Raw genomic sequence first — 144,179 nt, forward strand, 5'->3', positions numbered from 1 at the left:
TCACTTCGAGAAAATGATTTACCACAGATATCACATTGAAATGGTTTCTCTCCTGTGTGAATACGTTTGTGTACAATTAAGTTACTTCCGTCAGAGAATGATTTACCACAGATATCACAGCAAAATGGCCTCTCACCTGTATGAATATGTTTGTGAGTAGTTAATCGAGAATTTTGAGAGAATGATTTACCACAGATATCACAGCAAAATGGCCTATCACCTGTATGAATACTTTTGTGAGAAGTTAATTGACTGTTTGTAGGGAATGATTTGCCACAGATATCACACGGAAATGGCTTATCTCCTGTGTGATTACGTTTGTGACTAATTAAGGCACTTCTATAAGAGAATGGTTTCCACAGACATCACACTCATATGGCTTCTCACCTGTATGAATACGTATGTGTGTAGTTAAATTGTTCTTTTCAGAGAATGATTTACCACAGATATCACAGTGATACGGCTTTTCTCCTGTATGACTTCGTTTGTGTCCAACTAATTTACTGCTTACAGAGAAAGATTTACCACAGATATCACAGTGAAATGGTTTTTCCCCTGTGTGAATGCGTTTGTGTGCAGTTAGGCTACTGTTTTCAGAGAATGATTTACCACACAAATCACAATGAAATGGCTTCTCTCCTGTATGAATACGTTTGTGTTTAGTTAAGTGACTGCTTTGTGTGAAAGATTTACCACAAATATCACAGCGAAATGGCTTCTCTCCTGTATGAACACGTTTGTGATTAGTTAAGTTATTGCTTTGTATGAAGGATTTACCACAAATATCACAGCGAAATGGCTTCTCTCCTGTATGAATACGTTTGTGAGTAGTTAAGTCAGAGCTTTGAGAGTATGATTTACCACAGATATCGCAGTGATATGGTTTTTCTCCCGTGTGAATACGTTTGTGAGTAGTTAACACACTATTTTGAGAGAATGATTTACCACAGACATCACACTGGAACGGTTTTTCTCCTGTGTGAGTACGCTTGTGTCTATCTAAGGTAGCACTTCTAGTGGTTGATTTACCACAGATATCACAACGATACCATGATTTTCGCATATTTTTCAGCATTTCTTTGAGGAATCAAAATAGACCCAATCCTTGGCCTTTCGCATCACATTAAAGTTTTACTCCTATCTTTATCCTTCTTTTTATAGTTTATTCCTTACAAATATTTCCACTGCAAACTTCACTGATATCTAAAGATGCTATAAATTTGGAAAGTCATCAAAGAGTAACGAGAATGCAAAGCATCAGCTAATGAAATAGAAAAATGTTGCTATTAATCTCAGATCAGAGCAAACATTTCATAGAATTTCTAACAAAGATTTATAGAAATAGGCTTAGATGCGTTCTGTGTAAACTTTTCCTCAAGACTTTAAAAGATGAAAAATGTTGAAGATGTATTCATTATAAAAGAAAATGTCTTTGATGCCAATGTCATCCGTAAATCTGAAATGATAAAGAAACAGAATTAGATAGAGAGAAAAGATCAAAAGAGAAATGTTAAAATATTTCTTTATTAATTAACAAATGACATCATATAACATTGGGTGAAATGTAAGAATTTGTAAACTACAACTACTCTTTAACATTGTGTAACATTACTCATGCACGCACATATATACATATCTCTATCTATCTACGTATATATATATTGTCAATAAAAATAAAAAAAGGGGGTAGAATTAATTAATTTCTAAAAAGCTCGGTGTGATATGCATTGTCTGGGAGACATTTTCTTGCAGTTGAAGAAATAGCCAAATTTTTGGCTGCTATTTCTAAAAAGCTCGGTGTGTGGTAAAGTAAATTATTTTACTTTACCCTATTTTCATAAATTTTTTATAAAATACCGATATATATATATATATATATATATATATATATATATATATATATATGATGAGTTCAGCTTAGGCGGAGAATATTATTTTGATTTTTGGGGGCTTCATTTTTGAGAACTCCCTGAAAAGATGTGGTTAGGGTCACAGAACAATGATATAAACATTTTTGCAATTTCAATTTTGGTAACTCCCCAAACCGAAAGGATCCCGTATTTCTGTAGTTATGCCCTAAATTTACTGACAAAATATACATTATTAAACGATTAAAGGACTCAAAAGAAAATTACACAAATTGGGTGTCAAAAGGGGAAATATCGTTTACCAAAAGGAAAGCCGTTGTGAGGGAGGTCTTCCTGCTTGTCTTCAGGAATACTTAAAAAGCTGACAAATGTCTGTAGATATAGACTAACCTCCTATGGTTCAGTTTCTTGTCTTAGATATCACACACCTCCGTTAACAAGTGTACAACAAATGCTATGTAGATATATTTTTTCACTTACCATTAGAATACTTGTTGATCTGACCAGGATCCTTTCTTGAAATCCAGTTTGTTTTTCCCACCATGGATAGTAGAAATGCGCACAATATTTGCTACAAAGGGGCATACAAACAATTCGTGCTTTCGATCTAAGGTCCAAATGAAATATGAAGAAGGGCGAGCAAAGTTCCTCGATTCAAAGCTTTTTGCCCCCTTTCCTGTAAAATAGGGATCAACCAACTAAAGCTGTGATCAAGAGAAATATTAAATCACAAATCATGTAAGTCGCTTCGTGTTATTCCTAGAGATCAACGTTCACCTGAACACAAGGTATTACTACATCTGATATAATTAGATTCATCTTAATTAGAAGCACGTGTAGAAGCTGTTGATAATTATTCCCGCGGTTGAACGACACCGGTGTCATATATTAAAAGTCCCCAATATAACACGAAGAGACGTTAAAATTATATTAATTCACACCTTTAATTGCATCTCAGCCAAGGTAAATGATAAAAACCTCATCCAGCTAAATAGTAATTACGTCTCAACAAGAGTGTCTGCGCATGGTCACTGAACCTGCTAAAAATAGCAGCCAAATATTTCTGACATCATTACATCTTAGCATTAGAATGCATATAACCGTATGTTTGTTCATTAAACGGACATATGATTAGAAACACAGCAGGTGCTGTTCCCTACGCCTTTATCAGGGGTCGACAAACTATTTCGACCTTCGACCCTCAACTATAGCGAAGGTTGAAACGGAGCCCTTCCCGGCTTTCAAATTCCTTTGCGTTTCTGTTTTTCTCCGGAATCCCATGTTTTTAGGCCATGGAAATTTCGATTCTGGAAAAGATTATTTCAAAAATCCCAATATCAAAATTTCAGTCCCATATCCCTTTCCTTCGTTTTTTTACTTTTTCCTGAAATAAAGGGGGAAGGGTTCCGTTTACGGCGGGGGGTAAGACAATGGACCACACCCTCTTTCCGATGTTTTTGGGGTTTTGTTTTTACAGGAACCAACGATATCGAGGCGGAGATTCCAAATCTGCATTAAAATATTTTTAATCTCCCAACGCAATTTCTTAAATTTTCTACTAAAAACAAAATTTTTCTGGTGAAATTTGTAGAAAAATAAGGAGATTACGATTCTGAAAAAAACAAAAAAAAAATGTAAATTCTAATTTTTCAAAATATACAAAATAAAAACCCCATCTCCTCCCCTGACCCATAACAAGAAATGAAATGAAAGTGTTTTCTTCTATTAATGTTTTACGCATTCATAAAATTACAAAATAGAAGCTGGACAAAGTGAGAGTCGGGTGGGGTTCAGGAGGTGATGCAGGCTGTGATGGGAATGGTGAGGAGAATAAGGGGAGGTAGAGAGGGGAACTGGATGAAGAGCCTGCTTTTTCCATTCAATTCCAATATTAACAACCGCATGATTTTCACTAAGAGAAAAAAGACAAAACTTGGATTTTTGGGGTGGAATCAAGTACCCTGACCTAATATGATGCTTCACGTCCCTTATATTGGTTTGGAAAACAAGAGGGTTGGGTCACCCCTTCCCATTTCGGAATCATTGGATATTTTTTCCGTTTCTTTCTTTCTTGAATGAATTCCTGTGACCTAATATGCTACAAAACTCTTTTTGGGGTCAGTAAAACGGGGTGGGGTGAGGTGGAAGCCTCAGAAATTTCACCCCACCCTCACTGATCTTTTCGCCTGTATGAAAAAACTGGGGAAGTCCCCCAATTTTTTGTTAACCACAATAAGGGATTTGCAGCATATTAGGAGGTCAGGGTACTTGATTCCACGCAAAAAATCCAATTTTTTTTCCTTACTGAAAACTTTGTGGATAAAAAGATCAATGGCGATTGGGGCGAACATTCCAAGGCTTCCAGCTCCCTCCATCCCGTTTTTCGGACCCCAAAAAAGGTTTTGTAGCATATTAGGTCAGAGGAATTCATTCAATGAAAAAAATAAGTTTCCAACGAAACTAAGATGGGGGTGTCCTCCCACTTTTCCAAACCAAAATAAGGGATTTGCAGCATATTAGGAGGTATTTCTTTTATCACAGCAGCTGGTTGCACCCCACAAGGTTTGATAGAACCTACTGAAGCAATCCAGCATCCTCCCAGTATTACTACAGGTGACAGCGAGGCTCAGGTGTTAAGAAAAACCATGCACCCACACGGGCATCACCTTCCCTTTCCTGTAAAATAGGGATCAACCAACTAAAGCTGTGATCAAGAGAAATATTAAATCACAAATCATGTAAGTCGCTTCGTGTTATTCATAGAGATCAACGTTCACCTGAACACGAGGTATTACTACATCTGATATAATTAGATTCGTCTTAATTGGAAGCACGTGTAGAAGCTGTTGATAATTATTCCCGTAAAGAAATAAATCACAACACCATTAAATCACTTGGTAATCCATAATAATTATGAAAATTCGTTTCTGAAAGCGAAATGGTAACAATTCTAGTCTTGGTAGAACTGCAATTCTTTCCCCTGACGATATGGACTTCCGCTTCCGCTGCAAGCTTTGTCGATGGCAAAGAAGACCAATTATTCGTTTTGCTCTCCCTTTGACCGAGATTTGCTGAAATCAAATCTATTTTCACACTAAATACTGATTTGTATATCGTAACAGGTAAGATATACATACATATTTGGTACTACTAGCGAAGACTGGACCCGGTGCGCGCCCACGCGCTAGCTAGTCGTAAATAGTCGATCCTACAACGACACACATATACATACATATATATATATATGTGTGTGTGCGTGTGTATATATATATGTATATATATATATATATATACAAATATATACATACATATATATATATATATACGTGTGTGTGTGTGTGTGAATATATATATATGTGTGTGTGTGTTTATATATATATTCATATGTGTGTGTATATATATATATATATATATATATATATTTATATATATATATATTTATATATATATACATATATATATATATTTATAGATATATACATATATATATATATTTATATATATATATATATATATATATATATATATATACATACCTGAGTGATGTACCTACTATGGATGCTGTCCAAATACTAAAAACTAGTAAAACAATATATCATACACATTTTTGATTTGTGTAAAAAAATCATATACGTTGTTCTAAGAAATAATTTATTTACTTTCTTTAAAAAAATTCTTTTATTTTAATTGTAAAATCAAATCATTTGCATAAGCGCAGGTCGTTGTAGGATCGACTACTTACGACTAGCTAGCGCGCACCGGGTCCAGACTTCGCTAGTAGTACCTACATATTTATCTATATACACAGAAGGCAGACCTCTTATCCGGTTTCTAGGAATCCCTGGACACTCAGCAATGATCTGTATTATACAGGGGCGAGTCCCTTGATTCCTTTGGCCGTAACTTTCTTCAGCAGCGAAGGTAAGGCGTGGATGTGAACAAACCGGTGGAGTGGGGCATTCGGAAAAATAAAGACACACATCTATAAGCGTGTGTATAATATATATTTCTTTACTACCTACAAGGGGCTAAACATAGAGGGGACAAACAAAGACAGACAAAGGGATTAAGTCAATTACATTGACTCCAGTGCGAAACTGCTACTTAATTTATCGACCCCGGCAGAATTTGAACTTAGAACGTAACGACAGATGAAATACCTATTTCTTTATTACCCACAAGGGGCTAAACACAGAGGGGACAAACAAGGACAGACATAGGTATTAAGTCGATTACATCGACCCCAGTGCGTAACTGGTACTTTATTTATCGACCCCGAAAGGATGAAAGGCAAAGTCGACCCCGGCAGAATTTGAACTCAGAACGTAACGACAGACGAAATACCTCTAAGCATTTCGACTGGCGTGCTAATGTTTCTGCCAGCTCTCCATCTTGTGTGTGTATGATATATATACATACATATATATATATGTGGCGTAACTTTGGTATAGGTACCGGATACATTTCAAGAAAGTGTTTTTTTTTTTATATATGGTGGGGTTAGGGTTAGGGGTACAAGAAAAGGGTTTCTGTTATCTTCAGAAGTGTAAAGAAAGCCACTTCCGGTACGTATACCGAAGGATCGCCGCAATTTATCTCTGTGCTTGCTGTTGCACAACTTCTTTTTGTGTGAACCCTGTGGAAACATTTATGAAAATGTACAGATAAATAAGTTAGGTTTGCAATTCTCTATAATTGATAGCATAGTTTGTATAAAATGAAATTAAATCCAGATTTAGCCACAGGTCGGTCAAGTTTGTGAAGTTTTAACAGTTTTGTGACAACCAAGTGTCTTGAGACATTCTAATGAAAAAGTGAAAGAAAGAGATAATGCCACCCTCGCTCTTTCGGAGAGAAATTAACTTTTGGTGGTGGTGGTTGTGGTGAGGAAAACATTTGTTTTATTATCACAATTTCCACAGGAGTGGCTGTGTGGTAAGTAGCTTGCTAACCAACCACATGGTTCTGGGTTCAGTCCCACTGCATGGCACCTCGGGCAGGTGTCTTTTGCTATAGCCCCGGGCCGACCAATGACTTGTGAGTGGATTTGGTAGACGGAAACTTAAAGAAGCCTGTCATATATATGTATATATATATATGTATATATATGTGTGCGTGTATGTTTGTGTGTCTGTGTTTGTCCCCTAGCATTGCTTGACAACCGATGCTGGTGTGTTTATGTCCCCGTCACTTGACAGTTCGGGAAATGAGACCGATAGAATAAGTACTGGGCTTACAAAGAATAAGTCCCGGGGTCGAATTGCTCGACTAAAGGCGGTGCTCCAGCATGGCCGCGGTCAAATGACTGAAACAAGTAAAAGAGAAAGAGAGAGAATGTTCCCTTTCTTCTACCCCTGTAGCATAGGCAACATGGCTTGTCCCAGTAATGTCAGAGACATAAAGATCATTTTCTTCTGTTTTACTTGTTGGCTGCCACAGTTGTATCATTTCCCTCTTGTCCTGTCTTCTCAGAGATGTTTATACACTGGACAACATAACTAACCCCTGTCTTTACCTATCAACAACTCTAAATCGTTGTTTTGCTGATAATTCTAAATGAAACCCAATTCACCTTTGATGTATTCTTTGGGGAGGGGTTTGACCTTTTTCTACTTTTAATGTTTTTTCTTTCTTTTATTTTTGTAAAAATCTGTATCTGAATAGAAATTCTATATTCTGTGGAAGTAAATTGTCCTTAGAAAAGTGTATTTTATGATAGAAACCCGAAATAATGACAGTAATATACAAATATTTAATGAAACCTGTTTGATATTCGATTGGGGTGTTCCCGTGTGGGTCTCAGCAACTTGTGTACCCATTAAATTGTGAATGATTCACTCAGTTTTGTTGATCCACATCATGACAGCATCCATGCACAGAAGGGCAATGGATGCTGAATAAAAGGAAGAAAGGTGACAATGTGGGATTAGTGATGGTTTATTTACATCCTATTTTGCTCATCTTCCATCATCATCATCATCATCATCATTTAGCGTCCGCTTTCCATGCTGGCATGGGTTGAACGGTTCAACTGGGGTCTGGGAAGCCAGAAGGCTTCACCAGGCTCCAGTATGATCTGGCAGTGTTTCTACGGCTGGATGCCCTTCCTAATGCCCACCACTCCGAGAGTGTAATGAGTGATTTTTACTTGCCGCCCACACAGGTGCCAGACGGGGCTAGCAAACGGCCACGGACGGATGTTGCTCGTTACATGCCACCGGCACGGGGGCCACACGAGGCTGGCAGAAACAAATTTAGAGATCATGATTAACTATTAACGAATCTCTTTTACATAACACTCCACAGCCACTTTTATGAAGAACAGTCAGAAGTGCTTTTCACCACTAGAGGAACGAGTCTTAACACTCTGCTATGGAGTTTGGGGTTTGTCTTTTTTTGTACAGCAAGGCATCAGGATCCTCTGCCTTTTGTCATATCACATGAAAGGTTCAGCATTCTGAGTTTGCACTTTGGTATTTCATTACCCCCCTCCCACAATCGACCGCAGGACTTATACTTTGTAAGCCTACTACTTATTCTATCGCTCTCGTTTGTTGAAAATGGCAGCTGAACGCAGATTGTCCCATACTTTCTCTTTCCGTCTGCCCTCCACTGACAAACCCAGCTCTCTCTCTCCCCTGTGATAGAACTACATCCATCTTCCTGTTGTAATTAGTCGACGTTGGAGAGGAGAGGATGTTGCGCCAACCAAAAGGGAACAATTGTGGATGGAGGGAAGAAAAGAAGGAAGAGAGGAAGAAAAGCCCTTGTGCAGGCCCAGACCCCGAAACTGTTTCTGCAGGGCAGCTTGGTTGCAGGAATCTGGGGGAGAATTTGACATTGAACAAGCATTCGAGTTACCTGAAGATTAGGTTTGTCAAGGTATTGGAGGGACAACAGGAATCTGTAAGAGGGACTAAATCTCAGAAAATACAACAGATTAGGAATCGACAAGGAATTCCTAAGTGTAGAAAAAACCTTGGTGGGTCACAATTAATTGAAGGTTATTTTAAAAGTTGTTTCAAGGTCAGCCACTTTGGATCTAAAGATGGACACAAAAGCTAGGTCAGTAACTGGGTCTCCAAGGGAGCACCACGCTGATGAAGGACGAATCGCGTTTGAGGGAAGGGAGTCAACAAATAATTTTGTTGCTTGCTCATGGCAAGGTGGGTGGTTGAGGGGCCAGAGCTCACATTTGGGTTAGGGTCATCATTCTCGCTGTTGGAAGCACCTTGTCAGGAGGGCCTCCCAAAGAAGCATCATTGAGGTACCAGACATTTAGGTCTAGGTCAGCTTTCATCTTGGGAATATCTTCAATGCCCAACGTGAATAGGGAACAATCAAGTGCATCACCCTGTTGGACACCAGAGGCAGATGGGATGAGGTGGTCACCAAATGAGAGGTTGGAGGGCTCATGATAGGCTTGCAAGCAAAGTGATAAACTGGTGGGGAATCCCCCTTACTGCGCAGAGGATGACGTCTCGACTGATGGAGTTAAAAGCATCCTTATGGTCAAGTTTGGGAATGACATTCAGAAGGCAAGTTGGTGAAAGCCCTGGTGGCATGAGCAGCCAACTCACAGCCTAGCTAAGTACCCACTCCTAGCTGAATAGGGGAAAATTCCTCAGTCAGGCAGTGACAGAGTACAATCAACTGCTATGGGGTGGAGGTCACCATTGGGCTTCATGAGACCAAATACCTTGTCCCCAAAGAACAGGGGACGAATGTAGGCAAGGACACTCTCGAAATAGTAAAATGTTATGAATTGTGTAAGGTTCTCCATGAGTGCGATTCCAGCATCACCGGCTGACAGGTTGATATCATCCTTGAAATGCTGAAGTCATAAGCCATCGATTCTAGCACTAGAACCTGCCAGAAATGTGACAATTGCCTCCCTCATATTGTCAGGGGTGAAGATGGGATGTAGAAAACTTGGTGGGTTGGGCAAGTGTAGGTGATCATCTGGAGGGAGCAGAGAATGTTTCTCCTCCTGTTGGTTAAGGGAGTCTGTGATACACAGGATGAGGGAGGATAGAGAGGAAAGAAGGAGAACACTCCCTTTAGAGTCTAATTCTCTGAATTTGGTATTAACAACCTTCTTTATGTTAGGTGGTCGACCAGTGCTTGGGTTTGAACTGATGACCGACCCGAGATGACCACTGGTTGAGGTAGATTCGAACAGCAGTTTCGGGGAAGAAGTGAGGGATCCGTTATTCCCATTCATTGCGTAGAGGGAAACCAAAGGGAATAGGAACAGTTGCTGCCAATCGGAAGACTTTCTGCGGCAGTTTTGAGAGAACACAGACAAAATAAGTCTCAGCAGCCTTAGGGATCCGATTGATGAACTTCAGCTGGGACAAACGCTGAAGAATGGCAGCAAAATCATCAACAGGGATCTGGACTTCAGGGTAAGGTTCTGTCCTACAAGGGATGTCGGAACTAAAGCGACATCAGTTGTATGTCCAGTTAAAAAGACTTTTGCTTTGAACCTGAGTAATGCTGACGCAGTTCCTGCGATGACTTGGACTACACAAGTGGCATGTGATCATCATCATCATTGTTCGACCGTGGTCGAGACAATGGAATTTACCATGCTACGCCAGACTTCACGGTCCATCATGGCATAATGGAGGTCTTGTTGCTGGATGCCTGTATCCCTGGAGATTACATCAGGGTAGGAGAGTGTGCGCCCTCTGGTATTGAGCAGATGGCTTCCAGAGGAGAAGAGTAGAAATTGCCTCGTTTTCAGCTCTACAACAATGTCCAGCAAACTGGACTCTCCTACCTTTCACAAGAGATATCACAGGTGGTAGTTTCCCATATATTTGCATTTTGGTTGGATGGCGCTTCCACGAGAGATTTTGAGCTCTGATAAGGAGGCGAGTGTAGGTTCCATCCAACCGCCTCTCAAGCTTCTTTGATAAAGTCCAGGTTTCTGAGCCATATAGTTGAATTGGTTCGACTGTGGCTTTGATGAGACCAAGGCATGTGATGGTAGCTTGTACAGTTGCAGAGGACACAGCTTGGAGGTGAATTAGCAGCATCAGAGGGGTCAGCATAAGAGGTAGAATTCAGATGGGGCAGCGAGCTGGTAGAAACGTTAGCACGCCGGGCGAAATGCTTAGTGGTATTTCGTCTGCCGTTACGTTCTGAGTTCAAATTCCGCCGAGGTCGACTGTACATTTTATCCTTTCAAGGTCGATAAATTAAGTACCAGTTACGCACTGGGGTCGATGTAATCGACTTAATTCTTTTGTCTGTCCCCTCTATGTTTAGACCCTTGTGGGCAATGAAGAAATAAGAATTCAGATGGGGTGGGGGACAATAGCGCTGGAGCTAGAGGGGGTGGTTGAGTGGTGATGCAGGCAGGGTGGGGTGAATAAGGGGAGTAGGGAGAAGGTTAGCGATGGAGGTAGAGTGGGGAGCAGGACGAAGAGCGTTAATACTGGCAGTGGGGGTAGGAGACGATGTTGGTTAAGTTGGCAATTACTGGAGTTGTGGGCTGAATAAAGGGATGAGCAGGACAAATACCCACCAAATCCCACGCTAGAAGGGATCGGAGCATGTGGGGAAGGAGAGGATGAAGGGTGGCAGGGTGTGATGAAGCAGTTTAACCATCTGGAAAATTACAAAATTTCAAAGAAGATGTTTGTAGGCTTTTCCTTTCCCTGTGTGTTCTCTCTCCACTTCATGTTTGTAGAGAATTTCATTGAAAACACACTTTTTTTTGTTTTGAAAGACAGGAGGAAACAAAGTGGAGAGGAGTTGTGTAGGTATGCCAATTATGGTTATATCAGAATTAAAATTGTTTTCTTTACATTTTCCAATTTCTCTTTATTTACCCAAAAATATAATGCTATTTATTGCCAAATGATTCGCATGTTTGATGGCATGGAAGACGTACCGTTTCCATTAAAAGGCGTTTCAAAAACAAATCACCCCTTATCCAAGGTGATATAAATATTTATTTACAGCAAAGAAAATTACTGTAGAACAGTAAATTTCTAAGATTTTCACAAAGCAAAAAGAAAAAAAAACTTGGATTTTTTGCGTGGAGTCAAATACCTCTTAATATGCTGCAAATCCCTTATTTGGGTTCAGAAAAAAAGTGGGGAGGGAGACCCCTTCCCACCCTGGAATCATTGGATATTTTTGTCTTTTTTCGTTGGATGAAGTTCTGTGACCTCGTAATATGCTACAATGCTTTTTGGGGACTGTAAAACGGGGTGAAGTGAGGAGGAAGCCTCAGAAATTTCACCTGCATGAAAAAAGTGGGGATAGCAGCTTTGTTCATCTAATTGCTTCATCAGAAGCAAATTGACACAGAGGAATAAGAAGCAAGCTGAAATAAACAAGCAAACATAGATCAAAGCCCAGCATCAACAAAGACCTTGGATGCAATTAATAAACGAAAAGCAATCAAACATACATATTTAGGTACATATAAAAACCAAGTCAGCAAGTTTCAGTGTTGAAGACATATTTATTTAACCACGTCACCTCCACACGATTTCACAATCTTCTTCATGGAGTATATATTTTCAGTATGCAAGAAATTGTGTCTTGCTAAAAACCCAGTTACTCTAAAAGATGTTCACCTGGATTTCTCCACCATCTGCTCTCATGATGCTGCACTGCCTCACACGTTTCTCCTCTTTTAGATTTCAGCTTTAATATCAATGGGCCTCTCGTGTCTGCTACACACACAACTATATTTATCTGCACATCACTGTTTCCACTCCTCACAATTGTCTAATCTAGTGCTTCCTAAAGTGGCAATATTTATGGTTATACAAATTATTTTCTACACACAATTCTAACAAATACCTGTGCCCAGCAAAACTATGTGTATCCCAGGTAAGTGCTTACAAAAAGGGTTGGCATCATAAACAATACCTCAAAAAGGAACCCTGATGATTATGAATGTTACCAAGAGTTCATCAGTTACTGACAATGCCCACAAGGAGAAAGGGTTCTAAAATGTCTGTTGCTGTGTGCTGCAAAGATATTTGATAAATAATACAGTCAAATTCTTGTATGGATAGATACATGTGCAGTTAAGTAACGTTTCTGAGAGAATGATTTACCACAGAAATCACAGCAAAAAGGCCTCTCTCCTGTATGAACACGTTTGTGGGAAGATAAATGACAATTTTGAGAGTATGATTTACCACAGATAACACAGTGAAATGGTTTCTCTCCTGTATGAATACGTTTGTGAGAAGTTAACTGACAATTTTGAGGGAATGATTTACCACAGATATCACAGTGAAATGGCTTTTCTCCTGTGTGAATACGCTTGTGTTTATTTAATGTAGTACTTTCAGAGAATGATTTACTGCAGATATCACACTGATAAGGTTTCTCTCCTGTATGAACACGTTTGTGTGAAGTTAAAGTATCACTTCGAGAAAATGATTTACCACAGACATCACATTGATATGGATTCTCTCCTGTGTGAATACGTTTGTGTACAATTAAGTTACTTCCGTCAGAGAATGATTTACCACAGATATTACAGTGATACGGCTTTTCTCCTGTATGAATTCGTTTGTGTCCAATTAAATTACTGCTTACAGAGAATGATTTACCACAGATATCACATTGAAATGGTTTCTCTCCTGTGTGAATACGTCCGTGTTGAGTTAAATGACTGTTTGTAGGAAATGATTTACCACAGATATCACACGGAAATGGCTTATCTCCTGTGTGATTACGTTTGTGACTAATTAAGGCACTTCTATCAGAGAATGATTTCCCACAGACATCACACGCATATGGCTTCTCACCTGTATGAATACGTTTGTGTATAATTAAGGCACTTCTGTGAGAGAATGATTTACCACAAATATCACAGTGATACGGTTTTTCTCCTGTATGAATTCTTTTGTGTTCAATTAAAATACTGTTTACAGAGAATGATTTACCACAGATATCACACGGAAATGGTTTCTCTCCTGTATGAACACGTTTGTGACTAATTAAGGCACTTCTATCAGAGAATGGTTTCCCACAGACATCACACTCATATGGTTTCTCACCTGTATGAAGACGCATGTGTCTAGTTAAACTGTTCTTTCCAGAGAATGATTTACCACAGATATTACAGTTATATGGTGTCTCTCCTGTATGAATACGCTTATGAGTAGTTAACACACTATTTTGAGAGAATGATTTACCACAGACATCACACTGAAACGGTTTTTCTCCTGTATGAACACGTTTGTGTTTAGTTAAGTCATTGCTTTGTATGAAGGATTTACCACAAATATCACAGTGAAATTGCTTCTCTCCTGTATGAATGAGTCTGCGTTTAGTTAAGCTAATTTCTATAGGAAATGATTTACTACAGATATTACAGTGATATGGTTTCTCTCCTGTATGAACACGTTTGTGTACAATTAAGGCACTTCCGTAAGAGAATGATTTACCACAGATATTACAGTGAAATGGTTTCTCCCTCGTGTGAATACGCCTGTGTATAATTAAGGCACCACTTGCAGTGAATGGTTTCCCACAGATATCACAGGCAAATGGCTTCTCTCCTGTATGAACATGTTTGTGTTTAGCTAAGCTAACTTGTATAGGAAATGATTTACCACAGATATTACGGTGAAATGGTGTCTCACCTGTGTGAATGAGCCTGTGTTTAGTTAAATTATTATTCTGAGAGAATGATTTACCACAGATATCAAAGTGAAATGGCTTCTCTCCTCTATGAACACGTTTGTGTTTAGCTAAGTCACTGCTTTGAGCGAAGGATTTAGCACAAATATCACAGCTAAATGGCTTCTTCCCCGTATGAATATGTTTGTGCCTAGTTAAGCTTACTTGTATAGGAAATGATTTGCCACAGATATCACAGTGAAATGGTTTTTCTCCTGTATGAACACGTTTGTGTACAATTAAGGCACCACTTGAATTGAACGATTTACCACAAATATCACAGCGAAATGGTTTATCTCCTGTATGAACACGTTTATGTATAATTAAGGCACTTCTCTCAGAGAATGGTTTCCCACAGACATCACACTCATATGGTTTCTCACCTGTATGAATACGTTTATGTTTAGTTATGTTATTGCTTTGAGTGAAGGATTTACCACAAATATCACAGTGAAATTGCTTCTCTCCTGTATGAACACGTTTGTGATTAGTTAAGTTATTGCTTTGAGTGAAGGATTTACCACAAATATCACAGCGAAATGGCTTCTCTCCTGTATGAACACGTTTGTGTTTAGTTAAGTCATTGCTTTGTATGAAGGATTTACCACAAATATCACAGCGAAATGGCTTCTCTCCGGAATGAACACATTTGTGTTTAGTTAAGTCATAGCTTTGAGAGTATGATTTATCACAGATATCACAGTGATATGGTTTCTCTCCTGTGTGAATACGTTTGTGAGTAGTTAACACACTATTTTGAGAGAATGATTTACCACAGATATCACACTGGAACGGTTTTTCTCCTGTGTGAGTACGCTTGTGTCTATCTAATGCAAAACTTCCAGTGGTTGATTTACCACAGATATCACAACGATACAATGATTTTTGCATATTTGTCAGCATTTCTCTGAGGAATCAAAATAGACCCAATCCTTGGTCTTTCTCACCACATTAAACTTTTACTCCTATCTTTATCCTTCTTTTTATAGTTTATTCCTTACAAATATTTCCACTGCAAACTTCACTGATATCTAAAGATGCTATAAATTTAGAAAGTCATCAAAGAGTAACGAGAATGCAAAGCATCAGCTAATGAAATAGAAAAATGTTGCTATTAATCTCAGTTCAGAGCAAACATTTCATAGAATTTCTACCAAAGATTTATAGAAATAGGCTTAGATGCATTCTGTGTAAACTTTTCCTCAAGACTTTAAAAGATGAAAAATGTTGAAGATGTATTCATTATAAAAGGAAATTTCTTTGATGCCAATGTCATCCGTAAATCTGAAATGACAAAGAAACAGAATTAGATAGAGAGGAAAGATCAAAAGAGAAATGTTAAAATATTTCTTTATTAATTAACAAATGACATCATATAACATTGGGTGAAATGTAAGAATTTGTAAACTACAACTACTCTTTAACATTGTGTAACATTACTCATGCATGCACATATATACATATCTCTATCTACCTACGTATATATATATACATATATAAATTTATAAGTGATGAATTCAGGTAAGAATTTGTAAACTACAACTACTCTTTAACATTGTGTAACATTACTCATGCATGCACATATATACATATCTCTATCTACCTACGTATATATATATACATATATAAATTTATAAGTGATGAATTCAGGTTAGGCGGGGAATAATATTTTGATTTTTGGGGGCTTCATTTTTGAGAACTCCCTGAAAATATGTGGTTAGGGTCACAGAACAATGATATAAACATTTTTGCAATTTCAATTTTGGTAACTCCCCAAACCGAAAGGATCCCGCATTTCTGTAGTTATGCCCTAAATTTACTGACAAAATATACATTATTAAACGATTAAAGGACTCAAAAGAAAATTGCACAAATCGGGTGTCAAAAGGGGAAATATCGTTTACCAAAAGGAAAGCCGTTGTGAGGGAGGTCTTCCTGCTTGTCTTCAGGAATACTTAAAAAGCTGACAAATGTCTGTAGATATAGACTAACCTCCTATGGTTCAGTTTCTTGTCTTAGATATCACACACCTCCGTTAACAAGTGTACAACAAATGCTATGTAGATATATTTTTTCACTTACCATTAGAATACTTGTTGATCTGACCAGGATCCTTTCTTGAAATCCAGTTTGTTTTTCCCACCATGGATAGTAGAAATGCGCACAATATTTGCTACAAAGGGGCATACAAACAATTCGTGCTTTCGGTCTAAGGTCCAAATGAAATATGAAGAAGGGCGAGCAAAGTTCCTCGATTCAAAGCTTTTTGCCCCCTTTCCTGTAAAATAGGGATCAACCAACTAAAGCTGTGATCAAGAGAAATATTAAATCACAAATCATGTAAGTCGCTTCGTGTTATTCCTAGAGATCAACGTTCACCTGAACACAAGGTATTACTACATCTGATATAATTAGATTCATCTTAATTAGAAGCACGTGTAGAAGCTGTTGATAATTATTCCCGCGGTTGAACGACACCGGTGACATATATTAAAAGTCCCCAATATAACACGAAGAGACGTTAAAATTATATTAATTCACACCTTTAATTGCATCTCAGCCAAGGTAAATGATAAAAACCTCATCCAGCTAAATAGTAATTACGTCTCAACAAGAGTGTCTGCGCATGGTCACTGAACCTGCTAAAAATAGCAGCCAAATATTTCTAACATCATTACATCTTAGCATTAGAATGCATATAATCGTATGTTTGTTCATTAAACGGACATATGATTAGAAACACAGCAGGTGCTGTTCCCTACGCCTTTATCAGGGGTCGCCAAACTATTTCGACCTTCGACCCTCAACTATAGCAAAGATCGAAACGGAGCCCTTCCCGGCTTTCAAATTCCTTTTTTGTTTTTTTTTCTCTCCGGAATCCCATGTTTTTAGGCCATGGAAATTTCGATTCTGGAAAAGATTTTTTCAACAATCCCAACATCAAAATTTCAGTCCCATATCCCTTGCCTTCGTTTTTTTTTTTTACTTTATCCTGAAATAAAGGGGGAAGGGTTCTGTTTACGGCGGGGGTGAAGACAATTGAGCCACTTTCCGATGTTTTCTAACGTAGACGTTACATCTTTTGGCGACTGCAATTCCCTCCCCCCGACGCTATGTATTTCCGCTTCCGCTGCAAGCTTTATGGATGCCAAGAAAGACCAAGAATTCGTTTTGCTCTTCTTTTGACCGAGATTTGTTGAAATCAAATCTATTTCCACACCAAATACTGATTTGTATATCGTAACAGGTAAGATATACATACATATTTATCTCTATACACAGTAGGTAGACCTCTTATCCGGCTTCTAGGAATCCCTGGATACTCAGCAATGATATGTATGATACAGGTGCAAGTCTCTTAAATTCTTTGGTCGTAACTCCCCTGAAACTAGCAAGAGACTCGACTAAAATATATTTTGGTATGGAATCAAGTACTAGTTACGCACTGGAATCGATGTAATCGATTTAATCCCATTGTCTGTCCTTGTTTGTCCCCTCTGTGTTTAGCCCCTTGTGGGTAGTAAAGAAGTATAACTCTGTGTCAGGGTGTGGAGGGGTGATAGGTATTTGACTGTTATGTATGTCAGGTCGATTAAATAAGTACCAGTTACGCACTGGAATCGATGTAATCGATTTAATCCCATTGTCTGTCCTTGTTTGTCCCCTCTGTGTTTAGCCCCTTGTGGGTAGTAAAGAAATATATCTCTGTGTCAGTGGGTGGAGGGGTGATAGGTATTTGACTGTTATGTATGTCAGGTCGATTAAATAAGTACCAGTTACGCACTGGGGTCGATGTAATCGACTTAATCCTTTTGTCTGTCCTTGTTTGTCCCCTCTGTGTTTAGCCCCTTGTGGGTAGTAAAGAAATATATCTGTGTCAGGGGGTGGAGGGGTGATAGGTATTTGACTGTTATGTATGTCAGGTCGATTAAATAAGTACCAGTTACGCACTGGGGTCGATATAATCGACTTAATCCCTTTGTCTGTCCCCTCTGTGTTTAGCCCCTTGTGGGTAGTAAAGAAGTATATCTCTGTGTCAGGGTGTAGAGGAGTGATAGGTATTTGACTGTTATGTATGTCAGGTCGATTAAATAAGTACCAGTTACGCACTGGGGTCGATATAATCGACTTAATCCCTTTGTCTGTCCCCTCTGTGTTTAGCCCCTTGTGGGTAGTAAAGAAGTATATCTCTGTGGAGGGGTGATAGGTATTTGACTGTTATGTATGTCAGGTCAATTAAATAAGTACCAGTTACGCACTGGGGTCAATGTAATCGACTTAATCCCTTTGTCTGTCCTTGTTTAGCCCCTTGTGGGTAGTAAAGCAATGCATTTTTTGGTATGGAGTTCCCTTCCTTGCGCCTCCCCACAAAGGGTCAGAATATTTATATTTATTTCTTTACTACCCACAAGGGGCTAAACACAGAATATTTGTATTGATAGTTTTACCTTTCGAATATTTCTCTCATAACTTTTTTTTAATTATTTTTTGGAATTTTCGTAAAATCTTTGCGTCTTTTGCATTGTAGCTTGGGAATTAATAGGATCGTGCAAAAAATTCCAGTTCTTTCGGAATGAGGAATCCAATTAAATGCTGAAAAATAACGGAGGATGAAGTTAATGGTGGTTGCTGTTTGGGTACTACTTGAGAAGTGGTCCCCGTGCGCGCACTCGCGTACCCGCGCTAGCTAGTCGTGACTAGTCGATCCTTTGTATGTTATTTACTTTGTTTAAAAAATTATTTATTTTGTGTCTTATTCACTTTACTCTTTTACTTGTTTCAGTCATCTGACTGCGGCCATGCTGGAGCACCGCCTTTAATCGAGCAACTCCACCGCAGGACTTATTCTTTTGTAAGCCCAGTACTTATTCTATCAGTCTCTTTTGCCGAACCGCTAAGTATCGGAGACATAAACACACCAGCATCGGTTGCCAAGCAATGCTAGGGGGACAAACACAAATACCCACATACATATATATATATATATATATATATATATATACATATATACATATATACGACGGGCTTCTTTCAGTTTCCATCTACCAAATCCACTCACAAGGCTTTGGTCGGCCCGGGGCTATAGCAGAAGACACTTGCCCAAGATGTCACGCAGTGGGACTGAACCCGGAACCATGTGGTTGGTTAGCAAGCTAGTTACCATACAGCCTTCCCTCCGTTCGCCCGCATCGGGATCTTTCTTTCTTCTTTCTTCCTTCTCTTATGTTTCCGACGAAGAGCTCCGCTCGAAACGTCATACCCTCCTTCTTCCCTTTTTCCTGAGCGCCTAATAATAATAATACTTTAATTGTTCCACGTGTTGTTGTTTTTTCTGTTTTCCCGTTTGGATTAACCTTATATATATATATATATACATATATACGATGGGCTTCTTTCAGTTTCCGTCTACCAAATCCACTCACAAGGCTTTGGTTGGCCCAAGGCTATAGTAGAAGACACTTGTCTAAGGTGCCACGCAGTGGGACTGAGTTTAACAAAAATTATTTACTTTGTGTAAAAAAATTATTTAATTTGTGTTTTATTTACGTTGCTAGGTAGTCGTAGAATCGAGTAGTCACGACTAGCTAGCGCGGATGCGCGACTAGGCAAGTGCGCGCACCGGAACCACTGTTCTTCATTTTGATTTCCATTTTGATCTCTCCTCTCTATCTAAATACTGTTTCTTTATTATTTCAGATTTACGGATGACATTGGCACAAAACAACTTTTTAACTTTGGATACATCTGGAATATTTATCATATTTTAGAGAACAGATATAAAAATCCATCTCCTCTTAATCTGGGCTTGAATTACTGTGAAATATTTGCTCTTTCTCCGTCTGATTATCTGGTGCTTTTGCATTCTAATTAAACTTGGATAAATTTATGCTTTGACAGCATCTTTAGATATCAGTGAAGATCAGAGTTGATAGCAGTTGATATTTCTAAGGAATCAATAATTATAAGAAGAACAAGGAGAAAACTATTTGATGTGGTGAGAAAAAGATAAAGAAAAACTTTAATATTGTGAGAAACTTCAATGATTCGGGCTGTTTTTATCCCTTAAAGAGATGTCGAAAGAATTAGGAAAATCATATCACTGTAATATCTGCACGAAATCATTCTCTGAAAAACGTAATCTAACAATTCACAAATGCTTTCATACAAAAAGGAAGCCTTTTGACTGTGATGTCTGTGGTAAATCATTCTCAGAAAATGCTGACTTGACTAAACACAAGCGTGTTCATACAGGAGAGAAGCCATATCACTGTGATATATGTCGTAAATCTTTCTCCCAAATATCCAACTTGACTAAGCACAAACGTATTCATACAAATGAAAAACCATACAATTGCGATATCTGTGGTAAATCATTCTCTCAAATATCAAACATGACTTCTCATAAACGTATCCATACAAAAGAGAAGCCATTTCACTGTGCTACCTGTGGTAAATCATTCTCTCAAATATCTAATTTGACTTCTCACAAACGTATTCATACAGGTGAGAAGACATATCACTGTAATACCTGCGGCAAATCATTCTCTGCTGGTGGTGACTTAACTACTCACATGCGTATTCATACTGGAGAGAAACCATATCACTGTGATGTCTGTGGCAAAGCTTTCACTACAAGTAGTGCTTTAACTTCTCACAGACGTATTCATACAGGTGAAAAGCCATATCACTGTGATACCTGTGGTAAATCATACCGCAGAAGTGGTGACTTGACGAAACATACTCGCATTCATACAGGTGAGAGGCCATTTCACTGTGACACCTGTGCTAAATCATTCTCTGAAAATGGTGCCTTAACTAAACATAAACGTATTCATACAGGTGAGAAGCCACATCACTGTGATGTCTGTGGTAAATCATTCACTCAAATGTCTAACCTGACTTCTCACAAACGTATTCATACAGGTGAGAAGCCATTCCATTGTGATGTCTGTGGTAAATCATTCTCTGCAAGTACTGCATTAACTTCTCACATACGTATTCATACAGGTGAGAAGCCATATCGCTGTGGTATTTGTGATAAGTCATTCCCTGTAAGCAGTGCCTTAACATTTCATGAGCGTATTCATACAGGGGAGAAGCCATTTCACTGTGATGTCTGTGGTGAATTGTTCTCTGCAAGTGGTGCTTTAACTTCTCACAGACGTATTCATACAGGTGAGAAGCCATTTCACTGTGATACCTGTGGCAAATCATTCTCTCAAAAAGGTAACTTAAAAACGCACATGTCTATCCATACAAAATTATGATTGTATCATTTTGAAATTTCTTCACAACACACAACCAACCATGCCGACGACCGCTCGGTTCAAAGTCTCCCTTGACCACAAGTAGCCTGATCTCTTTACATGAACTCCGTGTCCCCCTACATGGCCTTGGTTTTTGATTTTTGAGCCAAAAAATTAACTAACTAATTAACTAATCTTTGGAAACAATTTTTTTTTCCTCTGCTATGTAAAAAATCTTTTATAACCACGGAGTGGCTGTGTGGTAAGTAGCTTGTCTACCAACCACATGGTTCCGGGTTCAGTCCCACTGCATGGCACCTTAGGCAAGTGTCTTCTACTATAGCCTCGGGCCAACCAAAGCCTTGTGAGTGGATTTGGTAGACGGAAACTGAAAGAAGCCTGTCGTATATTTGTATATATATATGTATGTGTGTGTGTGTTTGTGCGTCTGTTTGTCCCCTAGCATTGCTTGACAACCGATGCTGGTGTGTTTACGTCCCCGTCACTTAGCGGTTCGGCAAAAGAGACCGACAGAATAAGTACTGGGCTTACAAAAGAACAAGTCCCGGGGTCGAGTTGCTCGATTAAAGGCGGTGCTCCAGCGTGGCCGCAGTCAAAGGACTGAAACAAGTCAAAGTAAATGTATTCACATGTGAAAGATGATTCAGCAGTGTGATATTTGAAATATAACAATTCCCATATATATTCCATATCATATATTTCCGTCAAAAATATAGCAGACTGTAAAAGGAAGTATTTCATCAAACCATTGTAGAAGAGTGCTTCTCAAAGTGGTGGTCTGCAGACTGGTGCCAGTAGATGGTGAGTTTCCAGAAAAGAAAGAAACATTATAAAATGCCTGTGTAATATTGTATTATTTGTTTACAAAATAAATTAAGATCAAAAAAGTTGTCAACTTTTATTATATTTATTACGTATGTTGTTTCTGGTATAAATTAATATTACGAAGAAATATTACTGGTTCCTGGCACTTTGGGTATGGCCACATCAGGTAACCTCAGAAGCACTACTGTGGAACATGTATGTATTTCTTTACTGCCCATGAGGGGCTAAACATAGAGGGGACAAACAAAGTGATTAAGTCAATTACATCGACCCCAGTGCGAAACTGGTACTTTATTTATCGACCCTGAAAGGATGAAAGGCAAAGTCGACCTCGGCAGAATTTGAACTCAGAACGTAAAGACAGACGAAATACCTATTTCTTTACTGCCCACAAGGGGCTAAACACAGAAGAGACAAACAAGGACAGAGAAATGGATTAAGTCAATTACATTGTCCCCAGTGCGAAACTGGTACTTTATTTATCGACCCCCGAAAGGATGAAAGGCAAAGTCGACCTCGGCAGAATTTGAACTCAGAACGTAACGGCAGGCGAAATACCTATTTCTTTACTACCCACAAGGGGCTAAACACAGAAGAGACAAACAAGGACAGAGAAATGGATTAAGTCAATTACATCGACTCCAGTGCGAAACTGGTACTTTATTTATCGACCCCCGAAAGGATGAAAGGCAAAGTCGACCTCGGCAGAATTTGAACTCAGAACGTAAAGACAGACGAAATACCTATTTCTTTACTGCCCACAAGGGGACAAACAAGGACAGAGAAATGGATTAAGTCAATTACATTGACCCCAGTGCGTAACTGGTACTTTATTTATCGACCCCCGAAAGGATGAAAGGCAAAGTCGACCTCGGCAGAATTTGAACTCAGAACGTAACGGCAGACGAAATGCCTATTTCTTTACTACCCACAAGGGGCTAAACACAGAAGGGACAAACAAGGACAGACATAGGTATTAAGTCAATTATATCGACCCCAGTGCGAAACTGGTACTTAGCTGATCACTGCTTCTCTCTCTTTTATTTATAGATTTGATTATTATATAATAAGCAAAATTTGTTACTTTTGAAATGCAGCTGTAAAGGACCAGTCATCAGATTCCCATATGGGAGCAAACTATATTTCATGCATTAACATATAAAACATGTTAGACCACAAACGTGTCTGTCAGGCACAGGTCGACAGGCTACGATCGTGGCCCAGATAGATGCATTTAATTCATGAGCGTTTGTTGGGATCTAATGTCACTCAAAGGTCCTGATGCCCCCCCCCCAGAATGCAAGAGTTCAACTAACGACTTTTCAGGTGATGTAAAACTTGCCACCGTTATATAACTAAGAAGATATTTTAACTATTTTTTGTTTTTCATGTGTCCATGGTAGTCTTTTCATGAAAAATGCGCTCAGAAGTCCATGCTTATGTAAGTGCAAATCCCAGTGCTTTACGGGTTAATTAATTTCACTGTGAGGCTTTCTCCGTCTGGGTTGCGGATCCGTGGAATAAGCTGCCGGACGAGATGGTGAAGATGCCGACGACCGCTCAGTTCAAAGTCTCCCTTGACCACAAGTGGCCTGAACTCTTTACATGAACACCACCCTGTACATAACTCCATGGCCTTGCTTTTTGCTTTCTGAGCCAAAAATTAACTAACTAACTAACTGATCAATTATCAAGTCATCTGTATTTTCTATACAATCTTTGTTTTTATTAGGGACTAGCAGTATCGCGCGGCGTTGCTCGGGTTTGTAAGCGCTGTGACCCGGCAACGCCGGGTCATAGTGCTAGTTATTTATATAACCCTGTTCATTGTTCTTTTCTGTTAAGAGAGAAAATACTTTTGCCTGTAATCCATATTTTTTTCCCATTAAAAAAATCTGAAAAAAACAAAGTACATCGTTTTAATGCATTTATTTGACTAACTTTTATTTGTTTTAATTTTTCCTTTAACACTTTAGTGTTTAAACCGGCTATATCTGGCCCAAATATTCTACATGTTTTATATTCAAACTGGTGATATCTGGCCTCTCACACCTAACCTACATTGACATTCTAAAAATAAAGAATGACATCACTGAAACCTCAAAAGCTATAAGATCATCATCATCATTGTTCGACCGTGGTCGAGACAATGGAATTTACCATGCTACTCCAGACTTCACAGTCCATCATAGCATTACGGAGGTCCTGTTGCTGGATGCCTGTATCCCTGGAGATTACATCAGGGTAGGAGAGTGTGCGCCCTCTGGTATTGCGAGTAGATGGCTTCCAGAGGAGAAGAGTAGAAATTACCTCGTTTTCAGCTCTACAACAATGTCCAGCAAACTGGACTCTCCTACCTTTCACAAGAGATGACACAGGTGGTAATTTCCCATATACTTGCATTTTGGTTGGATGGCGCTTCCACGAGAGATTTTGAGCTCTCATAAGGAGGCGAGTGTAGGTTCCATCCAACCACCTCTCAAGCTTCTTTGATAACGTCCAGGTTTCTGAGCCATAGAGTAGAATTGGTTCGACTGGTATCGTGAGCAGATGGCTTCCAGAGGAGAAGAGTAGAAATTACCTCTTTTTCAGCCCTACAACAATGTCCAGCAAACTGGACTCTCCTACCTTTCACAAGAGATGACACAGGTGGTAATTTCCCATATACTTGCATTTTGGTTGGATGGCGCTTCCACGAGAGATTTTGAGCTCTGATAAGGAGGCGAGTGTAGGTTCCATCCAACTGCCTCTCAAGCTTCTTTGATAACGTCCAGGTTTCTGAGCCATATAGTAGAATTGGTTCGACTGTGGCTTTGAAGATTTCAAGTTTGAAGTCTCTACTTAGATTTGATGACCAGATCTTATGCATGTCATTGCTATAAGATAATGCAGGATTAATTAAAAACAATTTGAGTAAAAAAATATTACATTTAACAGAGTAATCTGAACCCTAAAGGGTTAATAATAATCTTTAACATTCACATTTTGCTGATATTTTTATCCAGTTGTGCCTCTTCTGTGCAGGGTGGTCAGGAATCTAGTGTCAATTAAACAGTGAACTGCATTAAGCTTCTACAGAAAGACAGACGAAAAAGGTGTGCTGGTATTTGTACACACACATATACACAGGCGCAGGAGTGGCTGTGTGGTAAGTAGCTGGCTGGCTAACTTGAACTTTTTGAATGTTTTAAAAAGAAAAATTGTATCATTGCCTCATTGTGACTTTTGTGAAATTTTGTGACTTTTTGAATTTTTTGAAAAAAGAATGTTGTCTTAGAGAAGTGGAAGTCGGCAGGCACTTTCGTCTTCTCCCATTACCATCTTCGTTCCATCACCATCATTCATACCATCAATGTCTACGTCCAGCCTGCAAAGCTACATCTATGTACTGCCTTCATGGCAAATTTAATGAATAAAAGTAGCTTGCTAACCAACCACATGGTTCCCGGTTCAGTCCCACTGCGTGGCATCTTGGGCAAGTGTCTTCTACTAAAGCCTCGGGCCGACCAAAGCCTTGTGAGTGGATTTGGTAGACGGAAACTGAAAGAAGCCCGTCGTATATATGTATATATATATATATATGTATGTATGTATGTGTGTTTGTGTGTTTGTCCCCCTAGCATTGCTTGACAACCGATGCTGGTGTGTTTGGCAAAAGAGACCGATAGAAAAAGTACTGGGCTTACAAAAGAATAAGTCCCGGGGTCGAGTTGCTCGATCAAAGGCAGTGCTCCAGCATGGCCGCAGTCAAATGACTGAAACTAGTAAAAGAGTAAAGAGTATATATATATACATATATATATATAAATATATTTGAAATGAGGTACTCAGAAATTCGGATCGTTTTATATTTACAGATATTTATTTGTATATTACATGTTTTTATACATCATATAACTTAGATCATGTATTAGCGCTTTCGTCCATTCTGGTGAATTTTTCAAATGGAACTATATATATGTGTATATATATATATATATATATATATATATATATATATATATATATATAGATAGCATAATTAGTATGTATATATACCTGTATACATTAACATGTATGTATGCAGATAAACCTGTTGCTGTATAATGTATAAGTATGTATACTCTTTACTTGTTTCAGTCAGTTGACTGCGGCCATGCTGGAGCACTACCTTTCGTCGAGCAAATCGACCCCGGGACTTATTCTTTGTAAGCCCAGAACTTATTCTATCGGTCTCTTTTGCCGAACCGCTAAGTGACGGGGACTTAAACACACCAGCATCGGTTGTCAAGAAATGCTAGGGGGACAAACACAGACACACAAATGCATATATATATATACATATATACGGCAGGTTTCTTTCAGTTTCCGTCTACCAAATTCACTCACAAGGCATTGGTTGGCCCGGGACTATAGCAGAAGACACTTGCTCAAGATGCCACGCAGTGGGACTGAACCCGGAACCATGTGGTTGGTTAGCAAGCTACTTACTACACAGCCACTCCTGGGCCTATGTATGCATATATATAATTTAATATATACATATATCCTTATATATATGATTTTGATTTTTGATTTTTCCAGTTTCAGCTCATGAGCTGTGGCCATCTAACTCTCCCCTCTAAGCCTTGCAACAGTGACCCACCAATCCTTCCTGAATTTTTGATCCCCTGCCGAAGCTCTCTGATATTCATTATATTACCTTATTGGTATTCTCCGACACCTTTTCATCACCTGCTTTATCTCGCATTCCAGGTCTGCATCAGTTCCTCAAAGCCATTTTTATACAATGTTGAGTGGCCAGTGTATAATTCTACTATATGGCTCAGAAACCATAGAGTAGCCCGGAAAGGATGAAAGGCAAAGTTGACCTCTGCAGAATCTGAACTCAGAACATAAAAGACAAACGGAATATCACTAAGCATTTTGTCCAACGTTCTAAGGAATTCTCCATCTTATTGCCCCTCTCCCTTCAGAAATTGGCGATGGACAGGAAAATGATGCTGATTTTATGCTCTTTTACACTTTTACTTGTTTCAGCCATTTGACTGCGGCCATGCTGGAGCACCGCCTTTAGTCAAGCAAATCGACCCCGGGACTTATTCTTTGTAAGCCTAGTACTTATTATATCGGTCTCTTATGCCGAACTGCTAAGTAACGGGGCCATAAACACACCAGCATCGGTTGTCAAGCAATGCTAGGGGGACAAACACAGACACACACACGCATATATACATGTACATATATACAACGAGCTTCTTTCAGTTTCCGTCTACCAAATCTACTCACAAGGCTTTGGTCGGCCTGAGGCTATAGTAGAAGACACTTGTCCAAGGTGCCACGCAGTGGGACTGAACCCGGAACCATGTGGTTGGTAAACAAGCTACTTACCACACAGCCACTCCTGCGCCTACTGGGAATTTTTAACGTTATTTTTCTCTACTTTTCTGAGTCGGTCTTTGAAAATTGTTACGCTTGGCTTCTGAAGATGAAGGTAGAAGGGCCGGGTGTTATTCGTGGTGAAGGCCAGAATACTAGAAGGCATTCTTTCCGTGTACATAAACAACCAGCACCCATTTACTGCCCGCATCACAGCAACAACATCAGGAACTTCATACAAGCACACACAAAAGCAACCTGTGTCCAGGTAAACTACGTGAATGCCATGTAAGAATCTACTTTTTCACAAAACACTCGACAGATTCGAGAAATGGTTTGTCCGCAACCTTATGCCTCTTCTTGGGAGTGTAAGAAACAACATTGCCCTGTCTTCTTTTTTCTCCAAAACACAATCTTCAACTTGGTCCTGAATAGAATGGATAGAATACACATTCATGTGCTTGCCTGTCTGTGTTTGTGTATATATGCACCTCTGTCCCCTTGTGTGTGTGTGTGTTATGTAACTATGTACCATGTTTGTATGTATGGATGTGCATCTTTATATGTGTGGATCCGTGTCTTCACATGTGTCTGTTCATATAGTCTACATACCTATCCGTCTGTATATTGATCTGTATATTGATAACAGCTTGTTATCACACACACATATCTTTTTTTTACTATGTGAATAAATTTATGTTTACAAGTTATTTTCTGAATGGAATGGAGTTTAAAAAGCTACCTGTGTCCAGGTAAACTATGTGAATGCCATGTAAGAATCTACTAAAGTGGTTGACATAAGGAAGGGCATCTGACTATAAAAAAACATCTCAATGTGGTAACTTTGATGAGTATGGTTACTGTCAGGGGTTAAAGAAGTCAATGATTATTGCTAAGGGCACAAAGATTAAGCCATGCTTTAGCAGGGGAAACAGTTTTAAAATATTGGTTATTGTGGGATGTTTTAATGATGTCTGACAATGATACAATCACACTTTTACATGGACAGATGCATGTGTAGTTAAGTTACTTCTCTGAGAGAAAGATTTTCCACAAATATCACAATTATATGGCATCTCCCCTGTATGAATACGTTTGTGTTTAGTTAAATTTGAGTTGTCAGAGAACGATTTGCCACAGATATCACAACTATATGGTTTTTCTCCCGTATGAATACGTTGGTGTTTAGTCAAGTCACTAATTCCAGAGAATGATTTACCACAGATGTCACAGTGATATGGTCTCTCTCCTGTGTGAATACGTTTGTGTTTAGTTAAGTCACTGTTTTGAGAGAATGCTTTGCCACAGATATCGCAGCGATATGGCTTCTCACCTGTATGAATACGTTTGTGAGTTGTTAAGTCACTAACTATGGAGAATGATTTACCACAAGTAACACATTGAAATGGCTTTTCTCCTGTATGAAAACGTTTGTGTCTGCTTAAGTGACTATTCTCAGTGAATGCCTTACCACAGGTAACACAATGGTATGGTCTCTCACCTGTATGAATACGTTTGTGTTTAGTTAAGTCACTGTTCTGAGAGAATGATTTACTACAGGTATCACAGTGAAATGGCTTCTCACCTGTATGGACACGAATGTGTTTGATCAATTCACTACTTCTAGAGTATGATTTCCCACAGATTTCACAATAATGTTCTGATTTTCCTAATTCTTTTGACATTTCTCCAAAGGATACAAATAGATCCAACCATTGAAGTTTTCACCTCAGCATATAATTCCTTTTTTCTTTTTCTTGTAGTAATTTATTCCTTAGAAATATTTCTACTGCTATCAACTGTGATCTTTATCAATATCTAAAGATGCTGCAAACTCCTTTGTAAATATATTCAAGTTCAATTAGAATGCAAAAGCACCAGATAATGAGATGGAGAAATGTTGCTATGAATCTTCACTCAGGGCCAATATTTCACAGTAATTCAATCCTGGATTTATAGCAGTTGGGTTATTATATCTGTTCTCTAAAACGTTTTCCTTTCGTCTTAAAAAAACATGGTAAATATTCCAGATGTATCCAATGTACAAAAGTCGTTTTATGCCAATGTCATCCGTAAATCTGAAATAATAAAGAAACAGTTTTAGATTAGAGAGGAGAGATCAAAATGGAAATCGTTCAACGTCATATAACATTGGGTGAAATCTAAAAATTTGTAAACACACAGGACCCACAAAGTGTAAAGCTGAAAACCTGGTCATCTTCGAAGAAAGGAAGGGCGGAACCGAATACTCGATACACGGTACAGTATTCCCGGATTTCTGGAAGCCAGGTAAGAGATCCGGCACGTACGATCGATCGATAGATAGGTGTGTATATCTTACCTGTTATGCTTTACAAATCAATATGACCAGAGAAGCTAAAGAGACGGGGGCGGCAGCAAGGAAGGCCACAGTCCCTCAGGACCCACAAAGTGTAAAGATGAAAACCTGGTCATCTTCGAAGAAAGGAAGGGCGGAACCGAATACTCGATACACGGTGTAAGTATTCCCGGATTTCTTGAAGCCAGGTAAGAGATCCGGCATGTACGATCGATCGATAGGTGTGTATATCTTACCTGTTATGCTTTACAAATCAATATTTAGAGTGAAAATATATTTACTCACATCAAAATCTCCGCGAAAACACAAAAACACGTTTCTGTTGTTTTTCCCGATTTAAATAGGTTTTGGCGGAAACGGAAGTAGGGTGTGTCATGTGACAAATGTAATCAAATTAAAACAGTTGAATTAAGTTTGTTATTTCACAAACACATATATAATACCTGGGTCGACTTTGCCTTTCATCCTTTCGGGGTCGATAAATAAAGCACCAGTTTCGCACTGGGGTCGATATAATCGACTCGATCCCTTTCATCTGTCCTTGTTTGTCCCCTTCTAGTTTAGCCCCTTCTGGGCAATAAAGAAATATATATAATACCTAGGGTCGTGAAAAAAACCTTGTGATGAAAAACGGGATCATGAAGCGATGATTTAATACATTCAAAAACACATTCCATTCGACAGATTTTATTTAGTTTATACAAAGAGCATGAGTGACCCCTTTTCGACTCTACTCCGTCGAGTTATCCTCACCAACATTCACCAAAAACTTTACATTTCCGAAAAATCATGCTAGACAAAGGGACTTCATACGCTTTTATAAATTTCCCATTAAGGAATTGCGGCGAATCTTCGGTATACGTACCGTTGTAAATACCGGATACATTTAAAATAAGTGTTGTTTTTTTTTTATATGGGGGGTTAGGGTTTGTGTTAGAATTAGTGGTGGGAGAAAAGGGTTTTTCTGTTACCTTCAGAAATGTAAACAAAGTCAGGTGTGTACTTATACCTATTTCTTTAATACCTACCAGGGGCTAAACACAGAATTTGAAATCAGAATGTAAAGACAGACGAAATACCTATTTCTTTACTACCCACAAGAGGACAAACAAGAACAGAGAAATGGATTAAGTCGATTACATCGACCCCAGTGCGTAACTTGTACTTAATTTATCGACCCCGAAAGGATGAAAGGCAAAGTCGACCTCGGCGGAATTTGAACTCAGAACGTAACGGAAGACGAAATACCTGTTTCTTTATTACCCACAAGGAGCTAAACATAGAGGGGACAAACAAGGACAGACATAGGTATTAAGTCGATTACATCGATCCCCAGTGCGTAACTGGTACTTAATTTATCGAAAATTCATTTATCAGAATTCATTAGAACGTCCAACAACAGCCGAAATCTTAAATCCATTCAACCAAATACAGCTACCAAACTCAGATAGTTTAATTTTAAAATAGATGGATCATAAAAAAAAAATTTTAAAAAAAGGCACGTAACGATGTAATTTAATTATTATGATATCGCTTTTGTGAAATATAGTTAAAAGCAAAAACTTACGTTTAACTTTTGCTGAGTGGCGTGAGAGCCATAGGATGCTCACCTCTGTTTTAGAACATTCACAAAGGCCGCGGAGGACAACAAAGGACATTCGTTAAATCGTTGACGCGGTAACCATGGTGATCTGCATCAAAATAATGTTCCCCCTTTTCCCTCTTTATCTTAACATTTTTGGTTTTATTTACTAGAGAGCGGTGGGTTAACTCCTGTCACGTGACAGTACTTCCGTTTTCGTTACATTCTGTTTTTGACTCGGGAGAGGAACAAAAAAGTGTTTTTCTCTGTCTTCACGGAGATTTTGATGTGAGTAAACATATTTTCACTTTAAACATTGATTTGTGTAGCATAACGCGTAAGATATCCACACCTATCGATCGATCGATCGTACGTGCCGGATCTCTTATCCGGCTTCCAGAAATCCGGGAATACTTATACCGTGTATCGAGTATTCGGTTCCGCCCTCCCTTTTTCCGAAGATGACCAGGTTTTCATCTTTACACTTTGTGGGTCCTGAGGGACTGTGGCCTTCCTTGCTGCTGCCCCCCTCTCTTTAGAATCTCTGGTCATATTGATTTGTGTAGCATAACAGGTAAGATATCGACACCTATCGATCGATCGATCGTACGTGCCGGATCTCTTACCTGGCTTCCAGAAATCCGGGAATACTTATACCGTGTATCGAGTATTCGGTTCCGCCCTTCCTTTCTTCGAAGATGACCAGGTTTTCAGCTTTACACTTTGTGGGTCCTGAGGGACTGTGGCCTTCCTTGCTGCCGCCCCCGTCTCTTTAGCTTCTCTGGTCATATCTAATTCGGATTGCTTTACTCCTCCAGAGCACACAACACTACGCTTCAGTGAGCGATGTTGAGCAGAATCTTCCGCTACTACAAGCGAATAGTGGTCCCGTTGCGCGCACTCGCGCTAGCTAGTCGATCCTAAATAATTTTTTAAACTAAGTAAATAAATTATTTTTATAAACAACGTAGGGTTAGGGTTAATAAGCTTTCTGCACATTTTCAGTATTTATTGCCCCTGAGCATTTGCCAAACACAAAAACTATCTTCCCAGTTTGCCTTCCTTTGACATTGTTGCACCTCTTATGTGTCCACAGCTTACACCAGGTACATCTTATAGAGTTTCCACCTACACTTTTTCTACAGATCAAGCAGGGCCATCTACCTGAAGGCGTATGTGATTTGTCTGTCTTCCTTCTTATTAAGACTTTGGTTTTTGTTAGATTGACTCTAAGGCCCTTCTATTCTAGACCTTGCTTCCACACCTGAAACTCTAGTTCTGAAAGTGATTCAGCTATTAGAGCAAGGTCATCAGCATTGAGAAGCTCCAAGGGATGTCCTGTCTTGAATTCCTCTGTTATTGCCTGGAGGACTATGATAAAAAGGAGGGGACTGAGGACTGAACCTTGGTGGACCCCCTACCTCTACCTGGAATTCTTCATTGTACTCATTGCCAACCCTCACCTTACTGACAGCGTCCCTGTACATGGCTTGCACAGCTCTCACTAACCATTCATCTATCCCTAGTTTCCTCATTGTCCACCAGATAAGGAGGGATTGGGGGGACCCTATCAAAGGCTTTCTCCATGTCAATGAAAGCCATTTACAGAGCTTTATCTTTGGCTAGGTATTTCTCTTGCAGCTGTCTTACCAGAAATATAGCATCAGTGGTGCTTTTCGCTGGCACAAACCCAAACTGTATCTTGTCTAAGCTAACTCACTCCCTAATTAATTGAGTTATGACCCTCTCCTTGACTTTCATTACCTAAATTATTTGTATCTAATGCATCACCTTTACCTTGGTAGCAGTTGACTATGGTGCTGCTACACCAGTCATTTGTTATGACTCCTTCGTGTATCCCTGATTGACTATATGGGTGTCTAAACTATAGCTGGCACCGCCAGATATTTTAAGAATCTCTGTGATGATTCCTGATAGGCTGGAGACTTTCCCTTTCTTCATACCTTTAATTGCATCATCTACTGAGGTATTGCCAATTTGGATAGCTGATCTCTCTATTGGGTCGACATTCAGCAGACTCTTCCCTCCCCCCATTCATTCTCTTCATTTAATAACCTTTCATAGTGGCATCTCCTAGTCTCTGGGTTTGCAGCCTCATTAAATGCAAGTGAGCTGTCGTCCATTATGTATATGTATGTATACACACACAATGTGAAGGTGAAGTTGGAGTTCACAAATTGTTAGGTTGTACCCAATGTTATATGATGTCGTTTGTTAATCAATATAGAAATGTAACAATCCTATTTTGATCTCTCCTCTCTATCTAAATACTGTTTCTTTATTATTTCAGATTCACAGATGACATTGGCATGAAACAACTTTTGTACATTGGAGATATCTGGAATATTTATCAGTTTTTTAAAGACTAGAGGAAAATATTATAGAGAACAGATATAATAACCCAACTGCTATAAATCCAGGATTGAATTACTGTGAAATATTTGCCCTGAGCAACATTTCTCCATCTCCTTACCTGTTGCTTTTGCATTCTAATTAAACTTGAATATATTTCTAAAGGGGTTTGCAGCATCTTTAGATATTGATAAAGATCACAGTTGATTACAGTAGAAATATTTCTAAGGAAAAGGAAAAGGAAATTATATTCTGTGTTGAGAGAAGAAAGACAAGGGAAAAGTTTAATGGTTGGATCCATTTGTATTCCTTAGAGAAATGTCAAAAGATTTAGGAGAATCACAACATGGTTGTGAAATCTGTGGTAAATCCTTCCCCACAGGTAATGATTTGGTTAAGCACATTTGTTTTCATACAGGTGAGAAGCCATTTCACTGTGATACCTGTGGTAAATCCTTCTCTCAAAACGGTAGCTTGAGTAAACACAGGCGTATTCACACAGGAGAGAAACCATTTCACTGTGATGTCTGTGGTAAATCTTTCACGTTAAACAGTACCTTATTTGTGCATAAAAATATTCATTCTGCGGAAAAACCGTATAATTGTGATGTCTGTGGTAAATCATTCTCTGCAAGTAGCACCTTAATTAAACATATACGTATCCACACAGGAGAGAAACCATATGAATGTGATATCTGCGGACAGGCATTCACTGAGGATGGTCAATTAAAAAGTCACAGGCGTATTCACACAGGTGAGAGACCTTATCAGTGTGATATCTGTGGTGAATCATTCTCTGTAAGTAGCACCTTAACTAAACATATACGTATCCACACAGGAGAGAAACCATATGAATGTAATATCTGCGGAAAGGCATTCACTGAGGATGGTCAGTTAAAAAGGCACAGGCGTATTCACACAGGAGAGAGGCCATATCAGTGTGATATCTGTAGTAAAACGTTCCCTGGAATTACTGACTTGAATACACACAAACGTATTCATACAAGGGAGAGACCATATCAGTGTGATATCTGTGGTAAATCTTTCACTTTAAACAGTACCTTGTTTATGCATAAAAATATTCATTCTGCAGGAAAACCATATAATTGTGATGTCTGTGGTAAATCATTCTCTGCAAGTAGTACCTTAACTAAACATATACGTATCCACACAGGAGAGAAACCATGTGAATGTAATATCTGCGGAAAGGCATTCACTGAGGATGGTCAATTAAGAAGACACAGGCGTATTCACACAGGTGAGAGACCATATCAGTGTGATATCTGTAGTAAATCATTCGCTGGAATTACTGACTTGAATACACACAAACGTATTCATACAGGTGAGAGACCATATCAGTGTGATATCTGTAGCAAATCATTCTCTGCCAACTCTAGCTTCATTCGACACAAACGTGTTCATACAGGTGAGAAGCCACATCGCTGTGATATCTGTGGCAAAGCATTCTCTCAAAACAGTGATTTAACTAAACACAAAGGTATTCACACAGTGTGATAAATCTGTGGTAAATCATTCTCTGGAATTACTGACTTGACTACAGACAAACGTTTTCATACAGGTGAGGAGCCATTTCACTGTGATACCTGTGGTAAATCCTTCTCTGACAACCCCGAACTTAACACGACACCAACGTATTCATTCAGGGGAGAGACTATATCACTGTAGTATCTGGGGTTAAACATTCTCTCGGAGAAGTAACTTAACTACACATGCATCTGTCCATGTAAAAGTGTGATTGCATCATTGTCAGACATCGTTAAAACACCCAACAACAATTAATATTTGCCAACCTGGTGACCTCTTCTGCAGGCAATGTTGTAGTTGTAAGAGATGAAGATGAATCTAATCCCACTACTTGCCAGCAAAGCAAGGCCCAACTCTGCCAGACATGAATGTTGGTCAAGTGTGGCCGGGAACCAAACCTAAAGAGATGCTCCCCTGTGGCTCTCAAAGCCTCAACACAAACAACAACAACAATAAGAACAACAGAATCAACAAAACTAATGCAGCTTCACTGCAACCAACAACAGCTGACTTGGCAGACACCCATAAAATTATTAACCATCTTACAAACAATAACTCTGAGCACCTTTTCAAACTCCACCTGTCTAACACCCGTGGACATGTTTGCAAAGTCAGAAAACAGCACAGCTCCCATGACTTCAGAAAACATTTTTTCACGCTAAGAGTTGCTGAAGCATGGAACAAACTGCCAGCATCAGTTGTTAGTTGTCGGAGCACTGCATCCTTCAAAACTTCCATGCTTCCTGAGATTCGCCAACACTACACCTGATTTTCTCCCCTCCATACACACACAAGCATGTATCTGACTCATACATTGTTCGCTTTCCAGACATTTCTACATTACTGCATATACTTTATACGCACTTTCTGACAAGTTGTGGTGCACCTGAGCACTGTATACAATAATTTCATTATATTTAAGATTTTATAAAAAAATATCGCAATGCTAAGTTATCTCCCTTGCATAGATACAGTCGTGGACAGGATGTATATATGAAACGGTGCCCTCCAACCTTTTTTCTACAATGGACCGGCTTCATGCCAGACAATAATTATGCGGACCGGTTGTGGTACATGGATGATTCCATTGCATTTCGATTCAGAGGGGAAATAATAAAAGAGTGATTTATTAAAGAGAAGACAAAGTGTATAATTTTTTTCTCTCTCGTGTAGCGAATTTCTTTCGAATCTGAAAATTAGTTGAATTACATACTCTCTTTCTTGTTTCAGTAATTTGACTGCGGCCATGCTGGAGCACCGCCTTTAATCGAGCAACTCGACCCCAGGACTTGTTCTTTTGTAAGCCCAGTACTTATTCTATCGGTCTCTTTTGCCGAACCGCTAAGTAACGGGGACATAAACACACCAGCATCGGTTGTCAAGCAATGATACGGAGGACAAACACAGACACACACGCATATATATATATACATATATACGACGGGCTTCTTTCAGTTTCCGTCTACCAAATCCACTCACAAGACTGTGGTCGGCCTGGGGCTATAGCAGAAGGCACTTGCCCAAGGTGCCACACAGTGGGACTGAACCCGGAACCATGTGGTTGGTAAACAAGCTACTTACCACTCCTGCGCCTATAAATAAAAAATATACATTAATTGCAAAATGTAGCCAATGTTATTATAGATAGTAAAGGTAGACGTAAAATACTCAGTAATTATAGAATTATACTTTAATTATAAATGTGGTTACGGTTATGAGAGTATTGAGCAGAGATGAATATTGAATATTTAAACAATTCTTTTAAAATTCAAGTCCAATATTCAATTTAATTATTATATAATTTTAAACAAACGAATTATTTCTTTGCAGCCTGGTAGCAAAAGTTCCACAGGTGGGTTCCGATATGCAATCCGTTGGTTGGGACTTCTCATATAAAATACAAAGTCCGTAGTTGCTCTCATATACAAGATTACATTGTCTGTCCTGTGTCCATTTATGGTTCTAGAAGATATTTTATATTTATGGTTACATAAGATACATATTTTGAGAAGCAATTTCGACATAGTATTTGTATCCAGTTTGGAACAGAAGTGGAAACAGATAGAATCCCATCTCCCTGTCTGTTGCCAGGGGCTACAAACAGAGAAACAGGTAAAAGAAGAAAAGAATATATTCAGCTGAATTTTATTGTTCATCAATATTTTCTTTTTGTTTGATCAATATATGGTCACTTCACCTGCTAGAAACAACAGCTAAATTCTATGCAATTTAAGCCTTCTGGTTCTGAAAATTAAAGACTACTTGCTGATGTAATGCTGGATAAAGAACGTCAGAAAAAAAAACTGGAGAGTCATGGATGGAATGTAACTGCATCTGCTGAAGAAGTCTGAGGATTAATATGCAAGAGAAAGAGAAAGACTGTTGCAGTGAGGGAGGTGGGTTTGTGAGTGTAAGAGGAGAGGGGGAGGTAGAGAGGGGGATGCAGTGAGTGGTGAAGCTTTGTATATTGAGGAGCAGAAAGAGAGAAATGATACAGTTGGAAGTGGGAGACTAGAAGACAGAGAGAGGAGAGAGTGGTGTTGGGGAGGAGGTGGAGGAAAGGGATTGTAGTGGATGATGAGGTGTAGTGGGGGGGGGGGAGAAGACATAATACACACCCTAATAAGGGACAGTCCAGGGGAAAGGAGGGGACTCCACTGAGATGAATGTCTGTCTTGGCATTGGTCCCATGTATTAACACCATCACAGAAGTTACAAGGTCTTCTAAACACTATCAGTGGTATCTATATACATATATATATATATATATATATATATCCTCCAGGGAAAATAATCTCTGTAAATATTTAGAGAGCAACAGTATTGAATCACCAAATTAAGATTTAGATGAAGATCAGGATTTACTGAAGATTTTGGATTTACATTTCCAGTCAACTTCTGCTCTGAAACTTCTCCAGTCTCAACAAATTGGGTCCAGATGTCATTGCAGAGCTTCTTGCATCAATCGAGGGCATTCATAATACAATTCATGGCATTTGCATTCTTCTTCATTCACCCGGGTCTCTTATTACTGAAGATTTTGGATTTCCATTTCCAGTCAACTTCTGCTCTGAAACTTCTCCAGTCTCAACAAATTGGGTCCAGATGTCATTGCAGAGCTTCTTGCATCAATCGAGGGCATTCATAATACAATTCATGGCATTTGCATTCTTCTTCATTCACCCGGGTCTCTTATTACTGAAGATTTTGGATTTCCATTTCCAGTCAACTTCTGCTCTGAAACTTCTCCAGTCTCAACAAATTGGGTCCAGATGTCATTGCAGAGCTTCTTGCATCAATCGAGGGCATTCATAATACAATTCATGGCATTTGCATTCTTCTTCATTCACCCAGGTCTCTTATTACTGAAGATTTTGGATTTCCATTTCCAGTCAACTTCTGCTCTGAAACTTCTCCAGTCTCAACAAATTGGGTCCAGATGTCATTGCAGAGCTTCTTGCATCAATCGAGGGCATTCATAATACAATTCATGGCATTTGCATTCTTCTTCATTCACCCAGGTCTCTTATTACTGAAGATTTTGGATTTCCATTTCCAGTCAACTTCTGCTCTGAAACTTCTCCAGTCTCAACAAATTGGGTCCAGATGTCATTGCAGAGCTTCTTGCATCAATCGAGGGCATTCATAATACAATTCATGGCATTTGCATTCTTCTTCATTCACCCAGGTCTCTTATTACTGAAGATTTTGGATTTCCATTTCCAGTCAACTTCTGCTCTGAAACTTCTCCAGTCTCAACAAATTGGGTCCAGATGTCATTGCATGGCTTCTTGCATCAATCGAGGGCATTCATAATACAATTCATGGCATTTGCATTCTTCTTCATTCACCCAGGTCTCTTACTACTGAAGATTTTGGATTTCCATTTCCAGTCAACTTCTGCTCTGAAACTTCTCCAGTCTCAACAAATTGGGTCCAGATGTCATTGCAGAGCTTCTTGCATCAATCGAGGGCATTCATAATACAATTCATGGCATTTGCATTCTTCTTCATTCACCCAGGTCTCTTATTACTGAAGATTTTGGATTTCCATTTCCAGTCAACTTCTGCTCTGAAACTTCTCCAGTCTCAACAAATTGGGTCCAGATGTCATTGCAGAGCTTCTTGCATCAATCGAGGGCATTCATAATACAATTCATGGCATTTGCATTCTTCTTCATTCACCCAGGTCTCTTATTACTGAAGATTTTGGATTTCCATTTCCAGTCAACTTCTGCTCTGAAACTTCTCCAGTCTCAACAAATTGGGTCCAGATGTCATTGCAGAGCTTCTTGCATCAATCGAGGGCATTCATAATACAATTCATGGCATTTGCATTCTTCTTCATTCACCCAGGTCTCTTACTACTGAAGATTTTGGATTTCCATTTCCAGTCAACTTCTGCTCTGAAACTTCTCCAGTCTCAACAAATTGGGTCCAGATGTCATTGCAGAGCTTCTTGCATCAATCGAGGGCATTCATAATACAATTCATGGCATTTGCATTCTTCTTCATTCACCCAGGTCTCTTATTACTGAAGATTTTGGATTTCCATTTCCAGTCAACTTCTGCTCTGAAACTTCTCCAGTCTCAACAAATTGGGTCCAGATGTCATTGCAGAGCTTCTTGCATCAATCGAGGGCATTCATAATACAATTCATGGCATTTGCATTCTTCTTCATTCACCCAGGTCTCTTACTACTGAAGATTTTGGATTTCCATTTCCAGTCAACTTCTGCTCTGAAACTTCTCCAGTCTCAACAAATTGGGTCCAGATGTCATTGCAGAGCTTCTTGCATCAATCGAGGGCATTCATAATACAATTCATGGCATTTGCATTCTTCTTCATTCACCCAGGTCTCTTATTACTGAAGATTTTGGATTTCCATTTCCAGTCAACTTCTGCTCTGAAACTTCTCCAGTCTCAACAAATTGGGTCCAGATGTCATTGCAGAGCTTCTTGCATCAATCGAGGGCATTCATAATACAATTCATGGCATTTGCATTCTTCTTCATTCACCCAGGTCTCTTATTACTGAAGATTTTGGATTTCCATTTCCAGTCAACTTCTGCTCTGAAACTTCTCCAGTCTCAACAAATTGGGTCCAGATGTCATTGCAGAGCTTCTTGCATCAATCGAGGGCATTCATAATACAATTCATGGCATTTGCATTCTTCTTCATTCACCCAGGTCTCTTATTACTGAAGATTTTGGATTTCCATTTCCAGTCAACTTCTGCTCTGAAACTTCTCCAGTCTCAACAAATTGGGTCCAGATGTCATTGCAGAGCTTCTTGCATCAATCGAGGGCATTCATAATACAATTCATGGCATTTGCATTCTTCTTCATTCACCCAGGTCTCTTATTACTGAAGATTTTGGATTTCCATTTCCAGTCAACTTCTGCTCTGAAACTTCTCTAGTCTCAACAAATTGGGTCCAGATGTCATTGCAGAGCTTCTTACATCAATCGAGGGCATTCATAATACAATTCATGGCATTTGCATTCTTCTTCATTCACCCGGGTCTCTTATTACTGTGCAGCACCACATGTTTATGATAAAATTTCACTTCTACACAGAGAATATCCAGATTCTTGTCTTTGGTAAGGCTCCAAGGTCATGTTTTTTTGGGGGTTTTTTTCGCAAAACACTCGACAGATTCGAGAAATGGTTTGTCCGCAACCTTATGCCTCTTCTTGGGAGTGTAAGAAACAACATTGCCCTGTCTTCTTTTTTCTCCAAAACACAATCTTCAACTTGGTCCTGAATAGAATGGATAGAATACACATTCATGTGCTTGCCTGTCTGTGTTTGTGTATATATGCACCTCTGTCCCCTTGTGTGTGTGTGTGTTATGTAACTATGTACCATGTTTGTATGTATGGATGTGCATCTTTATATGTGAGGATCTGTGTCTCCAAATGTGTCTGTTCATATAGTCTACATACCTATCCGTCTGTATATTGATCTGTATATTGATAACAGCTTGTTATCACACACACATATCTTTTTTTACTATGTGAATAAATTTATGTTTACAAGTTATTTTCTGAATGGAATGGATTTTAAAAAGCAACCTGTGTCCAGGTAAACTATGTGAATGCCAGGTAAGAATCTACTAAAGTGGCTGAAGTGGTTGGCATAGGGAAGGGCATCTGGCTGTAAAAAAACCATCTCAATGTGGTAACTTTGATGAGTATGGTTTCTGTCAGGAGTTAATGATTGCTGTTAAGGGCACAAAGGTTAAGCCGTGATTTACCAGAGAGAATGGTTTTAAGATTTCGGCTGTTGTTGGATGTTCTAATGAATTCTGACAATGATACAATCACACTTTTACATGGACAGATGCATGTGTAGTTAAGTTACTTCTCTGAGAGAAAGATTTTCCACAGATATCACAATTATATGGCATCTCACCTGTATGAATATGTTTGTGTTTAGTTAAATTTGAGTTGTCAGAGAATGATTTGCCACAGATATCACAGTGATGTGGTTTTTCTCTCGTATGAATACGTTTGTGAGTAGTTAAGCTGTTGCTCTGAGAGAATGATTTATCACAGATGTCACAGTGATATGGTTTCTCCCCTGTATGAACACGTCTGTGCTTAATTAAGTTCTGTTTTGCAGTGAATGATTTACCACAGGTGTCACACTGATATGGTCTTTCCCCTGTGTGAATATATTTGTGAGTAGTTAACACACTATTTTGAAAGAATGATGTACCACAGATATTGCAGCGATATGGCTTCTTTCCTGTGTGAATACGTTTGTGTGTTGTTAAGGCATTACCTTCAGAGAATGACTTACCACAGGTAACACATTGAAATGGCTTTTCTCCTGTATGAAAACGTTTGTGTCTGTGTAAGTGACCATACAAAGTGAATCCCTTACCACAGATATCACAGGGATATGGTTTCTCTCCTGTGTGAATATATTTGTGTTTAGTTAACGTACTACTTGCAGAAAATGATTTACCACAGACATCACAGTGAAATGGTTTCTCCCCTGTATGGATACGCTTGTGATATGTTAAATGACAATTATGAGAGAATGATTTACCACAGGTATCACAGTCAAATGGCCGCTCCCCGGTATGAATACGTTTATGTCCAGTTAAGTGATGTCTTAGAGAGAATGATTTACCACAGGTATCACAGTCAAATGGCTTCTCACCTGTATGAACACGAATGTGTTTAATCAAATCATTACCTGTGTGGAAGAATTTACCACAGATTTCACACCAATGTTGTGATTCTCTCAGTTCTTTTGACATTTCTCTAAAGGATACAAATCAACCCAACCATTGAAGTTTCTCACAGTATCAAATTTTTCCTTTACCGTTCTTCTCTAACCAAATCATATAATTTCCTTTTTCTTGTTCTTTTGTAATAATTTATTCCTCAGAAATATTTCTACTGCTATCAACAGTGATCATTATCAATATCTAAAGATGCTGTTTAATTAGAATGCAAAAGCACCCGGGTAATGAGATGGAGAAATGTTGCTATGAATCTCAGGTGAGAGCCAATATTTCACAGCAATCCAACCCTAGATTTATAGCAGTAGGGTTATTATATCTGTTCCCTAAGACATTTTCCTTTAGTCTTTAAGACATGATAGATATTCCAGATGTATCCAATATACAGAAGTCGTTTTGTGCCTATGTCATCTGTGAATCTGAAATAATAAAGAAACAGTTTTAGATAGAGAGGAGAGATCAAAATGGAAATGTTACAACATTTCTTTATTAATTAACAAATGGCATCATATAACATTGGGTGAAATCTAAAAATCTGTAGACTACAACTACTCCATCACACTGTGTGTGTGTATATATATATATATATATATATTTATATATATATATATTCACACAAGAAAAAAGCAGCAAGAATGGATTAGTTGTTCAGTACAATTGTTTCATACAAAGAACAGATTTATTAAAAGCTGCAAATACAAGTGTCCCGTATTCATCAGCCAAAACACATATGAGTTTACCAAACCCCTAGGATGTTTGGAAAACTCATATGTGTTTTGGCTGATGAATACAGGACACTTGTATTTGCTGCAATATTTGCAGCTTTAAATAAATCTGTTCTTCGTATGAAACAATTGTACTGAACAACTGATCCATTCTTGTTGCTTTTTTCTTGTTTATAATCACCCCACATTATTTTATGGTTAATACCATAAAGATTTCTGGTGCATATAAGTTAAGTACCACATTCATGTGAATTCATTGGAACTCACTTGAATCTTAATTATTTTACTGAAAAGAAATATATACATATATATATATAATATATTAAATTAGAGACAAAACCACTATTAGGCAAATCATATAATATATTACTATAAAATTGGATTTAATCCTAAATCTGATTTTTCCCTGTAAGTTTGGATTTATTCCCTAATATTTATTATTATTATCTGTCCTTGGTCCCCTCTTGTTTGTGGCATACATTAACGACATAGATGCCAATTTAAAGAATGCCACAGTATTGAAATATTTTGTTAGCCGCTCCCCAGCCATCTATTTAAAACTGTATACAGCTATGGTACGACCACACTTGGAATTCGCATCATCAGTTTGTAACCCCTATCTTGCACAGAACATTGACCTCCTGGAATCTGTCCAGAGACGTGCAACCAAACGCATACCCTCCATCAGACACCTACCATATTCTGAGCGCCTTGTTTCCCTGAGCATGGATTCACTGAAGCTCCGGCGTCTGGCGACGGACTTGGTAAACACCCACAAGGTTATCAACCACCTCACCAACAACAACACTGAACACCTTTTTGATCTCCATGTGTCTAACACACGTGGACATGCCTACAAAGTCAGAAAACAACACAGCTCCCATGACTTTCGGAAACATTTTTTCACGCTGAGAGTTGCTGAAGCATGGAACAAACTGCCTGCGTCAGTTGTTGACTGCCATGACACTGCATCTTTTAAGGCCCTCATGCTTTCTGAAATCCGCCGAAACTACACCTGATTATATATACACTTTAGATGAGTTGTAGTGCACCTGAGCACTGTACACAATTATTATTATTATTATTATTATTATATATATATATATATATACGCACATACATTGGATGAGGAGAGCTGTGTAAATAAAGTACCACTCCCAAACAGTTGAATGAATCCGGGGTTGAGGTAGACCCAGGAAGACATGGGATGAGGTAGTGAAGCATGGCCTTTGAACATTATGCCTCACAGAGGCAATGACAAAAAAACCGAGACCTCTGGAGATATGCTGCGACTGCGAAGAACTGGCAAAGTGCCATTTCTCATAAGGTCCACTGCGACAAGAATACTCGTGCAATTCATTGATGCAATTTCGACTGTGAATCGATTTTACGTTTGTAAAATAGGAAATTAGGCCGTGTTGTGTTGAGGGTCTCATTCCGTCTGTTCTTTGGTGAAACTTAGTCTAACTTTGGAAGATTCTGCTCAACATCGCTCACTGAAGCGTAGTGTTGTGTGCTCTGGAGGAGGAAAACAATCCGAATTAGATATGACCAGAGAAGGGGGAGGCAGCAAGGAAGGCCACAGTCGTCCCTCAGGAACCACAAAGTGTAAAGATGAAAACCTGGTCATCTTATACACGGTATAAGTATTCCCGGATTTCTGGAAGCCGGATAAGAGATCCGGCACCTACGATCGATCGATCGATAGATAGGTGTGGATATCTTACTTGTTATGCTACACAAATCAATATTTAGAGTGAAAATATGTTTACTCACCTCAAAATCTCGTGAAAAACAAACAAAAACACTTTACGGTTCTTCTCCCGCGTCAGGCAGGATGTAGCGGAAACGGAAGTGTGGGGTGTCATGTGACAATAGTAATCCGCCCCCTCTTTCGATCTGCGGGGATCTCCCCCCTCCCGTCCCCAGAACCAACTCCTTAAGGGGTACTTATTCCCTCCGCTCCAAAAGGGGAGGAGGAAATAGGGACTATGAAAACTCTGCGCTCGATATAATCGTCTCGTCCCCTTCTGGCAAAATTTGAAACCCTTAAATAATAATAATAATAACGAAATTATTGTATCCAGGGCTCAGGTGCCCCACAACCTGTCAGAAAGTGTGTAATAAAGCATATGGAGTAATGTAGAAATGCCTGGGAAGCGAACAGTGTATGAGTCAGATACGTGCTTGTGTGTGTATGGAGGGGAGAAAGATCAGGTGTAGTGTTGGTGAATCTCAGGAAGCATGGAATATTATGATCAATAATTGCTAAGAGGCTAAATTACGGTATGGGTACCGTTGCAGTCAAACTGGTGAACATTCTTTTGTTTACATTTGAAGAAGAAGATCGTTGCTCACCGTAAAAATTTCTATTTTTTTATATATGTGGGATGGGGGAAGGGTGTCTTTTTCAAGTCGGCATATTCCCGGATTTCTGGAAGCCAGGTAAGAGGTCCGGCACGTATGATCAATCGATAGATAGGTATGTAAAGGCGGCGAGCTGGCAGAATCGTTAGCACGCCGGGCGAAATGTGTAGCCGTATTTCGTCCGCCGCTACGTTCTGGGTTCAAATTCCGCCGAGGTCGACTTTGCCTTTCATCCTTTCGGGGTCGATAAATAAAGTACCAGCTATCCACTGGGGTCGATGTAATCGACTTAATGCCTTTCTTTGTCCCCTCTATGTTTAGCCCCTTGTGGGCAATAAATAAATATATGCTATACAAATCAATATTTAGTGTGAAAATATATTTACTCACACCAAAATCTCCGTGTAGAACATACAAAAATATGTTATTGATATTCTCCTGGGTGAAACAGGTTGTAACGGAAAACACTCGGCGAGAAACGGAAGAAAATTTGAAGAAAGAAGGAAAAAAAATAGTAATAATATTTTGATGCAAATCACCATGGTTACTGTGGTTAATATCTTGGCTGTGATAAACGCATCTTCGTTGTTCCCAGCAACGGCCTTGGTGGCCATGTTCTTAAAGACACCAGCATCGGTTCTCAAGCGATGTTGAGTGGGCGGACAAACACAGACACACACACACACACATATATATATATATACATATATATATATATATATACATATATATGACAGGCTTCTTTCAGTTTCCGTCACAAGGCACTGGTCGGTCTGGGGCTATAGCAGAAGACACTTGCCCAAGATGCCACGCAGTGAGGCTGAACCCCGAACCATGTGGTTAGTTAGCAAGCTACTTACCACACAGCCACTCCTGCGCCTATATATATATTTTATATTTTTCGTTCCAGCACACGATCTCAGATCAGGTCACTTGCTATGCAAGTACATCTCCATAATAAAAATATATATCATCCTTTCCCTGAACAGCCACCTCAGGGGCACCCAACAAGTTGAAGGGGCTCACTCACTCGCTATAGAGTAACTACTCAGACACGAGTCAGCGCCACCAATGATGATATACATGTTGTCGTGATAATGGAATTGCTTTTATTTTTACTCCTGAATATTTTGGAAGATTTAAAAGCAGAAGTTTCTAAGCAGCCATGGATCCAATTATTGCTAAGCGTTCGCTTCATCATCATCATCATCGTTTAACATCCGTTTTCCGCGCTAGCACGGGTTGATGGTTCGACCGGGGATCTGGGAAGCCAGGGGCTGCACCAGGCTCCAGTCTGATCTGGCAGTATTTCTACAGCTGGATGCCCTTCCTAACGCCAACCACTCCATGAGTGTAGTGGGTGCTTCTTACGTGCCACTGGCACAAGTGCCAGGGGAGTCTGGCAGCGGCTACGATCGGTTGGTGCTATTAACAATTTCATAAAATTGACATGGCTTAATACTTTGTCCGCATCAGCATTTATAAGTGGTACAATTAGAAGTATCAAAATTAACTTAAATATTCATCGTCTGAAAGTCTCCACTTTTGGATGTGTGCATGTATATATATATGTACATACATACATATATATGTATATACATACATATATATGTATATACATAGGCGCAGGAGTGGCTCTGTGGTAAGTAGCTTGCTTACCAGCCACATGGTTCTGGGTTCAGTCCCTCTGCATGGCATCTTGGGCAAGTGTCTTCTGCTATAGCCTTGGGCCGACCAATGCCTTGTGAGTGGATTTGGTAGACGGAAACTGAAAGAAGTCTGTCATATATATGGTTATATATATATGTGTGTGTGTATGTGTTTGCCCCTCTAGCATTGAACAAATTTCAACTATATATATATCATCATCATCATCATCATTTAGCGTCCGCTTTCCATGCTAGCATGGGTTGGACAGTTCAACTGGGGTCTGGGAAGCCAGAAGGCTGCACCAGGCCCAGTCTGATCTGGCAATGTTTCAACGGCTGGATGGCCTTCCTAACGCCAACCACTCCGTGAGTGTAGTGGGTGCTCTTTACGTGGCTGGTGGGGGCTAAACACAGAGGGGCCAAACAAGGACAGACAAAGGTATTAAGTCAATTACATCGACCCCAGTGCGAAACTGGTGCTTTACTTATCGACCCCGAAAGGATGAAAGGCAAAGTCGACCTCGGCAGAATTTGAACTCAGGTCAACTTTGTCTTTCATCCTTTCGGGGTCGATAAATAAAGTACCAGTTTCACACTGGGGTCGATGTAATCGACTTAATCCCTTTGTCTATCCTTGTTTGTTCCCTCAGTGTTTAGCCCCTTGTGGGTAGTAAAGAAATATATATATAGTTGAAATTTACAGAAAAGCAAAACACAAAGACGGGTGTATGAACAAGCAAGTTTATTGGTTTCAAACACAGGAAAGTGAGTCTTTTATGTTTCAAGCCTATGCTCTTCAGCAGAGAGGAAAAAGAGAAAATAAACAGAGAGAGAGAGAGAAGAAAAGAAAAAGATTTAGCGGTCAAGTATGACAGGAGAGGTAGAAAGAATATATTGTTTGCTGTTGGGTGGGCATTGGTCCCATGTATTAACACCATCACAGAAGTTACAAGGTCTTCTAAACACTATCAGTGGTATATATATACATATATATATATATATATCCTCCAGGGAAAATAATCTCTGTAAATATTTAAAGAGCAACAGTATTGAATCACCAAATTAAGATTTAGATGAAGATCAGGATTTACTGAAGATTTTGGATTTCCATTTCCAGTCAACTTCTGCTCTGAAACTTCTCCAGTCTCAACAAATTGGGTCCAGATGTCATTGCAGAGCTTCTTACATCAATCGAGGGCATTCATAATACAATCCATGGCATTTGCATTCTTCTTCATTCACCCAGGTCTCTTATTACTGTGCAGCACCACATGTTTATGATAAAATTTCACTTCTACACAGAGAATATCCAGATTCTTGTCTTTGGTAAGGCTCCAAGGTCATGTTTTTTTGGGGTTTTTTTCGCAAAACACTCGACAGATTCGAGAAATGGTTTGTCCGCAACCTTATGCCTCTTCTTGGGAGTGTAAGAAACAACATTGCCCTGTCTTCTTTTTTCTCCAAAACACAATCTTCAACTTGGTCCTGAATAGAATGGATAGAATACACATTCATGTGCTTGCCTGTCTGTGTTTGTGTATATATGCACCTCTGTCTCCTTGCGTGTGTGTGTGTGTTATGTAACTATGTACCATGTTTGTATGTATGGATGTGCATCTTTATATGTGAGGATCTGTGTCTCCAAATGTGTCTGTTCATATAGTCTACATACCTATCCGTCTGTATATTGATCTGTATATTGATAACAGCTTGTTATCACACACACATATCTTTTTTTTACTATGTGAATAAATTTATGTTTACAAGTTATTTTCTGAATGGAATGGATTTTAAAAAGCAACCTGTGTCCAGGTAAACTATGTGAATGCCAGGTAAGAATCTACTAAAGTGGCTGAAGTGGTTGGCATAGGGAAGGGCATCTGGCTGTAAAAAAACCATCTCAATGTGGTAACTTTGATGAGTATGGTTTCTGTCAGGGGTTAATGATTGCTGTTAAGGGCACAAAGGTTAAGCCGTGATTTACCAGAGAGAATGGTTTTAAGATTTCGGCTGTTGTTGGATGTTCTAATGAATTCTGACAATGATACAATCACACTTTTACATGGACAGATGCATGTGTAGTTAAGTTACTTCTCTGAGAGAAAGATTTTCCACAGATATCACAATTATATGGCATCTCACCTGTATGAATATGTTTGTGTTTAGTTAAATTTGAGTTGTCAGAGAATGATTTGCCACAGATATCACAGTGATGTGGTTTTTCTCTCGTATGAATACGTTTGTGAATAGTTAAGCTGTTGCTCTGAGAGAATGATTTATCACAGATGTCACAGTGATATGGTTTCTCCCCTGTATGAACACGTCTGTGATTAATTAAGTTCTGTTTTGCAGTGAATGATTTACCACAGGTGTCACACTGATATGGTCTTTCCCCTGTGTGAATATATTTGTGAGTAGTTAACACACTATTTTGAAAGAATGATGTACCACAGATATTGCAGCGATATGGCTTCTTTCCTGTGTGAATACGTTTGTGTGTTGTTAAGGCATTACCTTCAGAGAATGACTTACCACAGGTAACACATTGAAATGGCTTTTCTCCTGTATGAAAACGTTTGTGTCCGTGTAAGTGACCATACAAAGTGAATGCCTTACCACAGATATCACAGGGATATGGTTTCTCTCCTGTGTGAATATATTTGTGTTTAGTTAACGTACTACTTGCAGAGAATGATTTACCACAGACATCACAGTGAAATGGTTTCTCCCCTGTATGGATACGCTTGTGATATGTTAAATGACAATTATGAGAGAATGATTTACCACAGGTATCACAATCAAATGGCCGCTCCCCGGTATGAATACGTTTATGTCCAGTTAAGTGATGTCTTAGAGAGAATGATTTACCACAGGTATCACAGTCAAATGGCTTCTCACCTGTATGAACACGAATGTGTTTAATCAAATTATTACCTGTGTGGAAGAATTTACCACAGATTTCACACCAATGTTGTGATTCTCTCAGTTCTTTTGACATTTCTCTAAAGGATACAAATCAACCCAACCATTGAAGTTTCTCACAGTATCAAATTTTTCCTTTACCGTTCTTCTCTGACCAAATCATATAATTTCCTTTTTCTTGTTCTTTTGTAATAATTTATTCCTCAGAAATATTTCTACTGCTATCAACAGTGATCATTATCAATATCTAAAGATGCTGTTTAATTAGAATGCAAAAGCACCGGGTAATGAGATGGAGAAATGTTGCTATGAATCTCAGGTGAGAGCCAATATTTCACAGCAATCCAACCCTAGATTTATAGCAGTAGGGTTATTATATCTGTTCCCTAAGACATTTTCCTTTAGTCTTTAAGACATGATAGATATTCCAGATGTATCCAATATACAGAAGTCGTTTTGTGCCTATGTCATCTGTGAATCTGAAATAATAAAGAAACAGTTTTAGATAGAGAGGAGAGATCAAAATGGAAATGTTACAACATTTCTTTATTAATTAACAAATGACATCATATAACATTGGGTGAAATCTAAAAATCTGTAGACTACAACTACTCCATCACACTGTGTGTGTGTATATATATATATATATATATTTATATATATATATATTCACACAAGAAAAAAGCAGCAAGAATGGATTAGTTGTTCAGTACAATTGTTTCATACAAAGAACAGATTTATTAAAAGCTGCAAATACAAGTGTCCCGTATTCATCAGCCAAAACACATATGAGTTTACCAAACCCCCTAGGATGTTTGGAAAACTCATATGTGTTTTGGCTGATGAATACAGGACACTTGTATTTGCTGCAATATTTGCAGCTTTAAATAAATCTGTTCTTCGTATGAAACAATTGTACTGAACAACTGATCCATTCTTGTTGCTTTTTTCTTGTTTATAATCACCCCACATTATTTTATGGTTAATACCATAAAGATTTCTGGTGCATATAAGTTAAGTACCACATTCATGTGAATTCATTGGAACTCACTTGAATCTTAATTATTTTACTGAAAAGAAATATATACATATATATAATATATTAAATTAGAGACAAAACCACTATTAGGCAAATCATATAATATATTACTATAAAATTGGATTTAATCCTAAATCTGATTTTTCCCTGTAAGTTTGGATTTATTCCCTAATATTTATTATTATTATCTGTCCTTGGTCCCCTCTTGTTTGTGGCATACATTAACGACATAGATGCCAATTTAAAGAATGCCACAGTATTGAAATATGCAGACGACATCAAGCTGTACCTTGAAATCAAGAGGGCAGATCCTGATGTCTACAACTCTTTCCTGCAATCAGACCTAGACACAATGCAGCAATGGATCACAGACTGGCAACTGAAACTGGCTGTGGACAAGTGTACCACCATGCATTTTGGGAGAAAAAACCCTGCGTTCACATATTCCCTCCACATCACTGATATCAAGAAATCCTCTTGCGAGCGTGACCTAGGCATCACTGTCAGCAGTGATTTGCGTTGGACAAAGCATATCTCTAAAATTGTCAAGAAGGCCGAGGGTGTCTTGGCATCACTCAGCAGGTCTTTTGTTAGCCGCTCTCCAGCCATCTATTTAAAACTGTATACAGCTATGGTACGACCACACTTGGAATTCGCATCATCAGTTTGGAACCCCTATCTTGCACAGAACATTGACCTCCTGGAATCTGTCCAGAGACGTGCAACCAAACGCATACCCTCCATCAGACACCTACCATATTCTGAGTGCCTTGTTTCCCTGGGCATGGATTCACTGAAGCTCCGGCGTCTGGCGACGGACTTGGTAAACACCCACAAGGTTATCAACCACCTCACCAACAACAACACTGAACACCTTTTTGATCTCCATGTGTCTAACACACGTGGACATGCCTACAAAGTCAGAAAACAACACAGCTCCCATGACTTTCGGAAACATTTTTTCACGCTGAGAGTTGCTGAAGCATGGAACAAACTGCCTGCGTCAGTTGTTGACTGCCATGACACTGCATCCTTTAAGGCCCTCATGCTTTCTGAAATCCGCCGAAACTACACCTGATTATATATACACTTTAGATGAGTTGTAGTGCACCTGAGCACTGTACACAATTATTATTATTATTATTATTATTATTATATATATATATATATATATACGCACATACATTGGATGAGGAGAGCTGTGTAAATAAAGTACCACTCCCAAACAGTTGAATGAATCCGGGGTTGAGGTAGCCCCAGGAAGACATGGGATGAGGTAGTGAAACATGGCCTTTGAACATTATGCCTCACAGAGGCAATGACAAAAAAACCGAGACCTCTGGAGATATGCTGCGACTGCGAAGAACTGGCAAAGTGCCATTTCTCATAAGGTCCACTGCGACAAGAATACTCGTGCAATTCATTGATGCAATTTCGACTGTGAATCGATTTTACGTTTGTAAAATAGGAAATTAGGCCGTGTTGTGTTGAGGGTGTAATTCCGTCTGTTCTTTGGTGAAACTTAGTCTAACTTTGGAAGATTCTGCTCAACATCGCTCACTGAAGCGTAGTGTTGTGTGCTCTGGAGGAGGAAAACAATCCGAATTAGATATGACCAGAGAAGGGGGAGGCAGCAAGGAAGGCCACAGTCGTCCCTCAGGAACCACAAAGTGTAAAGATGAAAACCTGGTCATCTTATACACGGTATAAGTATTCCCGGATTTCTGGAAGCCGGATAAGAGATCCGGCACCTACGATCGATCGATCGATAGATAGGTGTGTATATCTTACCTGTTATGCTACACAAATCAATATTTAGCGTGAAAATATGTTTACTCACCTCAAAATCTCCGTGAAAAACAAACAAAAACACTTTACGGTTCTTCTCCCGCGTCAGGCAGGATGTAGCGGAAACGGAAGTGTGGGGTGTCATGTGATAAAAGTAATCCGCCCCCTCTTTCGATCTGCGGGGATCCCCCCCCCCGTCCCCAGGACCAACTCCTTAAGGGGTACTTATTCCCTCCGCTCCAAAAGGGGAGGAGGAAATAGGGACTATGAAAACTCTGCGCTCGATATAATCGTCTCGTCCCCTTCTCCCCAAATCGCTCCCTTCTGGCAAAATTTGAAACCCTTATTTCATAATAATAATAATAATAACGAAATTATTGTATCCAGGGCTCAGGTGCCCCACAACCTGTCAGAAAGTGTGTAATAAAGCATATGGAGTAATGTAGAAATGCCTGGGAAGCGAACAGTGTATGAGTCAGATACGTGCTTGTGTGTGTATGGAGGGGAGAAAGATCAGGTGTAGTGTTGGTGAATCTCAGGAAGCATGGAATATTATGATCAATAATTGCCTAAGAGGCTAAATTACGGTATGGGTACCGTTGCAGTCAAACTGGTGAACATTCTTTTGTTTACATTTGAAGAAGAAGATCGTTGCTCACCGTAAAAATTTCTATTTTTTTTATATATGTGGGATGGGGGAAGGGTGTCTTTTTCAAGTCGGCATATTCCCGGATTTCTGGAAGCCAGGTAAGAGGTCCGGCACGTATGATCAATCGATAGATAGGTATGTAAAGGCGGCGAGCTGGCAGAATCGTTAGCACGCCGGGCGAAATGTGTAGCCGTATTTCGTCCGCCGCTACGTTCTGGGTTCAAATTCCGCCGAGGTCGACTTTGCCTTTCATCCTTTCGGGGTCGATAAATAAAGTACCAGCTATCCACTGGGGTCGATGTAATCGACTTAATGCCTTTCTTTGTCCCCTCTATGTTTAGCCCCTTGTGGGCAATAAAGAAATATATGCTATACAAATCAATATTTAGTGTGAAAATATATTTACTCACACCAAAATCTCCGTGTAGAACATACAAAAATATGTTATTGATATTCTCCTGGGTGAAACAGGTTGTAACGGAAAACACTCGGCGAGAAACGGAAGAAAATTTGAAGAAAGAAGGAAAAAAAATAGTAATAATATTTTGATGCAAATCACCATGGTTACTGTGGTTAATATCTTGGCTGTGATAAACGCATCTTCGTTGTTCCCAGCAACGGCCTTGGTGGCCATGTTCTTAAAGACACCAGCATCGGTTCTCAAGCGATGTTGAGTGGGCGGACAAACACAGACACACACACACACACATATATATATATATACACATATATATATATATATACATATATATGACAGGCTTCTTTCAGTTTCCGTCACAAGGCACTGGTCGGTCTGGGGCTATAGCAGAAGACACTTGCCCAAGATGCCACGCAGTGAGGCTGAACCCCGAACCATGTGGTTAGTTAGCAAGCTACTTACCACACAGCCACTCCTGCGCCTATATATATATTTTATATTTTTCGTTCCAGCACACGATCTCAGATCAGGTCACTTGCTATGCAAGTACATCTCCATAATAAAAATATATATCATCCTTTCCCTGAACAGCCACCTCAGGGGCACCCAACAAGTTGAAGGGGCTCACTCACTCGCTATAGAGTAACTACTCAGACACGAGTCAGCGCCACCAATGATGATATACATGTTGTCGTGATAATGGAATTGCTTTTATTTTTACTCCTGAATATTTTGGAAGATTTAAAAGCAGAAGTTTCTAAGCAGCCATGGATCCAATTATTGCTAAGCGTTCGCTTCATCATCATCATCATCGTTTAACATCCGTTTTCCGCGCTAGCACGGGTTGATGGTTCGACCGGGGATCTGGGAAGCCAGGGGCTGCACCAGGCTCCAGTCTGATCTGGCAGTATTTCTACAGCTGGATGCCCTTCCTAACGCCAACCACTCCATGAGTGTAGTGGGTGCTTCTTACGTGCCACTGGCACAAGTGCCAGGGGAGTCTGGCAGCGGCTACGATCGGTTGGTGCTATTAACAATTTCATAAAATTGACATGGCTTAATACTTTGTCCGCATCAGCATTTATAAGTGGTACAATTAGAAGTATCAAAATTAACTTAAATATTCATCGTCTGAAAGTCTCCACTTTTGGATGTGTGCATGTATATATATATGTACATACATACATATATATGTATATACATACATATATATGTATATACATAGGCGCAGGAGTGGCTCTGTGGTAAGTAGCTTGCTTACCAGCCACATGGTTCTGGGTTCAGTCCCTCTGCATGGCATCTTGGGCAAGTGTCTTCTGCTATAGCCTTGGGCCGACCAATGCCTTGTGAGTGGATTTGGTAGACGGAAACTGAAAGAAGTCTGTCATATATATGGTTATATATATATGTGTGTGTATGTGTTTGCCCCTCTAGCATTGAACAAATTTCAACTATATATATCATCATCATCATCATCATTTAGCGTCCGCTTTCCATGCTAGCATGGGTTGGACAGTTCAACTGGGGTCTGGGAAGCCAGAAGGCTGCACCAGGCCCAGTCTGATCTGGCAATGTTTCAACGGCTGGATGGCCTTCCTAACGCCAACCACTCCGTGAGTGTAGTGGGTGCTCTTTACGTGGCTGGTGGGGGCTAAACACAGAGGGGCCAAACAAGGACAGACAAAGGTATTAAGTCAATTACATCGACCCCAGTGCGAAACTGGTGCTTTACTTATCGACCCCGAAAGGATGAAAGGCAAAGTCGACCTCGGCAGAATTTGAACTCAGGTCAACTTTGTCTTTCATCCTTTCGGGGTCGATAAATAAAGTACCAGTTTCGCACTGGGGTCGATGTAATCGACTTAATCCCTTTGTCTATCCTTGTTTGTTCCCTCAGTGTTTAGCCCCTTGTGGGTAGTAAAGAAATATATATATAGTTGAAATTTACAGAAAAGCAAAACACAAAGACGGGTGTATGAACAAGCAAGTTTATTGGTTTCAAACACAGGAAAGTGAGTCTTTTATGTTTCAAGCCTATGCTCTTCAGCAGAGAGGAAAAAGAGAAAATAAACAGAGAGAGAGAGAGAAGAAAAGAAAAAGATTTAGCGGTCAAGTATGACAGGAGAGGTAGAAAGAATATATTGTTTGCTGTTGGGTGGGCATTGGTCCCATGTATTAACACCATCACAGAAGTTACAAGGTCTTCTAAACACTATCAGTGGTATATATATACATATATATATATATATATCCTCCAGGGAAAATAATCTCTGTAAATATTTAAAGAGCAACAGTATTGAATCACCAAATTAAGATTTAGATGAAGATCAGGATTTACTGAAGATTTTGGATTTCCATTTCCAGTCAACTTCTGCTCTGAAACTTCTCCAGTCTCAACAAATTGGGTCCAGATGTCATTGCAGAGCTTCTTACATCAATCGAGGGCATTCATAATACAATCCATGGCATTTGCATTCTTCTTCATTCACCCAGGTCTCTTATTACTGTGCAGCACCACATGTTTATGATAAAATTTCACTTCTACACAGAGAATATCCAGATTCTTGTCTTTGGTAAGGCTCCAAGGTCATGTTTTTTTGGGGGTTTTTTTCGCAAAACACTCGACAGATTCGAGAAATGGTTTGTCCGCAACCTTATGCCTCTTCTTGGGAGTGTAAGAAACAACATTGCCCTGTCTTCTTTTTTCTCCAAAACACAATCTTCAACTTGGTCCTGAATAGAATGGATAGAATACACATTCATGTGCTTGCCTGTCTGTGTTTGTGTATATATGCACCTCTGTCTCCTTGCGTGTGTGTGTGTGTTATGTAACTATGTACCATGTTTGTATGTATGGATGTGCATCTTTATATGTGAGGATCTGTGTCTCCAAATGTGTCTGTTCATATAGTCTACATACCTATCCGTCTGTATATTGATCTGTATATTGATAACAGCTTGTTATCACACACACATATCTTTTTTTTACTATGTGAATAAATTTATGTTTACAAGTTATTTTCTGAATGGAATGGATTTTAAAAAGCAACCTGTGTCCAGGTAAACTATGTGAATGCCAGGTAAGAATCTACTAAAGTGGCTGAAGTGGTTGGCATAGGGAAGGGCATCTGGCTGTAAAAAAACCATCTCAATGTGGTAACTTTGATGAGTATGGTTTCTGTCAGGGGTTAATGATTGCTGTTAAGGGCACAAAGGTTAAGCCGTGATTTACCAGAGAGAATGGTTTTAAGATTTCGGCTGTTGTTGGATGTTCTAATGAATTCTGACAATGATACAATCACACTTTTACATGGACAGATGCATGTGTAGTTAAGTTACTTCTCTGAGAGAAAGATTTTCCACAGATATCACAATTATATGGCATCTCACCTGTATGAATATGTTTGTGTTTAGTTAAATTTGAGTTGTCAGAGAATGATTTGCCACAGATATCACAGTGATGTGGTTTTTCTCTCGTATGAATACGTTTGTGAGTAGTTAAGCTGTTGCTCTGAGAGAATGATTTATCACAGATGTCACAGTGATATGGTTTCTCCCCTGTATGAACACGTCTGTGATTAATTAAGTTCTGTTTTGCAGTGAATGATTTACCACAGGTGTCACACTGATATGGTCTTTCCCCTGTGTGAATATATTTGTGAGTAGTTAACACACTATTTTGAAAGAATGATGTACCACAGATATTGCAGCGATATGGCTTCTTTCCTGTGTGAATACGTTTGTGTGTTGTTAAGGCATTACCTTCAGAGAATGACTTACCACAGGTAACACATTGAAATGGCTTTTCTCCTGTATGAAAACGTTTGTGTCCGTGTAAGTGACCATACAAAGTGAATGCCTTACCACAGATATCACAGGGATATGGTTTCTCTCCTGTGTGAATATATTTGTGTTTAGTTAACGTACTACTTGCAGAGAATGATTTACCACAGACATCACAGTGAAATGGTTTCTCCCCTGTATGGATACGCTTGTGATATGTTAAATGACAATTATGAGAGAATGATTTACCACAGGTATCACAATCAAATGGCCGCTCCCCGGTATGAATACGTTTATGTCCAGTTAAGTGATGTCTTAGAGAGAATGATTTACCACAGGTATCACAGTCAAATGGCTTCTCACCTGTATGAACACGAATGTGTTTAATCAAATTATTACCTGTGTGGAAGAATTTACCACAGATTTCACACCAATGTTGTGATTCTCTCAGTTCTTTTGACATTTCTCTAAAGGATACAAATCAACCCAACCATTGAAGTTTCTCACAGTATCAAATTTTTCCTTTACCGTTCTTCTCTGACCAAATCATATAATTTCCTTTTTCTTGTTCTTTTGTAATAATTTATTCCTCAGAAATATTTCTACTGCTATCAACAGTGATCATTATCAATATCTAAAGATGCTGTTTAATTAGAATGCAAAAGCACCGGGTAATGAGATGGAGAAATGTTGCTATGAATCTCAGGTGAGAGCCAATATTTCACAGCAATCCAACCCTAGATTTATAGCAGTAGGGTTATTATATCTGTTCCCTAAGACATTTTCCTTTAGTCTTTAAGACATGATAGATATTCCAGATGTATCCAATATACAGAAGTCGTTTTGTGCCTATGTCATCTGTGAATCTGAAATAATAAAGAAACAGTTTTAGATAGAGAGGAGAGATCAAAATGGAAATGTTACAACATTTCTTTATTAATTAACAAATGACATCATATAACATTGGGTGAAATCTAAAAATCTGTAGACTACAACTACTCCATCACACTGTGTGTGTGTATATATATATATATATATATTTATATATATATATATTCACACAAGAAAAAAGCAGCAAGAATGGATTAGTTGTTCAGTACAATTGTTTCATACAAAGAACAGATTTATTAAAAGCTGCAAATACAAGTGTCCCGTATTCATCAGCCAAAACACATATGAGTTTACCAAACCCCCTAGGATGTTTGGAAAACTCATATGTGTTTTGGCTGATGAATACAGGACACTTGTATTTGCTGCAATATTTGCAGCTTTAAATAAATCTGTTCTTCGTATGAAACAATTGTACTGAACAACTGATCCATTCTTGTTGCTTTTTTCTTGTTTATAATCACCCCACATTATTTTATGGTTAATACCATAAAGATTTCTGGTGCATATAAGTTAAGTACCACATTCATGTGAATTCATTGGAACTCACTTGAATCTTAATTATTTTACTGAAAAGAAATATATACATATATATAATATATTAAATTAGAGACAAAACCACTATTAGGCAAATCATATAATATATTACTATAAAATTGGATTTAATCCTAAATCTGATTTTTCCCTGTAAGTTTGGATTTATTCCCTAATATTTATTATTATTATCTGTCCTTGGTCCCCTCTTGTTTGTGGCATACATTAACGACATAGATGCCAATTTAAAGAATGCCACAGTATTGAAATATGCAGACGACATCAAGCTGTACCTTGAAATCAAGAGGGCAGATCCTGATGTCTACAACTCTTTCCTGCAATCAGACCTAGACACAATGCAGCAATGGATCACAGACTGGCAACTGAAACTGGCTGTGGACAAGTGTACCACCATGCATTTTGGGAGAAAAAACCCTGCGTTCACATATTCCCTCCACATCACTGATATCAAGAAATCCTCTTGCGAGCGTGACCTAGGCATCACTGTCAGCAGTGATTTGCGTTGGACAAAGCATATCTCTAAAATTGTCAAGAAGGCCGAGGGTGTCTTGGCATCACTCAGCAGGTCTTTTGTTAGCCGCTCTCCAGCCATCTATTTAAAACTGTATACAGCTATGGTACGACCACACTTGGAATTCACATCATCAGTTTGGAACCCCTATCTTGCACAGAACATTGACCTCCTGGAATCTGTCCAGAGACGTGCAACCAAACGCATACCCTCCATCAGACACCTACCATATTCTGAGTGCCTTGTTTCCCTGGGCATGGATTCACTGAAGCTCCGGCGTCTGGCGACGGACTTGGTAAACACCCACAAGGTTATCAACCACCTCACCAACAACAACACTGAACACCTTTTTGATCTCCATGTGTCTAACACACGTGGACATGCCTACAAAGTCAGAAAACAACACAGCTCCCATGACTTTCGGAAACATTTTTTCACGCTGAGAGTTGCTGAAGCATGGAACAAACTGCCTGCGTCAGTTGTTGACTGCCATGACACTGCATCCTTTAAGGCCCTCATGCTTTCTGAAATCCGCCGAAACTACACCTGATTATATATACACTTTAGATGAGTTGTAGTGCACCTGAGCACTGTACACAATTATTATTATTATTATTATTATTATTATATATATATATATATATATATATACGCACATACATTGGATGAGGAGAGCTGTGTAAATAAAGTACCACTCCCAAACAGTTGAATGAATCCGGGGTTGAGGTAGCCCCAGGAAGACATGGGATGAGGTAGTGAAACATGGCCTTTGAACATTATGCTTCACAGAGGCAATGACAAAAAAACCGAGACCTCTGGAGATATGCTGCGACTGCGAAGAACTGGCAAAGTGCCATTTCTCATAAGGTCCACTGCGACAAGAATACTCGTGCAATTCATTGATGCAATTTCGACTGTGAATCGATTTTACGTTTGTAAAATAGGAAATTAGGCCGTGTTGTGTTGAGGGTGTAATTCCGTCTGTTCTTTGGTGAAACTTAGTCTAACTTTGGAAGATTCTGCTCAACATCGCTCACTGAAGCGTAGTGTTGTGTGCTCTGGAGGAGGAAAACAATCCGAATTAGATATGACCAGAGAAGGGGGAGGCAGCAAGGAAGGCCACAGTCGTCCCTCAGGAACCACAAAGTGTAAAGATGAAAACCTGGTCATCTTATACACGGTATAAGTATTCCCGGATTTCTGGAAGCCGGATAAGAGATCCGGCACCTACGATCGATCGATCGATAGATAGGTGTGTATATCTTACCTGTTATGCTACACAAATCAATATTTAGCGTGAAAATATGTTTACTCACCTCAAAATCTCCGTGAAAAACAAACAAAAACACTTTACGGTTCTTCTCCCGCGTCAGGCAGGATGTAGCGGAAACGGAAGTGTGGGGTGTCATGTGATAAAAGTAATCCGCCCCCTCTTTCGATCTGCGGGGATCCCCCCCCCCGTCCCCAGGACCAACTCCTTAAGGGGTACTTATTCCCTCCGCTCCAAAAGGGGAGGAGGAAATAGGGACTATGAAAACTCTGCGCTCGATATAATCGTCTCGTCCCCTTCTCCCCAAATCGCTCCCTTCTGGCAAAATTTGAAACCCTTATTTCATAATAATAATAATAATAACGAAATTATTGTATCCAGGGCTCAGGTGCCCCACAACCTGTCAGAAAGTGTGTAATAAAGCATATGGAGTAATGTAGAAATGCCTGGGAAGCGAACAGTGTATGAGTCAGATACGTGCTTGTGTGTGTATGGAGGGGAGAAAGATCAGGTGTAGTGTTGGTGAATCTCAGGAAGCATGGAATATTATGATCAATAATTGCCTAAGAGGCTAAATTACGGTATGGGTACCGTTGCAGTCAAACTGGTGAACATTCTTTTGTTTACATTTGAAGAAGAAGATCGTTGCTCACCGTAAAAATTTCTATTTTTTTTATATATGTGGGATGGGGGAAGGGTGTCTTTTTCAAGTCGGCATATTCCCGGATTTCTGGAAGCCAGGTAAGAGGTCCGGCACGTATGATCAATCGATAGATAGGTATGTAAAGGCGGCGAGCTGGCAGAATCGTTAGCACGCCGGGCGAAATGTGTAGCCGTATTTCGTCCGCCGCTACGTTCTGGGTTCAAATTCCGCCGAGGTCGACTTTGCCTTTCATCCTTTCGGGGTCGATAAATAAAGTACCAGCTATCCACTGGGGTCGATGTAATCGACTTAATGCCTTTCTTTGTCCCCTCTATGTTTAGCCCCTTGTGGGCAATAAAGAAATATATGCAATACAAATCAATATTTAGTGTGAAAATATATTTACTCACACCAAAATCTCCGTGTAAAACATACAAAAATATGTTATTGATATTCTCCTGGGTGAAACAGGTTGTAACGGAAAACACTCGGCGAGAAACGGAAGAAAATTTGAAGAAAGAAGGAAAAAAAATAGTAATAATATTTTGATGCAAATCACCATGGTTACTGTGGTTAATATCTTGGCTGTGATAAACGCATCTTTGTTGTTCCCAGCAACGGCCTTGGTGGCCATGTTCTTAAAGAAATTACTCTCTTTTATTTGTTTCAGTCATTTGACTGCGGCCATGCTGGAGCACCGCCTTTAGTCGAGCAAATCGACCCCGGGACTTATTCTTTTGTAAGCCCAGTACTTATTCTATCGGTCTCTTTTTGCCGAACCACTAAGTGACGGGGACGTAAAGACACCAGCATCGGTTCTCAAGCGATGTTGAGTGGGCGGACAAACACAGACACACACACACACACATATATATATATATACATATATATATATATATATACATATATATGACAGGCTTCTTTCAGTTTCCGTCACAAGGCACTGGTCGGTCTGGGGCTATAGCAGAAGACACTTGCCCAAGATGCCACGCAGTGAGGCTGAACCCCGAACCATGTGGTTAGTTAGCAAGCTACTTACCACACAGCCACTCCTGCGCCTATATATATATTTTATATTTTTCGTTCCAGCACACGATCTCAGATCAGGTCACTTGCTATGCAAGTACATCTCCATAATAAAAATATATATCATCCTTTCCCTGAACAGCCACCTCAGGGGCACCCAACAAGTTGAAGGGGCTCACTCACTCGCTATAGAGTAACTACTCAGACACGAGTCAGCGCCACCAATGATGATATACATGTTGTCATGATAATGGAATTGCTTTTATTTTTACTCCTGAATATTTTGGAAGATTTAAAAGCAGAAGTTTCTAAGCAGCCATGGATCCAATTATTGCTAAGCGTTCGCTTCATCATCATCATCATCGTTTAACATCCGTTTTCCGCGCTAGCACGGGTTGATGGTTCGACCGGGGATCTGGGAAGCCAGGGGCTGCACCAGGCTCCAGTCTGATCTGGCAGTATTTCTACAGCTGGATGCCCTTCCTAACGCCAACCACTCCATGAGTGTAGTGGGTGCTTCTTACGTGCCACTGGCACAAGTGCCAGGGGAGTCTGGCAGCGGCTACGATCGGTTGGTGCTATTAACAATTTCATAAAATTGACATGGCTTAATACTTTGTCCGCATCAGCATTTATAAGTGGTACAATTAGAAGTATCAAAATTAACTTAAATATTCATCGTCTGAAAGTCTCCACTTTTGGATGTGTGCATGTATATATATATGTACATACATACATATATATGTATATACATACATATATATGTATATACATAGGCGCAGGAGTGGCTCTGTCGTAAGTAGCTTGCTTACCAGCCACATGGTTCTGGGTTCAGTCCCTCTGCATGGCATCTTGGGCAAGTGTCTTCTGCTATAGCCTTGGGCCGACCAATGCCTTGTGAGTGGATTTGGTAGACGGAAACTGAAAGAAGTCTGTCATATATATGGTTATATATATATGTGTGTGTGTATGTGTTTGCCCCTCTAGCATTGAACAAATTTCAACTATATATATATCATCATCATCATCATCATTTAGCGTCCGCTTTCCATGCTAGCATGGGTTGGACAGTTCAACTGGGGTCTGGGAAGCCAGAAGGCTGCACCAGGCCCAGTCTGATCTGGCAATGTTTCAACGGCTGGATGGCCTTCCTAACGCCAACCACTCCGTGAGTATAGTGGGTGCTCTTTACGTGGCTGGTGGGGGCTAAACACAGAGGGGCCAAACAAGGACAGACAAAGGGATTAAGTCAATTACATCGACCCCAGTGCGAAACTGGTGCTTTACTTATCGACCCCGAAAGGATGAAAGGCAAAGTCGACCTCGGCAGAATTTGAACTCAGGTCAACTTTGTCTTTCATCCTTTCGGGGTCGATAAATAAAGTACCAGTTTCGCACTGGGGTCGATGTAATCGACTTAATCCCTTTGTCTATCCTTGTTTGTTCCCTCAGTGTTTAGCCCCTTGTGGGTAGTAAAGAAATATATATATAGTTGAAATTTACAGAAAAGCAAAACACAAAGACGGGTGTGTGAACAAGCAAGTTTATTGGTTTCAAACACAGGAAAGTGAGAGTCTTTTATGTTTCAAGCCTATGCTCTTCAGCAGAGAGGAAAAAGAGAAAATAAACAGAGAGAGAGAGAGAGAAAAGAAAAGAAAAAGATTTAGCGGTCAAGTATGACAGGAGAGGTAGAAAGAATATATTGTTTGCTGTTGGGTGTTTTAATGAATTTTGACAACGATATAATCAAACTTTTACATGGATGGATGCATGCCTGGTTAAGTTACTTCTCTGAGAGAATGATTTACCACAGACATCACATTGATACGGTCTCTCCCCTGTATGAATACGTTTGTGACTAGTTAAGCTGTTATTCTCAGAGAATGATTTACCACAGAAGTCACAATGATATGGTTTTTCTCCCGTATGAGTACGTCTATGTTTAGTCAAGTCACCATCTCGAGAGAATGATTTACCACAGACATCACATTGAAATGGCTTTTCTCCAGTGTGAATAACCTTGTGTTGACTTAAACAAGAAATTCTAGAGAATGATTTACCACAGACATCACAATTATATGGTCTTTCTCCTGTATGAGTACGTTTGTGTTGAGTGAAGTCACCAATTCGAGAGAATGATTTATCGCAGACATCACATTGAAATGGCTTTTCTCCAGTGTGAATACGTTTGTGTTGAATTAAATAGGAGGTTGTCGAGAATGATTTACCACAGATAACACAATGATATGGTTTTTCTCCCGTATGAGTACGTGTGTGTGTAGTCAAGTCACTACTCCCACAGAATGATTTACCACAGACATCACAGTGAAATGGTTTTTCTCCTGTGTGAATACGCATGTGTTTAGTTAAGCTACATTTTGTAGAAAGTGTTTTACCACAGACATCACAGTGATATGGTGTCTCCCCTGTATGAATACATTTGTGTTTAGTTAAGTTTTTCTTTTCAGAGAATGATTCACCACAGACATCACACTCGTATGGTTTCTCACCTGTATGAATACGTATGTGTTTAGTTAAATTGTTCTTTTCAGAGAATGATTGACCACAGGTATCACAGTGAAATGGCTTCTCACCTGTATGAATATATTTGTGTCTAATTAAGCTATCTTTTGTAGAAAATGATCTACCACAGATAACACAGCGATGTGGTTTCTCTCCTGTATGAATACGTATGTGTTTAATTAAGTTACCGTTTTGACAGAATGATTTACCACAGGTAACACAGCGAAATGGTTTCTCACCTGTATGAACACGAATGTGTTTAACCAAGTTACTATTTGTAGAGAATGATTTACCACAAATTTTACAATGATATCCTAATTTTCCTAATGCTTTTGACATTTTTCTAAGGGATACAAACAGACCCAACCATTGAAGTTTCTCACAGTATTAAATTTTCCCCTTATCTTTCTTCTCTCACCACAGAATGTAATTTTCTTATTCTCGTTCTTGTAATTTATTCCTTGGAAATATTTCAACTGTTATCAACCTTGATTTTATTGATATCCAAAATTCTGCAAACTCCCTTTGTAAATATATTCAAGTTTAATTAGAATGCAAAAGCCCCAGATAACGAGATGGGCAAATGTTGCTATGAATCTTCACTCAGGGCAAATATTTCACAGTAATTCAATCCTGGATTTATAGCAGTTGGGTTATTATATCTGTTCTCTAAAACGTTTTCCTTTCGTCTTCAAAAAAACATGGTAAATATTCCAGATGTCTCCAATGAACAAAAGTCGTTTTGTGCCAATGTCATCTGTGAATCTGAAATAATAAAGAAACAATATTTAGATTTAGAGGAGAGATCAAAAGAGAAATGTTACAACATTTCTTTATTAATTAACAAATGACATCATATAACATTGGGTGAAATGTAAAAATTTGTAAACCACAATTACACATGCACATTGAGTGTGTATGTATATGTGTATATATATACATACATATATGTAAAGAATTTAAGTATTTATACACGAAAGAGGTGGCCTTTCCCAGGACACCTTACATGCTAGAAAGGGCAGTCAAAGCCCAAATCACGAATAAAAGCACTTTCAAAAGGAATGAAAATATAAAATATTTTTGTAGTTATCCTCACAACTACACCTAGACATTGAGTGTGTGTGTGTGTATATATATATATATATCACGTGACCGACAAGTCCATCAGATGTAGTTACACATCGCTGGTCACAATGCGTTCGCATTGTTTTAGCCTTCGAATGACGCCACCCCGCTGGAACAGAAGGAAGAGTGGTGAAAGAGTACAGCAGGGATCGCCACCACCCCCTGCCGGAGCCTCGTGGAGCTTTTAGGTGTTTTCGGTCAATAAACACTCACAACGCCCGGTCTGGGAATCGAAACCGCGATCCTACGACTTCGAGTCCGCTGCTCCTAACCACTGGGCCATTGCGCCTCTCTCTCTCTCTATATATATATATATATATAGAGAGAGAGAGAGAGAGAAATATATATACACAAAAGTGGTAACCTTTGATAGGACACCTTACATGCTAGAAAGGGCAGTCAAAGCCCAACCCACGAATAAAAGCAAATTCAAAGGGAATGAAAATGAATTAATTTGCTATCCATACATCATCAGTGCCATGGATTTGAAGATTATAATGCACAAGTATGCAGCACGCGTGATTTTGGTGCAATTTGCTGCATAAATCTGCATTAATCTGATGAAGTACGGATTGAAAATTTATTTATTTGCAAATTGAAACAGAAAATTGAGTTTGAGGGTAACTACAAAAATATTTTGGCGATCTTTCGTCTCTAGTAGACCTTTCCGTCGATTTCCGTAAAAAAAATTTTTTTTGTTACATATGGGCTTGCGGGAACTTTTGAAGTAATATACATACATATACACACATACATAGATACATACACACACACACATACATGCATACATACATATACACATACACCGAGTAAAAAATTTTAGTTATCTCTTTATTTCACACATTACTCTGTCTCTTCACACACACTAACAGAAGCACTTCACTTACACAACATACTGCCTGTCTCCCACACCCCACCAAACACACACACACACACATGTACATCAATGCTTCCCCTGAACGGTAACTTCAAAAGAACTTCCCTCGTCATACAATCGCTTTCTCTTAGTCTCTTTCGCTCTCATAACTTGAAAAGTTCCCGCAAGCCCATGTGTAAAAAAAAAAATTTTTTACGGAAATCGACGGAAAGCTCTACAAGAGACGAAAGATTGCCAATATTTTATATTTTCATTCCTTTTGAAATTGCTTTTATTCGTGGTTTGGGCTTTGACTGCCCTTTCTAGCATGTAAGGTGTCCTCGGAAAGGGCATCCCTTTTGTGTATAAATACTTAAATTGCTCATACACTCCTCAATATGAACATACGTTGACTATTGACATTATTACTAAAATTATTCTAAATTTTCTACCTTTACCATTTTCACAGTATATATATATCTGTAAATGTAATATGTGACTATTATTCGGTAGCCAAGATAAAACTCTGAGTTTCGGATGCCGAGGTGGAGATCCACAACACCTTCTCTTCGGTTGTCCGTCGATCGGAAAAATGACCATTTCCCTCCATTTATCGTAAGTTTTTTGGTTTTATTCACTAGAGAGCGTTGAGTTTATTGTTGTCATATGATACCCCGTACTTCCGGTTCCGCTGCAGCTTTTTTGACTCTGGAGAAGAAACAAAACGTGTTTTTGTTTGTTTTTCACGGAGATTTTGAGGTGAGTAAACATATTTTCACTCTAAATATTGATTTGTGTAGCATAACGCGTAAGATATCCACACCTATCTATCGATCGATCGTAGGTGCCGGATCTCTTATCCGGCTTCCAGAAATCCGGGAATACTTATACCGTGTATCGAGTATTCGGTTCCGCCCTTCCTTTCTTCGAAGATGACCAGGTTTTCATCTTTACACTTTGTGGGTCCTGAGGGACTGTGGCCTTCCTTGCTGCCGCCCCCTTTCTTTTTCTGGAAGCCAGGTAAGAGGTCCGGCACCCCGATCGATAGATAGGTGTGGATATCTTACCTGTTATGCTTTACAAATCAATATTTAGTGTGAAAATATATATATATATAATTAAATTATTGTATACATTGCCCAGGTGCACCACAACCTGTCAGAAAGTGCGTATAAAACATATGCAGTAATGTACAATTGTCTGAGAAGTGAACAGTGTATGAGTCAGATACATGCTTGTGTGTGTATGGAGGGGAGAAAATCAGGTGTAGTGTTGGCGAATCTCAGGAAGCATGGAAGTTTTGAACGATGCAGTGTTCCGACAACTAACAACCGATGCCGGCAGTCTGTATATATATATACATACATATATATATATATATATATATATACACACACACACACACACACAGTGTGATGGAGTAGTTGTAGTCTACAAATTTTCAGATTTCACCTAAAGTTATTTGATGTCATTTGTTATTCAATATAGAAATGTCGTAACATTTCCGTATTGATCACCCCTCTCTATGTCTAATATTGTTTCTTTATTATTTCAGATTCACAGATGACATTGGCACATCTGTTGTACATTGGATACATCTGGAATATTTACCATGTTTTTTGAAGACCAAAAGAAAATGTTTTAGAGAACAGATATAATAACCCAACAGTTAGAAAGCTTTGAGCTGAGATTTATAGAAACATTACTCCCTTTCATTATCTGGTATGTTTGCATTCTAATTGAACATGTCAAAAGCGTTAGGGAAATTAGGATATCATTGTAAAATTTGTAGTAAATCATTCTCTACAAATAGTAATTTGGTTGAACACATTTGTGTTCAAACAGGTGAGAAGCCATTTCGCTGTGTTACCTGTGGTAAATCATTTTCTCACAATGTTAAATTAAGAACACACATACGTATTCATACAGGAGAGGAACCATATCACTGTGATACCTGTGGTAGATCATTCTCTCAAAACGGCAACTTAAGAAAACACATGCGTATTCATACAGGTGAGAAACCATACCCCTGTGATACCTGTGGTAAATCATTGTCTTCAAAGGGTAGCTTAATTGCACACAAATATATTCATACAGGTGAGCAGCCATTTCACTGTCATACCTGTGGTAAATCATTCTCTGCAAAAGACAGCTTAATTGCACACAAATATGTTCATACAGGTGAAAAGCCATTTCACTGTGATACCTGTGGTAAATCATTCTCTACGAATGGTAACTTAACAAGACACAAGCATTTCCATACAGGAGAAAAGCCATTTTCATGTGTCACCTGTGGTGAGTCATTCTCTACAAAAGATTACTTAATTTCGCACAAATATGTTCATACAGGTGAGAAACCATTTCACTGCGATACCTGTGGCAAATCATTCTCTCATGCCAGTAGCTTAAGTCAACACATACGTATTCATACAGGAGAAAAGCCATTTCACTGTGTTATCTGTGGTAAGTCAGTTTCTACCAAAGGGAGCTTAACTAAACACATCCGTACTCATACAGGTGAGAAACCATTTCACTGTGATGTCTGTGAAAAATCTTTTTCTCGATTCGGTGACTTGACTACACACAGACGTATTCATACGGGAGAAAAACCATTTCACTGTGATGTCTGTGAAAAATCATTCTGCACAAGCTCTCATTTAATTCAACATAAACGTATTCACACTGGAGAAAAGCCATTTCACTGTGATGTCTGTGGTAAATCATTCTCTCGAATTGGTGACTTGACTAAACACAGACGTACTCATACGGGAGAAAAACCATATAATTGCGACATCTGTGGCAAAGCATTCTCTCAGAGCAGCAGCTTAACTAGTCACAAACGTATTCATACAGGAGAGAGATGATTTCACTAAGGTGCCTGTAGAAAGTCATTCTCTCAGAGAAGTAACTTAACTAGACATGCATCTATCCATGTAAAGGTGTGATTTGGATCATTGTCAAAATTCATTAGAACACTGAACAATAGCCAATATTTTAAAACCATTTCCTCTGCTGAATCATGGCTTGACTATTCTGCCCTGAACAGTACTCATTGACCCCTTCACAGCATGTTTCAAATGTAAACCTGCTTATATATCTATTCCATATAACATAGTTGAAGGACATAGGAAAGATACTGTTGTTATGTTTAATGTTGGGGGCAAATATTAAGACCACAATCTGGGGCAGAGTTGTTGGCATGTCTGGTAAAATGTTTATCAGGATTTTATCTGTCTTTATAAAATGAAGGAAAGGACCAAGATGAAGATTGTGTTTTGGAGCTGAGGAGAAAAGAAAGACAAGGAAATGTTGTTCTTTACACTCTGAAGTAGCGTGAGATTGTGGATAAACCATTTCTTGAACTTGTGGTGAGCTTAGTGATAGAAAATCAACATAGGACCCTTACCAAGGACAAGAAACGGGATATTCTCACTGTACAAATTACATTTGTCATAAACATTTTGTGATGCACAGTAATAAGAGAGTTGGCTGAATGAAGAAGAATGCAGATGCCATGAACCATAACTGCGAATGTCCTCCGTCAAAGTAAGAAGCTCTGCACTGACATCTTGTCCAAATTTGTTGAGACTGGAGAAATTTCTGAGCGGAAGATGACTGGAAATTGAAATTGAAAGGCTTCGGTAGTTCTTGGTCTTCATCTAAATCTAAATTGGTGATTCAATAATTGGCCAGGAAAGGATGAAAGCCAAAGTTGACCTCTGCAGAAACTGAACTCAGAACATAAAAGACAAACGGAATATCACTAAGCATTTTGTCCAATGTTCTAGGAATTCTCCATCTTATTGCCCCTCTCCCTTCAGAAACTGGCGATAGACAGGAAAATGATGCTGATTTTATGCTCTTTTACTTGTTTCAGTCATTTGACTGTGGCCATGCTGGAGCACCGCCTTTAGTCGAGCAAATCGACCCCGGGACTTATTCTTTGTAAGCCCAGTACTTATTCTATCGGTCTCTTTTGCCGAACCGCTAAGTGACGGGGACGTAAACACACCAGCATCGGTTGTCAAGCAATGCTAGGGGGACAAACACACACACACATATATATATATACATATATATATATATATATATATATATATATATATATATATATATATATATATATATATATACACACATATATATATATATATATATATATATATATATATATATATATATATATATATATATACATATATACGACAGGCTTCTTTCAGTTTCCGTCTACCAAATCCACTCACAAGGCACTGGTCGGCCCGGGGCTATAGCAGAAGACAATTGCCCAAGATGCCACGCAGTGGGAATGAACCTGGGACCATGTGGTTGGTAAACAAGCTACTTACCACACAGCCACTCCTGCGCCTACTGGGAATTTTTTACATTATCTTTTTCTACTTTTCTGAGTCGGTCTTTTAAAATCATTTCGCTTGCCTTCTGAATTTGAGAGATAATTTATCACACATTCTCAAAATGACTGTTCTCCTTACACACATGCGTACACACTGTAATACAAATGTTATATGTTACTTCTTTCAGTGCAAAAGCAAAAATCAAAACTTTCCTTGTATGTAAACACATGTTTTTGTATCATACTCCATGCTTCCACCACAAAAGGTGAACACAGAATAAACAATATATTCATACACAAAAATGTCTTCTGGTGATTCATATTAATCGCTTTTCTATTTAATACTGCACGCTTGTGCAGCCAACGTCAGCTGCTATGAAATGGTATGTAATTATGGTTCAGCTTGTCGTCGTAGATTCAACACAAAATTATTCATACTGGAGAAAAGCCATTTCACTGTGATGTCTGTGGTAAATCATTCTGTGGGAGTAGTGACCTGACTACACACACACGTACTCATACGGGAGAAGAACCATATCACTGTGTTATCTGTGGTAAATCATTCTCGACAACCTCCTATTTAATTCAACACAAACGTATTCACACTGGAGAAAAGCCATTTCAATGTGATGTCTGCGATAAATCATTCTCTCGAATTGGTGACTTCACTCAACACAAACGTACTCATACAGGAGAAAGACCATATAATTGTGATGTCTGTGGTAAATCATTCTCTAGAATTTCTTGTTTAAGTCAACACAAAGTTATTCATACTGGAGAAAAGCCATTTCACTGTGATGTCTGTGGTAAGTCATTCTCTCGAGATGGTGATTTGACTAAACACAAACGTACTCATACGGGTGAAAAACCATATAATTGTGACATCTGTGGTAAATCATTCTCTGAGAATAACAGCTTAACTAGTCACAAACGTATTCATACAGGGGAGAGACCGTATCAATGTGATGTCTGTGGTAAATCATTCTCTCAGAGAAGTAACTTAACCAGGCATGCATCCATCCATGTAAAAGTTTGATTATATCGTTGTCAAAATTCATTAAAACACCCAACAGCAAACAATATTTTAAAACCTTTTCACCTGCTGAATCATGGCTGCTACCCACCTCTCCTCTCCTCTCTTGCTCTCACAACTCCTTACTCTCTTCACTCCTACCCAAATTCTCTCTTCATTGGTACACCCCACCACTCCACATGCACTAGCACTGACTACTTCACAGTACCTATACCACACACCTACACATAACCATCTACACACTCACACATTACAGACACACACACACAAGCGCACATCCATACGTCAACGTCACTAACCCCTATACACACACACACACACACATTCTCATATATGCACACACGTCTGTATCTGCATTTTGGGATCACCAATGCTTTACCTCCCCTTCTTTCTACCTCTCCTGTCATACTTGACCGCTAAATCTTTTTCTTTTCTTTTCTCTCTCTCTCTCTCTGTTTATTTTCTATTTTTCCTCTCTGCTGAAGAGCATAGGCTTGAAACATAAAAGACTCACTTTCCTGAGTTTGAAACCAATAAACTTACTTGTTGTTCACACACCCGTCTTTGTGTTTTGCTTTTCTGTAAATTTCAACTATATATACATATATATTTCTTTACTACCCACAAGGGGCTAAACACAGAGGGGACAAACAAGGATAGACAAAGGGATTAAGTCGATTACATCGACCCCAGTGCGAAACTGGTACTTTATTTATCGACCCCGAAAGGATGAAAGACAAAGTTGACCCGAGTTCAAATTCCGCCGAGGTCGACTTTGCTTTTCATCCTTTTGGGGTCAATTAAATAAAGTACCAGTTTCACACTGGGGTCGATGTAATCGACTTAATCCCTTTTGTCTGTCCTTGTTTGGCCCCTCTGTGTTTAGCCCCCAGCAGCCACGTAAAGAGCACCCACTACACTCACGGAGTGGTTGGCGTTAGGAAGGGCATCCAGCCGTAGAAACATTGCCAGATCAGACTGGGCCTGGTGCAGCCTTCTGGCTTCCCAGACCCCAGTTGAACCGTCCAACCCATGCTAGCATGAAAAGCGGATGCTAAATGATGATGATGATGATATATATATAGTTGAAATTTGTCCAATGCTAGAGGGACAAACACATACACACACGCACATATATATATACATATATATGACAGACTTCTTTCAGTTTCCGTCTACCAAATCCACTCACAAGGCATTGGTCAGTCCGAGGCTATAGCAGAAGACACTTGCCCAAGATGCCATGCAGTGGGACTGAACCCGGAACCATGTGGCTGGTAAGCAAGCAACTTACCACACAGCCACTCCTGCGCCTATGTATATACATATATATGTATGTATATACATATATATGTATGTATATACATATATATGTATGTATGTACATATATATATACATGCACACATCCAAAAGTGGAGACTTTCAGACAATGAATATTTAAGTTAACTTTGATACTTTTAATTGTACCACTTATAAATGCTGATGTGGACAAAGTATTAAGCCATGTCAATTTTATGAAATTGTTAATAGCACCAACCGATCGTAGCCGCTGCCAGACTCCCCTGGCACTTGTGCCAGTGGCACGTAAGAAGCACCCACTACACTCATGGAGTGGTTGGCGTTAGGAAGGGCATCCAGCTGTAGAAATACTGCCAGATCAGACTGGATTCTGGTGCAGCCCCTGGCTTCCCAGATCCCCGGTCGAACCATCAACCCGTGCTAGCGCGGAAAACGGATGTTAAACGATGATGATGATGATGAAGCGAACGCTTAGCAATAATTGGATCCATGGCTGCTTAGAAACTTCTGCTTTTAAATCTTCCAAAATATTCAGGAGTAAAAATAAAAGCAATTCCATTATCATGACAACATGTATATCATCATTGGTGGCGCTGACTCGTGTCTGAGTAGTTACTCTATAGCGAGTGAGTGAGCCCCTTCAACTTGTTGGGTGCCCCTGAGGTGGCTGTTCAGGGAAAGGATGATATATATTTTTATTATGGAGATGTACTTGCATAGCAAGTGACCTGATCTGAGATCGTGTGCTGGAAGGAAAACAATTGCAGCATGGAAGGTGTTTATAAGCCATTTAAGAAACACACAAAAACCGTGAGATTCACTTCAACAATTAAATTTAATTTGTTAATATATTTTCATTTCTTTGAGACTGAGACATATTCACTGCAGGACAGAATTTTGTCAGTGAACAGGTCGTGGTCTGAAAGAGACGAAAATATTTTGACAAATTAAATTTAAATGTTGAAGTGAATCTAACGGTTTTTGTGTGTTTCTTAAATGGCTTAGAAACACCTTCCATGCTGCAATTGTTTATATATATATATATATATATATATATATATATATATATATATACACACACACACATATATATTTCATTTCATTTCATTTGAGTTTGAGTCCATGCTCAGGCCAAGTCGAAGACTCCACCCTCAGAGTCTGGTGTGGTTGCCAGGTTGTATTCTCTGTATAATTTTGACATGTGTAGGAGTGAGTTTGAGTGAGTTTGTGCTCGTTGTGTATATCCTGGGGGATGGGGTTCATCTCTAATGGTGCTTAAGTATCTATCCAGCTGCAATTTGAATGATTCCACACTGCATCCTGATAGATTTCTGACATGTACCGGAATGGAGTTGAATAGTTGTGCTCCTCGAACCAACAGACTTGACTCTCGCAGGGTTTTTGCTGATGATGAGAACCTAATAATGTTTGAAAATCGATTTAGGTTGTTCATTATTTTCAGTCTGCAGAGAAACAGGTAAAAATTTGTCATGCTTAAATTATACCATATTTTACATATATATTGTAGTGACTTAATTTAGATATAAAGTAGATTCGAACCTAAATCGGCAAATTCCCCCAAATATCGATGTTAGTAATTCAATATTATGAATTTCGTCGACCCTGAAAGGATGAAAGGTGGAATTTGAAGTCAGGCCGTAGCGACGAGTGAAATACCAGTTTTGACAGCACGTAAAAGATTCTTATTTCTTTACTGCTCACAAGGGGCTAATTAAGTCGATTACTGCGTAACTGGTACTTAATTTATCGACCCCGAAGGGTTAAAAGACAAAGTCGACCTCGGCAGAATTTGAACTCACAACATAGCGGCAGACGAAATACCGCTAAGAATTTCGCCCGGCGCGCTAACGTTTCTGTCAGCTCGCCGCCTTATGCTTGGTTAACCACAATTAAGTATAAAATATATCTTTTAGAACATCGTCACCAAGGCCGTTGCTGGGAACAACGAAGATGCGTTTATCACAGCCAAGATATTAACCACAGTAACCATGGTGATTTGCATCAAAATATTATTACTATTTTTTTCCCTTCTTTCTTCAAATTTTCTTCCGTTTCTCGCCGAGTGTTTTCCGTTACAACCTGTTTCACCCAGGAGAATATCAATAACATATTTTTGTATGTTCTACACGGAGATTTTGGTGTGAGTAAATATATTTTCACACTAAATATTGATTTGTATAGCATATATTTCTTTATTGCCCACAAGGGGCTAAACATAGAGGGGACAAACAAAGGCAGACAAAGGGAAAAAGTCGATTACATCGACTCCAGTGCGTAACTGGTACTTTATTTATCGACCCCGAAAGGATTAAAGGCAAAGTTGAACTCAGAACGTTGCGGCAGACGAAATACTGCTAAGCATTGCGGCCGGCGTGCTAACGATTCTGCCAGCTCGCCGCCTTATTGATTTCTTTAGAATAACATGTAAGATATACATACGTGTTTCTTTATTGCCCAGAAGGGGACAAACAAGGACAGACAAACGGATTAAGTCGATTACATCGACCCCAGTGCATAACTGGTACTTTATTTATCGACCCCGAAAGGATTAAAGGAAAAGTCGACCTCGGCGGAATTTGAACCCAGAACGTAGCGGCGGACGAAATACGGCTACACATTTCGCCCGGCGTGCTAACGATTCTGCCAGCTCGCCGCCTTTACATACCTATCTATCGATTGATCATACGTGCCGGACTTCTTGTCTGGCTTCCAGAAATCCGGGAATATGCCGACTTGAAAAATACACCCTTCCCCCACCCCACATATATAAAAAAAAAGAAGAAATTTTTACGGTGAGCAACGATCTTCTTCTTCAAATGTAAACAAAAGACCGTTCACCAGTTTGACTGCAACGGTACCCATACCGTAATTTAGCCTCTTAGCAATTATTGATCATAATATTCCATGCTTCCTGAGATTCACCAACACTACACCTGATCTTTCTCCCCTCCATACACACACAAGCACGTATCTGACTCATACACTGTTCGCTTCCCAGGCATTTCTACATTACTGCAGATGCTTTATTACACACTTTCTGACAGGTTGTGGGGCACCTGAGCCCTGGATACAATAATTTCGTTATTATTATTATTATTATTATTTAAGGGTTTCAAATTTTGCCAGAAGGGGACGAGACGATTATATCGAGCGCAGTTCATAGTCCCTATTTCCTCCTCCCCTTTTGGAGCGGAGGGAATAAGTACCCCTTAAGGAGTTGGTTCTGGGGACGGGGGGGGGGGAATCCCCGCAGATCGAAAGAGGGGGCGGATTACTTTTGTCACATGACACCCCACACTTCCGTTTCCGCTACATCCTGCCTGACGCGGGAGAAGAACCGTAAAGTGTTTTTGTTTGTTTTTCACGGAGATTTTGAGGTGAGTAAACATATTTTCACTCTAAATATTGATTTGTGTAGCATAACAAGTAAGATATCCACACCTATCTATCGATCGATCGATCGTAGGTGCCGGATCTCTTATCCGGCTTCCAGAAATCCGGGAATACTTACACCGTGTATCGAGTATTCGGTTCCGCCCTCCCTTTTTCCGAAGATGACCAGGTTTTCATCTTTACACTTTGTGGGTCCTGAGGGACTGTGGCCTTCCTTGCTGCTGCCCCCCTCTCTTTAGAATCTCTGGTCATATTGATTTGTGTAGCATAACAGGTAAGATATCCACACCTATCTATCGATCGATCGTAGGTGCCGGATCTCTATCCGGCTTCCAGAAATCCGGGAATACTTATACCGTGTATAAGATGACCGGGTTTTCATCTTTACACTTTGTGTGTCCTGAGGGACTGTGGTCTTCCTTACTGCCGCCCCCGTCTCTTTAGCTTCTCTGGTCATATCTAATTCGGATTGTTTTCCTCCCCCAGAGCACACAACACTACGCTTCAGTGAGCGATGTTGAGCAGAATCTTCCAAAGTTAGACTAAGTTTCACCAAAGAACAGACGGAATGACACCCTCAACACAACACGGCCTAATTTCCTATTTTACAAACGTAAAATCGATTCACAGGTGAAATTGCATCAATGAATTGCACGAGTATTCTTGTCGCAGTGGACCTTATGAGAAATGGCACTTTGCCAGTTCTTCGCAGTCGCAGCATATCTCCAGAGGTCTCGGTTTTTTTGTCATTGCCTCTGTGAGGCATAATGTTCGAAGGCCATGCTTCACTACCTCATCCCGTGTCTTCCTGGGTCTACCTCAACCCCGGATTCATTCAACTGTTTGGGAGTGGCACTTTTTTACACACCTCTCCTCATCCTATGTGTGTATGTAGCTCCTACACGCATTTTTTTCTCTCTTGTATTTCTTCTGTGTATCTTTCTGTCGAAGAGCGTAGGCTAGAAACGTAAAAGACTTGTTCTATTTCTATTTCTGAGCTCCATACTAATACATTTGTTTGTTTGTACTCCACCTGCCTTCGTCTTTTGTTTATTTTCGTAAATCTTCCCGTTATATATATATATATATATATATATATATATATATATATATATATATATATATACACACACACACACAGTGTGATGGAGTAGTTGTAGTCTACAAATTTTTAGATTTCACCCAATGATGTCAATATAGAAATGTTATAACATTTCTCTTTTGATCTCTCCTCTCTATCTAAATACTGTTTCTTTATTATTTCAGATTAACGGATGACATTGGCATAAAACGACTTTTGTTCATAGGAGACATTTGGAATATTTACCATATTTTAAAGACTAAAGGAAAACGTTTTAGGGAACAAATATAATAACCCTACTGCTATAAATCTGGGATTGAATTACTGTGAAATATTTGCTATGAAATATTGGCTCTCACCTGAGATTCATACCAACATTTCTCCATCTCCTTACCTGGTGCTTTTGCTTTCTAATTAAATTTGAATATATTTTTAAAGGGGTTTGCAGCATCTTTAGATATTTATAATGATCACAGTTGATAGCAGTAGAAATATTTCTAAGGAGTAAATTATTACAAAAGAACAAGAAAAAGGAAATTATATGATTTGGTCAGAGAAGAACGGTAAAGGAAAAATTTGATACTGTGAGAAACTTCAATGGTTGGGTTGATTTGTATCCTTTAGAGAAATGTCAAAAGAACTGAGAAAATCAAAACATTGGTGTGAAATCTGTGGTAAATCATTCTTTAGAAGTACTGAGTTGATTAAACACATTCGTGTTCATACAGGTGAGAAGCCATTTGACTGTGATACCTGTGGTAAATCATTCTCTCTAAGACATCACTTAACTGAACATAAACGTATTCATACTGGGGAGCGGCCACATCACTGTGATGTCTGTGGTAAATCATTCTCTGCAAGTAGTACGTTAACTAAACACAAACGTATTCACACAGGAGAGAAACCATATCACTGTGATATCTGTGGTAAGGCATTCACTGAGAATGGTCACTTACACAGACACAAACGTTTTCATACAGGAGAAAAGCCATTTCAATGTGTCACCTGTGGTAAGTCATTCTCTGAAGGTAATGCCTTAACAACACACAAACGTATTCACACAGGAGAGAAGCCATATCGCTGCAATATCTGTGGTACATCATTTTCTGAATGCGGAGTCTTAGTAAGACACAGACGTATTCACACGGGAGAGAGACCGTATCACTGTGTTATCTGTGGTAAATCATTCTCTGGAATTAATGACTTGACTAGACACAAACGTATTCACACAGGGGAGAGACCATATCAGTGTGACGTCTGTGGTAAATCATTCACTGCAAAACAGAACTTAATTAAGCACAGACGTGTTCATACAGGGGAGAAACCATATCACTGTGACATCTGTGATAAATCATTCTCTCAGAGCAACAGCTTAACTACTCACAAACGTATTCATACGAGAGAAAAACCACATCACTGTGATATCTGTGGTAAATCATTCTCTAGGAGAAGTAACTTAACTACACATGCATCTGTCCATGCGAAAGTGTGATGGTATCATTGTCAGAATTCATTAGAACATCCAACAACAGCCGAAATCTTAAAACCGTTCTCTCTGGTAAATCACGGCTTAACCTTTGTGCCCTTAACAGTAACCATACTCATCAAAGTTACCACGTTGAGATGTTTTTTTATAGTCAGATGCCCTTCCTTATGCCAACCACTTTAGTAGATTCTTACCTGGCATTCACATAGTTTACCTGGACACAGGTTGCTTTTTAAACTCCATTCCGTTCAGAAAATAACTTGTAAACATAAATTTATTCACATAGTAAAAAAAAGATATGTGTGTGTGATAACAAGCTGTTATCAATATACAGATCAATATACAGACGGATAGGTATGTAGACTATATGAACAGACATATTTGGAGACACGGATCCTCACATATAAAGATGCACATCCATACATACAAACATGGTACATAGTTACATAACACACACACACACAAGGGGACAGAGGTGCATATATACACAAACACAGACAGGCAAGCACATGAATGTGTATTCTATCCATTCTATTCAGGACCAAGTTGAAGATTGTGTTTTGGAGAAAAAAGAAGACAGGGCAATGTTGTTTCTTACACTCCCAAGAAGAGGCATAAGGTTGCGGACAAACCATTTCTCGAATCTGTCGAGTGTTTTGCGAAAAAAACCCCAAAAAAAACATGACCTTGGAGCCTTACCAAAGACAAGAATCTGGATATTCTCTGTGTAGAAGTGAAATTTTATCATAAACATGTGGTGCTGCACAGTAATAAGAGACCTGGGTGAATGAAGAAGAATGCAAATGCCATGGATTGTATTATGAATGCCCTCGATTGATGTAAGAAGCTCTGCAATGACATCTGGACCCAATTTGTTGAGACTGGAGAAGTTTCAGAGCAGAAGTTGACTGGAAATGGAAATCCAAAATCTTCAGTAAATCCTGATCTTCATCTAAATCTTAATTTGGTGATTCAATACTGTTGCTCTTTAAATATTTACAGAGATTATTTTCCCTGGAGGATATATATATATATATATATATGTATATATATACCACTGATAGTGTTTAGAAGACCTTGTAACTTCTGTGATGGTGTTAATACATGGGACCAATGCCAAGACAGACATTCATCTCAGTGGAGTCCCCTCCTTTCCCCTGGACTGTCCCTTATTACGGTGTGTATTATGTCTTCTCCCCCCCCCCCCCCCACTACACCTCATCATCCACTACAATCCCTTTCCTCCACCTCCTCCCCAACACCACTCTCTCCTCTCTGTCTTCTAGTCTCCCACTTCCAACTGTATCATTTCTCTCTTTCTGCTCCTCAATATACAAAGCTTCACCACTCACTGCATCCCCCTTCCTTTTCCTCCCCTGTCTACCTCCCACTCTCCTCTTACACTCACAAACCCACCTCCCTCACTGCAACAGTCTTTCTCTTTCTCTTGCATATTAATCCTCAGACTTCTTCAGCAGATGCAGTTACATTCCATCCATGACTCTCCAGTTTTTTTTTCTGACGTTCTTTATCCAGCATTAAATCAGCAAGTAATCTCTAGTTTTCAGGACCAGAAGGTTTAAATTGCATAGAATTTAGCTGTTGTTTCTAGCAGGTGAAGTGACCATATATTGATCAAACAAAAAGAAAATATTGATGAACAAATAAAATTCAGCTGAATATATTCTTTTCTTCTTTTACCTGTTTCTCTGTTTGTAGCCTCTGGCAACAGACAGGGAGATGGGATTCTATCTGTTTCCACTTCTGTTCCAAACTGGATACAAATACTATGTCGAAATTGCTTCTCAAAATATGTATCTTATGTAACCATAAATATAAAATATCTTCTAGAACCATAAATGGACACAGGACAGACGATGTAATCTAGTTTATGAGAGCAACTACGGACTTTGTATTTTATATCAGAAGTCCCAACCAACGGATTGCATATCGGAACCCACCTGTGGAACTTTTGCTACCAGGCTGCAAAGAAATAATTCATTTGTTTAAAATTATATAATAATTAAATTGAATATTGGACTTGAATTTTAAAATTGTTTAAATATTCAACATTCATCTCTGCTCAATACTCTCATAACTGTAACCACATTTATAATTAAAGTATAATTCTATAATTACTGAGTATTTTACGTCTACCTTTACTATCTATAATAACAATGGCTACATTTTGCAATTAATGTATATTTTTTTATTTATAGGCGCAGGAGTGGTAAGTAGCTTGCTAACCAACCACATGGTTCCGGGTTCAGTCCCACTGTGTGGCACCTTGGGCAAGTGTCTTCTGCTATAGCCCCGGGCCGACCACAGCCTTGTGAGTGGATTTGGTAGACGGAAACTGAAAGAAGCCCGTCGTATGTATATATATATATATGTGTGTCTGTGTTTGTCCCAGTAGCATTGCTTGACAACCGATGCTGGTGTGTTTATGTCCCCGTTACTTAGCGGTTCGGCAAAAGAGACCGATGGAATACGTACTGGGCTTACAAAAGAATAAGTCCCGGGGTTGAGTTGCTCGATTAAAGGTGGTGCTCCAGCATGGCCGCAGTCAAATTACTGAAAGAAGTAAGAGAGTATGTAATTCAACTAATTTTCAGATTTGAAAGAAATTATACACTTTGTCTTCTCTTTAATAAATCACTCTTTTATTATTTCCCATCTGAATCGAAATGCAGTGGAATCATCCATGTACCACAACCGGTCCGCATAATTATTGTCTGGCACGAAGCCGGTCCATTGTAGAAAAAAGGTTGGAGAGAACCGTTTCATATATACATCCTGTCCACAACTCTATGTAAGGGAGATAACTTAGCATTCCGATATTTTTAATAAAATCTTAAATATATATAACGTAATGAAATTATTGTATACAGTGCTCAGGTGCACCACAACTTGTCAGAAAGTGCGTATAAAGTACATGCAGTAATGTACAAATGTCTGGAAAGCGAACAGTGTATAAGTCAGATACATGCTTGCGTGTGTATGGAGGGAAGAAAATCAGGTGTAGTGTTGGCGAATCTCAGGAAGTTTTGAACGATGCAGTGCTCCGACAACTAACAACCGATGCCGGCAGTTTGTTCCATGCTTCAGCAACTCTTAGCGTGAAAAAATGTTTCCGAAAGTCATGGGAGCTGTGCTGTTTTCTGACTTTGCAAACATGTCCATGGGTGTTAGACAGGTGGAGTTTGAAAAGGTGCTCAGAGTTATTGTTTGTGCAATGGTTAATAACTTTATGGGTGTCTGCCAAGTCAGCTGCCAGACATCGGAGTTTCAATGTGTCCATGCCCAGGGAAGTAAGGCGTTCAGAATATGGCAAATGCCTGATGGAGGGTATTCTCTTGGTTGTCAGATACATGCTTGCGTGTGTATGGATGGAAGAAAATTAGGTGTAGTGTTGGCGAATCTCAGGAAGTTTTGAAGGATGCAGTGCTCCGACAACTAACAACTGATGCTGGCAGTTTGTTCCATGCTTCAGCAACTCTTAGCGTGAAAAAATGTTTTCTGAAGTCATGGGAGCTGTGCTGTTTTCTGACTTTGCAAACATGTCCACGGGTGTTAGACAGGTGGAGTTTGAAAAGGTGCTCAGAGTTATTGTTTGTAAGATGGTTAATAATTTTATGGGTGTCTGCCAAGTTAGTTGTTGTTGGTTGCAGTGAAGCTGCATTAGTTTTGTTGATTCTGTTGTTCTTATTGTTGTTGTTGTTTGTGTTGAGGCTTTGAGAGCCACAGGGGAGCATCTCTTTAGGTTTGGTTCCCGGCCACACTTGACCAACATTCATGTCTGGCAGAGTTGGGCCTTGCTTTGCTGGCAAGTAGTGGGATTAGATTCATCTTCATCTCTTACAACTACAACATTGCCTGCAGAAGAGGTCACCAGGTTGGCAAATATTAATTGTTGTTGGGTGTTTTAACGATGTCTGACAATGATGCAATCACACTTTTACATGGACAGATGCATGTGTAGTTAAGTTACTTCTCCGAGAGAATGTTTAACCCCAGATACTACAGTGATATAGTCTCTCCCCTGAATGAATACGTTGGTGTCGTGTTAAGTTCGGGGTTGTCAGAGAAGGATTTGCCACAGGTATCACAGTGAAATGGCTCCTCACCTGTATGAAAACGTTTGTCTGTAGTCAAGTCAGTAATTCCAGAGAATGATTTACCACAGATTTATCACACTGTGTGAATACCTTTGTGTTTAGTTAAATCACTGTTTTGAGAGAAGGCTTTGCCACAGATATCACAGCGATGTGGCTTCTCACCTGTATGAACACGTTTGTGTCGAATGAAGCTAGAGTTGGCAGAGAATGATTTACTACAGATATCACACTGATATGGTTTCTCCCTTGTATGAATACGTTTGTGTGTATTCAAGTCAGAAATTCCAGCAAATGATTTACTACAGATATCACACTGATATGGCCTCTCTCCTGTGTGAATACGCCTGTGTCTTCTTAATTGACCATCCTCAGTGAATGCTTTCCCACAAATATCACATTCACATGGTTTCTCTCCTGTGTGGATACGTATATGTTTAGTTAAGGTACTACTTACAGAGAATGATTTACAACAGATATCACACTGATATGGTCTCTCACCTGTGTGAATACGCCTGTGACTTTTTAATTGACCATCCTCAGTGAATGCCTGTCCGCAGATATCACATTCATATGGTTTCTCTCCTGTGTGGATACGTATATGTTTAATTAAGGTGCTACTTGCAGAGAATGATTTACCACAGACATCACAATTATATGGTTTTTCTGCAGAATGAATATTTTTATGCACAAATAAGGTACTGTTTAAAGTGAAAGATTTACCACAGATATCACAGTGAAATGGTTTCTCTCCTGTGTGAGTACGCCTGTGTTTACTCAAGCTACCGTTTTGAGAGAAGGATTTGCCACAGGTATCACAGTGAAATGGCTTCTCACCTGTATGAAAACAAATGTGTTTAACCAAATCATTACCTGTGGGGAAGGATTTACCACAGATTTCACAACCATGTTGTGATTCTTCTAATTCTTTTGACATTTTTCTAAGGAATACAAATGGATCCAACCATTAAACTTTTCCCTTGTTTTTCTTCTCTCAACACAGAATATAATTTCTTTTTCTTTGTTGTTGTTGTTATCATTTATTCCTTATTTCTACTGCGATCAACTGTTATTTTATCAATATTTAAAATTCTGCAAACTCCTTTGCAAATAGATTCAACTTAATTAGAATGCAAAAGCAACAGATAACGAGATGGAGAAATGTTGCTATGAATCTCAGCTCAGATCAAATGTTTCACAGCAATTCAATCCTAGATTTATAACAGTTGGGATATTATATCTGTTCTCTATAATATTTTCCTCTAGTCTTTAAATTATAAATATTCCAGATGTCTCCAATGTACAAAAGTTGTTTTGTGCCAATGTCATCCGTGAATCTGAAATAATAAAGAAACAGAATTAGATAGAGAGGAAAGATCAAAATAGGATTGTTACATTTCTATATTGAATAACAAATGACATCATATAACATTGGGTGAAATCTAAAACTTTATGTGTGGTAAGTAGCTTGTTTACCAACCACATGGTACCGGTTGAGTCCCACTGCGTGGCACCTTGGGCGAGTGTCTTCTACTACAGCCTCGGGCCGACCAAAGCCTTGGGAGTCGACTTGGTAGACGGAAACTGAAAGAAGCCCGTCGTATATATGTATATGTGTGTGTGCGTGTATGTTTGTGTTTGTCCCCCTAGCATTGCTTGACAACCGATGCTGGCGTGTTTATAACCCCGTCACTTAGCAGTTCGGCAAAACAGACCGGTAGAATAAGTACTGGGCTTACAAAGAATAAGTCCCGGGGTTGTGTTGCTCGATTAAAGGCGGTGCTCCAGCATGGCCGCAGTCAAATGACTGAAACAAGTAAAAGAGTAATAACTATATGTTTACATTATGTAACATTTTATATGGCTGCTGGGGGTGTTTGTCTCCCCTTCATAAATATATAAGTACACAGGAAAAAATGTGTCGAAGCCATCAGGAAGCGTCGATGCTTCCTAGGGCTAAACAGCGGTAGTGTAATCCCCTACTGTCACGTTAGATTGACAGTATACAACCATTCTATCGCTCCACCACCATACATATCTCTGAGATATTTAGAAATTTAATATTTCTGATATATATATATATATATATACTCTTTTACTTGTTTCAGTCATTTGACTGCGGCCATGCTGGAGCACCGCCTTTAGTCGAGCAAATCGACCCTGGGACTTATTCTTTGTAAGCCCAGTACTTATTCTATCGGTCTCTTTTTGCCGAACCGCTAAGTGACGGGGACATAAACACACCAGCATCGATTGTCAAGCAATGCTAGGGGGACAAACACAGACACACCAGCATCGATTGTCAAGCAATGCTAGGGGGACAAACACAGACACACAAACATATACATATATATATATATATATATATATATATATACGACAGGCTTCTTTCAGTTTCTGTCTGCCAAATCCACTCACAAGGCTTTGGTCAGCCCGAGGCTATAGCAGAAGACACTTGCCCAAGATGCCATGCAGTGGGACTGAACCCGGAACCATGTGGTTGGTAAGCAAGCTACTTACCACACAGCCACTCCTGCGCCTAACTGTTTATATATATAAAATACAAAAACGGTTTCTAATGCAAAACATCCAGAAAGTTAGGTGAAACAAAAAAGAGACAACAAAATATCCAGACAGATGATACAAAGAAAACAAGGACGGATCATTTGGAGTTTTCTATCCTCAGTCGAGTTCCAGATTATCTTTGCAATTTCGGCTGATATATGATATATATATATCCCCCGAGGTAGGTGGCCCTGCTCGATGTGTAGAAACTCCATAAGATGTACCCAGTGTAAGCTATGGACACATAAGAGGTGCAGCAACATCAAAGGAACATTAACCGAGAAGATAGCTTTCATGTGCGGCAGATGCACAGGGGCAATAGACACCACAGACACTCAGAAATCAGATTCCATCACACTCCAGGGGGAGAAACTAGAAGTAGTTAATAGTTCCCGTTACCTAGGTGACCAGGTAAGTAGTGGAGGTGGATGCTGAGAGTGTTACCACTAGAATAAGAATAACCTGGGCAAAGTTTAGAAAGCTTCTTTCCTAATGGTGACAAAGGGTCTCTCGCTCAGAGTGAAAGGTAGATTGTACGACGCATGTGTGTGAACTGCCTTGCTTCATGGCAGTGAAACATGGACCATGACTGTGGAGGACATGCGTAGGCTTGAAAGAAATGAAGCTAGCATGACCCACTGGATGTGTAATGCCAGTGTCCATGCACGACAGAGTGTAAGCACCCTGAGAGAAAGGTTGGACATAAGAAGCATCGGATGTGGCATGCAGGAGAGGCGTCATCATCGTTTAATGTCCATTTTCCAACCATGGCTTGACAACAGATGTTAGAGCGAGAAAGACACACATGAAGATGATCGTAGAATATGCTAGAAACAACAGCCAAATCTCCATTTAATCACACACCTTTAAGTCTGACAATATTTACTCTTTTTTTAACGGAAAGGGCTTCTCTTATGGTTTTAAGTGCGTAATGCCAACGAAATCAAGTAAATCGGGGGGAGTAAAGGACGAGGAGGGGGTCGTTAAAAAGCTAAATCTCTCGAAAAAAGGCACTACTTAAATATAGGTCCCGATGCATCTACGTAACAATGTTTTTAGGTTAGGGTTATGTAGATGCGTCAAGACCTTTGTATTTAAGTAGTATGGGAAAAATTTCTTTTTTTTAAATGATGCTTCAAATCAATTTCAAGTGTGCATTCTAAGACAAAATCTGAAAAATTCCAACATATGTGGGCCACCTACCGCTGACGACCACCGTATTTTCTACGCTTTCTTCACAATCTGCTGGAATAGAGGAGACATGAACGACGGTAGTATGTACAAAAACAAAGCGAGCATTCGTCAAGGCAGTTGGTTTGAAAACAGTCATCTCACTTTGTTCAATATCATCCTTCTATCATATTGCTGGGCCCACGACTTTTCTCTCTCAAAGACATTTCTCATAAGGTCCACTGCGACAAGAATACTCGTGCAATTCATTGATGCAATTTCGACTGTGAATCGATTTTACGTCTGTAAAATAGGAAATTAGGCCGTGTTGTGTTGAGGGTGTAATTCCGTCTGTTCTTTGGTGAAACTTAGTCTAACTTTGGAAGATTCTGCTCAACATCGCTCACTGAAGCGTAGTGTTGTGTGCTCTGGAGGAGGAAAACAATCCGAATTAGATATGACCAGAGAAGCTAAAGAGACGGGGGCGGCAGTAAGGAAGGCCACAGTCCCTCAGGACCCACAAAGTGTAAAGATGAAAACCTGGTCATCTTCAGAAAAAGGAAGGGCGGAACCGAATACTCGATACACGGTATAAGTATTCCCGGATTTCTGGAAGCCGGATAAGAGATCCGGCACGTACGATCGATCGATAGATAGGTGTGGATATCTTACCAATTATGCTTTACAAATCAATATGACCAGAGAAGCTAAAGAGACGGGGGCGGCAGCAAGGAAGGCCACAGTCCCTCAGGACCCACAAAGTGTAAAGATGAAAACCTGGTCATCTTCGGAAAAAGGGAGGGCGGAACCGAATACTCGATACACGATATAAGTATTCCCGGATTTCTGGAAGCCGGATAGGAGATCCGGCACGTACGATCGATCGATAGATAGGTGTGTATATCTTACCTGTTATGCTACACAAATCAATGTTATCTTGCCAATGTAGATTATAAGAGTGGCTATAAAATATATTGTGATAACAGCTCGTTAACACACTCAGGTAAGAATTTACTAAAGTGGCTGAAGTGGTTGATATAAGGAAGAGTATCTGGCTGTAAAAAAGTATCTGAAAAGGGTGACCACGAAGTGTATGGTTACTTTCAGGGGTCAATGATTACTTTTAAGGGCACAAAGGTTAAGCCATGATTTTCCAGGGAGAAAGGTTCCAAGATATTGAATGTTGCTGTGTGTTCTAATGAATTTTGACAATGATACAATCACACTTTCGCATGGATAGATGCATGTGTATTTAAGTTACTTCTCTGAGAGAATGATTTACCACAGATATCACAGTGATATGGTTTTTCTCCTGTATGTATAAGTTTGTGTTTAGTTAAGTCACAACTTTGAGAGAAAGCGAGACCACATGTATCACAATTATATGGTGTCTTCCCTGTGTGAATGCGTTTGTGTTTAGTTAAGTTTGAGTTATCAGAGAATGATTTACCACAGGTGTCACAGTGAAATGGTTTTTCACCTGAATGAATACGTTGGTGTGTAGTCAAGTCGCTAATTCCAGAGAATGATTTGCCACAGGTAACACAATGATACGGTCTCTCTCCTGTGTGAATACGTTCGTGTCTTCTTAAGATTTTACTGTCAGAGAATGCTTTGCCACAGATATCGCAACAATATGGTTTCTCACCTGTATGAATACGTTTGTGTGTTGTTAATTGACTACCTACAGAGAATGATTTAGCACAGGTAATACAGTGAAATGGCTTTTCCCCTGTATGAAAACGTTTGTGTCTGCTTAAGTGACTATTCTCAGTGAATGCCTTTCCACAGATATCACAGGTATATGGTCTCTCACCTGTATGAATACGTTTGTGCCGACTTAAGCTACTGTTCTGAGAGAATGATTTACCACAGGTATCACAGTGAAATGGCTTCTCACCTGTATGGATACGAACGTGCTTAATCAACTCACTACTTCTAGAATATGATTTACCACAGATTTCACAATAATGTTCTGATTTCCCTAATTCTTTTGACATTTCTCCAAGAGACAAAATAGACCCAACCGTTAAAGTTTCTCACAGTATTAAATTTTCCCCTTATCTTTCTTCTCTCACCACAGAATGTAATTTCCTTCTTCTTGTGCTTAGAAATATTTCTACTGCTATGGACTAAAATTCTGCAAACTCCTTTGCAAATAGATTCAACTTTAATCAGAATGCAAAAGCAACAGGTAAGGAGATGGAGAAATGTTGCTACGAATCTTTGCTCAGAGCAAATATTTCACAGTAATCCAACCCTAGTAGGGTTATTATATCTGTTCCCTAAGACATTTTCCTTTAGTCTTTAAGACATGATAGATATTCCAGATGTATCCAATATACAGAAGTCGTTTTGTGCCAATGTCATCTGTGAATCTGAAATAATAAAGAAATAGTTTTAGATATAGAAAACAGATCAAATTGGAAGTGTTGCAACATTTCTATATTGATTAACAAATGACATCAAATAACTTTAGGTGAAAATTTATAAACTACAACTACACCTTCACATTGTTTGTGTATACATATATATCAGGTAGAGTAAAAAGTAAGCAACGTTTTGAACCATGAGGAATTTCTACTGGATTTTTGCAGTGTTTTGAATTTTTAAAAACATTTTTTTGCAATTGTCTGATAATATAGATATAGCCTTGCCCAAATGCATCAATAAATTAATACTCTTTTACTTGTTTAAGTCATTTGACTGCAGCCATGCTGGAGCACCGTCTTTAGTCGAGCAAATCGACCCCGGGACTTATTCGTTGTAAGCCCAGTACTTACTCTATCGGTCTCTTTTGCCGAACCGCTAATTGACGGGGACGTAAACACACCAGCATCGGTTGTCAAGCAATGCTAGGGGAACAAACACACACATATACATATATACATATACACGACAGGCTTCTTTCAATTTCCGTCTACCAAATCCACTCACAAGGCATTGGTCGGCCCGGGGCTATAGCAGACGACACTTGCCCAAGATGCTACGCAGTGGGACTGAACCCGGAACCATGTGGTTGGTTAGCAAGCTACTTACCACACAGCCACTCCTGATATTGATATTTTTTTCCCTGTCCTTACAATCATCTGAAACAGAACTGTCAAAGAACGATATTCAAGCAATTTTGCAATTCAAATTCAAAAAAGGTCGTAAAGCAGCTGAAACTGCTTGCGATATCAACAAAATGTTTGGTGTGGAAACGACCAGTGAGTGGTCAGCTTGGAAATGGTTTAAATGATTTCGCAGTGGAGACCAGAGCCTTCAAGATCGTTAGTGCAGTGGACGCCCATCTGTCATTGATAACAAGTCAATTAAGGACTGTCATTAAGAAAGACCCATGCGAAACCACTCGAGAAGTGGCAAAAGAACTTCAATGAAAATCAGAAGATGTGCAGATATGAAATTTGCTTGTAGCTTCTTCTCCATTACCAGACCGACCCATTTCTTGACTGTATTGTAACTTGTGATGAAAAGTGGATCCTGTATATCATCAACATCGTTTAGCGTCCGCTTTCCATGCTGGCATGGGTTGGACGGTTCAACTGGGGGTCTGTGAAGCCCGAAGGCTGCACCAGGTCAGTCAGATCTGGCAGTGTTTCTACAGCTGGAAGCCCTTCCTAACGCCAACCACTCCGTGAGTGTAGTGGGTGGTGCTTTTTATGTGCCAGGCGAGGCTGGCACGGCCACGATCGGATGGTGTTTTTTTGTGCCACCGACACAGGTGCCAGACAAGGCTGGCGAATGGCCACGCTCGGATGGTGTTTTTCACATGCCACCGGCACGGAGGCCAGGCAAGGCCACGCTCAGATGGTGTTTTTTACGTGCCCACTGCACGGAGGCCAGTCGATGCGGTACTGGCTACGGCCACGTTCGGATGGTTTTCTATGTGCCACCGGCACTGGTATCACGAAAAATACAAATTCCATTGATGTTCATCAATTTTGATTTGATTTGATTTTCACTTGTCTCAACAGGTCTTCACAAGTAGAGTTATGTGTTCCAATGATAAAAAAATGTTCTTTGCAGTGGTTGGAACAAATAAAGCACCAAAAACCTTCCCTAAATTTGAGCCCTTCAAAAAGAAGGTTATGGTGACTGTTTGGTGGTGTACTGCTGGACTCTTCCACTATAACTTCTTAAAACCTGGAAAAACCATTACTGCAGAAACATATTGCCATGAAATTGCCGAGATGAATGCAAAACTGAATCTCCTCCGTCCCAAGACTGGTCAACAGAAGACGGCCAATCATTCTTCATGATAATGCTTGACCACATTTCACTAACGATGATCCAGATGTTAGGGGAACCTGGCTACCAAGTACTTCTCCACCACCCAGCTTATTCCCCAAACCTTTCTCCTACTGACCACCACAGCTTTCAAGCACTTTGAAGGAGTTCAAAGTCAAACTGCGGAAAATGTATTCAAAAGCGCAGGAGTGGCTGTATGGTAAGTAGCTTGCTTACCAACCACATGGTTCCGGGTTCAGTCCCACTGCGGGGCACTTTGGGCAAGTGTCTTCTGCTAAAGCCCCGGGCCGACCAAAGCCTTGTGAGTGGATTTGGTAGACGGAAACTGAAAGAAGCCCGTCGTATATATGTATATATATATATATATATAAATCAAAGCAATTAAGATTCAAGTCAATTCCAATGAATTTACTTGAATGTGGTACTTAACTTAGATGCACCAGAAAAACTATATGGTGTTAACCATACAGTAATGTGGGGTGATTATAAATGAGAAAGAAGCAACAAGAATGGATTAGTTTTTCGGACAATTGTTTCATACAAAGACAGGCTTTATTACAAGTTGCAAAAATAGCAGCAGATAAAAGTGTCCCGTACTCATCAGCTAAAACACATATGAGTTCTCCAAACATCTTAGTGGGTGAGGCTATACTCATGAAGTATTGGAGATAATTTCATTAAAGGCAGATTTAGGTTGCAAACAGATTTCCAAAGTTCCTTAATGATGATGCACAGTCTTATCACAGGTTCTTAAAAGCTTATTAGCTTTGGAAATCTGTTTGCAACCTAAATCTGCCTTTAATGAAATTATCTCCAATACTTCATGAGTATAGCCTCACCCACTAAGATGTTTGGAGAACTTATATGTATTTTACCTGATGAGTACGGGACACTTTTATCTGCTGCTATTTTTTGCAACTTGTAATAAAGCCTGTCTTTGTATGAAACAATTGTACTAAAAACTAATCCATTCTTGTTGCTTCTTTCTCGTATATATATATATATATATATATATAGGCGCAGGAGTGGCTGTGTGGTAAGTAGCTTGTTTACCAACTGCATGGCACCTTGGGCAAGTGTCTTCTGCTATAGCCCCGGGCCGACCAATGCCTTGTGAGTGGATTTGGTAGACGGAAACTGAAAGAAGCCCGTTGTATATATATATATATATATATATATATATGTGTGTGTGTGTTTGTGTGTCTGTGTTTGTTTCCCTAGCATTGCTTGACAACCGATGCTGGTGTGTTTATGTCCCCGTCACTTAGCGGTTCGGCAAAAGAGACCGATAGGATAAGTACTGGGCTTACAAAAGAATAAGTCCCGGGGTCGAGTTGCTCGATTAAAGGCGGTGCTCCAGCATGGCCGCAGTCAAATGACTGAAACAAGTAAAAGAGTAAAGAGTTCATCAGCTCCAGAACTCTAGATTTTTACGTTACCAGAATAAACAAACTTGTAACTCGTTAGCAAAAATGTGTTGATTGCAATGGTACCTACTTTGATGAATAAAATTTCTGCATTGTTGAAATATATTGTGATGAAATTTCCTGCTTCGAAACTTTGCTTATTTTTTACTGCTACATTGAAGTTCAGAATAATGGACAACAATATACTTCTCTCAAAAAATATATTGCCATTGCTCTTTACCTCCATGGCGCATGGCTCAGTGGTTAGAGCGTTGAGCTTACGATCGTGAGGTTGTGAGCTGGAATCCCGGACCGGACCGGGCTGCGTGTTGTGTTCTCGAGCGAGGCACTTTATTTCACGTTGCTCCGGTTCACTCAGCCTTAGAAACGAGTTGCGACGTCACTGGTGCCAAGCTGTATCGGCCCCTTTGCCTTTCCCTTGGATAACACTGGCGGCGTGGAGAGGGGAGGCTGGTATGCATGGGCGACTGCTGGTCTTCCATAAAACCACCTTGACCGGACTTGTGTCTAGGAGGGTAACTTTCTAGGTGCAATCCCATGGTCATTCATGACTGAAGACCAGCAGTCGCCCATGCATACCAGCCTTTACCACCAGATCAGTAATGACTGAGCAGACTTATGATTAAAAAACATTCCATCCATGACTATCCTGTTTTTCCTTCTGACATCCAGGATTACATCAGCAAGTACAGTCATCAATTTTCAGGACCAGAAGGTTTAAATTGAATAGAATTTAGCTGTTGTTACTAGCACATGAAGTGACCATGTATGGATCAAACAAAGAGAGAAATGGTGATGAACAAGTAAAATTCAACTGAATATATTCTTTTCTTCTTTTGCATGTTTCAGTCATTTGACTGCGGCCATGCTGGAGCACACACATTAAAGGATTTTAGTAAAGAGCAATTTCAACTGTGAGTTGATTTTAGGGACGTCGATTGTCGATTTCCGTAAAAAATGTAAACACTGAATCGGCCATACATACATACACACACACATACATAGATACATACACACACACACATACACCGAGTAAAAAATTACACTGAATCGGCCATACATACACACACATAGATACATACACACATACATAGATACATACACACACACACATACACCGAGTAAAAAATTTCGGTTATCTCTCTCTTTCACACATTATTCTCTCTTCGCACACACTAACAGAAGCACTTCACTTACACAACATACTGTCTGTCTCCCACACCACATCAAACACACACACGGGGACTTCAAAAAGAAATTCCCTCGTCATAAAATCGCTTCCTCTTAGTCTCTTTCGCTCTCATTACTTCAAATATTCCCGCAAAGCCATATGTAAAAAAATAAAAGTTTTTTACGGAAATCGACTGAAACGTGTGCTACTACAAACGAAACATTGCCTTTGGCGATCCTTCGGTATAGGTACACACGTGACTTTGTTTACATTTCTGAAAATAAGAGACCCCCCCCCCATATATAAAAAAACCTCTTCAAATGTATCCGGTACTTTTGGTACTTATACCGAAGTTAGGCCAAATTGTTTACCTTGAGTGCGCGCACCTACACCACTTTTCTTAAATAGTACCCATCTGTTCTTTGGTGAAACTTAGTCTAACTTTGGAAGATTCTGCTCAACATCGCTCACTGAAGCGTAGTGTTGTGTGCTCTGGAGGAGGAAAACAATCCGAATTAGATATGACCAGAGAAGCTAAAGAGACGGGGGCGACAGAAAGGAAGGCCACAGTCCCTCAGGACCCACAAAGTGTAAAGATGAAAACCTGGTCATCTTCGAAGAAAGGAAGGGCGGAACCGAATACTCGATACACGGTGTAAGTATTCCCGGATTTCTGGAAGCCGGATAAAAAATCCGGCACGTACGATCGATCGATAGATAGGTGTGGATATCTTACCTGTTATGCTACACAAATCAATATTTAGAGTGAAAATATATTTACTCAAACCCAAATCTCCGTCAAGACATACAAAAACACGTTACGGTTCTTCTCCCGCGTCAGGCAGGATGAAGCGGAAACGGAAGTGTGGGGTGTCATGTGACAAACGTAATCCGCCCGTTCTCTACTAAATAAAACCAATAATGTCAAGATCAGGTGGGGAGGAAGAAATAATATTTTGATGCAAATCACCATGGTTACCGTGGTTAATATCTCGGCTGTGATAAACGAATGTTCATTATTGTTACCGTTGGCCTTGCTGACGATATTTTAAAAGATGGGATCTTTTCCGTTTGACCGGCAGTTTTTAAAAATAATTTCCACCTAACTAAACACTTTCAAACTTCGTTTTCTGGTAGAATGTGTTTATAAAACATCTTTTTCTCTTGGCTTTATTGAGAAAATTCTATAGTTTGTAAGATATTTGTTGTTGTTTTTTTCTCCAATTTCTGCAATTTCAACCAATCAATGACGTCTATTGAGGTGAAAACATTCTGTGCCGTATGAATATGTCCCTCGTTTAAGAAACTGATTGGGTTTATTTACATTTCTGAAGAAAAAAAGATACCCTTCCCCCCACCCCTAACCCTAAAAGAGATTGAAATGCAATAGATCGTTTCAAGGGTCATAATTATGGGTGACAATTTCATATGACACCGCTAGAAAAAACTGCCGTAAATAATATTTAATCAACTTATCCATTCTGTAGCTTTTAACTAATACATTGTTCCTACACCTGTATTTGTCTTTTTTTTTTTTTTGTAAATTTGAACCATATACCTGTTTGTGTGATTGGATGGATGCATGGACGGACGAACAGACAGTCTCTCTACAGAGAGTGTTACTTTTCACTCGCAACCACTTTTATTAAATAGGATCATATTCGGAATAGGCAGAGTGAATGCAGAAAGAAGTAGGAGCACCTGATTTTAATTTGTGATAAAACAAGATAACAATCCTTAATTGTAAGTCATGCTCAGTTTTCTTAAAATAACAAGTCACCAGAAAATAAATGGAATAAACTGATATTATCAAATGGTACGGCAACACCTGACAAGTAAACAATCCCATGGGGTAAACAATGTTGTCAAATGGTGCCAGCTCACTCGAGGGGTCAGTCACGCTGTCCATTGATGTTATTCAACATTAATATTGGCTTACACACTCATGTTTTGTAATTAATCTTCTTTCCTCTAGAGTGAATTTGTTTATGTCTTTTTAAATGATTATTTCTGTTGAATGATTTCCCACACACTTCACAGTGATATGGCCTTTCTCCGGTGTGGCTAAGTTTGTGGGCAATTAGACTAGAATTAGCACAGAAGGATTTCCCACATATCTCACAGTGATAAGGCTTTTCGCCGGTGTGGATTCGTTGGTGAGTAGTCAGATCTCTACTGGTCGCAAAACACTTCCCACACACGTCACAACTGAAAGGCCTTTCTCCAGAGTGCGTCCTTTTGTGTCTGTTTAAATCACTGTTGTTGACAAAAGATTTCTCACACATTTCACAGCGGAAAGGCTTTTCTCCAGAATGTATCAGCTTGTGTTTTGTTAAATTACTGTTGGAGGCAAAAGATTTCCCACAGATCTCGCAATAAAATGGCTTTTCTCCAGTGTGACTACGAATGTGTAAAATGAGATAAGAGTTATTTATGTAAGACTTGCCACATATTTCACAGTGAAACAGTTTTTCACCAGTGTGTGATATTTTATGTGTTTTTAATTGACTTTTAGTAGTAAATGATTTTTCACAAATCTCACAGGCGAAAGGTTTTTCTCCAATATGACTACGTATGTGTATTACAAGAGAAGAGTTATTTATGTAAGATTTACCACAGATTTCACAGTGAAATGGCTTTTCCCCAGTGTGACTAATTTTATGAGTTTTTAAGTGACTGTTAGTAATAAAACATTTCCCACAGATTTCACAGTGGAAAGGTTTATCTCCAGAGTGGATTCGTTTGTGTCTGTTTACATAACTATTATCAACAAAGGACTTTCCGCAGATTTCACAGCAATAAGGTTTTTCTCCAGTGTGGCTACGTTTGTGGACTACAAGACGAGAATTATTAAGAAATGATTTCCCACAGATTTCACATTTAAACAGTTTCTCTTTAATATGCTTTCTTCTGTGTGCTGCTAAATCGCTATTATCAACAAAACACTTTTCACACATTTCACAATAAAACGGTTTTCCTCCACTGTGCATTCGTCTATGTTTTGTTAAATTCCTCTTATAGACGAATGATTCCCCACAGATTTCACAATGAAAAGGTTTCTCACCTGTGTGAATTCTTCTGTGAACTCCAAGGTTGGAATTTTCAGAGAAGCACTTCCCACATATTTCACAACTATACGGTTTTTCCCCTGTGTGGACTCTCATATGAACTCCAAGATTAGAATTATCAGAGAATGATTTGCCACAGATTTCACAGCGGAAAGGTTTCTCTCCATTGTGGATTCTGGTATGTTTTGTTAATTTACTTTTAGAAACAAAATATTTCTCACAAATATCACAATGGAACTGTTCTTCCTTCTTGTGTATTTCTCTGTGCGAGATGACCTCCTCTTCTGAAGAGAATATCTTCCTACAAATCTCACAGAAATATTCAGGAACATTTTTCTCTACAACTTTCTCATCCCCGTCTGTCTCTCTAACTGTATCTATATTGTTAATAACAGTTGTGCTAGAAATATCCAAATCATCAACGTTCTCCATATCAATTCTTGAACAATTCTTAAAGCTGACAAATGTCTGTGAGTCAATCTCCAATGGTTCAGTTTCTTGTCTTAGATATCACAGGCCTATGTTTACATGTAAGGAACAGATGTAACGTAGATATATTTTCTACTCACCAGTAAAATGTTTTATTGCTGACTGGGTCAATTCCATGTGGTTCACATATCGATGTAGACAAAGACTTTCTATTTCCTAATTAGAAATTAAAGGAATGACTGTAGCACCTCGGCGAAATTTGAGAGATGCTGTAATGAAGCGACCATTTAGCATTACTCAAAAGCATGAAAATATATGAATGTCTAACAGCGATGACGAACCAAGAAAATAAGTGTGTGAGTGTGTATATAATATTTTACTCGATAAATAAGTGTGTATATGCATACACAGGTACAAGTATTGTCCAATAAATGAGGATTGCTTCCGAGGAATAACCGAATAATATAACAATAGAATAAATGTTTTCAGCTTGAGGGATGAGAAAAGTTCATGGATTGATTAGTTGCTGATTAAAAACCAATTAAAGTTGTGATCAAACGAAACATTTAATCACGAAGGTGATGGACCAGCGACCTCGAAGCATCTAGATCGCCCTATCTTATCCACAAACTTTAACGTTCGCCTTACCACGAGATAATTACTACACATCATGTAATTAGATTCACACAAATAATTAGCAACACAAGGAGACGGTGTCGTTGATAATTTCCCCCTCGTTTGAATGACACCGGTGATGTACTTTAAAAGTTTCTGACGTAATATAGTTCTTTTTTTTTTTTTGACAGAAATTCCGATACAATCGTAATCTATATCTGAAAGGTATTTGTGGAAATTTTGGATCATAAAATTCCTTGATGTAAAGATCTTTACACGCAATCTGTTGACAAAGGCAAAGACACTAACCATAAAATATGTTGATAGATAAACGTTTAACCATACAAAAATGCACACACACACACACACACGCGGTCTATCTTACAGACTGTTCAAGAAACACAAGCATACATGTTCTCGTTCTCCCTCTCTTTTTCACACACACATTTCCATCTATCTTCGTGGTAAGATGTTTTAAATGTATTAAATTATGTTGGGAACTTTTAATATACGTCACCGGTGTAATTCAAAACAAGGAAAAATTATCAATGACACCGCCCACTGTGTCTCTAATTAGTTGAGCCTAATTTTATTAAGACGCGATGTAGTAATTATCTCGCGATAAGGAGAACATTAATGTTTGTGTATAAAATTGGGCGAACTATATTTGATCACAGCCTTCGTTAATTGGTCGTTCCCTGTTTTACAGGAAAGAGGAAATGGCTTTTAATCAACAACAAATCAATCAACGAACTTACCTCAGCCTTCCTTACTTTTCATTTGGACTTTATACCAAACATTCTACTGGTGAGTAGGAAATACATCTACATTGCATCTGTTCCACACTTGTAAACGGAGGACTGTGATATCTAAGACAAGAAATTGAACCACAATAGATTAACGCACGGACGTTTGTCTACTTTTTAAGAATTCCTCAAGAAATAATATGGAGAACGTTGATCACTTGGACACAATTGTTTTGAACGATACAGATACAGATCGAGAGACAGATGGAGATGAGAATGTAGAGAAAAATATTCCTGAATATCGCTGTGAGATTTGTAGAAAGACATTCTCTTCAGAAGATGAAGTCGTCACACACAAAGAAATACACAGGAAGGAAAAACCGTTTCATTGTGAAATATGTGGGAAATATTTTGCCTCAAACTGTTATTTAATAAGTCACAGAAGAATTCATACTGGAGAGAAACCATTCCGTTGTGAGATCTGTGGGAAATCTTTTACTCAGAATTCGAATCTTTTAGTTCACAAAAAAATACATAGTGGGGAAAAAGCGTTCCATTGCGAATCCTGTGGGAAATCTTTTGCTCAGAACGGTCATCTTGTCAACCACATACGCAGTCACACGGGAGAAAAAGCCTTCCACTGTGAAATTTGTGGGAAATCTTTCTCTCAGAATGGTCATCGGGTGAAGCACATTCGTAGCCACACTGGAGAAAAACCCTTTAGTTGTGACATATGTGGTAAATCCTTTTCTGATAATTCCAGTGTTGTAGTTCACAAACGTAGCCACACGGGAGAGAAACCGTTTCATTGTAAAATCTGCGAGAAATCATTTGTTTCTCATGGAAGTTTAACAAAGCACAATATAATACACTCTGGAAAGAAACAATTTCACTGTGAAATCTGTGGTAAATCTTTTAATCAGAATTCACATCTTGTTAGTCACAAACGTAGTCACACTGGCGAAAAATCCTTCCATTGTGACATATGCGGAAAATCTTTCGCTCAGAATTCTCGTCTTGTTATCCACACACGTAGCCATACCGGAGAAAAACCTTTTCACTGTGAAATTTGTGGTAAATCATTCTGTGACCATTCTAGTCTTGTAGTTCACAAACGTAGCCACACTGGAGAAAAACCGTATTGCTGTGATACATGCGGGAAATCATTCGTTTCAAACAGTATTTTAACAAAACACAAAATGGTACACACTGGGGAAAAGCGGTTTCCTTGTGAAATATGTGGAAGACCTTTCATTAATAATCCAAGCCTTCTTAATCACAAACGTATTCATACAGGAGAAAAAGCCTTCCACTGCAAAATCTGTGGAAGATCTTTCACTCAGAATTCCCATCTTGCTATCCATACTCGTAGTCACACTGGAGAGAAACCCTTCCATTGTGAGACATGTGGTAAATCATTCTCTGATAAATCTTGTCTTGTAATTCACAAACGAAGCCATACTGGAGAAAAACCATTTCACTGTGAGATATGCCAGAAATCTTTTGTCTCCAACAGTAGTTTAACAAAACACAAACAAATACACGCAAGAGAAAAACTTTCCTTGTGAAATGTGTAAGACTAGGGAAGAAAAAAAAGAAATTTATTTCTGTTTAGCTTTGTGTATACATACACTACATGTGTGTACATGTTGTGTTGGTGTATACATATTTGTTTATCCAATTTGGAAAAATGGAAGCAGATGTAAGACGTGTCATGGGACTTTTATGTTAAATACTGCTTTTGCTGTTGAAACTTTTGTCAAGAATCACGAGGCGTTCATAATTATGATACATATCTCTTTTACTGTTTTACTTGTTTCAGTCATTTGACTGCGGCCATGCTGGAGCACTGCCTTTAGTCGAGCAAATCGACCCCCGAGACTTATTCTATCGGTCTCCTTTTGCCGAACCGCTAAGTTACGGAGGACGTGAACACACCAGCATCGGTTGTCAAGCAATGATAGGTGGACAAACACAGACACACAAACATACATACATATATATATATATATATATATATATACATACATGTATACGACAGGCTTCTTTCAGCTTCCGTCTACCAAATCCACTCACAAGGCATTGGTCGGCCTGGGGCTCTAACAGAAGACACTTGCCCAAGATGCCATGCAGTGGGACTGAACCCGGAACCATGTGGCTGGTTAGCAAGCTACTTACCACACAGCCACTCCTGCGCATATATCATAAGCATCAAAATGAGAAGAGGACAAATACTATTATTTGATAAAGCCTTTTATTTTCGTTGTTACACTGTAAGGCACAACTTCATTTAGTAGTTGTTATATAAGGATTATTTGCAGCTCTGTTATCCATTCTGTAGGTGGTTAACGTCATCTTCTGTTGACTGCTAGAAGCAGAGGAACAAAATAAGAAAAAGGGAAAAAAAAAATCAATTGAACACCAAGGGTCTCGGTTGGTTGCACAACACAAGGTCCAATGGAACCTACTGAAGCAAGCGAATACCCTTGCGATATTATCGTGGGTAATGGCAACACGAAGATGTTGGAAAAGCGAAGGACCCTCGTGGGCATCTCTTGACACCTCGGTAAGGCGAGCTGCCAATGATGGCGAGAACTTCATTGTTAGCAGCTCAGCCCTTCCAAAAGATCCCAATGAAAATATAACTCAACCCCGCCCCCTCCCCCCTCTCTCTCACTGCAATTATAGCAATCTCCAGCAGACAGAGCTGATGTAAGAAGGCATTCATCACTTACAGTCTCTTAGAAAAAAAAAGGGCTAGCTGGCAGAATCGTTAGAACACTGGGCGAAATGCGTAGTCGTATTTCGTCTGCCGTTACGTTCTGAGTTCAAATTCCGCCAAGGTCGACTTTGCCTTTCATCCTTTCGGGGTTGATAAATTAAGTACCAGTTACGCACCGGGGTCGATATAATCGACTTAATCCCTTTGCCTGTCCTTGTTTGTCCCCTCTATGTTTAGCCACTTGTGGGTAGTAAAGAAATACGTATTTCGTCTGTCGTTACGTTCTGAGTTCAAATTCAGCCGAGGTCGACTTTGCCTTTCATCCTTCCGGGGTCGATAAATTAAGTACCTGTTACGCACTGGGGTCGATATAATCGACTTAATCCCTTTGTCTGTCCTTGTTTGTCCCCTCTATGTTTAGCCCCTTGTGGGTAGTAAAGAAACACTTACAGTCTCTTAGAAATGCACAAACAAATACACACCGAAGGAGAGTCTTGTAACTGAAATATGAGGAATCGTTCTCCTACAATTCTAAAATTATCCACCAATCTGTACACATTGAAGAACATTTGGCCGAATTTTGGTTTAAGTACCCCAAGATCATCATCATCATCATTGTTCGACCGTGGTCGAGACAATGGAATTTACCATGCTACGCCAGACTTCAAGGTCCATCATGGCATTACGGAGGTCCTGTTGCTAGATGCCTGTATCCCTGGAGATTACATCAGGGTAGGAGAGTGTGCGCCCTCTGGTATTGAGAGTAGATGGCTTCCAGAGGAGAAGAGTAGAAATTACCTCTTTTTCAGCTCTACAACAATGTCCAGCAAACTGGACTCTCTTACCTTTCACAAGAGATGACACAGGTGGTAGTTTCCCATATATTTGCATTTTGGTTGGATGGTGCTTCCACGAAAGATTTTGAGCTCTGATAAGGAGGCGAGTGTAGGTTCCATCCAACCGCCTCTCAAGCTTCTTTGATAACGTCCAGGTTTCTGAGCCATATAGTAGAATTGGTTCAACTGTGGCTTTGAAGATTTCAAGTTTGAAGTCTCTACTTAGATTTGATGACCAGATCTTATGCATGTCATTACAGGCTGACCAGGCCATACCCTTTCTAGTTAGAAAATCTTTTCCAGATGATGATATGTATGACCCAAGATATTTGTAATCAGAACCCCATATAACACTTCATAGCTTTTTCTATTTTTGTAATCTTCACAAAGTTTTTGTGAATTTATCTTCTACACGAATAAATATGATTATAAAAAAAGTTTTTTTTTAATTTTTTAAACCTTTTTCCCTATGAGTTCCATTCTTTTTCACTAATTTGTTTTAAATGAGAGATTAAAATATGGAGAGTCTGAAATTTTTGCTTAAATCCCAGCAGTGGATCATGCTTAGTTGTACCATCATCATCATCATCATCATCATCATCGTTTAACGTCCGTTTTCCATGCTAGCATGGGTTGGACGGTTTAACTGGGGTCTGGGAAGCCAGAAGGCTGCACCAGGCCCAGTCTGATCTGGCAGAGTTTCTACGGCTGGATGCCCTTCCTAACGCCAACCACTCCGTGAGTGTAGTGGATGCTTTTTGTGTGTCACCGGCACAGGTGCCAGATGTGGCTGGCAAACGGCCACGATTGGATTGGTGCATTTTACGGGGGCCAGGCGAGGCTTGCACGGCCACAATCGGATGGTGCTTTGGGGAGAAAAAATTTTGAGTAGCATCCATACAGGTCAGAGTGACAAAGAAATGGGGAAAGTATCAGGTGGTCGTGAGATGTGCTTAAAACAACAGCTAAATCACCTTTCATAATCATGAATTCCCATGTGCTTGAGAAGAAGAGCAATTAAGCCAGTCGTAGCAGATACTGGTGTCATACAAATGGCCCCTGTGCCAGTGGCATGTAGAAGCACCCATTACACTCTTGGAGTGGTTGGCATTAGGAAGGGCATCCAGCTGTAGAAACCATGCCAAATGAGACTGGGGTCTGGTGCAGCCTTCCAGCCTTGGTCAAATTATCCAACACCTGCCAGTATGGACAACCAGTGTTAAATGATTGTGTGTGTGTGTGTGGGGGGGGTATAAAGGGTACTTAAAGCAGAATTCTGCTGAATATTTATTATATTGAAACAACATGTTTCACCATTCTGTTTGAATTTTCATGTGGTTGTTTACAAACCTCCTCTCGTTTAACCCTTTTGTTTACCATATTTCTGTTGAGATGTTTTGTTTTTTTTTTTCAATTAGCTTTGAAGATAACTAAGAATTTAGTAAGTCGTTGCCAGTGCCGCCCCGACTGGCTTCCGTGCCGGTGGCATGTAAAAAGCACCATCCGATCGTGGCCGTTGCCAGCCTCTCTTGGCCCCCCGTGCTGGTGGCATGTAAAAAGCACCATCTGTCCGTGGCCGTTTGCTAGCCCCGTCTGGCACGTAAAAATCACCCACTACACTCACGGAGTGGTTGGCGTTAGGAAGGGCATCCAGCCGTAGAAACATTGCCAGATCAGACTGGAGTCTGGTGCAGCCTTCTGGCTTCCCAGACCCCAGTTGAACCATCTAACCCATGCTAGCATGGAAAGCGGATGCTAAATGATGATGATGATCAGCATTCAGCTAGTGTTGGGAACATAAGTTGTAACTAAGGTTTGGTGGAAGATTATATAAGGTAACGCCAGCTCCGCCACATGACTTTTAGAGGCTCTCTGCAACTTTTTGAGGCCCCATCCCTTCAATCAAAATTCATCATCGACGCACCTTTTATTCATAGCTATATTTTACTTTATTCTATTTGAAGTTCAATATTTCATGTTATCTGAAAGAACATCTCTAACCCTTTCGTTACTGTATTTATTTTGAGATCCTCTGTATTTCTTTCAATTACTTTAAATATAACAAAGAATTTAGTAAAAGAGCTTAGTTATCATTAAGCTAGTGTTAGGAACACAATTTGTAACTAAGGTTTGGTGGAAGATTTTAATTCAAAACTTATGAAAACAAGACATTTGTACTCAGAGCCAGAGGTGGTTTCCGCCGGGTTGGTATCAAAAGGGTTAAGAATTGTTTCTCTATTATATATTTTAACCCTTTTGTTACCATATTTCTGCTGAGATGCTCTGTGTTTCTTTCAATTAATTTTAAATATAACAAAGAATTTAGTAAAAGAGCTTAGTTATCATTAAGCTAGTCTTAGGAACAGCTTGACCTGTCTTATCCACAAACATTAACGTTCACCTCAACACAAGATAATCAGAATATAATTATGACATGATTAAATTAAATCAAGATGATGTTAACCAAATCAATTTTGCTTCTTCTCTTTCTTTATTGGCGTATAATATAACAGTATCTTCTTCCGAATATCCATGAATCACAGTTTCAAGACACATTGAAACTCCGACGTCTGGCAGCTGACTTGGCAGACACCCATAAAATTATCAACCATCGCACAAACAGTAACTCTGAGCACCTTTTCAAACTCCCGTGGACATATTTACAAAGTCAGAAAACAGCACAGCTCCCATAACTTCAGGAAACGTTTTTTCACATTAAGAGTTGCTGAAGTATGGAACAAACTGCCGGCATCAGTTGTTAGTTGTCGGAGCACTGCATCCTTCAAAACTTCCATGCTTCCTGAGATTCGCCAACACTACACTTGATCTTTCTCCCCTCCATACACACACAAGCATGTATCTGACTCATACATTGTTCGCTTTCCAGACATTTCTACATTACTGCATGTACTTTATATGCACTTTCTGACAAGTTGTGGTGCACCTGAGCACTGGATACAATAATTTCATTATATATATAAGACGTTGCACAGGCGGTGTTGCTGATATTTTGTTCCCTCTTTTGAATTATACCGGAGACAGAAGTTAATAGTCCTTATCAGAAGTTATTACATTCACAAAACGCCTATCTTCAGATAGGCGTAAACAAAGTCACGTGTGTACGTATACCGAAGGATCACCATTGCTTCTCCTAGCTTTGGTAAAATCCCGGTGAATTATAATGAATTATAACAAATGAAATAATTCGGACAAAACGAAAGAAGTTTTTAGACATCAATTCATATTTGTCAGTATTAAATCAACGTTTCCCTTTGTGAATCGTTATCTCACTAGGAAAAACTTATTAAAACAATAAAGATATATTTAATATATATTTAAGCAAAGAGTAAATGAGATACGCTACTAAATACACAAATATATTTGAGGTGGGGAAAAAGTAATTGAAGACATGCAATGACGAGATACGAATTGATGTCTGAAGAATAAGAAGCCAAACGAAAGTGGATGTCGCAGAATTTTTGGAATTGGAAAGAAAGGTTTGGAAATCCTAATCTAAGGACGAGAGAGAAACCCGTTTTGCAGTTTGGTCGACGCACTGGTTCACTGCTGAGAAACGGGGACAAACAACGGTAAGTCGACGAAGATTTACCTGAATAATAATAAATCTGTAATTACGTTTGTGAATAATAGAATTGTTATTACGTGGAACCCTTTCGACAATTCAGTAATTCTATGCAAGGGAAAACACGTATCAACATTGGAAGGAAGAGATTTGCTCCTGTAAAAGTCGTCGTTTTGGCTGACCATGGGCCGACAGGAAAATACTTCCAAACTGAAATATTGATCTGTTATTTTCGAAACGACACGCTCCACTATTTGTGGAGGCACTCCGTCGGTTACGACGACGAAGGTTCCGGTTGATCCGAATCAACGGAACAGCCTGCTCGTGAAATTAACGTGTAAGTGGCTGAGCACTCCACAGACACGTGTACCCTTAACGTAGTTCTCGGGGATATTCAGCGTGACACAGAGAGTGACAAGGCCGGCTCTTTTGAAATACAGGTACAACAGAAACAGGAAGTAAGAGTGAGAGAAAGTTGTGGTGAAAGAGTACAGCAGGGATCGTCACCACCCCCTGCCGGAGCCTCGTGGAGCTTTAGGTGTTTTCGCTTAATAAACACTCACAACGCCCGGTCTGGGAATCGAAACCGCGAGTCCGCTGCCCTAACCACTGGGCCATTGCGCCTCCGCTCCACTATTACGTGTGATATATAAGGTAAAGTAACGCTGTGAGCTAGCAGAAACGTTAGCACGCCGGGCGAAATGCTTTGCGGTATTTCGCCTGCGTTACGTTGTGAGTTCGAATTCCGCCGAGGTCGACTGTTCCTTTCATCCTTTCGGGGTCGATAAATTAAGTACCAATTACGCACTGGGGTCGATGTAATCGACTTAATACCTATGTCTGTCCTTGTTTGTCCCCTCTGTGTTTAGCCCCTTGTGGGTAATAAAGAAATAGGTTTTTCGCCTGCCGTTATGTTCTGAGTTCAAATTCCGCCGAGGTTGAAAATTTAATTTCCTCATGCAGTCGAAGAAGTCAAAGTGTGATTGAAGCTAAAGGACTTCACATTAAATATTAAATAATTCCAGTATTCACTGTCATTTTTGATTATTTTGTTATTTTTTCAACCGTTCTGATCATTTTGCACTAAATCATCCATAACTTTTGTATTATCCTCTCAAATTACACCCAAATCTCAGACAATAACAATTAATATTGTATTTATTGTCTGTGAAAATTATAGAATATAAAACAATTTTGATAAAAACTTATACCTACTTTTCTGACGAAAACAATGCCGTTCTGAACATTTTGGCTGCAACTGTATATATATATATATATACATATGATGGGCTCCTTTCAGTTTCTGTCAACCAAATCCACTCTCAAAGCTTTGGTCAGCCTGAGGCTATAGTAGAAGATATTTGCCCTAGGTGCAACGCAGTGGGACTGAACCCGGGACCATGTTGTTGGCAAGCAAGCTACTTACCACACAACTGCTCCTGTGCCTATGTTAGTTTTAATTTTTGTCTTTAAGATATTTCTGTATGTATATTTTGTAATAATTGTAATGAACTATAGTTCATCATCATCGTTTAACGTCCATTTTCCATGCTAGCATGGGTTGGACGGTTCATCTGGGGTCTGGACAGTTCATAAGGCGGCGAGCTTGCAGAATCGTTAGCACGTCGGGCGAAATGCTTAGCGGTATTTCGTCTACTGTTACGTTGTGAGTTCAAATTCCGCTGAGGTCGACTTTGCCTTTCATCCTTTCGGGGTCGATAAATTAAGTACCAGTTATGCACTGGGGTCGATGTAATCGACTTAATACCTATGTCTGTCCATGTTTGTCCCCTCTATGTTCAGCCCCTTGTGGGTAATAAAGAAATAGGTTCATCTGGGGTCTGGGAAGCCAGGGGCTGCGCCAGGCTCCAGTCTGATCTGGCAGTGTTTCTACAGCTGGATGCCCTTCCTAACGCCAACCTCGCCATGAGTGTAGTGGGTGCTTTTTATGTGCCACCTGCACAGGTGCCAGATGAGGCTGGCAAACGGTCACGATCAGATCGTGCTTTTTTTTACAGAATATACACATCAAAGTATCTTTATGGCCGCCATATGAAGCGTTAAAGAGCTGTATGTGTTGAGAAACATGGGTTAACAATAAGCCACGGTGAAAGCCATAATATGGTCTCTTCATCTCAAAGAAAAAGTCACGGGGTCGATTTGCTCGACTAAAGGCGGTGCTCCAGCATGGCCGCAGTCAAATGACTGAAACAAGTAAAAGAGTAAAAGAATAGATATACATATAGGCATGCATGGATACACACAATTTGAAGCTGTATCTATAGTTTACAAATTTTTACATTTCACCCAATGTTATATGATGTCATTTGTTAATTAATAAACAAATGTTGTAACATTTCTCTTTTGATCTCTCCTCTCTATCTAAATACTGTTTCTTTATTATTTCAGATTCACAGATGACATTGGCACAAAACATCTTTTGTACATTGGATACATCTGGAATATCTATCATGTCTTAAAGACTAAAGGAAAATGTCTTAACGAACGAATATAATAACCCAACTGCTATAAATCCAGGATTGAATTACTGTGAAATATTTGCTCTGAGCAACAATTCATAGCAACATATCTCCATCTCCTTACCTGTTGCTTTTGCATTCTAATTAAACTTGAATATATTTCTAAAGGGGTTTGCAGCATCTTTAGATATTGATAATGATCACAGTTGATAGCAGTAGAAATATTTCTGAGGAATAAATTATTACAAAAGAACAAGAAAAAGGAAATTATATGATTTGGTCAGAGAAGAAAGATAAAGGAAAAATTTAATACTGTGAGAAACTTCAATGGTTGGATTGCTATGAAATATCTGCTCTCACCTGAGATTCATAGCAACATTTCTCCATCTCATTACCTGGTGCTTTGGCATTCTAATTAAACATATTTTTAAAGGTGTTTGCAGCATCTTTAGGTATCAGTGAAGATCACAGTTGACAGCAGTGGATTGGGTTTTTGTGTTCTTTGAAGAGATGTCGAAAAAGTTATGCAAGACATCATATCACTGTGAAATTTGTGGTAAATTATTCTCAAGAGATATTGACTTAACTAGACACATACGTATTCATACAGGAGAGAGACCGTTTCACTGTGAGGTCTGTGGTAAATCTTTCTCTCGAAGCAGTGTATTGACTATACACAAACGTATTCATACAGGAGAGAAACCATATCATTGCGATATCTGTGATAAAGCATTCTCTGAAAATGCTAACTTAAGTAGACACAAGCGCATTCATTCAGGAGAGAAACCATATCAGTGTGATATCTGTGGTAAATCTTTCTGTCGAAGCAGTGACTTAACTTCACACAAACCTATTCATACCGGAGAGAAATCATTTCACTGTGATATCTGTGGTAAATCATTCTCTCAAAACAGTGTTTTAATTAACCACAAACGTATTCATACAGGGAAGAAGCCATATCACTGTGTTATCTGTAGTAAATTATTCTCTGGAAATAGTGACTTAACTAAACACATACGTATGCATACAGGAGAGAAACCATTTCACTGTGATATCTGTGGTAAATCATTCTCAGAAAATAGTGTTTTAACTAAACACAAGCGTACTCACACAGGGGAGAAACCTTATCACTGTGATGTATGTAGTAAATCATTCTCTCAAAGTCCTAACTTAACTAAACACAAACGTATTCATACAGGAGAGAAACCATTTCACTGTGCTATCTGTGGTAAATCATTTGCTCAAAAATGTAACTTAACTACACATATATCTATCCATACAAAAGTTTGACTGTGTCACTGCTAAAGTTCAGTATGCATTCAATGCCAGCCCCTCTCGCCCCTGTGCCGGTGGCATGTAAAAAGCACCTACTACACTCTCAGAGTGGTTGGTGTTTAGGAGGGGCATCATGCTGTAGAGACACTGCTAGATCAGATTAGGGCCTGGAGCAGCCTCCTGGCTCCTCAGACCCCAGTCGAACTGTCCAACCCATGCCAGCATGGAAAACAGATGTTAAACAATGATGATGATGATGATGATGATGATGATGATGATGACAGCATCAAAATTTTATAACAGCATTTCCCTTCTAAACTATGTATTAGCTTTTGTGGATTTAACTATAATCACACAGCGATAATCATACTCATGATCAAGAGAGAGAGAGAGGTGGGGAGACAGAGAGAGAGAGAGAGAGAGAGAGAGAGAGAGAGTGAAAGAGACAGAGAGAAAGGAGAGGATAAGTGAAAACAAAAACAATACACAAAGCAAGTGTGTGCAATAAACATTGAGGATTGTCAAATTTGAAGACCAACAATACACAACAAACTAGGCTGATTGTTATGTGTGTGTGTGTGTGTGTGTGTGCATGTATGTATGTATTAATGTATACTCTTTTACTCTTTTACTTGTTTCAGTCATTTGACTGCGGCCATGCTGGAGCACCGCCTTTAGTCGAGCAACTCGATCCCGGGACTTATTCTTTTGTAAGCCCAGTACTCATTCTATCGGTCTCTTTTGCCAAACCGCTAAGTGACGGGGACGTAAACACACCAGCATCGGTTGTCAAGCAATGCTAGGGAGACAAACACAGACACATATATATACATATATATACGACGGGCTTCTTTCAGTTTCCGTCTACCAAATCCACTCACAAGGCATTGGTCGGCCCGGGGCTATAGCAGAAGACACTTGCCCAAGATGCCACGCAGTGGGACTGAACCCGGAACCATGTGGTTGGTTAGCAAGCTACTTACCACACAGCCACTAAATGCAAAGGATTTTGTGGTACATATGTTTCTGGCTTTATTGAGCAATTTATATCAATGTATAATTGATATAATTGATTATGCATTGATATAAATTGCTCAATAATGCCAGAAACATATGTACCACAAAATCCTTTGCATCCTGTTTTTTCTTTTGATAAATATATCCTATCACCTACACCACTAGCTGGCATATACAGGTGCTTACAGTTATCAAGTATTCACCCTGAATTTTTTGTACCTATATAGGCGCAGGAGTGGCTGTGTGGTAAGTAGCTTGCTAACCAACCACATAGTTCCAGGTTCAGTCCCACTGCGTGGCATCTTGGGCTGGTGTCTTCTGCTATAGCCCCGGGCCGACCAATGCCTTGTGAGTGGATTTGGTAGACGGAAACTGAAAGAAGCCCGTCATATATATGTATGTATATATATATATATATATATATATATATATATATATATATATATATATATATATATATATATATGTTTGTGTTTGTGTGTCTGTGTTTGTCCCCCTAGCATTGCTTGACAACCGATGCTGGTGTCTTTACGTCCCCGTCACTTAGTGGTTCGGCAACAGAGACCGATAGAATAAGTACTGGGATTACAAAGAATAGGTCCCGGGGTCGATTTGCTTGACTAAAGGCGGTGCCCCAGCATGGCCGCAGTCAAATGACTGAAACAAGTAAAAGAGTATACTTAAATGCATAGCTAAGTTTCAGCTAGAACCACCCTGGGACATGGTTAATGTAGAGACCCCATTTGGAAACAAGAATCAATGATGTTTCACATTACAGTTGTTCTGGGGGCACCATAACCCATTTGAGTAAAGGGTTATTGTCTGCAGTGATAGATCTGGGTGTATAGGGTGGAACTGAAATTTGTTGGAGATATTCACCCAGGAACCATTTCGATATCATAATTTGTTTCTTCTTCTTCTCCTATGTGTCTTGGCATGATGTTAAAGAGAGGACGGTTGGCATAAGGACCAAGCTGATGCTGTTGGTGGTGACCCAGCAGGGTCATGAAGTTGATGGCGAAAAACTTAAAACATTAACCCCTTACCCAACAATTATTTTGAAAATAAATGTATTTTTTCAGACATATTTTTTAATTGTTTTATTTCACTATGTTTTGAATGGTGATTTCGAGGTATATTTCAAACCTTATGTCAAAAAAGAGTTTATAATAGACGAAGGAACTTGTTAAGGTATATTTCAAACTTATGTCAAAAAAGAGTTTATAATAGACGAAGGAACTTGTTAAGGTATATTTCAAACTTATGTCAAAAAAGAGTTTATAATAGACGAAGGAACTTGTTAAGGTATATTTCAAATTTATGTCAAAAAAGAGTTTATAATAGACGAAGGAACTTGTTAAGGTATATTTCAAACTTATGTCAAAAAAGAGTTTATAATAGACGAAGGAACTCGTTAAGGTATATTTCAAACTTACGTCAAAAAAGAGTTTATAATATACGAAGGAACTCGTTAAGGTATATTTCAAACTTATGTCAAAAAAGACTTTATAATAGACAAAGGAACTTGTTAAGGTATATTTCAAACTTATGTCAAAAAAGACTTTATAATATACGAGGAACTCGTTAAGGTATATTTCAAACTTACGTCAAAAAAGAGTTTATAATATACGAAGGAACTCGTTAAGGTATATTTCAAACTTATGTCAAAAAAGAGTTTATAATAGACGAAGGAACTCGTTAAGGTATATTTCAAACTTATGTCAAAAAAGAGTTTATAATAGACGAAGGAACTCGTTAAGGTATATTTCAAACTTATGTCAAAAAAGAGTTTATAATATACGAAGGAACTCGTTAAGGTATATTTCAAACTTATGTCAAAAAAGAGTTTATAATAGACGAAGGAACTTGTTAAGGTATATTTCAAATTTATGTCAAAAAAGAGTTTATAATAGACGAAGGAACTCGTTAAGGTATATTTCAAACTTATGTCAAAAAAGAGTTTATAATAGACAAAGGAACTTGTTAAGGTATATTTCAAATTTATGTCAAAAAAGAGTTTATAATAGACGAAGGAACTCGTTAAGGTATATTTCAAACTTATGTCAAAAAAGAGTTTATAATAGACAAAGGAACTTGTTAAGGTATATTTCAAACTTATGTCAAAAAAGAGTTTATAATAGACGAAGGAACTCGTTAAGGTATATTTCAAACTTATGTCAAAAAAGAGTTTATAATAGACGAAGGAACTTGTTAAGGTATATTTCAAATTTATGTCAAAAAAGAGTTTATAATAGACAAAGGAACTTGTTAAGGTATATTTCAAACTTATGTCAAAAAAGAGTTTATAATAGACGAAGGAACTCGTTAAGGTATATTTCAAACTTATGTCAAAAAAGAGTTTATAATAGACGAAGTAACTCGTTAAGGTATATTTCAAACCTTATGTCAAAAAAGAGTTTATTATAGAGGAAGGAACTCGTTAAGGTATATTTCAAACCTTATGTCAAAAAAGAGTTTATAATAGACGAAGGAACTCGTTTGCTGTCGATTTTGGCGAGTCTATCTTTTGACGAGTTAACTCGCCAGAGATAGAAAAAAACGATTTCGGTCAAAACGCATATATTCGTTTCTGCCGGGTAAGGGGTTAAATGATACGCATTCTGATAGAAAAGACGCACATCTTTGTTGTTTCAATTTTTTTATTCCGGGGACAAGAAAAGGAGATAAAACAAAACAATTAGTTGGAGAGAATATTTAACAAATAAACAATTATGTTTTTAATAAATGACAATTCAAACTAATGTATAACATGATGGTGATGGTTTTTGTGGTGGCGGTGGTGGTGGGGATGTGAATACTTGCATTTTGGGGACCAATGTGTAAACAAAACCCTTGAGTTGTTGAGTAAATGTAAATGAATGCTTTATCAGTTGGAAACAACTGGAATTATTTCAAAATGGATTTTGAGATCTTAAGAGGGAGGAAGTGAAAATCAAATCCAAATAACAACAGGAGTGTCTTTGTGATAAGAGGCTTGCTTCCCAACTACATGGTTCCAGGTTCAGTCCCACTGGGTGGCACCTTAAGCAAGTGTCATCTACTATAACCAAAGCTTTGTGAGTGGCTTTGGTAGACAGACACAGAAAGAAGTCCATCCTGAATATATGAGTGTGTGTTTGTGTATATATGTATATACATATATATATGTATGTATATATATATATATATATGTGTGTGTGTGTGTGTGTGTGTGTTGATAAATATATGAGTGCAATTATGAAGGTGTTTAATCTGTTCTAGTGCATGTGTGTGTGTGTATGTATGTATATATATATATACATATATATATATATATATATATATATATATATATATATATATATATATACATATATATAGATAGATAGATAGGTAGATAGATAGATAGATAGATAGATAGATATAGAGTTAAACGTGGGTATTGTTCAAATTCTTTTACTTCCTGGTACCTGTTTATGTATTTTTTCCGTGTTAATTGTTAACAAGGAAAAATACTCATTCATTTATATATATATATATCATCATCATCGATTAACGTCTGCTCTCCATGCTAGCATGGGTTGATATATATATATATATATATATATATATATATATATATATATATATATGATTGTGCATCTGTGACTGTCCACCCTCACCATCGTTTGAGAACCAGTGTTGCTGTGTTTACACCCCTATAACTTGGCAGTTCAGCAAAAAAGACCAATAGAAAAACTACTAAGCTTACAAAGAGTAAGTCCTCGGATCGATTTCTTCTACTAAAGGTGGTGCTCCAGCATGACCACATTCAAATTACTGAAGCAAGTAAAGGAATAAGAGAATACATATGTGCACACATACATATAAGTTAGTTCCTGGTAGATTATTTCCAGAGAAACCCAACCTGAGCTCTGGGCTGTTGGATTCCAGACCAATACCAAAATTCTTCAAGCGTAAGAAATGCCGGTTTCACAACAGTAACACCATAGTTATGTTACTATCATACACAAACATGTATATATATACATACATGTGTATATATAAACATGTGAGTGTGTATGTGTATATATATACACACATATATATATATATATACATACGTATATAAAAATAAGCATATCTATATATATGTGTGTATTTATGAGAAGGTTGTATGTTATTTCAGGAAAATTTCTTTATTATTTCTAACAAGACTATGGCTATGCTGGAGCACTGCCTTTAATTGAGGAAATCGACCCCAGGATTTTTTCTTTGTAAGCCTAGTACTTATTCTATCAGTCTCTTTTGCTAAACTGCTAAGCTATGGGGAACATATACACACACATACACATATATATACAATGGGCTTCTTTCAGTTTCCATCTACCAAATCTACTTACAAGGCTTTGGTTGGCCCCAGGCTATAGTAGGAGTCACTTGTGCAAGGTGCCACACAGTGGGACTGAACCCAGAGCCATGTGGTTGGTAAGCAATCTACTTACTACAGAGCCACTCCCACACCTATACACACATAGAAATGTATATACACACAGACATGTATGTATGTGTATATCCATCTATATATACATACATACATAAAGATGTATACACACACACACACACACGAGGAGGCAATGCCGACTACTCCCGGATATATTATAAGTATCCTCTTAACTGTTGCCATATCTTCATTGCTGTTCGAGCGAAGCAGACTCACAGAATATTTCTGAGACAGAAAGACTTCAAGCCAGTATCAAAACCCAATAACCAGCCCTGGTAAATAATATTCTTCTTCTATTTATTTAACACACAATTTACCACCACATTTACATTGCTAAACATTCATTAGACTTATTTCAAACATAAATATACTGTTATATAGAAATCGTTTTATTTGCACACACCATTTTATAGACTAAACATTGTTTAAACATTTTGCAGTGTCACATCACAAGTAAAACCTTTCATTTCCAGAATATAAAGTATGGTCGTGTTATAACTATGTCAAAACTATTTGATGGAAATGTTCATCTAAGGATACATCATTTTACGTAGTTTAAAGTGGATTTCTAAGTCTCAAGTGAAATTTAAAATTTGCAAATTAATTTCATGGCAGATAAATTAATTGGCTGTTTTTCATAAACTTAATATTTTAAAAGCTTTGTTGAGGGAGAAGGGCCTTGCATACGGCCCTTTCATTTTCCAGGGTCTCTGACAGGGATGAGTGGGAGAAACACATTCTCAAAACAAGGGGCCTAATGTGAATGCAGACAAAAGAGAAATCCTCTGCTAAAAGCAGCTCAGGGGCCAGCTTTTGGTGATAGATTTAGTCTGCAACATAGGGTGGCCACAATGGGATTTGAACTCAGTTCATAAAGAACCACATTACCTACTGGAAGGCATCGTGTCCAGTATTTAATTCTACCACCTCAAACTAGTATTTAAATTATTGACCCCTGCATAATAAAAGTCAAAGTTGACCATGCCAGAATTTGAACCCAGAACACAAAGTGTCAGTACTAATACCATTCTAACGACTCTACTAATTGAAATGTTTTTAACTGATTTTTTGATTTTAATATTAAACTTTGTATATAAATGGAATTGTTCTGGTGATTTCATTTCTATTTTATATCTTGAAGCAAACAAGAAGAATTGTTTAAATATTAAACAATTTGGTGACAACATATATTTTCTCTCTCAGCACATCTTTATCCTACATCAACATTTTAATGTGCAATGCATTAAATATGTTTTCTCACCATCTTCGATATTATTTACCAGATGGATGGCTTCTGAGAATTACTTCACATTGTCTGCATTTATTATAAATTCTTACAAACTAACAACAAAGTCCCTAAAATGCCCCTAAAAACATATTCAATCATGACAACTTATGGGAGGGTCATGGTTAGAGAGTTTTTGACTATAGCATTGCTAGACAAGAATTAACTTTCAGTTAAAAATCAAAAATGGAAATCATAGTTTTAATATATTTTAAACAAATGTATTTCTTTTATTTTAAATATATTTACTGTTTATAAAAATAATTTTAATGTTTCAATATTTCAACTTTATAAATTGTATTTTGGAATTATAAAAGTTAAACATCCTATTAAATTTAAAAAGATTGTATTTTTAATATATTTTTATAAATTACATTTAAATATTGTATTTTTAATAATAATAATCTATGTTATAAATTTGTATATTTCTTCAAGTTAACCAAGAGAATTGTCTAAAAATTAAACAATTCCAAGGTAACATCAGATATACCAACGAACATGCACCTGTGTATAATGTAATTAATCATTTGTTATTACCTGGCCAAGGTACGACCTGGTTATGTTTCTCTAATGATGCTCTCTCAAGCAATAATATATTCATAGAAATCAAACAGTTAAACAAGTGAACTTATTCATGTAAAAGGGGTCAGTTGGCAAAGGCATTCACACATTTTACTAAATGACTGTTTCCAGTATCTGCTCTGGTGGCCTGAGTTCAATACCTAGTGAGGTCAGCTTTACTTTATATTATGATTGATAAAGAACCAGTCAAGTACTGGAGTGGATTTGTCATCATTGTTGTTCTTCTTCCTCTTCAACCACTTCTTTCTTTCTATGTGCAAGATATTACGAAGGGGTTACACAAGTAGAGAGAAAGGCTCCTCCAGATTTCAAATCTCTTCAAGTCATTCTATATCTTATGTCATCTGGTTGACCACTTTTGATTTTAAATACAGCCAGAGAGGTCAGATCTTCTGATGCTGTTTTTCAACTTATTTTCCATCAATGTAGACCCAGAGTTTATTTACATGCCTCCTCTTCATCCATTTCCTCCATCCTTCATCGTTCTTCTCTTTGTTTATATTATCAAGTCTGCAACAACTGTTGTAGTTGACCCTTCCACTTTTTTCAGCCGTTTAAGGCTCTGGTCTCAAAGACACTCATCTGGTCACTGCCACTGTGCTTCTGTTGTTGTTGTTGTTGTCAACACCAGCTCATTGGCCATTCCCAGCATCAGCTCTGCCACTATAAATCCGTATGGAGTCAGGATCCTTTGGTTTGTGAATCTGTGGTGTATATATATATATATATACACACACACAGGAGTGGCTGTGTGGTAAGAAGCTTACTTCCCAACCACATAGTTCCGGGTTCAGTTCCACTGCGTGATACTTTGAGCAAGTGTTTACTATTATAGCCTCAGGCCAACCAAAGACTTGTGAGAGGATTTGGTAGACGGAAATGAAAGAAGCCCGATATCATCATCATCATCATCATCGTTTAACGTCCGCTTTCCATGCTGTCATGGGTTGGACAATTTGAGTGAGGACTGGCGAACCAGATGGTTGCACCAGGTTCCAATCTCATCTGGCAGAGTTTCTATAGCTGGATGCCCTTCCTAATGCCAACCATTCCGAGAGTGTACTGGCTGCTTTTACGTTACACCGGCACAAGGGCCAGCCAGGCGAAACTGGCAACGGCCAGGCTCAAATGGTGCCTTTTATGTGCCACCTGCACAGGAGCCAGTCCAGCAGCACTGGCAACGACCTCGCTCGAATCATTTTTTGCGCCACCAGCACAAGTGCCAATGAGGCAATGCTGGTAATGATCACACTCAAATGGTGCTTTTCATGTGCCACCAGCAAGGGAGCCAGACAGCTGCTTTGGCAATGATCACACTCGGATGGTGCTGTTAGCGCTTCACTGGCACGGGTGCCAGTCATCGAATTTGGTTCAATTTTGATATATATATATTTATATATTTAAGGCGGCGAGCTGGCAGAGTGGTTAGCACGCCGGGCGAAATGCGTAGCCGTATTTCGTCTGTCGTTATGTTCCGAGTTCAAATTCCACCGAGGTCGACTTTGCCTTCATTCTTTCGGGGTCGATGAATTAAGTACCAGTTACGCACTGAGGTCGATATAATCGACATAATCTCTTTGTCTGTCCTTGTTTGTCCCCTCTATGTTTAGCCCCTTGTGGGTAGTAAAGAAATATATATTTATATTATATATAAATGTGTGTATATGTTTGTGTTTATGTTTGTCCCCCAGCTTCGCTTGACAACCGATTTTGATGTGTTTGCGTCCCTGTATCTTAGCGATTGGCAAAAGAGACTGATAGAATAAGTATTGGGCATACCAAAGAATAAGAACTGGGGTCCATTTATATTTAACTACAGGCGGTGCTCCAGCATGGCTGCAGTCAATTGACTGAAACAAATAAAGGAATACAATATATACATTATATATATATATATATATATACATATGCATACATAACATATATATATATTATGAGAGACACATAAAGGGGAATGGTAATGTGGGAGGTGACAAGAATTAGAAGCAGTGGGGCAAGGGCAGAAGAGTGGCTGTGTGGTAAGAAGCATGCTCGCCAACCACATGTCTCTGGGTTCAGTCCCATTGCATGGCACATTGGGAAAATCAAAACCTTGTGAGTGGATCTGTTAGACGGAAACTGAAAGAAGCCTGTCATATATATTTATGTGTCTCTGTTTGTCCCACCAACAGAGCTTGACAACCAATATTGGTTTGATTACATCCCCGTAACTTAGCAATTTGGCTAAAGAGACCAATAGAATAAGTATTGGTCTTAGAAAGAATAAGTCCTGAGGTTGATTTGTTTGACTAAAGGCAGTGCTCCAGCATGGCCACACTCAAATGACTGAAGCAAGTACAAGAATAAAAGAATATATATATATATATATATATACACGTGGCCTTACTTGTGCCCGGGCTAGTAGGGTGCTAAGAGCATCATCCAAGCGTGATCGTTGCCAGAGTGGTTGACTGGCTTCCGTGCCAGTGGCACGTAAAAGACACCATTCGAGCGAGGTCGTTGCCAGTACCGCCTGACTGGCCCTCCTGCCGGTGGCACGTAAAATGCACCCACTACACTCTCGGAGTGGATGACGTTAGGAAGGGCATCCAGCTGTAGAAACTCTGCCAGATCAACATTGGAGCCTGGTGCAGCCATCTGGTTTGCTAGCCATCAGTCAAAATCGTCCAACCCATGCTAGCATGGAAGGCAGACGTTAAACGATGATGATGATGATGATGATACATAATACATATATATATTATATATATACATATATATATATATACACATACACACATAATATATATATATGTTTATGTAAAAGAAGGGAAATGAAATGTTGAAGTTGATATTTAAAAGGAGACAGTGAATGAGAGAGAGAGATGAAAGTAAAAGGGGACATATGAAGGATATAAAATAGGAAAAGTATGGTTGTTGTTGTTATTGTTTATTATGATGATGATGATGATGTAGGTGGTGAGCTGGCAGAACAGTTAGCATGCTGGGCAAAATGCTTGGCAGCATTTTGGTTGTCTTTACGTTCTGAGTTCAAATATTGCCGATGTCAACTTCCATTCTTTCAGGGTCGATAAAATAAGTACCTTTCGAGTTCTGGGGTCGCTGTAATCAACTTACCTGCTCCCCTGAAACTGCTGACCTTGTGCTAAAATCTGAAGCCATTCTTATTATTATTAATATTATTATTACTCGTTTGCCGCTACAGTCTGAGTTCAAATTCCACCAAAGTCGACTTTGCCTTTCTTCCTCTCGGGGTCAATTCAATAAGTACCAGTTACACACTGGAGTTGTGCAACTGGTACTTATTCCACCAAATTCCACAAGGTTGACTTTACCTCTCATCCTTTTCTGATTGATAAAATAAGAACCAGATAGGGGCTGGGTCTGATGTAATCAACTAGTCCCCTCACCCGAAATTTCAGGCCTTCTTCCTATAGTAACAAAGGATTATTATTATTATTATTATTACTGTGACGAGCTGGCAGAATTATGTGGATGCAAAGCAGAATTTTGACCATCTTTACATTCTGAGTTCAAATTCCACCAAGGTTGACTTCGCCTTTCATCCTTTAGGGATTGATGAATTAAGTTCTAGCTGAGTACTGGGGCCCCCCTTCCTTGAAATTGCTGGCCTTGTGCCAAAATTCAAAATCACTTTTATTATAATAGAAATATCGTAAAAAATAGGGATTTTCATAGAAGGCTAACAAACCTGCCATACACAGACAACTTCAGCTTTAATATAGAGAGATAATTAGGGTTCAGCTAACAGCTTCACCACATCCCGAAATTAGAAATGGGAGTTAAAAATTCCTTTTCTACTACTATAAGAATCTCCATGACGGTAAACATACTTTTTACGAAGGCAAAGAGAAAGACAATGAATCAACATGACCAGAATTAATTATATTCGTGTTTCGAGATTAAAGTAATTTGAATTTTACTTACTTCTCTCTTCAGTATAATATTTCCAATTTTTATACAGTTTCAAAGTGCTATGACTGAATATGTACACAATCGAGCCTAATTATAATTAAATGGATAATTTTACCTATAAAGGTAATTTTAACGTACCGATTGACTTAGTAAAATTGTTAATTAATTAATTAATTAAATAATTAATTAAATTACTGTGCTAGTTGGGTGCAAAGAGCACCATACGAGTGTGATCGCTGACAGAGCGGCTAACCGGCTTCTTTGCCAGTGGCACATAAAAGACACCATTCAAGTGTGATCGTTACCAGCGTTGGCTTACTGGCACTCGAGCCCCGTGCTAGTAGGGTGTTAAGGGCACCATCCGAGCATGATCGTTGCCAGAGCGGCTATCTGGCCTCCATGCCGATGGCACGTAAAACACACCATTCGAGTGTGATCGTTACAGCATTGCCTTACTGGCACCTATACCAGTGGCATGTGTAAAAGATTCGAGCGAGGTCATTGCCAGTACTGCCTGACTGTCCCCATGCCAGTGGCACGTAAAAGCACCCACTACAGTTAGGTGCTGGGGTTGATGTAATCGACTAGACCCCACACCCAAAATTTCAGGCCTTGTGCCTATAGTAGAAAGGATTATTATTATTATTATTATCTTCAAATTATCACCAAAAAAAGATGGGGGCATGGCTGTAAGGTTAAGGAATTCACTTTGCAATCTTGTGGTTTCAGGTTCAGTCCCACTTTGCAGCACCTTAAAGAATTAATTTCTTCTAATGTTCCAGGTTGACTTAAGCCTTGTGAGTGGGTTTCGTACCTGGAACTGATAAAGCCTATGGTATATACATGTGGGTGTATATTCATGTATGCATATCTACATTTGTACTTATATGTGTATGCATTTATGTGTGTGTGTGTGTGCGTGCGTATGTCTGCTCATTCTCCTTGTTTTGACATCTGCTGCTAATTATAAACAAATGTCACGTCAAACAAACAGAGTCGTTTGTTTGCAGTGTTCCACCAGAAAACATATCCAACCATTGTGCTGTTCATGTTGGAAGAACTTGGGGAAATATTCTCTTGCTTGAAGCCAGCTGAAGATTGGTGACTCTCATCAAGTGTAGTCATAGACTTGACTGAGTGGAACTCACAAGAACCTGGCAAGAAACAAAACAAAATTATTAGAAGGAAAATACAGAAAAGAAAATACACCACCTGATGTATTATAAAGGTTTTGACATCCATTTTCCCTAACTGGCATGGGTAGGACAGTTGACGAGGAAGCAGTGAACCAGAGGACATTGCTGAGCTCCAATGAAGATTTGGCAAGATTTCTACAGCTGGATGATCTTCTTAACACCAGATACACACATACACGTGTGTGTGTGTGTTATGCATGCATAAGAGTATATGAATGAATAAACATGGGTTTACTTATGTTTGATTGCACATCTGACTTTGTATGCTAGCATGGGTTAGATGAATATATTATTGTAGCCTTGTTTTACAGACAGACAGCCTTCCTATTGCTCACCCAAAACCATCTTGCAAGAACAAAAGTTCTTATTTCCCATGTCTTCCAAGGTGGGGGTGATTGGTTGACAGATGTTTCTGCTTGGAGCAACTTAAAAGAGATTGCAAACATAAACAAATGCACAGACACCTATGCGCACACACACTCAGCTCAAGTTCACTGCTTCCTGTAGCAGAAACAGCTGGAAGCTAATGAAGGTGTCTACGTAACTCTTGTTCTTTTGTCATTCATTGATTCATAGCTAAAACATACATGGACACAAATATTTATACATGGGTATGTGAAGGTATATTCATATAGTTTCACACGTGCATTTATGTATATGTGTATGTATGTATATATCATCATCATGATCATTTAATGTCCTCTTTCCATGCTAGCATGGGTTGGGCTGATTGACTGAAGGCTGGTGAACCAGATGGTTGCACCAGGCTTCAATCTTGATCTGGCAGAGTTTCTACAGCTGGATGCTTTTCCTAACGCCAACCACTCTGAGAGTGTAGTGGGTGCTTTTACGTGTCACCGGCACGGGGCCAGTCACGCGATACTGGTAATGACCTTGCTCAAATCTTTTACACGTGCCAGTAACGCAATGCTGGTAACTATCAAGCTCGAATCGCGACTTTTATGTGCCACTGGCACGGAAGCCGGTTAGCCACTCTGTCAACGATCACACTCGTATGGTGCTCTTTGCTCCTCGCTAGCACAGATGCCAGTCATCGGATTTGATTTTGATTTCACTTGCATCAACATGTCTTCGCAAGCAGAGTTTTAGTGTCCAAAGAAGGAAAAGGTATGCTAAATAAGTGGCTGGTTACACCCCTTGCATAGACCACGAGGTTATGTTCTCATGTGGCTTGCCGAGTCTTCTCATGAACGGCATATTTCCAAAGTGTCTGTCACTATTTTTCCCTTGGTGAGGCCTAAAGTTCGAAGGTCATGCTTCACCACTTCATCCCAGGTTTTCTGGGTCTACCTGTTCCACAGGTTCCCTCAACCTCTAGGGTGTGGCACTTTTTCACACAGCTATCCTCATCCATTCTTGCAACATGACCATAACCAGTGCAGTCGTCTTTTGCACACCCCATCTGCTGCTTCTTAGGTCCCAACTTTTCTCTCAAGGTACTTACACTCTGTGTCGAGTATGCACACTGACATTACACATCCATCGGTGCATACTGGTTTCATTCCTTGCGAGCTTACGCATGTCTTCAGCAGTCACAGCCCATGTTTCACTGCCATGTAGCATGGCTGTTCGTACACATGTGACATACTGTCTACCTTTTACTCTGAGTGAGAGGCCCTTTGTCACAAGCAGAGGTAAGAGCTCTCTGAACTTTGCCCAAGCTACTCTTATTCTAGCAGCTACACTTTCAGCGCACCCTCCCCTGCTACTGACTTGGTCACCTAGGTAATGGAAGCCATCAACTACTTCTAGTTTTTCTCCCTGGAATGTGGCGGAAGTTGATCTCTGCACATTTTCAGTATTTATAGCTCCCGAGCATCTGTCACACACAAAAACTATCTTCCCAGTTAGCCTTCCTTTGATATTGCTGCACCTCTTATGTGCCATAGCTTACACTGGGTACATCTTAGATTTTCTTCTTCTACCTAAACCTCTACTACAGATCGCAGGGTCATCTACCTGAGGGATTTGTGGTTTGTTGCCTTCCCACTTTTAGGATTTTGGTGTTTTAGCTAGGTTGACTCTAAGGCCCTTTGATAATATATATATATATATATATTATATTTAGCAGAAGTAACAAAGTGACCAAAATTCGAAAGTTTCGTTAATTAGCATTTATCAAACTGGTTCTTTGAAGGTATATTCCCAGACCTCCAAACACCACTTTGATGAGTGTCAAATTTCTTGGATCTTGAGTCCCTACTGTCACGCCCCTATCACCCCTACCTCTATCTTTCATCTCTCAATCACTCTCTCTTCTTCTTTTTACTCTACTATCTTACTGCTGTGACAAAGATTGGCAGTAAATCTCTTCTCTTCACCATTCTTCCAATGCAACTAGGGATGTTACTGGACCCACCTGAGTCTCTCCCCAAAACTCAGCCACTCCTTTTCATATTATACATATATATGTATGTGATCCTGAAGAAGGTCTCTTTTATTTTTCATTCCTCCTGGGGTCAATAGAGTAACAGTCTATTGATCCCAGGAGCGGTGGAGGATCATTCTGATGATGATGGTCACCAGAATGTCATTAAACACCCCCACCAATATTTCCTAATCCACCTCATTGAACCCCCAATACTTCATAATAAACTACACCAGTTATAACTCCTCACCTAATACAACACAAAACACACTTCACCTGCCAAACCCCTTTTTCATACAAACACATCTTTCTCATTGCTACCCAAACATCGTCTCTGAATTAAATATAATTAAGAAGAACCTACCTTTCATTAATGGGCTTATTCATTAACCAATCTTTATGATCTCAATCAGCGACAAATAATAACGATCCTCTCAACATGCTGTCTATCAGTGTATTATATGAAAGCCCACCTTTGGATAAGCTTTCCGAGTTAATCAATGTTGTGTATGATAATTGTGTGGATTATATTGAAATGTCGAGAGATTTACAGCATTTGTCAGGTTAAGAACAGTTTCATCTCCAGCTTTATTGGTATCTGTAAATCCAGGTAAATATGATGGAAACCAAGCCAACCATGACTGTCCATCATTTTCAGTACATATAATCATTAGTAATACTTATATTCCATCTAACTAGCAAAATGTTCAGTCTGTCTTGTATCTGACAAATGTCTATGAAACATAATAAAGTCTATGTTTTGCTAATTGTTCCATGTTAACGAAGTTTGAACATGATTGCTGTGTGTTGGGACATAATATAGCATGTATACCAATTAAAGTTAATTTTCTCTACGCTTAGAGTCTCGTTATTGAGTGCTTTTGGAACAGGGAATCTCTTTGACTAATTATCGTTAAATAAATCTAAGCCACACATGACTATTTCTTTGTGATGTTGAGAGCAAATATCATTTCCAGTGAAAATAATTATTTCTAATATTTCGACTCCATGTAATTAATGAAACTTATTAATACATCTTAGAATAGATTGTAATAAGTTGTTTAAATATTAATTAGACAGATTAATTCCCTGACAGAAATACATAAATGTTTTGTTTGTGTTTTTCAAATGATGAAGCAAACATCATCTCCCTGAAACTTAATATTTTCACAAAGCTAAATGTTTTCCTTATATTCTTTACAGATTCACTATGGAAGACCAGACTGAAAATACTTTAAGGAAACTTATGCCTCAGAAATGGGCTTTGAGTTACTCAACACCAAAATGGGATGAAGAAGGAGTTGACAATAAAAGGGGTAAATACGAGGAAGATGATGGTTCAAGGAGAAGTGATGAAGGATATTGTAGTGTTAGTTCAGAGAGAGAATCAGCAGTGAAGGCCATATCTGTGGCAAGACTCAACACACATGGAGACAAAGAAAGCACAAAAGAAACTGAAAAACAAATAGTTGTTAAAATACAGAGGATTCGTCTTCAATATGATTGCAGCATGATGTTTATGGAGCATATAATTAAGGAGAGCAAACATTATGAAAGTCTGGGGTTAAGTGCCAATTGTATTTTAGAAAAGGTCAAAGAGAGACTTGGAATTTTGCTGAAATATACTAAAGAACAGAATATTTCTATTGAGCAGGACCTCGAATGGTTTCAACAAAGACTCTTTGACATTTATGTCACCTGTAACCCATACAACCACAAGACCATTGAACCAGCAAAAGTAACCACAAAATTTCGGCCGCTTCAGCCAGTTGTGACCAGAGAAGCAAATATTGAGGAATCTGGAGAAGAATTTGAAGAAATCCCAATAATATCCAATATTGTCATCATAGAGGAGGGAGTGATGACATATTCCCACCTTTGTAAGACAATAAGTTTAGTAACAAGAGACAGTGACAGAATTGATGTCCATTGTCCATCTTCTGTGACCAGTTTCACCAGAATCAGTGAAGACATGGTTCTGGCAACCCTCCCATTCCAAAAATGATTCTTATTATCAGCCCCAAAACCTTCAAGATCAAAAGGATACAGTTGGGGTTACATATGGTGAGTTACTTGGAAGATTCTACACTTATAGGTGTAGAAATGTTTGGTAAGATAGTTTACCAATTTGATTGGGAGGATAATACCATAAACTATCAATTTATTACCAAAGAAACCCCTACAGATATTGCTGTAGGGGTCCAGAATATACTTGTAATTACATTCGCCAGCATCAACAGAGTAATCTGTTACAAACTGGATGGCCAACAGTTATGGGAGGTAGAGACCCATTCTCTGCACCTCCCAAGTAAAATCTCTCTCTACCAAAATTATTTCTATGTCCTCCAGGGACAAATAATTTATAGGATTTCAGCTAAAGGTGTGTAACAAGGAGGGACATTGGCAGGAAATGCCGCTCTATTTCTGTTGGTAAAGATACCATTTTGGTTACAGATTATTGCAGCAAACCACATGGTATTCAAATGAGTAAAGACTTTTGGCCCAAACTGTCATACAACCACCAGCTACATACCCCCAGTTTAAAAGACTATATTGATATTGAGAATTGCTACAACATTACAAATATTCTACCTATGTCTACATCTTCTATATTAATAATTTACAAAAACAAGAAAGCTAAATTATTCACTGATAACGGGGAAATAATTAACCAAAATAATTCAGTTTTCCTTGAGCTTCCTTCTTTCTGTTGTAGAATAAACGCAAACAGATTCCTGGTATTTTATCGTGAAAAGAAAGGATTTCAGTATATCACCTGTCCTGAACTAAGAAAAGGCCCTTTAATAAAGGTGCAAACTGATTACATGAAAATATGTCATATTGTATCAAATAAGTGTCTGGCTGTGACCACAACTGAAAACAAAAGCGAGGTCCATATCCTCTTGATCAACGAAGATAAAGTTGACATTGCAGAAAGAATTTCTCTGGGACATCATAATGTCAGCATTGCTGCAACTCCAATTAATTTTGTAGTCGTAGATGGAAACGAAAATAAAATGGTATTTTATTCCACATGTGGTGAAGAACTTTTTCAAAAATACCTTCCATTCTATGGCTACCCTCATCACATCTACTCTGATAATGTTTATTTCTATGTCCTCTTCAGGAGACACTCTATTCTCATATGTTACGATCTACATGGACAAATAAAATGGCAGTGGGAACTGCCTTTCCCTGTTCACCCTCACATTGCTGTTTTCCAAGGAACTCTTTATGTCCCAGACACTCAACTCAACAGGGTTCTTCTTTACAAGTATCAAGACCGGTCATCTGCCTGCCTTTTACCCATTAAAAATCCTTATATCAGAAATCTAAATCTACGTCTCAAAGAAAAGGAGAATGACCAAAAACTTGTCATTGGCGAAATATGTAATCTGGCCAATGGACAGTTGGTGGTATCTGACATCAACCATGATTGCTTGTTGTACATTTCTGAGGAAGGAGACATTGTGTCCAGATTATCTCTGCCGTCTACAGCCACAGATATATGTCGATGGGATTCTAATCATATAGGGGTCACATTACCCCTACAGAAACAATTAAGGGTCATTGGAAACCTATCAAAGAGAGTGAGAAGTGTATCATTAAGGCAGCCTTATGTACGGATGTGTAAGATGGGTGAAGGTGAAATTATTTGTTATTGTGATAAACCATCACATTTAGACATTTTAGCCATCAATTATTATAATCAAGTCGAAGTAATTAAGACAATTAATATCCCTGTGTTTGTGAAATCATTATCAATAGACAAGAAAACAGAAAAGCTATTAATTGTTACTAGGGAAAAAGCTTTTCAGTACAACACTAGAATAGGTGGTGGTGGTCATGGCGGTGATGGTAGTATTAGTAGTAGTGATGGTATGGTTTCCAGTGATTCAGAGACCAAAACAGAAGCTTTCTTCAAGGACATTAGTGGTGGTGGTCATGGCGGTCATCAGATGGTCCCCAGTGTTTTAATGTCCCAAGTGAAACGTCCCCTCAGTCTCCAAGGTGGATCTATTGACCAAACGTCTGTTTATCTGATAGACAGAAGCTGTATGTTTGCAATAAACGATCAGAACTTGTTGGTTACTGATCTCGTTACTAATAATCAACTTAATTATTATATCGACCTGGTGGATGTATTTTCCAGAAACATTTCTCTCAGTGAAATGTTGTCTTCCATTTTATATCTACAGGACCTGACAGTTTCTGATAAAGCCAGACGTATTCCTCTCCCTAAACATTTGGGAGACGAAGAACCAACGGATATTAATCGTTTGGTTCTTACTGAAAATAATCTGATTGCAGGATGTGACTGGGAGAATGGAAACATTAAGATATTCACATTGGATGGTCACCTTATGGATTCAATCAAAGTGAATGTTAATTTTGATATTAAAATGTGTCGATGGCAGTCAAACACACTGGTCATTACGAGTTGGGATTATTTTGATGATAATACACACCAACTGTTGACATTAAAAGTGGAGTTTCCATTGTCGTTGGTAATTTACAAAACGAGAAATAATTATAATTGTGTGGCTTCTTTATCAAACAATCAACTGGTTTTGAGTGAATGGAGAGATGAAAGACATTTGCATTTTGTTGATATTGATGAAATACATTCGAATGTGAAGGAAATAAAAAAAATAGACATACCTGAACCATTAATAAGAAGAGACAAAGATGGAGATTATTCTGGTAGAATCCTGGATATTAAAGTTACTGATGAAGATGTCATCATTGTCTTAAACAGGAGATTCATCATTTTCTTCAACAGAGGTGGTCAATATTTACATTCAGTCAGACACTACATGAAGTGTTTTGATGTTGACAGGATGACAATTGATGACAGTTTTTTGTACATTTATGGTCGGTGGGAGAAATGTTTTTATTCATTTGGATATCAAAGCATTTTGTGTTTGACCCAGAAAGGGGAATACGAGAGAATATTTTTAAATGAAAGAATTTATAAAGATGAATTAGATTTCACCAGTATAAACTGTAAAGGACCAAGGTTTGTTGGAAGCTCCGAAAGGAGAGAGAGTGAATTGTATGTTGAAGGGTTGTTTATGGTGAATCGAGACAGCTTCCCGGTTGCTCGTTTACAAACAGACGAATGTCCTGTTCAAGTGAAAGATTTTGATGTCTCTGAGGAAGGAAAGACAGTTGTGTGTGAAAAAGCCAATAATGGAAATGTTAAAATATTCGATGAAGACGGCCAGTTGCTATGTCACAGAAATGTTGCAAGTTTAGTTGGTGGTGTGTGTTTTACACAAGAATCACACATAATGGCCACGGTTCCTAAAAGGAAAGAAATATTTCATCTGAATGGAGAAGATTTGCAGACATCTCAAGTTTGGTCGAGTCTCATCCCTTATGGTGTAATATGGAGAAAAGTGGTGGGTATTTACTGGTGTGTACATAATGAATTGATTGAATGTCATTGCATAAAGATTGATGGGGACCAAGTGAACATTCTGGAATCTGTGTCGTCATTAAATCTTGATTCTGGTCTTCGTTTCCCTTCCATTACATCTGAAACGAACAAGGAAATATTCAGTAATGAATTAATTAATAAATTGGAATACAGAGGAGGAGATGGAGATGGAGGAGGAAGAAGAAGAGGTAAATCAGGTGAAATAATTGGTAAAGGTAGATTAAAGGTGAGATGTGGTAATTACATAGCGGAGATTAATAATTCAGGAATTGATGAAATATCAGTGAGGAGACTTCCATATAGGACAGCAATGGTCCCTTTTTCCATTCCTGCATTCGAGGAACCTGTTGATTATGATTTGTGGGACATTAGGGACCGGAACAGTAAACTAATTAAGTTAGATGAGAATGTGAGTGTGTTGATGTTTCGAGAAAGTGTCACATTAATCAGAACAACAACAACAACAACAGTGGACATACTTCAACATGAACAACAACAACGACCACCACTGGACATATGTCGGTGGACAGAGGAACGTTTCATTGTCGCCTTTGGGAGAGAAATGAGGGTCTTCAACAGGGATCTCCATCGTTTAAAAACCATCAGTACTGAGAAATACTACAACAGGATTTATAAATACAACGACAATCAACTCGTGTGTGGTGGTCATTATATTAGAGACATAACTCAAGAAGAGAGACACGAGAAATACAAAAGAATGTGGGAGAACAACAATTTTTACTATTATTGCGATGACCCCGACATCTTTGACCCTTATTATGTGGATGTGGTTGATATCAAAGATGGGAAATATAAAGATGAAGTGTGTCGTGGGAAGATGGGGAGATGTGGAAGGTTGGAGGGAGATGAAGGGGTGTGGGGTGTGGGAGTCACATCTTTTGGTGATGTTTTTGTTGTGAGGAGGGAGATGAAGAAGGAGGGGGATGGAATTTGGGAAGATTTTTGTTTTGTGGAATGGTTCAGGGAAAAGTCTTTGGTGAGGAGGATAAGAATAGATGAACCGTTTTATGATCTGGAATATTGTATTCCAAGACCTCGTCTGACCATAATTGGTGAATGTGTTTATATAACAGATTTAGAGAACAATATTTACGAAATACCTCGACATATTGAAGAGGAAACATCTGAAGATGATGAAATCCTGGAATTAAAAGATAATCCAAAATATTTACTCCTCAGAAAGGAGGATAATGAAGTCTCTGAAGTTCTTGGTTTGGATGTTTCAGACAATTCTTTGATGGTTTTTGGAATTATTCCTGGACGTCAATCTTTTGCTTTCTTTTATTTTGACAAATAAATATTTCCAGAAATATTAAACTTCAATCTTCTTCTTCTTCTTATTATTATTGTTGTTGTTGTTGTTGTAAATGGCTTCGCACGGGAATCGAACCTGCATCGCATACATTGCATTCTACACACTAACACTTATTGTTGTAACATTCCTCAACACTCTCTCTTTGTGTGTGTGTGTATATCTATATACAGTATATATACATGTGTTTATATATATATACACACATATTTAGGAATGTATGTATAGAAGTAAGGCTATAAGTATGTATGTTTGTGTGTGTATATGTGTATATATATATATATATATATATATATATACGCATGCATGTATGTATAGGAATGTCTGGTCCGAAAGCAGAGACTTTCATAATCATTGATTCTCCATTAAAAGGCAGACGACCACCACCGCCGTCGTGGTCGTGGCCGTCTCCGCCGTCGTGGTCGTCGTGGTGGTCGTCGTCGTCGTCGTCGTCGTCATCATCATCATCGTCATCATCATCATCGTCGCCATCATCGTCATCATCATCATCATCATCGTCGTCATCAGCGTTGTGTGTGCGTGTGTGCAGTCTGCATCTGACAGTTTTTAACGTTTAATAAGAATAGATTGTTGTTGTTGTTGTTGTTGCAGTGACATTCCAACTGCACACACACACAAACATTGCCTTTCGTCCTCGTAGGGTTGTTGTTGTTGTTGTTGCTGTTGGGGGTTCATAAAAAAAGAGAAGGACACTTTAAGAAGCATTCAGTAAAAGCTTTCCCATAACTGGTCATTTTTCATGCTAGAAATAGAAACCACTTTACTTTTCATATAAAATTTGAAGGACAGCTAAGAAGCATTCATTTCATGCTAGAAAGAGCCACCTAAACCTTCACATTTTTGTTTCATCACAAATAAAAATTGAAAGACAATTTTCAAAGCATCCATGTCAAATATTGTCCTATAGATGGCCTAACATCATGCTAGAAATAACAGCCAAATACTCTGAAATTTGTATCGTTTTTCATCAAAAAAGTGAAGGACACTTTAAGAAGCAACTCTAAAGATATTGTCCTGTGGCGGTTTAAGTGTAAAATATTATAAAAGTATGCATCTATGAGTTTTATGTGTTTAAAAAACATAGCAAAGACATGTGTGTATATGTAGGTATATATAAATATACATGTGTATAAATGTTCCTTGATGATGTATATGCTTCTTCCCTAATAACTTGCAGAGAAATGGATATTTTTCATGGAATTTCCTACAAATATGCTTCAGATGGTGTAGATTCCGATTCTATGGGGATTTATTGGAAAAACCTTTTTCATTCAGGGACAAACGGTTTTCCCAACTTGTAACTGGAGATGAAAAACAGATGTGTATGAAAACGCAATGCAAAAATGTTACTGGAGCTGGAATAAAGTCCCCCAAACAACAACCAAGGACGAATATCCATGCAAAATAAAAAGAAAAAAAGTTATGCTTTGTGTTTGGTAGGATCATCATCATCATCGTCATCATTATCATCGTTTAACGTCCGTTTTCCATGCTAGCATGGGTTGAACGGTTCAACTGGGGTCTGGGAAGCCAGGAGGCTGCGCCAGGCTCCAGTCTGATCTGGCAGTGTTTCTACGGCTGGATGCCCTTCCTAACGCCAGCCACTCCGAGAGTGTAGTGGGTGCTTTTTATGTGCCACCTGCAAAGGTGCCAGACAAGGCTGGCAAACGGCCACGATCGGATGGTGCTTTTTACGTGCCACCAGCACGGGGGGGGGGGCAGACGGGGCTGGCAACGGCCACGATCGGATGGTGCTTTTTACGTACCACCAGCACGGGGGGGGGGGGGGGTTGGCAGACGGGGCTGGCAACGGCCACGATGGTTCTCTTACGTGTCACCAGTACTGGTATCTCAGCTACAATTTCCATTAATGTTGAGAGATTTCGATTTCGACTTTCACTTTTATTTGATTTGATCATAAACGATTTGATTTATTATGAGCTTCTCCCACAAAACCAGACAATTAATTCTGAAGTGTATTGCTATCAGCTGGCTAACTTGCAAATAATAAAAAAAAAAATCAAAGAATTGAGGCTGAAGATTGGACAACAGGAAAGAGTGGTAGAGTTGCAACAAAACAATGCCTGACCTCATGTCTTTGGCCACCGGAACAAAGCTACATGAACTTGTCCGGGATCTCTTAACCCCTCAACCATATTCTTCTGATATTGCACCATCCGACTACCACTTGTTCTTGTCTCTACAGAACTCATCACAAGGGAAAACATTTAACCATTTGAATGGAATCAAAATGCATCTAAATGATATTTTGTCTTTGAAATTATTCAAATTTTATACTGATGGAATATTTAAATTGCCTAATAGATGGGAAAGGGTCGTTAATAATTAAGGGAAATTACTTCGCTGAATATAATATATTGAAAGGTCAATAATTTACATCCATTGCTCTTTATTCTTTTACTTGTTTCAGTCATTTGACTGCGGCCATGCTGGAGCACCGCCTTTAGTCGAGCAAATCGATCCCGGGACTTATTCTTTGTAAGCCCAGTACTTATTCTATCAGTCACTTTTTGCTGAACCACTAAGTGACAGGGACGTAAACACACCAGCATCGGTTGTCAAGCAATGCTAGGGGTACAAACACACGCATATATATATATATATATACGACAGGCTTCTTTCAGTTTCCGTCTACCAAATCCACTCACAAGGCTTTGGTCGGCCTGAGGCTATAGTAGAAGACACTTGCCCAAGGTGCCACGCAGTGTGACTGAACCCGGAACCATGTGGTTGGTTAGCAAGCTAGTTACCACACAGCCACTCCTGCGCCATTGTTGCATATTAAAAAAACCCTCAGAACATTCCAGACAATATAATTCTTTTATTCGTCACTAAATTGATAGACATTCAGAGAAGGGCATTGAGCAAGGCTTCAATAAATAGGAGGGAACAGGTGAGAACCTAAACCTGGTCAACTCCTACCTGCATACCAAATACATCAAAGTACTCATTGTTAAGTCTCACCAGCCATTCATCTCCTAGCTTTTGCAGCAGCTACCATATAAGGGAGTGAGTCTCCCAGCCAAACGCTTCCTCTGGGGTCCAGATAAGTCCATTCTTTACCAGAGAATGACTTTGCATTCACAATTATATCAACCACCTCACCAACAACAACACTGAACACCTTTTTGATCTCCATGTGTCCAACACATGTGGACATGCCTACAAAGTCAGAAAACAACACAGCTCCCATGACTTTCGGAAACATATTTTCACTCTCAGAGTTGCTGAAGCATGGAACAAACTGCCTGCGTCAGTTGTTGACTGCCATGATACTGCATCTTTTAAGGCCCTCATGCTTTCCGAAATCCGCCGAAACTACACCTGATTGCCCCCCTTCCATACTCATACACATATGTGTGTCATGACTCATGCACTGTTCTTTTCCTGACGCTTGTACATTACCCTATGTACTACACATACACTTTAGATGAGTTGTAGTGCACCTGAGTACACAATGTTTTATTATTATTATTTTACTATGACTATCCTGCTTCCTGGTGAGAATGTAGTCAATCTGGTTTGTGTGCCACAAGATTCATAGGTGATCATATGGCTGGTGGGCTCCCCCAAAATCTGAAGTTAGCATGACAAAATCAGAGTGGGGTTGAAAATGATCAGAATATCCTCCAAAAAGTTTCTCAGTTTCATGAAGGTAATTTTCATCTGGACCCCTAAAAGCATATCTCTGCAGAGTTTAAAGAAAATACCAAGGAATCAATCTGGTGTGGGGCACTAAACTATACTTATGCCTTATGTTCTTCCTTCGTGGTCTCTTCTATTTTGTACTTGGGGTCATTATTTATTTGACAACTTTACAATATTGCAGTGTATGAAAAGCATTTGAAAGCAAATAAGCAGTAGATATACTGCAAAGGATGCAGTATTCAAGAAAGAACAAGGTGTGTGGTTGTTAGGAGGAAGTGGTTTGATATAGAGGTCCATAAATTGCAGAAAGGGAAAAGGTTAAATAAAAAACCCGAAAGAAATCTAAGTTTTGAAAATGCTTTAATTTCAATTGCACAGAGCAGAAGATCATTAAAGATAAACAGCAAACAAAAAATTGTGGAAGCTAGCTCTTTCCTTTCTCCCCTGTGTGAATAAAATTGTGCTTAGTTAAGTGAATTTTTTGAGAGAATGATTTACCACAGATATCACACTGATATGATTTCTCTCCTGTATGAATAAATTTGTGCCTAGTTAAGTGACTTTTTTGAGAGAATGATTTACCACAGATATCACACTGATATGGTTTCTCTCCAGTATAAATAACACATTTGTGTTTCTTGAAGCTACTACTATGAGAGAACGATTTACCACAGATATCACAATGATAGGGTTTCTCTCCTGTATGAACACGTATGTGGTCAGTTAAGTGAATACTTTGAGAAAATACTTTACCACAGATATCACAATGATATGGTTTCAACCCAATATGAAGGCGTTTGTGTTTTATCAAGTTACTATTATAAGAGAATGATTTACCACAGACGTCACAATCATATGGTTTCTCTCCTGTATGAATATGTTTGTGTTCCGTTAAGCTAATATTTCGAGAGAATGATTTACCACAGACATCACAACGATATGGTTTCTCTCCTGTATGAATATGCTTGTGTTCTGTTAAGCGAATACTTTGAGAGAATGATTTACCACAGACATCACAACGATATGGTTTCTCTCCTGTGTGAATACGAATGTGTTTAATTAAGATAACTTTTTGAGAGAATGATTTATCGCAAATATCACACTGATATGGTTTCTCTCCTGTATGAACACGTTTGTGTATAGTTAAGGCACCATTCTGAGAGAATGGTTTACCGCAGATATCACACTGATATGGCTTCTCTCCTGTATGAGTACGTTTGTGAGCAGTAACACTACCACGGTTAGTGAATGATTTATCACAAATATCACAGTCATTTGGTTTCTCTCCTGAATGAATAGGTTTAGTTCCATCAATATTTGCTGTGTATGAGTTACCACAAATATCGAAGTGATATGGTCTCTCTCCTGTATGAGTACGTTTGTGTTTAGATAAGGTACCACTTTCAGGGAATGATTTACCACAGATATCACAGTGAAATGGTTTTTCACCTGTATGTGTACGTTTGTGTCTAGCTAAAACACTATTTGAAGAGAATGCTTTACCACAGATATCACAGTGATATGGTCTCTCTCCTGTATGAACACGCTTGTGTATAATTAAGGCACGATTATGACAATACGATACACCACAGATATCACACTGATATGGTTTCTCTCCTGTGTGAGTACGATTGTGCTTTGTTAAGGCAGTATTTTCAGAGAATGATTTACTACAGATAACACACTGATATGGTTTCTCTCCCGTGTGAATACGTACGTGTGTAGATAAGTGAGCACTTTGAGAGAATGATTTACCACAGATGTCACAATGATATGGTTTCTCACCTGTATGAATAAGTTTGTGACCAGTTAAGTGACCACTTTGAGAGAAAGATTTACCACAGACATCACAGTGATATGGCTTTTCTCCTGTATGAACGCGTTGGTGTGTAGTTAAGTGATTAGTCTGAGAGAATGATTTACCACAGATATCACAATGACATGGTTTCTCTTCTGTATGAATACGTTTATGTCTAGTAAAGATACTAATATGAGAAAAGGATTTGCCACATATATCACAACGATATGGTGTCTCTCCTGTATGAATATATTTGTGTTTCATTAAGCTACTATTTTGACAGAATGATTTACCACAGACATCACAGTGATATGGTTTATCTCCTGTATGAATACGTTTGTGCCTAAGAAGGTCACTTTCTTGAGAAAAGGACTTTGTACAAATATCACAGTCATATGATATCATCTTTTTCATCATGTCTTCTAAGGATATCAATTCTACAATATTCTCTCTCTCTTCCATTATTTATCCTCTCAGATCCCAGTTTATATATTTTCCTTGCTTTTGTTCGTATGCTTTATTTTTTCAAATATTTCTTTGGCTGAATCTCTGTCCAGTGTTACCTTTCTTTAGCAACACTTCCATAAATTAAATCCAACTTCAATCAGCAAACAGGTTCCTCTTCTTCACACTCCAGTCAGGGAGGGTCACAAATTTCGCTAATAATATTATGTCAAAGCAAATGTTTCACAGGAATTCTTCCACGTATTTGTAGAAACAATCTGATACATCTGTTTCATGGAATAATTTCGTTTAGTCTTTAAAACACGGGAGATATTGAGGATGATTCTTCTGTTGTGCCAATGTCATCTGATGTCCTGAAATTATAAAGAAACAACAGCGTAAGATGGTAGAGGCTACTTAAAAAATACAGAAATACGGAAAAAAAATACAAAATAAATAGTTTAAAAACTGTATATAATAAGATTAAATGGTACTTCGTGGGAGAGGGGATCATGCTGCTATTTCATTCGTTTCATGTGGGTTTTTTTTGGTCCCCACTGTGGTGTTGTGCCTGTCGTTTTACTGCCCACTCTATTGTTTTATAACTATTTCTGGGCAATGGTAAAGTGAGCGCACACCACCGAACCGGACCCAGAACCTAGCCATAAACCTTAAGAGGGTGCACCATAAAAACACAATCAGGAATTTACCTGAATGGTAAAAGCAAATTACCTCCCCTTGTACGGTCCCACACATTCCTCTTTCTATTCGCGGGAACCCGAGTTAGGGGGTCTTTAAATGGATGAATCTTCCTAATTTTTTGCACACACCGTTTATTTTGTATACTCTTTACTCTTTTACTTGTTTCAGTCATTTGGCTGCGGCCATGCTGGAGCACCGCCTTTAGTCGAGCAAATCGTCGACCCCGGGACTTATTCTTTGTAATCCCAGTACTTATTGTATCTTTTGCCGAACCGCTACGTGACGGGGACGTAAACACACCAGCATCGGTTGTCAAGAAATGTTGGAGAGACAAACATATACACATACAAACACACACACATATACGACAGGCTTCTTTCAGTTTCCGTCTACCAAATCCACTCACAAGGCATTGGTCGGCCCGGGGCTATAGCAGAAGACACTCGCCCATGATGCCACGCAGTGAAAAGGGTTTCTGTTATCTTCAGAAATGTAAACAAAGTCACGTGTGTACCTATACCGAAGGATCGCCACATACCCTAACTCTACCCCCCCCCCCCCATATATATTAAAAAAACCCACTTTTCTGAAATGTATCTGGTACTTCCTGAAGTACACCGGTACTTATACCGTAAGATCGCCAGAATTAATTTATTTGCTCGAAAAATATTCAATTTGTGTAAAACAATATTAATTAATTTGTGTATCGCGCATGCGTGAATCTAATCATTTGCGCACGCGCAAGACGTTGTAGGATCGACTACTCTAGACTAGCTAGCGCGAGTGCGCGCACCGGGACCACTGTTCGCTAGTTGTGCCCACTTATTGCCGATGCAAGCACAAGAGATGATGAGAATATCACAGAATGGGCGGGGGTGAAGCGTGTGTAGACACCACCTTACGGTAACACTAAAAGCTAAACCGAACGACGGGGCACAGTAAAAGATCAGATTAAAAAGGGACGATATCGCGAGATCCCTTACATAATTAAAAGCAGTCTTCGTCACCTTACATTGCCCCTCGCCAACTCCATATCCTTAAGATTTAGTGCCTCTATGTTGGCATTGTACTTAAGTACTGCAGAAATAGCAGCCAAATCTCGCATTAATCATAGAACCTTTCAGTCACTGCTAGAAATAGCAGCCAAATCTCGCATTAATCATAGAACCTTTCAGTCACTGCTAGAAATAGCAGCCAAATCTCGCATTAATCATAGAATCTTTCAGTCACTGCTAGAAATAGCAGCCAAATCTCGCATTAATCATAGAATCTTTCAGTCACTGCTAGAAATAGCAGCCAAATCTCGCATTAATCATAGAATCTTTCAGTCACAGCTACAAATATATTTCTTTACCCACAAGGAGCTAAACACAGAGGGGACAAACAAGGACAGACATAGGTATTAAGTCGATTACATCGACCCCAGTGCGTAACTGGTACTTAATTTATTGAACCCGAAAGGATGAAAGGTAAAGTCGACCTCGGCGGAATTTGAACTCAGAACGAAATACCTATTTCTTTATTACCCACTAGAAATAGCAGCCAAATCACACACAGATCATGGAATCTCTCTTCTATAGCTAGAAATAGCAGCCAAATCACACAGATCATGGAATCTCTCTTCTATAGCTAGAAATAGCAGCCAAATCACACACAGACCATAGTCTCTCTTCTATAGCTAGAAATAGCAGCCAAATCACATACAGATCAGGGAATCTCTCTTCCATAGCTAGAAATAGCAGCCAAGTCACACACAGATCATGTAATCTCTCTTCTATAGCTAGAAATAGCAGCCAAATCACACACAGACCATAGAGTCTCTCTTCCATAGCTAGAAATAGCAGCGAAATCATACATAGATCATAGAATCGCTCTTCCATAGCTAGAAATAGCAGCCAAATCACACACAGATCATGGAATCTCTGTTATATAGCTAGAAATAGCAGCCAAATCCCGCACAAATCAGGGACATCTCTCGTTCATAAAACACAGAAGAGACACAAAGAATCGAGGCGCCAAAGACCGAAAGTCTACAGAATTAAAAACAATGAAAATCTTCTTTGCTTAATACTTACGGAAATGTTTCATGAAGGATAGTGTTGTTATATATGTGTGTGTCAGGCAGGTGAGGAATAAACTTCAAGGGCCTATTACAAGGATCGTCATCAGCTGAGAAGGGAAGATTCTTGTCAGAAACGGATTCGCAGACTTTTCTAGGAAAGTACTTCCAATGCGCATGCGTATGAACAAACTATTTAAATCGATTTCCAGTTAATTTATTCATGTTTGCGTGCGTGTTAATATCTGTCTTTACTGCTCGTCCAATCAGGTTATTCCACGTCACTGCTCACCACGCCCTTTCCACTTCTATAATCCTTTCGGTCCATTCTTTGCCATCTTCACCCAAATTATTTCATCTTGGTCGAGATGTTTCCATTTCATCTGCCGCTGTGTTCTGAGTTTAGCCCCTTGTGGGTAGTAAAGAAATAGGTATTTCGTCTGCCGTTACGTTCAGAGTTCAAATTCCGCCGAGGTCGACTTTGTCTTTCATCCTTTCGGGGGTCGATAAATAAAGTACCAGTTACCCACTGGGGTCCATGTAATCGACTCAATCCCTTTGTCTGTCCTTGTTTGTCCCCACTATGTTTAGCCCCTTGTGGCTAATAAAGAAATAGGTATTTCATCTGCCGCTGTGTTCTGAGTTCAAATTCCGCCGAGGTCGACTTTGCCTTTCATTCTTTCGGGGTCGATAAATTAAGTACCAGTTACCCACTGGGGTCCATGTAATCGACTCAATCCCTTTGTCTGTCCTTGTTTGTCCCGTCTGTGTTTAGCCCCTTGTGGGTAGTAAAGAAATAGGTATTTCGTCTGCCGTTACGTTCAGAGTTCAAATTCCGCCGAGGTCGACTTTGCCTTTCATTCTTTTGGGGTCGATAAATTAAGTACCAGTTACGCACTAGGGTCGATATAATCGACTTAATACCTATGTCTGTCCTTGTTTGTCCCCTCTGTGTTTAACCCCTTGTGGGTAATAAAGAAATAGGTATTTCGTCTGCCCATACGTTCTGAGTTCAAATTCCGCCGAGGTCGACTTTGCCTTTCATCCTTTTGGGGTCGATAAATAAAGTACCAGTTACCCACTGGGATCGATGTAATCGACTGAATCCCTTTGTCTGTCCCCTCTGTGTTTAGCCCCTTGTGGGCAGTAAAGAAACAGATATTTCCCTTTCATCTGCCGCTGTGTTCTGAGTTCAAATTCCGCCGAGGTCGACTTTGCCATTCATCCTTTCGGAATCGATAAATTAAGTACCAGTTACCCACTGGGATCGATGTAATCGACTGAATTCCTTTGTCTGTCCCCTCTGTGTTTAGCCCCTTGTGGGCAGTAAAGAAACAGATATTTCCCTTTCATCTGCCGCTGTGTTCTGAGTTCAAATTCTGCCGAGGTCGACTTTGCCTTTCATACTTTTGGGGTCGATAAATAAAGTACCAGTTTCGCCCTGGGATCGATGTAATCGACTTAATCCCTTTGTCTGTCCTTGTTTGTCCCCTCTATGTTTAGCCCCTTGTGGGCAGTAAAGAAACAGATATTTCATTGACTCATTCTCTGAAAGCAATGTTTTAACTAAACCTGCTTTCATTGATATGAAAACGTAATTATATAAATGTGACACTTCATAACAACAACTTTAACAGGCATTTTAAACTTCGCCTGAATTCAGGTCAGTGTTGTAGGTTTTAGCCACAGCAACAATTAATCCATTCGTTTCTATGACAGAGTCTTCACGCCAATGCTGTTGTAGTGTCTACAAAGGCATTTGTCAATTGTTTGTGTATATTTAATACAAATCTGCAGCTTTCTCAATTATATCATGAAAAGCAATTTTGGTGAACGTAGTCCAGCACAAACAGCTATCAAGAGTGAAAGACGGGGAGGATTAGAAGGTGGTATATTTATTCGATAGGCGGCGAGCTGGCAGAATCGTTAGCACGCTGGGCGAAATGCGTTGCTGTTACGTTCTGAGTTCAAATTCCGCCGAGGTCGACTTTGACTTTCATCCTTTTGGGGTCGATAAATTAAGTACCAGTTATACACTGAGGTCGACGTAATCAACTTAATCCCTTTGTCCTTGTTTGCTCCCTCTATGTTTAGCCCCTTGTGGGCAATAAAGAAACAGGTATACTTATTAGATATTACAAACTCATCCCCTCACACATGAACTATTGTTTTTGAACTTTTAGAACGACCTGCTGTGCTTACCTTGGATCGTAGGATGACCTGCTGTGCTTGAGGAGACCTATTGAGTCAGGTACATCAATATCAAAATAAACATCAAATGGAAATAGCAGTTGTGATCCCTGTGCCGGTGGCATGTAAAAAGCACCATCCAAACGTGGCCGATGCCAGCGCAGCCTTGACTGGCTTCTGTGCCAGTGGCACGTAAAAAGCACCAACCGATCGGGCTGCTGCCAGCCTCCTCTGGCACCTGTGCCGATGGCACGTAAAAAGCACCATCCGATGGGGCTGCTGCCAGCCTCCCCTTGCATGTAAAAAGCACCAACCGATCGTGTCCACTGCCAGCCTCCCCTTGTATGTAAAAAGCACCGACCGATCGTGGCCGCTGCTAGCCTCCCCCGGCACCTGTGCCGGTGGCACGTAAAATACACCCACTACACTCATGGAGTGGTTGGCGTCAAATGCTCCCATTTAGCATTTTACCAGACAGCTACGTTTCTAATTCTTTAGTCATAACGAATGAAAAGTAGGAGAGAGGGACATCTCTGGGCATACTTGTTCAAGCGCTGGTTTTAACTAAAATACAGTCAACAACATTGACTGATTTGTGCCAATAGACAGAAAAGTATGCTCTTAAAATAAATTATCTTTCACTGAACATTTTTAACCCTTTCGTTACTATATTTCTGATCAAAATATACCCCTCACGAGTTTCAATTAAATTCTA

At 39.0% G+C, this 144,179-nt stretch overlaps 11 protein-coding genes across 21 annotated transcripts in view; 5 read left to right on the forward strand and 6 right to left on the reverse strand.

Annotated features, from left to right (window-relative positions):
* Positions 1-4,919: 4,919 nt before the first annotated feature.
* Positions 4,920-36,446, forward strand: LOC115232022 (zinc finger protein 271-like). Of its 2 annotated transcripts, none has more exons than XM_036500206.1 (2): positions 4,920-4,990; positions 34,217-36,446. In XM_036500206.1, the coding sequence occupies exon 2, from the start codon at positions 34,597-34,599 to the stop codon at positions 35,791-35,793; it is 1,197 nt and encodes a 398-aa protein (XP_036356099.1). In that variant the 5' UTR covers positions 4,920-4,990; positions 34,217-34,596; the 3' UTR covers positions 35,794-36,446. The 2 variants fall into 2 exon arrangements, with proteins under 2 accessions (XP_036356099.1, XP_029657752.1); XM_029801892.2 differs by lacking the exon at positions 4,920-4,990 and adding an exon at positions 31,808-32,193.
* Positions 17,677-22,037, forward strand: LOC115232024 (zinc finger protein 271-like). 4 transcript variants are annotated; one of them, XM_036500211.1, is made up of 4 exons: positions 17,677-17,781; positions 20,232-20,809; positions 20,894-21,842; positions 21,974-22,016. In XM_036500211.1, exons 2-3 carry the CDS (start codon positions 20,606-20,608, stop codon positions 21,800-21,802), a joined length of 1,113 nt encoding a protein of 370 aa, XP_036356104.1. In that variant the 5' UTR covers positions 17,677-17,781; positions 20,232-20,605; the 3' UTR covers positions 21,803-21,842; positions 21,974-22,016. The 4 variants fall into 4 exon arrangements, with proteins under 4 accessions (XP_036356104.1, XP_036356105.1, XP_036356102.1 ...); XM_036500212.1 differs by having other exon boundaries at positions 20,232-20,811; positions 21,064-22,037; XM_036500209.1 differs by having other exon boundaries at positions 20,894-22,037.
* Positions 28,865-29,670, reverse strand: LOC115232011 (zinc finger and SCAN domain-containing protein 31-like). Its single transcript, XM_036500199.1, has 3 exons — positions 29,571-29,670; positions 29,319-29,486; positions 28,865-28,959 (listed from the first exon to the last, which is right to left on the reverse strand). The coding sequence occupies exons 1-3, from the start codon at positions 29,668-29,670 to the stop codon at positions 28,865-28,867; spliced, it is 363 nt and encodes a 120-aa protein (XP_036356092.1).
* A 13,428-nt stretch (positions 36,447-49,874) lies between the features above and the next one.
* Positions 49,875-54,141, reverse strand: LOC115232012 (zinc finger protein 708-like). The gene is made up of 3 exons (XM_036500200.1): positions 53,626-54,141; positions 50,145-51,225; positions 49,875-49,919 (listed from the first exon to the last, which is right to left on the reverse strand). Exons 2-3 carry the CDS (start codon positions 50,820-50,822, stop codon positions 49,875-49,877), a joined length of 723 nt encoding a protein of 240 aa, XP_036356093.1. The 5' UTR covers positions 50,823-51,225; positions 53,626-54,141.
* Positions 54,142-57,260: 3,119 nt separating this feature from the next.
* On the reverse strand, positions 57,261-62,208 carry LOC118762001 (zinc finger protein 708-like). The gene is made up of 2 exons (XM_036500213.1): positions 61,694-62,208; positions 57,261-59,289 (listed from the first exon to the last, which is right to left on the reverse strand). Exon 2 carries the CDS (start codon positions 58,884-58,886, stop codon positions 57,939-57,941), a length of 948 nt encoding a protein of 315 aa, XP_036356106.1. The 5' UTR covers positions 58,887-59,289; positions 61,694-62,208; the 3' UTR covers positions 57,261-57,938.
* Positions 62,209-64,889: 2,681 nt separating this feature from the next.
* On the reverse strand, positions 64,890-99,427 carry LOC115232017 (zinc finger protein 420-like). The gene is made up of 3 exons (XM_036500204.1): positions 97,793-99,427; positions 89,816-89,947; positions 64,890-65,658 (listed from the first exon to the last, which is right to left on the reverse strand). Exons 1-3 carry the CDS (start codon positions 98,682-98,684, stop codon positions 65,063-65,065), a joined length of 1,620 nt encoding a protein of 539 aa, XP_036356097.1. The 5' UTR covers positions 98,685-99,427; the 3' UTR covers positions 64,890-65,062.
* On the forward strand, positions 68,295-101,611 carry LOC115232018 (zinc finger protein 850-like). Of its 3 annotated transcripts, XM_036500202.1 has the most exons (4): positions 68,295-68,579; positions 69,376-70,065; positions 80,044-80,463; positions 100,563-101,611. In XM_036500202.1, the coding sequence occupies exons 2-4, from the start codon at positions 69,566-69,568 to the stop codon at positions 101,608-101,610; spliced, it is 1,968 nt and encodes a 655-aa protein (XP_036356095.1). In that variant the 5' UTR covers positions 68,295-68,579; positions 69,376-69,565; the 3' UTR covers position 101,611. The 3 variants fall into 3 exon arrangements, with proteins under 3 accessions (XP_036356095.1, XP_036356096.1, XP_029657747.2); XM_036500203.1 differs by lacking the exons at positions 68,295-68,579; positions 69,376-70,065 and adding an exon at positions 77,876-77,951 and having other exon boundaries at positions 79,185-80,463; XM_029801887.2 differs by lacking the exons at positions 68,295-68,579; positions 69,376-70,065 and adding an exon at positions 78,169-78,192 and having other exon boundaries at positions 79,185-80,463.
* Positions 84,019-90,588, reverse strand: LOC115232023 (zinc finger protein 22-like). Of its 3 annotated transcripts, XM_036500220.1 has the most exons (3): positions 90,096-90,588; positions 84,813-84,961; positions 84,019-84,490 (listed from the first exon to the last, which is right to left on the reverse strand). In XM_036500220.1, the coding sequence occupies exons 1-3, from the start codon at positions 90,333-90,335 to the stop codon at positions 84,436-84,438; spliced, it is 444 nt and encodes a 147-aa protein (XP_036356113.1). In that variant the 5' UTR covers positions 90,336-90,588; the 3' UTR covers positions 84,019-84,435. The 3 variants fall into 3 exon arrangements, with proteins under 3 accessions (XP_036356113.1, XP_036356114.1, XP_036356112.1); XM_036500221.1 differs by lacking the exons at positions 84,019-84,490; positions 84,813-84,961 and adding an exon at positions 89,035-89,653 and having other exon boundaries at positions 90,074-90,587; XM_036500219.1 differs by lacking the exons at positions 84,019-84,490; positions 84,813-84,961 and adding an exon at positions 89,035-89,647 and having other exon boundaries at positions 89,984-90,584.
* On the forward strand, positions 99,826-111,606 carry LOC118762002 (zinc finger protein 239-like). 2 transcript variants are annotated; one of them, XM_036500218.1, is made up of 3 exons: positions 99,826-100,103; positions 109,593-110,727; positions 110,812-111,606. In XM_036500218.1, the coding sequence occupies exons 2-3, from the start codon at positions 110,174-110,176 to the stop codon at positions 110,951-110,953; spliced, it is 696 nt and encodes a 231-aa protein (XP_036356111.1). In that variant the 5' UTR covers positions 99,826-100,103; positions 109,593-110,173; the 3' UTR covers positions 110,954-111,606. The 2 variants fall into 2 exon arrangements, with proteins under 2 accessions (XP_036356111.1, XP_036356110.1); XM_036500217.1 differs by lacking the exon at positions 99,826-100,103 and adding an exon at positions 106,984-107,190.
* A 4,960-nt stretch (positions 111,607-116,566) lies between these two features.
* On the forward strand, positions 116,567-127,944 carry LOC115232027. Of its 2 annotated transcripts, XM_036500214.1 has the most exons (3): positions 116,567-116,692; positions 127,009-127,111; positions 127,160-127,944. In XM_036500214.1, exons 2-3 carry the CDS (start codon positions 127,016-127,018, stop codon positions 127,808-127,810), a joined length of 747 nt encoding a protein of 248 aa, XP_036356107.1. In that variant the 5' UTR covers positions 116,567-116,692; positions 127,009-127,015; the 3' UTR covers positions 127,811-127,944. The 2 variants fall into 2 exon arrangements, with proteins under 2 accessions (XP_036356107.1, XP_036356108.1); XM_036500215.1 differs by lacking the exon at positions 116,567-116,692 and having other exon boundaries at positions 126,957-127,111.
* Positions 127,945-136,614: 8,670 nt separating this feature from the next.
* The window catches only part of LOC115232020 (zinc finger protein 91-like), a 27,789-nt gene continuing 20,224 nt past the window's right edge, over positions 136,615-144,179 (reverse strand). Inside the window, exons 5-6 of the mRNA XM_036500201.1 lie at positions 137,259-138,406; positions 136,615-137,006 (exon numbers count right to left, since the gene is read on the reverse strand). Coding sequence (XP_036356094.1) covers positions 136,696-137,006; positions 137,259-138,406 — 1,459 coding nt within the window. The 3' untranslated portion in view covers positions 136,615-136,695. The remainder of the gene's footprint in view (positions 137,007-137,258; positions 138,407-144,179) is intronic.

Source organism: Octopus sinensis, unplaced genomic scaffold (genome assembly GCF_006345805.1).
Source record: "Octopus sinensis unplaced genomic scaffold, ASM634580v1 Contig19113, whole genome shotgun sequence".
Classification (NCBI taxonomy): domain Eukaryota; kingdom Metazoa; phylum Mollusca; class Cephalopoda; order Octopoda; family Octopodidae; genus Octopus; species Octopus sinensis.

Coding starts and splice junctions, on each gene's coding strand:
- LOC115232017 (XM_036500204.1), bottom strand. CDS start 98,684: ATGGAGAACGTTGATGATTTGGATATTTCTAGCACAACTGTTATTAAC. Junction 89,948..97,792: donor CTGTGAAATCTGTGGTAAAT/CTTACATAAATA, acceptor TCTGTGGCAAAG/CATTCTCTGACAGTAAAATC. Junction 65,659..89,815: donor ACACCAACGTATTCATTCAG/GTGAAAAACCAT, acceptor GTATTCACACAG/GAGAAAAACCATTTCACTGT.
- LOC115232022 (XM_036500206.1), top strand. CDS start 34,597: ATGTCAAAAGATTTAGGAGAATCACAACATGGTTGTGAAATCTGTGGT.
- LOC115232027 (XM_036500214.1), top strand. CDS start 127,016: ATGGAAGACCAGACTGAAAATACTTTAAGGAAACTTATGCCTCAGAAA. Junction 127,112..127,159: donor GGGATGAAGAAGGAGTTGAC/AATAAAAGGGGT, acceptor AGGAGAAGTGAT/GAAGGATATTGTAGTGTTAG.
- LOC118762001 (XM_036500213.1), bottom strand. CDS start 58,886: ATGTCAAAAGAACTGAGAGAATCACAACATTGGTGTGAAATCTGTGGT.
- LOC115232012 (XM_036500200.1), bottom strand. CDS start 50,822: ATGTCAAAAGAACTGAGAGAATCACAACATTGGTGTGAAATCTGTGGT. Junction 49,920..50,144: donor ACTTAATTAATCACAGACGT/GTTCATACAGGG, acceptor TCTTTCTCTCAG/AGAAGTAACTTAACTACACA.
- LOC115232024 (XM_036500209.1), top strand. CDS start 20,606: ATGTCGAAAGAATTAGGAAAATCATATCACTGTAATATCTGCACGAAA. Junction 20,810..20,893: donor AGAAGCCATATCACTGTGAT/ATATGTCGTAAA, acceptor TACAATTGCGAT/ATCTGTGGTAAATCATTCTC.
- LOC115232023 (XM_036500220.1), bottom strand. CDS start 90,335: ATGTCAAAAGAATTAGGGAAATCAGAACATTATTGTGAAATCTGTGGT. Junction 84,962..90,095: donor CATTCACTGAGAATAGTCAC/TTAAGCAGACAC, acceptor GAGGATGGTCAA/TTAAGAAGACACAGGCGTAT. Junction 84,491..84,812: donor TGTGATATCTGTAGTAAATC/ATTCTCTGCCAA, acceptor CTGGGGTTAAAC/ATTCTCTCGGAGAAGTAACT.
- LOC115232011 (XM_036500199.1), bottom strand. CDS start 29,670: ATGTCAAAAGAATTAGGAAAATCAGAACATTATTGTGAAATCTGTGGG. Junction 29,487..29,570: donor ACACATTCGTGTCCATACAG/GTGAGAAGCCAT, acceptor GTATTCATACAG/GTGAGAGACCATACCATTGT. Junction 28,960..29,318: donor TCACAAACGTATTCATACAG/GTGAGAAGCCAT, acceptor TATCATTGTCAG/ACATCATTAAAACATCCCAC.
- LOC115232018 (XM_036500202.1), top strand. CDS start 69,566: ATGTCAAAAGCGTTAGGGAAATTAGGATATCATTGTAAAATTTGTAGT. Junction 70,066..80,043: donor ACGAATGGTAACTTAACAAG/ACACAAGCATTT, acceptor TGCCTTAACAAC/ACACAAACGTATTCACACAG. Junction 80,464..100,562: donor AGGAGAAGTAACTTAACTAC/ACATGCATCTGT, acceptor GAATCTTTTAGT/TCACAAAAAAATACATAGTG.
- LOC118762002 (XM_036500218.1), top strand. CDS start 110,174: ATGTCGAAAAAGTTATGCAAGACATCATATCACTGTGAAATTTGTGGT. Junction 110,728..110,811: donor CACTGTGATATCTGTGGTAA/ATCATTCTCAGA, acceptor TGTATGTAGTAA/ATCATTCTCTCAAAGTCCTA.